General features: G+C 46.8%; 6 protein-coding genes across 13 annotated transcripts in view; 4 read left to right on the top strand and 2 right to left on the bottom strand.

Moving 5' to 3' along the window:
* Positions 1–8999, top strand: part of RFWD3 (ring finger and WD repeat domain 3) — a 14933-nt gene extending 5934 nt beyond the window's left edge. The window contains exons 3-13 of the mRNA XM_075838265.1: positions 13–242; positions 1290–1408; positions 1796–1987; positions 2805–2896; positions 5392–5506; positions 5749–5977; positions 6631–6781; positions 6851–7027; positions 7114–7325; positions 7403–7620; positions 8710–8999. Of these exons, the coding sequence (XP_075694380.1) occupies positions 13–242; positions 1290–1408; positions 1796–1987; positions 2805–2896; positions 5392–5506; positions 5749–5977; positions 6631–6781; positions 6851–7027; positions 7114–7325; positions 7403–7620; positions 8710–8853 (1879 nt within the window). The 3' untranslated portion in view covers positions 8854–8999. The remainder of the gene's footprint in view (positions 1–12; positions 243–1289; positions 1409–1795; positions 1988–2804; positions 2897–5391; positions 5507–5748; positions 5978–6630; positions 6782–6850; positions 7028–7113; positions 7326–7402; positions 7621–8709) is intronic.
* Positions 9000–10871: 1872 nt separating this feature from the next.
* On the top strand, positions 10872–45183 carry GLG1 (golgi glycoprotein 1). The gene is made up of 27 exons (XM_075838264.1): positions 10872–11214; positions 31983–32015; positions 32857–32943; positions 33129–33344; positions 33827–34030; positions 34951–35022; positions 35109–35292; positions 35940–36154; positions 36304–36425; positions 36576–36677; positions 36762–36915; positions 37369–37506; positions 37622–37708; positions 37844–37906; positions 38211–38324; positions 38443–38531; positions 38654–38771; positions 39185–39277; positions 39381–39518; positions 39602–39725; positions 40902–41044; positions 41226–41327; positions 41439–41546; positions 41684–41804; positions 42734–42840; positions 43191–43354; positions 45076–45183. Exons 1-27 carry the CDS (start codon positions 10939–10941, stop codon positions 45095–45097), a joined length of 3396 nt encoding a protein of 1131 aa, XP_075694379.1. The 5' UTR covers positions 10872–10938; the 3' UTR covers positions 45098–45183.
* Positions 45184–48747: 3564 nt separating this feature from the next.
* On the top strand, positions 48748–82718 carry AARS1 (alanyl-tRNA synthetase 1). 3 transcript variants are annotated; one of them, XM_075838254.1, is made up of 37 exons: positions 48761–48964; positions 49151–49394; positions 53349–53482; positions 57091–57172; positions 57246–57409; positions 57513–57634; positions 58370–58487; positions 58727–58876; positions 59364–59556; positions 59641–59765; positions 59843–59998; positions 60081–60214; positions 60365–60513; positions 60900–61012; positions 61101–61195; positions 61280–61369; positions 61530–61712; positions 72359–72508; positions 73927–74115; positions 74191–74336; positions 74411–74602; positions 76003–76147; positions 76500–76645; positions 77982–78090; positions 78165–78318; positions 78409–78533; positions 78834–78978; positions 79067–79245; positions 79711–79824; positions 79904–80110; positions 80500–80684; positions 80758–80866; positions 81139–81252; positions 81550–81669; positions 81767–81853; positions 81932–82045; positions 82165–82718. In XM_075838254.1, the coding sequence occupies exons 2-37, from the start codon at positions 49180–49182 to the stop codon at positions 82348–82350; spliced, it is 5139 nt and encodes a 1712-aa protein (XP_075694369.1). In that variant the 5' UTR covers positions 48761–48964; positions 49151–49179; the 3' UTR covers positions 82351–82718. The 3 variants fall into 3 exon arrangements, with proteins under 3 accessions (XP_075694372.1, XP_075694369.1, XP_075694370.1); XM_075838255.1 differs by lacking the exons at positions 48761–48964; positions 49151–49394; positions 53349–53482; ... (12 more) ...; positions 61280–61369; positions 61530–61712 and adding an exon at positions 71755–71930; XM_075838257.1 differs by lacking the exons at positions 72359–72508; positions 73927–74115; positions 74191–74336; ... (15 more) ...; positions 81932–82045; positions 82165–82718 and adding an exon at positions 62155–63314 and having other exon boundaries at positions 48748–48964.
* Positions 63740–71619, bottom strand: LOC142661053 (fibulin-7-like). 5 transcript variants are annotated; one of them, XM_075838258.1, is made up of 9 exons: positions 71401–71617; positions 70224–70348; positions 68730–68822; positions 67802–67946; positions 67550–67720; positions 66055–66174; positions 65725–65862; positions 65516–65651; positions 63741–64648 (listed from the first exon to the last, which is right to left on the bottom strand). In XM_075838258.1, exons 3-9 carry the CDS (start codon positions 68805–68807, stop codon positions 64288–64290), a joined length of 1149 nt encoding a protein of 382 aa, XP_075694373.1. In that variant the 5' UTR covers positions 68808–68822; positions 70224–70348; positions 71401–71617; the 3' UTR covers positions 63741–64287. The 5 variants fall into 5 exon arrangements, with proteins under 5 accessions (XP_075694376.1, XP_075694373.1, XP_075694374.1 ...); XM_075838260.1 differs by having other exon boundaries at positions 63742–64648; positions 68745–68822; XM_075838261.1 differs by lacking the exon at positions 67550–67720 and having other exon boundaries at positions 63740–64648; positions 71401–71619.
* A 762-nt stretch (positions 82719–83480) lies between the features above and the next one.
* Positions 83481–85556, top strand: EXOSC6 (exosome component 6). The gene is made up of 2 exons (XM_075838263.1): positions 83481–84238; positions 85191–85556. The coding sequence occupies exons 1-2, from the start codon at positions 83618–83620 to the stop codon at positions 85350–85352; spliced, it is 783 nt and encodes a 260-aa protein (XP_075694378.1). The 5' UTR covers positions 83481–83617; the 3' UTR covers positions 85353–85556.
* A 7404-nt stretch (positions 85557–92960) lies between these two features.
* Positions 92961–139291, bottom strand: ST3GAL2 (ST3 beta-galactoside alpha-2,3-sialyltransferase 2). Of its 2 annotated transcripts, none has more exons than XM_075838253.1 (7): positions 139199–139291; positions 108035–108690; positions 104442–104635; positions 94804–94983; positions 94587–94632; positions 93903–94022; positions 92961–93797 (listed from the first exon to the last, which is right to left on the bottom strand). In XM_075838253.1, the coding sequence occupies exons 2-7, from the start codon at positions 108374–108376 to the stop codon at positions 93618–93620; spliced, it is 1062 nt and encodes a 353-aa protein (XP_075694368.1). In that variant the 5' UTR covers positions 108377–108690; positions 139199–139291; the 3' UTR covers positions 92961–93617. The 2 variants fall into 2 exon arrangements, with proteins under 2 accessions (XP_075694368.1, XP_075694367.1); XM_075838252.1 differs by lacking the exon at positions 139199–139291 and adding an exon at positions 138712–139166.
* Positions 139292–144179: the final 4888 nt, after the last annotated feature.

Raw genomic sequence — 144179 nt, 5'->3', positions numbered from 1 at the left:
TTATGTCTTTAGCCGTAACCAAGCGTTCGAGAACCTTTTCCAATTAAATGGAAGCCTGAGGTCGTCTATGCCGGCACGAGACGTAAATGGGGTTTGGCATTCGGGGCCAACGAGGGCGACTCCTGCGGGCGAGGGAGACAGCTCTGATGAGACGGTGGAGCTGAGTGACGATGAGGACGGCAGCTCCACAGAAGTGGATGAAGGAGCGCACGACACCCGATCAGCTCAGCCGGCAGAGCCAGGTGCGTGCTGCAGCGATGGGGGCAGGGAGGATGCCACATTGGCAGCTGCTGCACCCAGATAAGTGGTTACTGTCCATGGAGCATCCAGTGACGCGCACCAGACCCAAAAAATCTCCTGCTCCGTGGCAATGAAGCCGCCTCATTGTATAATGTGGAGTTCCGCAACTTTCTAATAGGCTTTGTGTTTCAATTCCTCACCATCTACAAGAGCTCTGCTTGCTGTCAGTTAATGGGGAGCATTGTTTACACTCCCAAATCGAATACTTTTTACTGCTGAGGGTTTGTAGCAATTGTATTGAGTGCAGACCATCCTGCGTGAGCGGCACAGCCTGGACTACATTCATACATTGGCTCTGAGGATTGTCTGATGGGATACGATTGCTGCAAACCCTCAGCTGTATTAGGTGTTTAGCTCTGGCTGTATACTATAATGCTTCCAATATCTGACAGCAAGAGGAACCCTTGAATATATTTAAAGAGCACCAATCACTTCTCCTGACATGTCTGTTTCAGCACGTACTTGTATTCCCCATAAAATATTTCTGAATCCTCTTTTCTCAGTACTCTGTGTTGTGCCGATCCTCTGTAATTCCTCCTACAAATGTATAAATACAGTGTTACTAGTTGGGGTGTCCTACACAGATTAAGATGAAGAACTTATTGGACAGTGTCAAACTGTAGGGACACGCTCCTTTGATAAGGGAAATGGTAACACCAAGTTGTCTATTTTATTCAGACATTTCTAGGAGGAATTACAGAGGAATGGCACAGCGCCGCAGAGTTCTCAGAAAATGTTTCAGAAGTATTTTTTTTATTTTTTTTTTATGGGGATGCAAGTACAGTCTATTAGAAAGCTGCAGAGCTTTACATGATCAGATATTCACTGGACACTGGCCCTTTAAATGTTTTCTGTAGATGAGCCGGGGCCGAGCAGCGTGACTGATGCAGATTGTGTTGTGAACAAGGTCTACGAGAAGGAGAAATTCCACTGGGGGCAGTCGCTGAAGCTAATTTTTATCCCCTGTCTTTTTTGTCTTGTTTTTCTAGCCCCTGAAGAACTTCACATAAACCTCGTTGCAGCCGCGTCCGACGCCCCAGAAAGATCTGACGCCCCTGCAGCTGAAAATGAGACGGCAGCATCTGCCGCTGCGCAGCCGAGCAAGCAGGTGAAGACGTAACTGAAAATGTAGTGGAAAGCTCAACTTCTCCTGCGTTACATCCAGTCTTCTACTCCAGTTACACCCAGAGCTGCATTCACTACTCTGCTCATACAGTTGTCTTGTACTCTAGTCACATCCAGAGCTGCATCTACATTCTGTACCTTCTTTTCACACTTCTTTCCACACTGCTTTGTTTAGCTCCTATAATGCGCTTCTCTACTGCTGCATTGCATTCTGGTACATGTAGGTACATCACATAACACTGCATGTCCTACATGGCACGCTTTACAGTAACCGGCAGATGAGTCGTGACTGCAGCTCGGGCTGTCCAGTATTTATTGCAGATTTGCCCCATCCGTGTCCCTGCCATGTCACCTTTCCCTTCTTTCGCAGCCATCACCAGTAAAGCCTGTGACATCCGTGACTCCTGCGGCAGAGGAGGATGAAGGTGACATCTGTGCCATCTGCTTCGAGCCTTGGACCAACGCTGGTCAGCACCGACTCTCCGCCTTGCGCTGCGGCCATTTGTTTGGTTTTACCTGCATCGATCGCTGGCTGAAGGGAGGAGCAGCGAAGTGTCCACAGGTCGGTGCTCGTATGTTGTCAGAGGTCGTGTAACGTCCCCCGGTGCAGCAGCCGCATCCCCAGACAGTGAACAGAGGGGGGGGGGGGGGGTCTTGCTGCTGGGACCCCTGACCGCCTGGGGTTGTTAACACTAAGGCCCCGTTCACACAGTTTTTTTGCAGGCAGAAAAAAAATCTGCATCCGTATTCCTTCAGAAGCGAATGCAAGAACTGCACAAAAAAACGCTCAAACGAGCGCCGTGTTTTTGTTTTTTTCTTCCATTGATTTAATGAGCGGTCCGAGGCGGAAACTGGTAAGGGTATGCCACTTTTTTTTTTTTCCCTCAACCTCCCAATGAAATCAATTGGGAGGGGGGGGTGATTTCAGCCATTTTTTTGCGCTGATTCTGACTTGGTTTACACATCAAAATCAGCGCCAAAAGAGTCTGTGTGAACTGACCCTAAGCCTTGATTTCCCTTACATTGCACAGTTCTTCCTGAAATTAGCGGCTCGTCTGTGACGCCGGGACCTCCAGAGAGACGTCATGGTTTTGCAGCTCCGGCTAATAGGAGGGTCTGCTGCCTGGCTCCCCCTCTCCAGGTGTCCTATATAGATTGGGGCTGTGTAAGACTTGAGGACCGGATCTCTGGGCTGGGATTGGCTGCGGCAGCTTATAAGGACTCTTCAGTGTAGTGTCTGCTTCATCGTCCGCCACATCAAGGCTTTTCATCTGGTTGACTATTTGTGTCCTGACTTGAAACCTCTTTTGGTTTTGGGGTTCATAGGAGTGCAGTGACATTAGATGCATTGAGGTCATTGATTGTTTTCTGACCCTCAGTGCAACAAGAAGGCCAAACGTTCGGACATTGTGGTGCTGTACGCGCGCACGCTGAAGGCTCTGGACACCAGTGAGCAGGAACGTATGAAGAGGTAAAAACCACCGTCCGTTCTATAAATATCGGGGCAGATCTCTGGTTTCCACTGACTGGATCCGCAATGTTAATTACCAGATATATTCTACTTCACATCCAGAATTACATGTTATACTCCAGTCACATCCAGAGCTGCACTAGCAATTCTGCTGGTTTCTTTTTAAAGAGGCTGTCACCAGATTATAAGTGCCCTGTCTCCTATATAATGTGATCAGTGCTATAATGGAGGTAACAGTGGTCCTAGTAATAAAGAGGCTGTCACCAGATTATAAGTGTCCGACCTCCTATATAATGTGATTGGCGCTATAATGGAGGGGACACTGATGCTTTTTATTTTTAAAAAAAACCGATCTATTTTGACCACTTTATTAGCGATTTTTAGCTTTATGCTAATGAGTTTCTTAATGCCCAAGTGGGCGTGTTTTTACTTTCAACCAAGTGGGCGTTGTACAGAGGAGTGTGTGAAGCTGACCAATCAGTGACCAATCAGCATCATGCACTCCTCTCCATTCATTTACACAGCAGCATCACGTTCTTACTAGATCACTATGTGCAGCCACATACACAAGTGTCCTGATAATGAATATACATCACCTCCAGCCTGGACGTCATGTGTATTCACAATCCTGACACTTCTGAATCTTTTCTGTGAGATTCCCAGCAAGGCACGCGTAATCTCGCGAGATTACGATGTAAACGAGATTTCGTTTCCCTTGCTGGGAATCTCACAGAAAAGATTCAGAAGTGTCAGGATTGTGAATACACATGACGTCCAGGCTGGAGGTGATGTATATTCATTATCAGGACACTTGTGTATGTGGCTGCACATAGTGATCTAGTAAGAACGTGATGCTGCTGTGTAAATGAATGGAGAGGAGTGCATGATGCTGATTGGTCACTGATTGGTCAGCTTCACACACTCCTCTGTACAACGCCCACTTGGTTGAAAGTAAAAACACGCCCACTTGGGCATTAAGAAACTCATTAGCATAAAGCTAAAAATCGCTAATAAAGTGGTCAAAATAGATCGTTGTTTTTTTTAAATAAGTGTCCCCTCCATTATAGCGCCAATCACATTATATAGGAGGTCGGACACTTATAATCTGGTGACAGCCTCTTTATTACTAGGACCACTGTTATCTACATTACAGCACTGATCACATGATGTAGGACACAGGACACTTATAATCTGGTGACAGAGCCTCTTTATTACTAGGACCGCTGTTCTCTACATTACAGCGCCGATCACATTATATAGGAGACAGGACACTTATAATCTGGTGACAGAGCCTCTTTATTACTAGGAACTAGGACCACTGTTATCTACATTACAGCACTGATCACATTATGCAGGAGACAGGACACTTATAATCTGGTGACAGCCTCTTTATTACTAGGACCACTGTTATCTACATTACAGCACTGATCACATTATATAGGAGACAGGACACTTATAATCTGGTGACAGCCTCTTTATTACTAGGACCACTGTTATCTACATTACAGCACTGATCACATTATGTAGGAGACAGGACACTTATAATCTGGTGACAGCCTCTTTATTACTAGGACCACTGTTATCTACATTACAGCACTGATCACATTATATAGGAGACAGGACACTTATAATCTGGTGACAGCCTCTTTATTACTAGGACCACTGTTATCTACATTACAGCACTGATCACATTATATAGGAGACAGGACACTTATAATCTGGTGACAGCCTCTTTATTACTAGGACCACTGTTATCTACATTACAGCACTGATCACATTATGCAGGAGATGGGACACTTATAATCTGGTGACAGCCTCTTTATTACTAGGACCACTGTTATCTACATTACAGCACTGATCACATTATATAGGAGACAGGACACTTATAATCTGGTGACAGCCTCTTTATTACTAGGACCACTGTTATCTACATTACAGCACTGATCACATTATATAGGAGACAGGACACTTATAATCTGGTGACAGCCTCTTTATTACTAGGACCACTGTTATCTACATTACAGCACTGATCACATTATATAGGAGACAGGACACTTATAATCTGGTGACAGCCTCTTTATTACTAGGACCACTGTTATCTACATTACAGCACTGATCACATTATGCAGGAGACAAGGCACTTATGTGGTGACAGCCTCTTTTTAAGTCTCAAGCTCCATTAACAAGTATTTCATTGCTTCTCTGCTGGTTCAGTGTCTGTGCCACAATCCATATAGACACCACATAGTGAGATGTAGGAAAAGCCTCATCTCCTACAATGCAATGCAGCAGAGTGCTTTTTATTATGGGAGCTCCGGTAAGGTGTAACCAGTCCGTCAGTTCAGGATTGTCCGAGCTTGTGGCCTAAATGAAGATTATTATTTTTTTACCAGATCTGAGAGTAATATGGAAGTAGTCTGTAAAGTGACTTATAATTTTGAGCGTTGACGCTCCGGACTCATCGTTTGTATCTTTTGCCTGCGTTTTCTTTGCAGCTGTTTAGAGAAGGAGCAGTGTCAGCGCAGGAAGGCAGAGCTGGAGTCCGCTCAGTGCCGGCTGCAGGTCCAGGTCCTGACGGATGAGTGTGGGAAGCTCTGCAAACAAATCCAGGTGAGGGGGGAGGGTCGTGTGCGCCCAGTTTACCCTCCTGACCGGTGAGTCATTGTCATAAACCACCTGGACTCCAGCGATCATCCTCTTCCCTGCACCCACTGATCAGGGGCTTCTAGTTCCTAGACGTAGTAAAGTCACAGCCCCCAGCATCTTCATCCCAGGGATGCTGGGAGTTGTAGTCTTACAGATGACAGGAGTGGTGTCTCTAGTTCTCTCAAGGTCTCCTTTGTCTATGGCAGGAATTGAAGACTCTGATGGTCCACCATGGAACCAGCTCCTCCCAGCCGTCGTCCAGCTCTCGCCCCGGGGCGTCCAGCTCTTTGTCCTCCAGTCAGGGGCAGCACAAGTATAACTTTGAAAAAGCCATTCTGATCAGCCAAGGAGGGAACTGCCGGGTGATGGCGTACTGCGAGCGGCTCAGCTGCCTGGTGGTGTCCCAGCCGTCCTCTCACACCACGCTGGTCCCAGGTAAGACGCTGTCTATGGAGCATTGTATCTCCCAGGCACTTGTTACAGAGGCGGCCACGATGCCACCTGGACACCCTGCCAAGAGGACCCTGTGGGTGCTGCATTACAGGGGTGACGCCAGTCATTGAGGCAGCAGCCGGATCTTGCCTGCTTCTGTACGTCGGCTCCGTTATACTCGGTTAACCCTTTGTCCGCCAGCATCGGGCACCTTGGTTTATGGCACAAATGCAGTGACCTTGCGCACCGTGTGCCGGACTAGTTCATGAGGGTGTCCAGGCCAAACAGCAGGACAGAAGGGGTTAATGGCGGGTACAGCTGTCGGTAAGGTCGGAGGTGCAGTCTGACAAGTATCTGGCGCTATGGGCAGCAGCAGTTTTTCTTTCACTAGTTTTTACACGACCCCGGTGTCTGCAGGGTGGGGGTGGGGGTGGGTTGGCGTCTCGGATTAATGAAGGGATCTCCTAATGCACACATCCCATCAGTCGCTATATAGAGTGTATACTCGACTACCAGCCCCGCGGGATTTGTCCATCTCTACCCTTACTAGTGGGGGCATCTACATGGCGGTTTACGGCCCCTGCGCGTGGCTTGTTGGGGGTCTCGGCTTCCACTACTGCCTGGCTGAATTGTTGCCTCTGTTTTCTGCTTTGCAGGTTGTGGGATCAAGAAGTTGAGCGCGGCCAATATGAAAAGCAGCCAGTACGTGCCCATCCACTCCAAGCAGATCCGCGGCCTGGCCTTCAGTAACCGCTCGGATGGGCTGCTGCTGTCTGCGGCCCTGGATAACACTGTGAAGCTGACCAGGTGAGGCTCGGGCCGTGCTCGGCTCTATGTGGGATGTCACTCGGATCTGACACGGACTTCTCTCTCCAGCCTGCTGACCAACACTGTGGTGCAGACCTATAACACTGGCCGGCCGGTGTGGAGCTGCAGCTGGTGCTCGGATGATAACAACTATATGTACGCCGGTCTGATTAACGGCTCCGTGCTCGTCTACGACCTGAGAGACACCAGCCAGTATGTGAAGGAGCTGGTGCCGCTGGGCTCTCGGTAGGTGCCACGGGTGCAGAGGGGACACTTTCTGCTGGGGGTGTCGTGTCAGGGACTTCAGCTTGAATCTCCTTCTCCTGTTCCAGCTGTCCGGTGGTCTCCCTCTCATACGTCCCGCGAGCTGCATCGGAGGTCTTCCCTTGTGGGGGGGTGCTGGCTGGCACTCTGGAGGGAGCCTGCTTTTGGGAGATGGCTGATGCCCAGTACAAGCCTCACCTTCTACCCTTAGAGCCCGGGGGATGCACAGACATCCAGATGGAGGGCAGTACGCGGCACTGCCTGGTGACGTATCGCCCTGGTAAGTATGGAGCGCGGTGGGCTGGCACTGAGGCTGTCGCGTGCACTGTCACTAGACTAAAGCTTTTGTATTGACAGGTAAGACCCACAACTACCTGCGCTGTGTGATGATGGAGCTGACCAGCTCCCGGCTGACCGACCCCGGCGATGACTACTCCTGCTCCTGCTATCCTGTCCAGACCTTCAATGCTGGGCCCACATGTAAACTGCTGACCAAGAACGCCATATTCCAGAGCCCTGATCAAGATGGCAGCATCCTGGTGTGCGCGGGAGACGAGTCCTCCAACTCTGCTATGGTGAGGGCTGGCGCTGTCCGAGGCCGCACGAGGGTCCTGGTCAGCTCCTCATGGGGTCGGTGCTCCGCATAAGGCCGACTACAGACGTGATCACCCCAATCCCCTCAATAATATGCGCTCTTGGCTGATCGTGCCGATCAATTCCTATGGGGGAGGGGCTGTAGCCCGCTGTCTTCTGGGACATCCCTCGGATATATCTGTTGGGGGTGATAGCAGAGCCGTCCCCTGTTCCCCATGCAGAGATTACATGCTCTAGGATTGAATGTCTACAGTACATGTGATCAGATGTTGAGCTGTGGTTGCCATGGGTTACATCGCACCCGTACCGCCATCTTGAGATCCGCATTTCTCCACGTTGCAGGAATGTTGTTGTTTTTTTTTTTTACGTGCGGTCGTCCAGGCTTCTGGCAATGAAGCTTCAATATTGTATAATGGAAAATTCTGCAACTTTCTAATAGACTTTATTTCAGGTCATCACAATGTGAAGATCTCTGCTTGCTGTCAGTAAACTGAAACGTTCTTGTTTACATCCGGAGCCTCAACTTGTCCTGACTTAATACTTCTCAAATCTGTCTCCTGGCTGGTAGCTCTTATCCGTGCTGATGCACCGTAACAAACACAGCTGTGTGAGCAGGACTAGGTAAAGGACAAGTCTTTAGCCTCTATTTAATTAGTGGCATTGACTGACAGCAAACAGAGATCTTGGAACTGAGGTTACAGCAGGTGACACTGTCTGCATAATAACCTTGCGTAACGCGCAGCGAGCAGTGTCCCAATCAGCCTGTATTGGCCAATAGGAGGAGCGGTGATGCGGCAGCTGAGTCGTTGCTCCGTTCATTGTAGTGTGCAGAGGTGGAGCAGAAGATGTGGACGTTCCTCCAGTGCTGCAGTTCAGAGTCCGGTCTTATTCTGTCATAGAGGATACTTGTCTGGTGCAGCGTGGCGTGATGGTTGCTGCGGTCGGCAGTGCTGCTCAATAATCCAGGGAAACAGTCAGCATGGAGTATGCCTGTTATTCCATGATGACTATCTGTAGAGCGATCGTTAGATTGTCAGCTCCTGATTCCTCTTTCTCTCCTCCTGTCATAGCTCTGGCACTCGGGAAGCGGCTCCCTCATCCAGAAGCTGCAGGCTGACCAGCCCGTGCTGGACATCTGCCCCATGGAGGTGAATCATAGCAGCTTGCTGGCCACGTTAACGGAGAAGATGGTGAAAATCTACCGATGGGAGTGATCCGCCGCCGCTGATCGTGTGAGGAGCCACTGATCTTGCGTTCGTGTTCATTGTCCGGTTCTTGTACATAATCTCTTTGTTACTGTACAGAGTCCTCTTGTATTTTTTTTCCTTTTCTGTTACAATAAAAGTTTGTTTAATTTTAATGGCGCAGTAAATAGTTTTCCAACACGGCGGTCACAGCAAAATAAAACGAAGGGGGGTCCCGGATGGACATTTAAGGTCCCAGTTGTTAAAAGCTCGTCCCGGCAACCGTAGATCAAGAGTAGACACCGCGCAAAAGTCCAGCGAATGTTTAATATTTGTTTCACTTCACCACAATCTCTGCTTGCTGTCAGTGGACGTGAAGCTATAAACCTGTACAGACCAGGTTCTGAGGTTTCCTATTAGAGACATCAAAAGCACAAAAATCTCCCCTATCGTGCTGGTCTGTTACAATGTATCAGTGCGGGTCCAATGGAGAGAGGTCTGTACTGCTGATGTGAGAATTGTCTACGCTGATACATTGTAACATTCATATGGTTAAAGCGATTTTTCTGTCTGAACGTTTCGGCCTAACCAAGGCCTTTTTCACAATCGCTTGTACCAAGTTTTCTCCACTGCCTTAGGACTGCCTGCGGGTAACTCGATCTCCGCTGCCTTAGGACTGCCTGCGGGTAACTCGATCTCCGCTGCCTTAGGACTGCCTGCGGGTAACTCGATCTCCGCTGCCTTAGGACTGCCTGCGGGTAACTCGAGCGCCGCTGCCTTAGGACTGCCTGCGGGTAACTCGATCTCCGCTGCCTTAGGACTGCCTGCGGGTAACTCGATCTCCGCTGCCTTAGGACTGCCTGCGGGTAACTCGATCTCCGCTGCCTTAGGACTGCCTGCGGGTAACTCGATCTCCACTGCCTTAGGACTGCCTGCGGGTAACTCGATCTCCGCTGTTCTGTATTTTCTTCCACCGTGGCTCTGCTCCAGGCAATTATTAGGGTATATGAAGCTGGACGTCCACGAAACGTTCAGACAGAAAAATCGCTTTAACCATATGAATATTATTCACCATATTGAATACAATAAAATTATTTTGAAAATCCCCTTCAAGGATTACTAGAGTGATTTCAGGTTTATCCCTTGGCTCTATCTACAGCACCAATTAAAGGAGTGCAGCCTTACATATTGTAAGATGGATACATTGTAACAAACACTCAGCTGGACTTGGTCATCATGGGATTTTAACAAGAATTTTCCCATTCATTGACAGTCAGCAGAAATGTTAAACGCTTTGAGAAACAGTATTGGTTGCAGAACTTATTTTTTTTCCCCCACAAAGTCCATTGTTATTATCTGGGGGGGCCGGTGTCGCGTCGCCCCCATGCCTGCGCTCCGTTGTCATCCACCGGCCTCATGGGACAGACGTAGGACGTGGCCGCCTCAGGGGACGTGGTGGAGAGTTCTCAATACCAGCGCGAGGACGCTGCGCCGCACTTCCTGGTCACCCTGTAGAGCGCTGGAGCTCCACCATGACCTGTGACCGGGCCACCAGCGACATCCTGCGTCCCCTGACGCGTGTATAATACTGAGGAAATCCGGACTGGGCTCCCCTATGGGATAAATGATCATTAAACTGATATAAACCATCACACACGTCATGACTCCCCAATATACACGTCACATTATAAACACGGGTGTATAATTCCTGCCATGTGTACAGCGGGGCCATCAGGGGCCTCAGCCCCATATCCTCAGCGCATTTGTTGCTGTCATCTCCCGTCTTGGCTCTGTCGCATTAGCCTAAGGCGCAGCCATTTTATTGAAGTCCACGCTCACATTTATTAAAAGAATGACCGTGACATGGAGCCCACAGCAGAGACGCGCGGCCTCTGGTCAGTAAGCACAGACGGTAGGGCGCCTCCGTCTAGGAGTTGTCGCGTACTCGGTGACGTGAGGATCAAGTAGACGCCATTTTGGATGAGGGTAGAGGCGGCGGCGGCCCGCAACTACTAAGGGAGGATTGGTGACGTCGTAGCGCGCCTAACGTGCGCGTCTCCGTAGTGCCCGGTGCACAGTGACGCGCCTGCAGCTCCGTGACTGGCTGATCCCAAGATGGCGGCCTGCGGACGTGTCCGGCTGTGGTGCTGGCTGGCGGGGAACGCGGTACTGGCTCTGCTCGTGTGTCCGAGAGTTGGGGCTCAGGGCGCTGCACAGGAGGGGGCGGCCGTGGCGGTGGCGGCTCAGCCTGCGGCCTCCCAGCCCCGCAGACTCCCCGGGGTCAGACTGATAGAGGAAGAGGCCTGTCATGAGGACATCACCCGCATCTGCCCCAAGAACTCCTGGAACAACAACCTGGCGGTGCTGGAGTGTCTGCAAGACGTCAGGGAGGTGTGTAATGACGTCACCCTGATATACTGCACCCCCATATACTGCTGTATAATATCACCTCATACTACACCCCCATATACTGCTGTATAATATATCACCTCATACTACACCCCCATATACTGCTGTATAATATATCACCTCATACTACACCCCCATATACTGCTGTATAATATATCACCTCATACTACACCCCCATATACTGCTGTATAATATATCACTCATACTGCACCCCCATATACTGCTGTATAATATATCACCTCATACTACACCCCCATATACTGCTGTATAATATATCACCTCATACTACACCCCCATATACTGCTGTATAATATATCACCTCATACTACACCCCCATATACTGCTGTATAATATATCACCTCATACTACACCCCCATATACTGCTGTATAATATATCACCTCATACTGCACCCCCATATACTGCTGTATAATATATCACCTCATACTGCACCCCCATATACTGCTGTATAATATATCACCTCATATTACACCCCCATATACTGCTGTATAATATATCACCTCATACTGCACCCCCATATACTGCACCCCCATATACTGCTGTATAATATATCACCTCATACTACACCCCCATATACTGCTGTATAATATATCACCTCATACTACACCCCCATATACTGCACCCCCATATACTGCTGTATAATATATCACCTCATATTACACCCCCATATACTGCTGTATAATATATCACCTCATACTACACCCCCATATACTGCACCCCCATATACTGCTGTATAATATATCACCTCATATTACACCCCCATATACTGCTGTATAATATATCACCTCATACTACACCCCCATATACTGCACCCCCATATACTGCTGTATAATATATCACCTCATATTACACCCCCATATACTGCTGTATAATATATCACCTCATACTACACCCCCATATACTGCACCCCCATATACTGCTGTATAATATATCACCTCATACTACACCCCCATATACTGCTGTATAATATATCACCTCATACTACACCCCCATATACTGCTGTATAATATATCACCTCATATTACACCCCCATATACTGCTGTATAATATATCACCTCATACTGCACCCCCATATACTGCTGTATAATATATCACCTCATACTGCACCCCCATATACTGCTGTATAATATATCACCTCATATTACACCCCCATATACTGCTGTATAATATATCACCTCATACTGCACCCCCATATACTGCTGTATAATATATCACCTCATACTACACCCCCATATACTGCTGTATAATATATCACCTCATACTACACCCCCATATACTGCTGTATAATATATCACCTCATACTACACCCCCATATACTGCTGTATAATATATCACCTCATACTGCACCCCCATATACTGCTGTATAATATATCACCTCATATTGCACCCCCATATACTGCTGTATAATATATCACCTCATACTGCACCCCCATATACTGCTGTATAATATATCACCTCATACTACACCCCCATATACTGCTGTATAATATATCACCTCATACTACACCCCCATATACTGCTGTATAATATATCACCTCATACTACACCCCCATATACTGCTGTATAATATATCACCTCATACTGCACCCCCATATACTGCACCCCCATATACTGCTGTATAATATATCACCTCATACTGCACCCCCATATACTGCTGTATAATATATCACCTCATACTACACCTCCATATACTGCTGTATAATATATCACCTCATACTGCACCCCCATATACTGCTGTATAATATATCACCTCATACTGCACCCCCATATACTGCTGTATAATATATCACCTCATACTGCACCCCCATATACTGCTGTATAATATATCACCTCATACTACACCCCCATATACTGCTGTATAATATATCACCTCATACTGCACCCCCATATACTGCACCCCCATATACTGCTGTATAATATATCACCTCATACTACACCCCCATATACTGCTGTATAATATATCACCTCATACTGCACCCCCATATACTGCTGTATAATATATCACCTCATACTGCACCCCCATATACTGCTGTATAATATATCACCTCATATTACACCCCCATATACTGCTGTATAATATATCACCTCATACTGCACCCCCATATACTGCTGTATAATATATCACCTCATACTACACCCCCATATACTGCACCCCCATATACTGCTGTATAATATATCACCTCATACTGCACCCCCATATACTGCTGTATAATATATCACCTCATACTACACCCCCATATACTGCTGTATAATATATCACCTCATACTACACCCCCATATACTGCTGTATAATATATCACCTCATACTACACCCCCATATACTGCTGTATAATATATCACCTCATACTGCACCCCCATATACTGCTGTATAATATATCACCTCATACTACACCCCCATATACTGCTGTATAATATATCACCTCATACTGCACCCCCATATACTGCTGTATAATATATCACCTCATACTGCACCCCCATATACTGCTGTATAATATCACCTCATACTGCACCCCCATATACTGCTGTATAATATATCACCTCATACTACACCCCCATATACTGCTGTATAATATATAACCTCATACTGCACCCCCATATACTGCACCCCCATATACTGCTGTATAATATATCACCTCATACTACACCCCCATATACTGCACCCCCATATACTGCTGTATAATATATCACCTCATACTACACCCCCATATACTGCTGTATAATATATCACCTCATACTGCACCCCCATATACTGCACCCCCATATACTGCTGTATAATATATCACCTCATACTACACCCCCATATACTGCTGTATAATATATCACCTCATACTGCACCCCCATATACTGCACCCCCATATACTGCTGTATAATATATCACCTCATACTGCACCCCCATATACTGCTGTATATATCACCCTTCATATTACACCCCCATATACTGCACCCCCATATACTGCTGTATAATATATCACCTCATACTGCACCCCCATATACTGCTGTATAATATATCACCTCATACTGCACCCCCATATACTGCTGTATAATATATCACCTCATACTACACCCCCATATACTGCTGTATAATATATCACCTCATACTGCACCCCCATATACTGCTGTATAATATATCACCTCATACTACACCCCCATATACTGCACCCCCATATACTGCTGTATAATATATCACCTCATACTACACCCCCATATACTGCACCCCCATATACTGCTGTATAATATATCACCTCATACTACACCCCCATATACTGCTGTATAATAACACCTCATACTACACCCCCATATACTGCTGTATAATATATCACCTCATACTACACCCCCATATACTGCTGTATAATATATCACCTCATACTACACCCCCATATACTGCTGTATAATATATCACCTCATACTACACCCCCATATACTGCTGTATAATATATCACCTCATACTGCACCCCCATATACTGCTGTATAATATATCACCTCATATTACACCCCCATATACTGCTGTATAATATCACCTCATACTGCACCCCCATATACTGCTGTATAATAACACCTCATACTGCACCCCCATATACTGCTGTATAATATATCACCTCATACTACACCCCCATATACTGCTGTATAATAACACCTCATACTACACCCCCATATACTGCTGTATAATAACACCTCATACTACACCCCCATATACTGCTGTATAATATATCACCTCATATTACACCCCCATATACTGCTGTATAATATATCACCTCATACTACACCCCCATATACTGCTGTATAATATATCACCTCATACTACACCCCCATATACTGCTGTATAATATATCACCTCATACTACACCCCCATATACTGCTGTATAATATATCACCTCATACTACACCCCCATATACTGCTGTATAATATATAACCTCATACTGCACCCCCATATACTGCTGTATAATATATCACCTCATACTACACCCCCATATACTGCTGTATAATATATCACCTCATACTGCACCCCCATATACTGCACCCCCATATACTGCTGTATAATATATCACCTCATACTGCACCCCCATATACTGCTGTATAATATATCACCTCATACTACACCCCCATATACTGCTGTATAATATATCACCTCATACTGCACCCCCATATACTGCTGTATAATATATCACCTCATACTACACCCCCATATACTGCTGTATAATATATAACCTCATACTGCACCCCCATATACTGCTGTATAATATATCACCTCATACTACACCCCCATATACTGCTGTATAATATATCACCTCATACTGCACCCCCATATACTGCACCCCCATATACTGCTGTATAATATATCACCTCATACTGCACCCCCATATACTGCACCCCCATATACTGCTGTATAATATATCACCTCATATTACACCCCCATATACTGCTGTATAATAACACCTCATACTACACCCCCATATACTGCTGTATAATATATCACCTCATACTACACCCCCATATACTGCTGTATAATATATCACCTCATACTACACCCCCATATACTGCTGTATAATATATCACCTCATACTACACCCCCATATACTGCACCCCCATATACTGCTGTATAATATATCACCTCATACTACACCCCCATATACTGCTGTATAATATATCACCTCATACTACACCCCCATATACTGCACCCCCATATACTGCTGTATAATATATCACCTCATATTACACCCCCATATACTGCTGTATAATATATCACCTCATACTACACCCCCATATACTGCACCCCCATATACTGCTGTATAATATATCACCTCATACTGCACCCCCATATACTGCTGTATAATATATCACCTCATACTACACCCCCATATACTGCACCCCCATATACTGCTGTATAATATATCACCTCATACTGCACCCCCATATACTGCTGTATAATATATCACCTCATACTACACCCCCATATACTGCTGTATAATATATCTCCTCATACTACACCCCCATATACTGCTGTATAATATATCACCTCATACTACACCCCCATATACTGCACCCCCATATACTGCTGTATAATATATCACCTCATATTACACCCCCATATACTGCTGTATAATATATCACCTCATATTACACCCCCATATACTGCTGTATAATATATCACCTCATATTACACCCCCATATACTGCTGTATAATATATCACCTCATACTACACCCCCATATACTGCTGTATAATATATCACCTCATACTACACCCCCATATACTGCTGTATAATATATCACCTCATACTACACCCCCATATACTGCTGTATAATATATCACCTCATACTGCACCCCCATATACTGCTGTATAATATATCACCTCATACTACACCCCCATATACTGCACCCCCATATACTGCTGTATAATATATCACCTCATACTGCACCCCCATATACTGCTGTATAATATATCACCTCATATTACACCCCCATATACTGCTGTATAATATATCACCTCATACTACACCCCCATATACTGCACCCCCATATACTGCTGTATAATATATCACCTCATACTACACCCCCATATACTGCTGTATAATATATCACCTCATATTACACCCCCATATACTGCACCCCCATATACTGCTGTATAATATATCACCTCATATTACACCCCCATATACTGCTGTATAATATATCACCTCATACTGCACCCCCATATACTGCTGTATAATATATCACCTCATACTGCACCCCCATATACTGCTGTATAATATATCACCTAATACTACACCCCCATATACTGCTGTATAATATATCACCTCATACTACACCCCCATATACTGCTGTATAATATCACCTCATACTACACCCCCATATACTGCTGTATAATATATCACCTCATACTACACCCCCATATACTGCACCCCCATATACTGCTGTATAATATATCACCTCATACTACACCCCCATATACTGCTGTATAATATATCACCTCATATTACACCCCCATATACTGCACCCCCATATACTGCTGTATAATATATCACCTCATATTACACCCCCATATACTGCTGTATAATATATCACCTCATACTGCACCCCCATATACTGCTGTATAATATATCACCTCATACTGCACCCCCATATACTGCTGTATAATATATCACCTCATACTGCACCCCCATATACTGCTGTATAATATATCACCTAATACTACACCCCCATATACTGCTGTTTAATATATCACCTCATACTACACCCCCATATACTGCTGTATAATATCACCTCATACTACACCCCCATATACTGCTGTATAATATATCACCTCATACTACACCCCCATATACTGCACCCCCATATACTGCTGTATAATATATCACCTCATACTACACCCCCATATACTGCTGTATAATACATCACCCCCATATACTGCACCCCCATATACTGCTGTATAATATATCACCTCATATTACACCCCCATATACTGCTGTATAATATATCACCTCATATTACACCCCCATATACTGCTGTATAATATATCACCTCATACTGCACCCCCATATACTGCTGTATAATATATCACCTCATACTGCACCCCCATATACTGCTGTATAATATCACCTCATACTGCACCCCCATATACTGCTGTATAATATATCACCTCATACTACACCCCCATATACTGCTGTATAATATATAACCTCATACTGCACCCCCATATACTGCACCCCCATATACTGCTGTATAATATATCACCTCATACTGCACCCCCATATACTGCTGTATAATATATCACCTCATACTACACCCCCATATACTGCACCCCCATATACTGCTGTATAATATATCACCTCATACTGCACCCCCATATACTGCTGTATAATATATCACCTCATACTACACCCCCATATACTGCTGTATAATATATCTCCTCATACTACACCCCCATATACTGCTGTATAATATATCACCTCATACTACACCCCCATATACTGCACCCCCATATACTGCTGTATAATATATCACCTCATATTACACCCCCATATACTGCTGTATAATATATCACCTCATATTACACCCCCATATACTGCTGTATAATATATCACCTCATATTACACCCCCATATACTGCTGTATAATATATCACCTCATACTACACCCCCATATACTGCTGTATAATATATCACCTCATACTACACCCCCATATACTGCTGTATAATATATCACCTCATACTACACCCCCATATACTGCTGTATAATATATCACCTCATACTGCACCCCCATATACTGCTGTATAATATATCACCTCATACTACACCCCCATATACTGCACCCCCATATACTGCTGTATAATATATCACCTCATACTGCACCCCCATATACTGCTGTATAATATATCACCTCATATTACACCCCCATATACTGCTGTATAATATATCACCTCATACTACACCCCCATATACTACACCCCCATATACTGCTGTATAATATATCACCTCATACTACACCCCCATATACTGCTGTATAATATATCACCTCATATTACACCCCCATATACTGCACCCCCATATACTGCTGTATAATATATCACCTCATATTACACCCCCATATACTGCTGTATAATATATCACCTCATACTGCACCCCCATATACTGCTGTATAATATATCACCTCATACTGCACCCCCATATACTGCTGTATAATATATCACCTAATACTACACCCCCATATACTGCTGTATAATATATCACCTCATACTACACCCCCATATACTGCTGTATAATATCACCTCATACTACACCCCCATATACTGCTGTATAATATATCACCTCATACTACACCCCCATATACTGCACCCCCATATACTGCTGTATAATATATCACCTCATACTACACCCCCATATACTGCTGTATAATATATCACCTCATATTACACCCCCATATACTGCACCCCCATATACTGCTGTATAATATATCACCTCATATTACACCCCCATATACTGCTGTATAATATATCACCTCATACTGCACCCCCATATACTGCTGTATAATATATCACCTCATACTGCACCCCCATATACTGCTGTATAATATATCACCTCATACTGCACCCCCATATACTGCTGTATAATATATCACCTAATACTACACCCCCATATACTGCTGTTTAATATATCACCTCATACTACACCCCCATATACTGCTGTATAATATCACCTCATACTACACCCCCATATACTGCTGTATAATATATCACCTCATACTACACCCCCATATACTGCACCCCCATATACTGCTGTATAATATATCACCTCATACTACACCCCCATATACTGCTGTATAATACATCACCCCCATATACTGCACCCCCATATACTGCTGTATAATATATCACCTCATATTACACCCCCATATACTGCTGTATAATATATCACCTCATATTACACCCCCATATACTGCTGTATAATATATCACCTCATACTGCACCCCCATATACTGCTGTATAATATATCACCTCATACTACACCCCCATATACTGCTGTATAATATATCACCTCATATTACACCCCCATATACTGCTGTATAATATATCACCTCATACTACACCCCCATATACTGCTGTATAATATATCACCTCATACTACACCCCCATATACTGCTGTATAATATATCACCTCATACTACACCCCCATATACTGCTGTATAATATATCACCTCATACTGCACCCCCATATACTGCTGTATAATATATCACCTCATACTGCACCCCCATATACTGCTGTATAATATATCACCTCATACTGCACCCCCATATACTGCTGTATAATATATCACCTCATATTACACCCCCATATACTGCTGTATAATATATCACCTCATACTACACCCCCATATACTGCTGTATAATATATCACCTCATACTACACCCCCATATACTGCACCCCCATATACTGCTGTATAATATATCACCTCATACTGCACCCCCATATACTGCTGTATAATATATCACCTCATACTGCACCCCCATATACTGCTGTATAATATATCACCTCATACTACACCCCCATATACTGCTGTATAATATATCACCTCATACTACACCCCCATATACTGCTGTATAATACATCACCTCCTACTACACCCCCATATACTACACCCCCATATACTGCTGTATAATATATCACCTCATACTACACCCCCATATACTGCACCCCCATATACTGCTGTATAATATATCACCTCATACTACACCCCCATATACTGCTGTATAATATATCACCTCATACTGCACCCCCATATACTGCTGTATAATATATCACCTCATACTGCACCCCCATATACTGCTGTATAATATATCACCTCATACTACACCCCCATATACTGCTGTATAATATATCACCTCATACTACACCCCCATATACTGCTGTATAATATATCACCTCATACTACACCCCCATATACTGCTGTATAATATATCACCTCATACTGCACCCCCATATACTGCTGTATAATATATCACCTCATACTGCACCCCCATATACTGCTGTATAATATATCACCTCATACTACACCCCCATATACTGCTGTATAATATATCACCTCATTCTACACCCCCATATACTGCTGTATAATACATCACCTCCTACTACACCCCCATATACTGCTGTATAATATCACCTCATACTGCACCCCCATATACTGCTGTATAATATATCACCTCATACTGCACCCCCATATACTGCTGTATAATATATCACCTCATACTGCACCCCCATATACTGCTGTATAATATATCACCTCATATTGCACCCCCATATACTGCTGTATAATATATCACCTCATACTGCACCCCCATATACTGCTGTATAATATATCACCTCATACTACACCCCCATATACTGCTGTATAATATATCACCTCATACTACACCCCCATATACTGCACCCCCATATACTGCTGTATAATATATCACCTCATACTGCACCCCCATATACTGCTGTATAATATATCACCTCATACTACACCCCCATATACTGCTGTATAATATATCACCTCATACTACACCCCCATATACTGCTGTATAATATATCACCTCATACTACACCCCCATATACTGCACCCCCATATACTGCTGTATAATATATCACCTCATACTACACCCCCATATACTGCTGTATAATATATCACCTCATACTGCACCCCCATATACTGCTGTATAATATATCACCTCATACTACACCCCCATATACTGCACCCCCATATACTGCTGTATAATATATCACCTCATACTACACCCCCATATACTGCTGTATAATATATCACCTCATACTACACCCCCATATACTGCTGTATAATATATCACCTCATATTACACCCCCATATACTGCTGTATAATATATCACCTCATACTGCACCCCCATATACTGCTGTATAATATATCACCTCATATTACACCCCCATATACTGCTGTGTAATATATCACCTCATACTACACCCCCATATACTGCACCCCCATATACTGCTGTATAATATATCACCTCATATTACACCCCCATATACTGCTGTATAATAAATCACCCCCATATACTGCACCCCGATATACTGCACCCCCATATACTGCTGTATAATACATCACCCCGATATACTCCACATTATCTCTTCCCATTTCATTGCTGAGTTTCTCAGGCGTTGGTGGACTTGACATGACGTTTTTTGTTGAGTGTCGCAGCGACCGTCTCCTCCGGGGAGCAGCGAGGGCGGGTTATCCGCTGTGCTGCGCTCATGTGACCGCGGTAACCGCCATTACAGAAATAGGATCAGCACGACCAGTAGATATTGCTGCAGGTTTATGTCTTCAGGAGATATTCCGCTTGCGGCTCCGGACAATCACTCCAATCCTTGCAGATTGCTCACCATGTCCGCCACGTTCACCAGCAGTTTACCGGTAGTGCAGACTGTTCGTCTGATGGGGGTGCAGTGACCTGTGTGTGGCTGCGGAAATCTCTGAACAAATAATCATCGTCAGCACTGGCAGACGGGTCAGGGCAGCGGGCACCTTCCATCTAAGACCGTACAATGCAGCCCGTCCTGTCAGGAGGTGATAAGTCTGGGGATTGCAGTCAGTGGGTAATAATCGTGCTCTTCACACACTGCGGCTTTGCTGCTCTACTGAAAACCTCACTACATGCGTTTTTACCCTGTTTTGCCGTATTTTTACATTCCTCTAAAGTTATAGGATGTGGGTTCATGGGGGAATCGAGTAAGTATGTTGGGTAAATTTTCTTCACTGTAGGGGCCACTGAGGTTGTCATAGCCCCTCCCCTCAGCAGCGGGAGCCTCCGTGTCAGTCACCTGTGATATGTTGCCCTGTCCATATTGTGAAATTGTGTGGTTCCCTGTACCAGCCTCCTGCTGCTGTATACTATTGAGCTGGGTGACCAGTATGTCGGCCATTACAGCTCTTGCAGGGACTGGCGCAGCTTTCCCTGAGTGGCGAGTGTTAATGCCGCAGTGGCAGAGTGGTGGTTGCTCACAGTAGAATAGAGCAGGATACAATGCCCTCCACCTCCTGATACCCGCTGCTGCCTGCTACGTGACGGGATGCAGCGCGCGCCCCTCTATGTCCTGCCTGCTACGTGACGGGATGCAGCGCGCGCCCCTCTATGTCCTGCCTGCTACGTGACGGGATGCAGCGCGCGCCCCTCTATGTCCTGCCTGCTACGTGATGGGATGCAGCGCGCGCCCCTCTATGTCCTGCCTGCTACGTGACGGGATGCAGCGCGCGCCCCTCTATGTCCTGCCTGCGGTCACAGTGGTCTTTTCTTGGGTTGTCTTAATATCTCAGGACTAGTCCAAACCTGCAGCTCTGGCTCAGTCTGCGCCTGTGGTATCACAGCTAAGCCTGCAGGGTCCTGTTATCTCTGCTTCATGGATGTGGGGGGGATTATATAATACAACATGGGGGTGAATGGCTCGTGTCCTGGAGTCCTAATGACTTTACCTACTCTGATGCTTTATTATAATGGGAAGGAAGTCTTGTTCCATCATAGAGGAGGACTCGTCACAATGTGTCTGCTGCCTCTTTTGCCATGATTATCAATTTTTTTGGACCTCAACCGTAGCTGCGCCCCTTCTCATCCCATGAACCATTGTATTGTGAAGCGATTATCACACATCAGTGAGATCTGGCAGGGGATTGTGGGAAGTAGGGAGGTGTTCACGGACCCAGACAAGCGGTTATAGAAGCGCCCACCGTGCACATGATGAATGATTTACCTTCCGTCTGCATTAGGCCTCCTGCACACACGGGATCTGCTGAAAATATTTCCATCCAGATTTTAAAATAAAATCTCCTCCTCCTCCTGCTGATTATTCTCCTCATGGAAATGGGAGCGTGCTGCAGGTTTCTAAACTACGGGGCGCTCGTTCTCTTCGGATTTCATTCTTTTCTATGTGATGGGGGTAAAATCTGCAGGAAACAAGTAATGCTGCGCAAACTCCGCAACTAATCCGTGATGTGAGCAGAGGCCTTACTGTCCCCCAATAAATGTTATCCCTACACCCCTTCAATGCTCTGTCTCAGTATACGGGCGCTGGACGCACAGCCGGGCGGTGACCATCTCACCACTGTTCACCACGCTCAGGAGTATTTGCAGACGTGGTCGGGCTCTGTGCCACGTTTGGCGCCAGTGGGTCCGGAGCAGTCTGGATGGTGCAGTTATTTCAATTTTATATTAGACCGAAAAAGAAACCTGAGGGAAATAGCAGAGCTGGTAATTATACGGCGGGGTTATTCTGGGGGACGCACCGCGCGCCGCGACTGACGGGACGATTATTATGTGGGATGAGTTACCCAGAGAAGACACCTCAGCGCAGGGCAGAAAAGGGAAGCTGCGGTCTGGGATAGTCCACGGTCGCTATGTACCACCGTGCTGCCCGGCTGGTTTGGGCAATGTTTGGCAGCTTTGTGTTTTGTACCCGTTGCCGTCCTCTGAGATTGTGCCGTAAATGAAGATCAAGATGTCGGCTCTTTATTGGCAGAGGGAAATAATCGTTCTTCGTCTTCTCAGGCCGTGACCACGCTATATTGCCCCGGCAGACATGGCTTAGTCTCATTCCACGTGTGATCGGAGTATAGGCCGTGGCATAGTATTCCTGCCATACAGAACTGCTGCGGCTTTACTCTCCAGATACTGTCCCCTCCCACGAGGGTTGTCACCCAGCTTTCTTAGACTCTTCAATGGCGAATCCACCTGGTTATGCAATGATATACTCCCATATAGCGGAATAAGTATACTTTGACATTCAGGGCTCTTGGAAAGCTGGGTGATCCGTGTATCCGCGTCATGAGTTATGTCGGATTGTGCCGCACTTTATCAGATGACCGTACTGTAGGGACTGAGCTGCTCATGTGACGTGATCCATGGGGAACAATGGCCGCTACAGGTGACATCACTGGCAGCGCTCCCAGCTCCACAAGGCCGAGGTGACCATTCCTGGTGTCTGATCCTAGTCCTGTAAACATAGTGACTGCTGGGAGGTCTCAGGCCTGGAGCCGTGGGTGACATGCAGCTGGATATGGCTTGTCCCGGTGTATTCCATGTCGTGTTCTCAGGTGATGTCGGCGTGTGTGATGCTGGGGGTTGTAGTGGGTGACATGCAGCTGGATATGGCTTGTCCCGGTGTATTACATGTCGTGTTCTCAGGTGATGTCGGCGTGTGTGATGCTGGGGGTTGTAGTGGGTGACATGCAGCTGGATATGGCTTGTCCCGGTGTATTCCATGTCGTGTTCTCAGGTGATGTCGGCGTGTGTGATGCTGGGGGTTGTAGTGGGTGACATGCAGCTGGATATGGCTTGTCCCGGTGTATTACATGTCGTGTTCTCAGGTGAAGTCGGCGTGTGTGATGCTGGGGGTTGTAGTGGGTGACATGCAGCTGGATATGGCTTGTCCCGGTGTATTACATGTCGTGTTCTCAGGTGAAGTCGGCGTGTGTGTGATGCTGGGGGTTGTAGTGGGTGACATGCAGCTGGATATGGCTTGTCCCGGTGTATTACATGTCGTGTTCTCAGGTGATGTCGGCGTGTGTGATGCTGGGGGTTGTAGTGGGTGACATGCAGCTGGATATGGCTTGTCCAGGTGTATTACATGTCGTGTTCTCAGGTTATGACGGCGTGTGTGATGCTGGGGGTTGTAGTGGGTGACATGCAGCTGGATATGGCTTGTCCAGGTGTATTACATGTCGTGTTCTCAGGTGATGTCAGCGTGTGTGATGCTGGGGGTTGTAGTGGGTGACATGCAGCTGGATATGGCTTGTCCCGGTGTATTACATGTCGTGTTCTCAGGTGATTTCGGCGTGGGTGATGCTGGGGGTTGTAGTGGGTGGCATGCAGCTGGATATGGCTTGTCCAGGTGTATTACATGTCGTGTTCTCAGGTGATGTCGGCGTGTGTGATGCTGGGGGTTGTAGTGGGTGGCATGCAGCTGGATATGGCTTGTCCCGGTGTATTACATGTCGTGTTCTCAGGTGATGTCGGTGTGTGTGATGCTGGGGGTTGTAGTGGGTGACATGCAGCTGGATATGGCTTGTCCAGGTGTATTACATGTCGTGTTCTCAGGTGATGTCAGCGTGTGTGATGCTGGGGGTTGTAGTGGGTGACATGCAGCTGGATATGGCTTGTCCCGGTGTATTACATGTCGTGTTCTCAGGTGATGTCGGTGTGTGTGATGCTGGGGGTTGTAGTGGGTGACATGCAGCTGGATATGGCTTGTCCAGGTGTATTACATGTCGTGTTCTCAGGTGATGTCGGCGTGTGTGATGCTGGGGGTTGTAGTGGGTGACATGCAGCTGGATATGGCTTGTCCAGGTGTATTACATGTTGTGTTCTCAGGTGATGGCGTGTGTGATGCTGGGGGTTGTAGTGGGTGACATGCAGCTGGATATGGCTTGTCCAGGTGTATTACATGTCGTGTTCTCAGGTGATGTCGGCGTGTGTGATGCTGGGGGTTGTAGTGGGTGACATGCAGCTGGATATGGCTTGTCCCGGTGTATTCCATGTCGTGTTCTCAGGTGATGTCGGCGTGTGTGATGCTGGGGGTTGTAGTGGGTGACATGCAGCTGGATATGGCTTGTCCCGGTGTATTACATGTCGTGTTCTCAGGTGATGTCGGCGTGTGTGATGCTGGGGGTTGTAGTGGGTGACATGCAGCTGGATATGGCTTGTCCCGGTGTATTCCATGTCGTGTTCTCAGGTGATGTCGGCGTGTGTGATGCTGGGGGTTGTAGTGGGTGACATGCAGCTGGATATGGCTTGTCCCGGTGTATTACATGTCGTGTTCTCAGGTGAAGTCGGCGTGTGTGATGCTGGGGGTTGTAGTGGGTGACATGCAGCTGGATATGGCTTGTCCCGGTGTATTACATGTCGTGTTCTCAGGTGAAGTCGGCGTGTGTGTGATGCTGGGGGTTGTAGTGGGTGACATGCAGCTGGATATGGCTTGTCCCGGTGTATTACATGTCGTGTTCTCAGGTGATGTCGGCGTGTGTGATGCTGGGGGTTGTAGTGGGTGACATGCAGCTGGATATGGCTTGTCCAGGTGTATTACATGTCGTGTTCTCAGGTTATGACGGCGTGTGTGATGCTGGGGGTTGTAGTGGGTGACATGCAGCTGGATATGGCTTGTCCAGGTGTATTACATGTCGTGTTCTCAGGTGATGTCAGCGTGTGTGATGCTGGGGGTTGTAGTGGGTGACATGCAGCTGGATATGGCTTGTCCCGGTGTATTACATGTCGTGTTCTCAGGTGATTTCGGCGTGGGTGATGCTGGGGGTTGTAGTGGGTGGCATGCAGCTGGATATGGCTTGTCCAGGTGTATTACATGTCGTGTTCTCAGGTGATGTCGGCGTGTGTGATGCTGGGGGTTGTAGTGGGTGGCATGCAGCTGGATATGGCTTGTCCCGGTGTATTACATGTCGTGTTCTCAGGTGATGTCGGTGTGTGTGATGCTGGGGGTTGTAGTGGGTGACATGCAGCTGGATATGGCTTGTCCAGGTGTATTACATGTCGTGTTCTCAGGTGATGTCAGCGTGTGTGATGCTGGGGGTTGTAGTGGGTGACATGCAGCTGGATATGGCTTGTCCAGGTGTATTACATGTCGTGTTCTCAGGTGATGTCGGCGTGTGTGATGCTGGGGGTTGTAGTGGGTGACATGCAGCTGGATATGGCTTGTCCAGGTGTATTACATGTTGTGTTCTCAGGTGATGGCGTGTGTGATGCTGGGGGTTGTAGTGGGTGACATGCAGCTGGATATGGCTTGTCCAGGTGTATTACATGTCGTGTTCTCAGGTGATGTCGGCGTGTGTGATGCTGGGGGTTGTAGTGGGTGACATGCAGCTGGATATGGCTTGTCCAGGTGTATTACATGTCGTGTTCTCAGGTGATGTCGGCGTGTGTGATGCTGGGGGTTGTAGTGGGTGACATGCAGCTGGATATGGCTTGTCCCGGTGTATTACATGTCGTGTTCTCAGGTGATGTCGGCGTGTGTGATGCTGGGGGTTGTAGTGGGTGACATGCAGCTGGATATGGCTTGTCCAGGTGTATTACATGTCGTGTTCTCAGGTGATGTCGGCGTGTGTGATGCTGGGGGTTGTAGTGGGTGACATGCAGCTGGATATGGCTTGTCCCGGTGTATTACATGTCGTGTTCTCAGGTGATGTCGGCGTGGGTGATGCTGGGGGTTGTAGTGGGTGACATGCAGCTGGATATGGCTTGTCCCGGTGTATTACATGTCGTGTTCTCAGGTGATGTCGGCGTGTGTGATGCTGGGGGTTGTAGTGGGTGACATGCAGCTGGATATGGCTTGTCCAGGTGTATTACATGTCGTGTTCTCAGGTGATGTCGGCGTGTGTGATGCTGGGGGTTGTAGTGGGTGACATGCAGCTGGATATGGCTTGTCCAGGTGTATTACATGTCGTGTTCTCAGGTGATGGCGTGTGTGATGCTGGGGGTTGTAGTGGGTGACATGCAGCTGGATATGGCTTGTCCAGGTGTATTACATGTCGTGTTCTCAGGTGATGTCGGCGTGTGTGATGCTGGGGGTTGTAGTGGGTGACATGCAGCTGGATATGGCTTGTCCAGGTGTATTACATGTCGTGTTCTCAGGTGATGTCGGCGTGTGTGATGCTGGGGGTTGTAGTGGGTGACATGCAGCTGGATATGGCTTGTCCCGGTGTATTACATGTCGTGTTCTCAGGTGATGTCGGCGTGTGTGATGCTGGGGGTTGTAGTGGGTGACATGCAGCTGGATATGGCTTGTCCAGGTGTATTACATGTCGTGTTCTCAGGTGATGTCGGCGTGTGTGATGCTGGGGGTTGTAGTGGGTGACATGCAGCTGGATATGGCTTGTCCCGGTGTATTACATGTCGTGTTCTCAGGTGATGTCGGCGTGTGTGATGCTGGGGGTTGTAGTGGGTGACATGCAGCTGGATATGGCTTGTCCCGGTGTATTACATGTCGTGTTCTCAGGTGATGTCGGCGTGTGTGATGCTGGGGGTTGTAGTGGGTGACATGCAGCTGGATATGGCTTGTCCAGGTGTATTACATGTCGTGTTCTCAGGTGATGTCGGCGTGTGTGATGCTGGGGGTTGTAGTGGGTGACATGCAGCTGGATATGGCTTGTCCAGGTGTATTACATGTCGTGTTCTCAGGTGATGTCGGCGTGTGTGATGCTGGGGGTTGTAGTGGGTGACATGCAGCTGGATATGGCTTGTCCAGGTGTATTACATGTCGTGTTCTCAGGTGAAGTCGGCGTGTGTGATGCTGGGGGTTGTAGTGGGTGACATGCAGCTGGATATGGCTTGTCCAGGTGTATTACATGTCGTGTTCTCAGGTGATGTCGGCGTGTGTGATGCTGGGGGTTGTAGTGGGTGACATGCAGCTGGATATGGCTTGTCCCGGTGTATTACATGTCGTGTTCTCAGGTGATGTCGGCGTGTGTGATGCTGGGGGTTGTAGTGGGTGACATGCAGCTGGATATGGCTTGTCCAGGTGTATTACATGTCGTGTTCTCAGGTGATGTCGGCGTGTGTGTGATGCTGGGGGTTGTAGTGGGTGACATGCAGCTGGATATGGCTTGTCCCGGTGTATTACATGTTGTGTTCTCAGGTGATGTCAGCGTGTGTGATGCTGGGGGTTGTAGTGGGTGATTTGCCTGCAGGTGACACATAAAACATTTACTGCTTCTCCCTGAAGGTTTATTGCACGTTCCATTCTTGCTGAGCTTTTACACGCCCGTCCTGCCCCTGTTCTCTGCCCGCTGCGTGTTGTCTCTTCCCACTGTTCAGGACCTGTTTCCCCCTTACAGCTGACCATCTTTTGTGGGGTGTCAGAATTTTCGGCTGCTGCCTTGACATGGCCCCTATGACTTCTGGGTAATAACTTTTTTGAAGCTTCTGTTGCTTTTCAAGCTTTTGAGCTAAGGCTTCGTTCACATCTGCGCTAGGGCTGCGTTCTGACGTTCAATGAGCGCTTTCCGTCGGAACGGAGCCCTGACAGACACAAACGGAAACCATAGGTATCCGTGGTGACGGATCCGCTGCCAATGGTTTCCGTTTGTCTCCGTTGTGCAAGGGTTCCGTCGTTTTAAAGTAATCCATACCGTAGTCGACTGCGCTATTCATTCCGTCAAAACGACGGAGCCCTTGCACAGCGGAGACGAACGGAAACCATTGGCAGCGGATCAGTTACCATGGAAATCAATGGTGATGGAAACGGAAACCTATGGTTTCAGGTGGTCAGTCAGGGCTCCGTTCCCACGGAAAGCTGAGACGGAACGTCAGAACAGAGTGACGCAGATGTGAACGAAGCCTAAGCGGTACGAGCAATCTGTACGAACTAGATGAAAGTAACGTGCTTGTGCGGTAGATGGAGGTTTGTCTCGTGATTATTACATCTTCAGAGCGTTTCCTTTGGAGAGATATTGCTGCTTATCTGCACGTTTTCCTGTGTGTTGTGTTTTGGTAGATTGTAACACGTCCCCCTCCTCTTATAGTTTGGCCTGTTGTTGTTTTGTTGTCGGACTCTGGGCTGCCGGACCTTTCCTGACTTTATACCCTATAGATGTAAAGATCTCCCTGGAGCTCTGAGCGGTTTGTCGGCTTTCGGTTTTGGCTGCGCCGTGTGGGCGTCTGTGGGATTGGCGGTTATAATACCTGTCTGGCGTTGCACACACCCTGCTCCGTTCTGATAAGAAAACTATAGATAAGATACAAGCTGATCCTGTTCTGTAAGCTGGATATCCGCTTCATGCAGCCGGGACGTGCACACACCTGGTCTATGCTGCTGGGAGTTACCGCCGTACAGACACCAGACATAGACTGTGGCCCCCTGCAGTCCTGATGCTCGGTGTATCCGCCGGCTGCCGGGCGCACTTACATTGTTGATATCTTAGGCCTCATTCACACGAGCGTTTCTGACTGACGCGCGTGAATCGGGTCCGTGTGTGTTGCGATATGCATCCGTCTGCTCTGCGAGGGGCATGCGTTATTCACACACTCGCAAAGCACTTCATTTTTTTTTTTTTATTATTATAATTTTCAACTGAACTGATGCACAAATCATGCACCTCACACATGTGCGTGCATTTGCGGTGCGTGGTTTTCACTTCAATGGGCGCGTAGGTGTGTGATAACGCACCAATATAGGACAATCAGTGAGTTTCACGCAGCGGACTCTCGCTGCATGAAAAATCACACGTGTGTAAACGACCCCATTAAAATCAATGGGTGCGTGTGCTGTGCGTTGTCATGACTCGGACGTGATTCATGCTCATGTGAAGGGGCCTTAGTCTTGCTCCGTTCCAGAAGTTTGGTAGTAATAAGCAGTATAATGGTGCGCTCCACCTAGTCTTATAACCGGGTAATGCAGTTTGTGTCCCCCCGAGCTGTGCGCCCGGCCGGAGGCAGGAGGCAGGGAGCCGAGCGGCCCCCTCTAAACACAGACATCACTTCTGATCCGGGTACAGCAGTTCCCTCTTTTCATACAGATATTTGTGGAGGGATTTAAGTTCATCTTCAGGGATATTTCGTATCTGACGGCTTGAGCCCAGTGATCGTCTACAGCTCCTCCAGTTCAGTGTGAGACTGCAACCCCCAGTGCAGCCTGATTATTGGGGGTGGGGGGCAGTGTGCGCTATGGTCTAAACGGGGGCACTTCATTTAGATTTGCTTTTTTTAATCTCGTGTGGCATTTTAGAAAAGTTGTTAGATATTTTTTATAAACCATTTCTATTTACTATTATCATAAATCAGAGGCAAGAACAACCTGATGATCTACCGGTGAGTAATCTGCTATTGTACAACTCCCCCCACCATTGTACAACTCCCCCCACCATTGTAACTCAGATTCGCTTCAGTGGGGACGACTGCGCTGCCAAACCTCCCCAGCAATGGCTCGCCGGTCCGGAGCTCTGGCCGGCATGTCCCATCCTCCTCACTGGGGCCTGTCGTTGTCTGGCGGCCGGTGACCTGGCGCTGTTCTGCGTGTGTGACCCCGCTGCGGTACATTCAGGGTGACTCGGATCTTGTAGAAGTGGGTGAGATCTGTTGTATGATGGGGACTTCATCATTGCCTTGTATTGAAGGTCCTGTCGTGATGGCTTCCACCTCCGAGCGAGCGCTGCATTTATAACTCCTGTAATAATGGGGCATTGGCAGCGAGTACAAGCTCTTGTATTAATGTGTTTTTTCTTTCTTTGCAGGCTGATAATGAGATTTCCTCGGACTGTAACCATGTAAGTATTGTGGACCGCAGCTGTGATGAACGGTGACTGCACAATATACAACTAGTATAGGAAACCCTTCCCACCATAAATCCTCACGTGCCATTAAATCTTGTCTGAGGACCCAGAAATGATGAAAGCAGCGACTAGATATGGAGCACGGAGACCCATTGCCACCATTGTGTGGGGGTCTGCCAACTCGTAGACATTTACGGCCTATCCTATGGGTATACAGTAAACTTCTTTTGGCTGGAATAATCCTTTAAGCTGCCGGCAGACCTAGAAATGATCCTGATGCCGTGTCTGCCCCTTGATGTCCTGGAAAGCACTGGTCCACTGGGTAATTGTGGAGAAATTGGACTGTTGCCGGCTATAGTCTGGTGTGTGCTCTGCTCCCAGCACCTTTTCACTATGGTATCCCCCTCTTCCCAGGTGGAGATATTTCCTCCCGTCACCTGTAGGTGGCAGAACGCGGCACCTTGAGGTTTAATTGCTCAGATGTTCAGTAATTCTGATAATTGCCAGCATTTTAGTGAAGGTGATTCCCAGCAGTTTTCTTTTATTTACATTGTAGTGGGAAGAACAGATGACAGTGCAGGTTCTATTGTGTTCACTGTATTTGTGCCCATCACCTCTATGGGCTGCCATTGTGTAAACTATAGCTTGCTATACCGGGCTGTGTGAACGTTTAATGACAGATCTCGCCATCTATTGGCGATGAGCTGCAGCCTCCTCTGAACACCTCCACACCACGGCTGGGGCTGCTCTGCGTCAGATCCTTCTGTTTGTGGTGAAGAAGCTGCGGAGCTCTGGAATAAATGCCGTCATAGAATTACATTATGTTGTTTTTCAGCTTCTGTGGAACTTTAAACTCAACCTGACAAAAGATATCAAGTTTGAGTCTGTGGCCAAAGAGATCTGCAAGTCTACTCTGTCCGGGGTGAGTGTGATCCACCATCTGTCTCCAACGTGGTTAATATCTCGTGGTCATTTATGTCCCATCGCGCTACTGTTTGCAGACTGAGGCTTTACACTGTGCCGTTTAGAGATGGGGTTTGTTCTGGGATGGAGAAGCAGAATTTAGGGACGCCAGTGACGTCATCGACTACTTTCGTTTGTCTTCAGTTGAAGGAATGTGCAGAGGAGACTCCTGGGAAGGGTTACGTGGTCTCCTGTTTGGTGGATCATCGTGCAAATATCACAGAATACCAATGTCACCAATACATCACTAAGATGACGGCCATAATCTACAGCGATTACCGCTTGATCTGCGGATTTATGGAAGACTGCAAGGCTGAAATAAACACTCTGAAGTGTGGCAGTATCCGACCTGCAGACAAGGTGAGTCCTGATGTGATACACTGGCATCCATTGTGGCATGAAGCCTGATTATAAGAGCAAGCGCTTCTCAGGGTATGTTCACACCGCTTATTTTCAGCCGTTTTCTGGGTGTAAACGCCTTGAAAAATACCTGAAAAAAACGGAACCTGAACGCCTCCAAACATCTACCCATTGGTTTCAATGGGAAAAACGGCGTTTCGTTCAGACGGGGCAGTTCTTTACGCGGCCATTTGAAAAAATAACGGCACTTAAAAAATCGCCCCATAAAAGTCCATGTCACTTCATCAGCCGTTTTTGGAGCCATTTTTCTTTGTCAATAGAAAAACAGCTCCAAAAATGGCTTCATAAAGGTTTGATGCTTTAAAGACGGCTGAAAATCAAAGGCAGTTTTCTGTATTTTTCAGCCGTTTTTACTTGAGCGTGTGAACGTCCCCTCAGGGTGACATCTCCTCAATAATAATTGGCTTATTCTCCTTACCCAGGACCCCCACTCTCAGGGGGAGGTGGTCGCTTGTCTTGAGAAGGCCATTGTAAAGGAAGCCGAGGAGACTGAATCACAGAGCCGCATATCTGATAAGTGCAAACAGTCAATACTTCGCGTGGCCGAGCTCTCGTCTGATGACTTCCATCTGGACAGGCACCTGTACTTCGCCTGCAGAGACGACCGAGAGCGATTCTGTGAAACTGTAAGTAACTGTCATGTACAACGTTCATCACAGAATCCAGATTTATTTTGCACTTGCCTCGCTGCCATTGCCATTTGCGGCTATTTTGTCATTTACATCCCAACTTTAACACTTAAAGGGAATGTGTCGCTAGAAATGTTTTTGTTTTTTTATTTATTTTTTTAGTTAAACAATTATTATTTAAGTGATTACGCATTGTTTTAATTATTTTCTTTTCACAAGTCAGGAAATATTATAAATTAAATTCTAATTTATAACATTTCCATGTGCTGGCCACTAGAGGGAGCAGTTCCCAAAATTGCAGCATGGTCAATGTGGTAAAGCAACCTCATTGCTTTATGCTGCAAATTTGGGGTAGACACACTCGCTCCAGTGTCCTCACACAATCCCCCCCCTCCCTTATTCTGGCTAGTGCCAGGAGAATGAGGGGGTTTGAATCGTCAAACCTCCTACACTGTGTGCCGCCATTTTCTGAGCGACTGCACAGTGTAGGAGGATTAGATACAGGGCTCAGCAGACAGTATAACACGAACATAACTTACCTGCTCCTGCCGCCTCCGCTCCTATTTCTTGCTCCTTCGCTTCCTTGAACCTATGACCGGAAGCCGCAGCCGGAAGTCGTCATCTTACCGCGGCTTCCGGTCTGCATGAAAATGGCGCCGGATTTCGCTCTGCCAAAGACCTTCCTTTTGGTCTGTGTGGGAGCGGCGCATGCGCCATTCCCACACAGACGGCGTACACTGCAGAGAATGGAACGGCTCCCGTTCGCATTCTCTATGGGGTTGTATGTGCCGTATTCCATCTCTGTATGTGTCGTTAATCGACAGATACAGAAATGAAAAAAAAAGTTTTCGCGTTTCTCCCTTCTTCTGTTCAATTGCTTCTTAGTGTTTCTTCTCATGGTCTCATTTTCTTGACAGGTCCAGGCTGGAGAAGGACGGGTTTACAAGTGTCTGTTCAATCACAAGTTTGAGGAGTCCATGAGTGAGCGGGTGAGTCTGATGTACTTGCGATAAACAATGTGACTGTTCTGTACTTGTATTCTCCGATGGAAATGACTGCCTAATTCTCTGTGCAGTGCCGCGATGCCCTCACCACACGTCAGAAGCTGATCGCTCAGGACTACAAGGTCAGTTACTCACTGGCCAAGTCATGTAAAGCGGATTTAAAGAAGTATCGCTGCAATGTGGAGAATCACCCCCGCTCCAGGGAGGCCCGGCTCTCCTATCTGCTGCTGTGTCTGGAGTCTGCTGTGCACAGAGGTGCGTGCCGTGGGAACGCTGCACATTTCATTTCAGCAGTTGAAATTCCTATTTTGATTCTGACGGATTGACCTTTGGCTCTCGACTCCCAGTTTTCTTGTGTGATGCATTTTAAAAGCAATAACGTCCAAGTTCAATGGGGGTTTCCGGCCCTGGTTGTCTGGGTCCTTTTTGAAGGCCTCATACATTTTCTTGTGCTGTTCATCCGTGGTAACACAGCAGCCACACTCACTCAGTCCCCGAGCAGCAGATCTGGAGGACTGCAGCCTCCGGCATGGATGTAAATACTACAGCACTTCCAGGGCAAGGTGCACTCACAGGTTTACTCATTCATTGGGATAAACTTGTCAAAGGAACTTCATCCCGATTTATTGCTCCCTCTCGGACCAGTGTGTTCAGTATAGGGGTGAACCTGTGAATACTACATGGGCAGGAGACGCCTCACTAGTGCAGGAGGGGGTTGTCTGCTGACAGGGAAGCCGTTATCCGCTCACTCACTTGTAGAGGGGGCAGTTCAGATAATGGAAGCGCTTATCAAATGATGATTTATAAAAGGCTTTTTATGTAGTTCCCTAATATAATTTCTAGTTCCTTTAACCCTGGGTCCCAGACTGTTACTTATTAGTATCTCCTGATGCTTCCACTAGGCCGCCAGGTGAGCAGCGAGTGCCAAGGAGAGATGCTGGATTACAGGCGCATGTTAATGGAGGACTTCTCGCTAAGCCCGGAGATTATCCTGAGCTGTCGGGGGGAGATCGAACACCACTGCTCCGGTCTGCACAGAAAGGGGCGCACCCTGCATTGCCTGATGAAAGTTGTGCGTGGAGAAAAAGGGAACATAGCTGAAAAGTGTCAGCAGGCGGTGAGCACAATGTTTTCGTCATTTAGAACCGACGCCTCAGGTCAACCTATCAGAACGTGTCTCTGGTCCTGTCTGCTATTGTTATCTGGACTCATGCAGTCCTATATTATCTGTCCACCGTTGTGATGGCATTGCCTTCTCCACTACAGTTACAAACATTGGTGCAGGAGACTGACCCTGCTTCAGATTATCGTATAGACCGGGCCCTCAATGAAGCCTGCGAATCTGTCATCCAGACTGCCTGCAAGCATATCCGCTCCGGGGATCCAATGTGAGTATTTATTATTGTACATTGATGCCGGGTAGGGATTTGCTTGCGTGTTATGACCTTCCATCTGTGCACGAGACGCGGATATAGGACGTGTGGCTTGTCCTTCACACTGAGACGCTCCTGTCCTGACCTTCACCTCTTCCTATCCAGGATCCTGTCATGTCTTATGGAACACTTATATACAGAGAAGATGGTGGAGCAGTGCGAGCACCGTCTGCTGGAGCTGCAGTACTTCATCTCCCGGGACTGGAAGTAAGATGTCTGTGTGATTGTGTAGGACGTGGTCCTTCATGTTGGATTTGCTGCGGGACCCCACTAATCCTTGCTCTTTGCCAGGTTGGATCCCGTTTTGTACCGGAAGTGTCAGGGAGACGCCTCCCGGTTGTGTTATTCGCATGGCTGGAATGAAACCAGCGAGAGCATGCCGGCCGGAGCCATCTTCTCTTGTTTGTACCGGCATGCGTACCGCACGGAGGAGCAGGGGCGCAGGGTGAGGTCATGAGGCTTCGTACTCTCTTCTACTGGAGGAATATGTTCTCTGTTATTATTCTAGTGACCGCTCAGTGGGAAGAACATGCAGGAAGCTTTATAATTGTACTGGGGCAGGAGATCTGCAGGAAAGTGTTTCTTATGATGCTGCATCTGATAGTTTAGTGACCCTAATGAGCTGAAATCACCCCCTACAGCGGGGAAATGAAGCATCGCGCTGCACCCCTGGGATCCGTGTACAGACGGGCTGCTCTTAGTATCCGCGCTCCACGCCACATGATGTATGAATGTCCCCAGTACGGTATTAAGACCATTGGCTTGTGGTCCTTGGTTTTACTATATGCCGAAGGTGTTTGTATTATTTAACTTGGTTTAGTTTTTGGATCTATAAATGCAGAAATCCTTTTATTCCCTTAAGTTGCGTCTGACTAAAGATTGCGTTCTGTCCTCGCAGTTATCACGCGAGTGCCGCGCTGAAGTGCAGCGTATTCTCCATCAGAGGGCGCTGGATGTCAAGTTGGACCCTGCCATGCAGGCAAAATGCATGACCGAGCTAGGGAAATGGTGCAATGAAAAAACGGAGACAGGACAAGTAAGTGACTGCTTTATATCCTTGTAGATCATGACCGTCTCCAGACTAACCGTACGCTGCATCTCGCTATCGCAGTGGGTGGAGCTTCTGGTTTACGTTGAGTCTTTCTTTCTAGGAACTGGAGTGTCTGCAGGATCACTTGGAAGAACTGGTTCCTGAGTGCAGGGAGATCGTGGGAAACCTGACCGAGCTGGAGTCGGAGGTGAGTCGCCGCCACGTGCTTCACCGGCAGATATGCAGCTTTTCATTTGTTCATGGCCCAGATGATGTAATTGAGGAGCTGTTTTCTAGACCATGAACCTGATCATAGTAATAATTTGTATCTTTCTGCTTACAGGACATCCAGATAGAAGCTCTTCTGATGAGGGCGTGTGAGCCCATCATTCAGGGATACTGCCATGTAGGTTTGCTTGTCTTTTATGTCGGGGTGATAGCCGGTGGTTTTCCCCTCCATCACCGCTGAGACCTAAACCGATTGGTAGAGCTTCAATAATTGTTCGCTGCATGTCCATTCTGTAGAGGGTGGGGGGGGGGGTGTCTCCCCTCGTTGTTCTGTGTGTTCCCTGATCCAGATGTAGGGTTGGTTCTGCTGACCCGGGGACTGAAGGTGGTTGATGTAACTGGTGCAGGATTTATTATGGCTGTTTTTACGCTGCTTGTGTTATGGTGGAATCTTCTGCTTCATTCATTGTTTGTCTGTTCAGGAGGTGGCCGATAACCAGATTGACTCGGGGGATCTTATGGAATGTTTAATCCAGAACAAACATCAGAAGGAGATGAATGAGAAGTGCGTAGTGGGAGTCACACACTTCCAACTGGTAAATAACTGGCGCCATTATTCCTCCTGTCCTCTGATGTCTGGTCACCCCAGAGGAGGAGCAGCACTTGTGTTACAGGTTTTGACTGTTCTATGATTGTTATTACTTTTTGTTTTAGATTCAAATGAAAGATTTCCGTTTCTCGTACAAGTTTAAGATGGCCTGCAAGGAGGATGTGTTGAAACTGTGCCCCAACATTAAGCAGAAGTGAGTGTCCCGCTGCTCTGTGGGGGAGTTTTTGGCATTCTGTGCCAGAAACTCTACTGATCAGTATAAACGTTGCCTGGTCTATAAACATTACCTGAGCGCTCGGTGTCTCCATGGTACAGGGTGGACGTTGTCATCTGTCTCAGCACCACCGTACGGAACGACACGCTGCAGGACCTGAAGGAGCAGAGAGTGTCCTTGAAGTGCCGGAAACAGCTGAGAGTCGAGGAGCTGGAGATGGTGAGATTGTCGTGTGTAATGTAGATTTAGGCCTCATGCACACGACTGTAGCCACGTGCACGGCCGAGATTTTCGGGTCGGCCGGCAGCGGAGTGTCACCCGCGAGCCGCCCGCAAATCGCTGCGTCCATTATTTCCTATGAGCCTGGACCGCAGAACACGGCCGTAATAAGACATGTCCGTTCTTTCTGCGGTTCGGGCTCCTGGAAACCACGCTCGTGTGCATGGCCCCATAGGAATGAATGGGGCCGCAATTCTCCTATGGATTTTCGGGGGAATTGTGGCCGCAAAAGCACGTTCGTGTGCACGGGGCCTTAATCTTTAGGCTTGAGGAATTCTCCATGTTTTGTTCTAAGAGTAACTGATTCATAATGCAGTATTAAAGCTAATAGAGAAACCTGATCCTCTCTACAGTCAGAAGATATCCGCTTGGAGCCAAAGCTGTATGATTCCTGCAAAAACGACATAACTACCCTCTGCCCGAATGTGCCCTTTGGCAATGCTCAGGTGAGACTGCCCTCTGCTGGTTGCCGTTGGTTTTTGCTTTCTTCATGTTTCACGGTGCACTTTGCGGTCTCTTGCTGATCACGCTTTTATCTCCTTCGTGTAGATCATCGAGTGCCTCAAAGAAAATAAGAAGCAGCTGAGTTCATCTTGTCACCAGAAAGTCTTCAAGCTCCAGGAGACGGAGATGATGGATCCTGAACTTGATTTTACACTTATGAGAGTCTGCAAACAGATGATCAAGGTAACATGGAGTGTGACCGGGGTAAAAGGGAAAGGTAACCCCCCAAGAATCCTCTGGTAACGCGTCTGCTCGGGTCTCCTCAGAGGTTTTGCAGTGACTCCGACTCCAAGAACATCCTGCTGTGTCTGAAGCAGAACAAGAACACCGAGACCATGGACCCCAAATGTAAACAGATGATCACAAAGCGGCAAATTACACAGAACACAGGTCCGTCCACACTGACGTCCTCCACTAACTGTTATTTCTGTCTAGCGATGTCACGATAACACAATTTGGGCTTCGATACCGATACTTTGTGTATATTGCGATACTCGATACCAAAACGATACTTTTGCCAACAATAATTAAAAAAAAGTTCTTCCATTTTCTGATGTGAGGCGCGAGGTATTATCACATTAATAGTAATTAACCCCATCATGTTCCTCAGTCATAATGGACAACATTGGGTTAATGTGTGAAGTACATGAAGGGGTTAATTACTATTAATGTGAGGCTCAATATTCATAATACCTCGTGCCTCACGTTAATAGGTGAAAAAGCAGATTTTATAACATTAAACATAAATGGCGCTATAAATTTGTTGCGGTCGCGACGATACCGAATGTGTGTATTTTATGTATTTCATTTAATTTTTTTTGTTTTAAACTTTGATGTAGCGGCATATATCTATATACTGATAGTACACAGGCAGTTGTTAGGACAGACCTCCGTATTCCCTAACAGAAAATATGGTCAGACAGCCCTGGGGTCCTTCAATGGACCCTGGACTGTCTGCCCATATATGGTACGTCCCTCGATCGTGTCACAGGGATTCCCTGTGACGCAATCCAAAGGGCATCCCCCATTCTCATTTACCCTTTGAATGCTGCGGTGGCGGGCAGCTTTGATCGCAGCATTCAGGGGAATAATAGCGGTGGAGATCAGAGGTTTCTCTGACCTCCCGCCGTTAGAGCGGGGCTGCGGCTGACAATAAGTGCACGCGATCAGCATGAGGTGTATCGGCCGGCGCTGCACTAATGAGGTGCTGGCACTGAGGACATGACGTGGGGGTGGTTTGCAGTGCGTCCGCCATGTTCTGTTCTGTCTTAAGTGCCACCACTCAGTGCAGCACTGGTCGCATCCCGTCATGCTCACCGCGTGCGCACACTTGTCAGGAGCGGGCAGTGATTGTATCACACAGCCGCAGCCCCGCTCTGACTGCATTCATGTGTTACATCACTGCGGCCGCACAGCTTTGTATCGAAGTACATGTATTAACGGTATTGAAGGGTTTGAGGGTGCACGGTATCGAAACCGTATCGAAATTTTGATGCATCGTGCGTCCCTATTTCTGTCGCCATTTCTTTTGTTCTCTAATACTTGTCGCCCTCCTTATTATGATAGATTATCGTTTGAATCCTGTACTCCGCAAGTCCTGCAAAGCTGATATCCCCAAATTCTGCCAGTCTATTCTGAACAATGCCAAAGACGACACTGAGCTGGAAGGACTAGTCATTTCTTGCCTGAAGCTGAAATATGCCGACCAGGTGAGCGAGCAAAGGGGACTCCACACCGGGACCCTCAGCCTTGGCTAGCAGATCCTACTCTAGCATTTTTTGATGGGACCCCCGTCCAGTTATCCCTCATCTCATGTTTCTCTGCTCCCTCATTTTTAATTGATTTAGTTATGTGGTCATGATTTTATAGCTTTTTTTTTTTTCTGCACAGCGTCTTTCTCCAGACTGTGAGGATCAGATTCGTGTAATAATCCAGGAGACGGCGCTTGACTACCGACTTGATCCTCAGCTGCAGATTCAATGTTCTGAAGAAGTAAGTTCAGGACGTTTTCTTTGGCTAACCAGCGTTATATCTGTAATTCGGCTTTCCTTGTTTGGGGGTTTGTCACCTCGTGCCACCATCACGTCTTGTGTTTTTTTGCAGATTAACACGCTGTGTGGGGAGGAGGCTGCAGCTCAAGAGCCGACAGGTCAGGTGGAAGAGTGTCTGAAGATGAACCTGCTTAAAATAAAGTCTTCTGGTTGTAAAAAGGTAATTGCCGGTCCATAGAGGATCTCATAAAAAGATGGTTCCTCATCATTGCCTCCACAATAATGTCGGAGACCCCATGTCGGCACCGGTGTGCAGCTTTTTAGGGTCCTGATAACGGTATCTTTTTTTACTTGCAGGAGGTTCTTAACATGCTGAAGGAGAGTAAAGCGGACATCTTCGTGGATCCTGTACTGCACACGGCCTGCGCGCTGGACATTAAGCATCACTGTGCCGCAATCCCTCCGGGCAAAGGACGCCGTGAGTTCTGTTTTTATATACACACTGCAGCTTCTTAGTGCTGTAAATAGATAGCGGTGTCCACGTACTGCTCCACTACCACATCGGGAAAGAAGGCGCAGGATATCCGCATGGTAGATACAGGCGGTTCTATCGCGGTACTGCAGCTATTGCTAAACAAGCCACTTCAGATAATAGGAGATGTGAGGAACATGTCCCAATCGCTTGGCTGCAAAACAGGTGGGTGCCCCGTCCTCTCCGGCTGCTCAAGAACGCTACCGATCATGACCTACGGCGATATTCACATTATATCTGTCGGCTCCTGTAAGGTCATGAACCATGATGGATCCCGCTGCCTTCCAAATGGGTCTGTTCGGTTTCAGAGTTTTTTTTACTGAAAAGGCGCGAGCAGCGTACCCCACTATCTGTCGTCAGGAAGCAATGCAAACCTTACAGTAATGAGAGGCTCTGCTTATTAGTGCCGCGGCTTCTGTTCCTCGCTGCACCGCGACACATCTGATTTCAATCAAGTCCCATTGACTTATAAGGGTCTATTCACATGTGGCAGGATTTTTGCAGGAATTTCTGCAACTTCTCTGTTTCATACACGTGAATGGGGCTGTTTCTGAAGCTGCTGCATGGATTTCTGCAAACCCCATCCAGAGGAAAGGGACAGCTCTGTGACAAATCTGCCGTGTGTGAATGTACCCTAAAGAGACCTGTCGGGTTTCCTTCTTTTTGTGTGTGTGATCAGCGCCTTCGCCTGTCTGCCCTCCGCCTTAGTACTGGATGACTTGTTACAGTTGGGGACACCATTATTAAGGTTCTACTCTCCAGGGCAGCTCTTTTGTTTGCACTCGTAGACTTTGCTTCCTCAGTGATTTGCTGGCTGTTTTTTGTATTCTGACCCTCTATATACAGCAGGGTAACTGTGCGGTTTTCTCCCGCAGAAATGTCTTGCTTAATTGAAGCGTTACAGGATAAGATGGTGCGACTCCAGCCGGAGTGTAAGAAGAGACTACAGGACCGTCTGGATATGTGGAGTTATGCAGCCAAGGTAAGGAACCTGTCAGCAAGTAGAATCCCTCCAGTCATCACGGGGGCACCAGCGATGAAATGTATCAATCTGTTGTAATTCTGATTCTTCCACATTGTGGGAGGAGCTTAGTTATCACATGACTTTATACACCTGATAACTGGCAAATTACATAAAGGGGGAGGGGTATGACATTTACGGTTGTCGGCAGGAGACGAGCACCACAAGCTTAGAAACGAGCACAGAGCCTTCCCACTGCAGGGAGGGAACCGTGGCCATTCTTTGTGATCAGCATTAAGTTGCACAAATCGTTTGTCACAAGATGTCCGCATGTAGCCCACGTCTTTATCTCGTTGTCTTCTTCCTTCCAGGTGGCCCCGGCTGATGGCTTTTCAGATTTGGCAATGCAAGTAATGAGCTCTCCATCTAAGAACTACATCTTATGTGTCATTATGGTTGGAGTTTGCATCTTATTCTTTGGAGGCCTCCTGTGTGGGCGCATCACCAAGAGGGTGACACGAGAGATGAAGGACAGGTAGAGCAGAAGACCCCTCAGCAACCGCTTTGAGAAGCAGCAGGGGGTTCTGGGGAGGGAGGGCGCCCTTGTGTCCATGTTGTACAGCCCTCTCATGCAGCCTGATGCCATCCCCCTCCCCACTCCTTCCAGGGCTGTTGAATCTGGAGGGAAATATGGAAGCAATTGCGGGGTCCCCTCCCCTAATTTCAAGCATCCCAACTCCCCTGCTTTCTCCATCCATTCTGTCCTGATCCAGACCTCCAAAACATGGCTACTTTATCCAGAGACTGCAGTCCTTCTCTCCTAGTGCCGTGTTGCTTTATGTGAGCTTTTTTTTTTTTTTGGGTGGGGAGGGGTTAGAGAGGGGACTGGGATTTTTTTTTTTTTTTTTTTTTACATTATGCCTCCCAAGTTGGAAGCCGTGCCTCAGCCACTTTCATACCCTGTCATGAGATGAGGAAGGGATTTGGAGATTGAGCTCTTTCAGAAGCTGCCTGAGCCTGGAGGTCTGCAAAGAGGGATCTGTGCTGCCAAAACTCTGGAGAGGCGGCTCCTGCCCAGCATCGCACACAACAGCGCAAAAGTTTCCAAACCTTTCCGGTGACGCCGAGAGTTTTCACCACTGCGACCCGACTTCTCGTTAGTGCCACAGCGCTCGTTAATGACTCCGGCAGGGAGACGGCAGTCGTGACCCCAGATGTCGTCCTCGCTGGTCCAGAGAAACAAACACTAAATTGTATCAGAAGCCTCAGCTTCTCATCATGACCGGGGCTGTTCCCTGAAAGCTTTCACCTCGCTCGCTCTTAATGACTTGCTCCTCTCATTGTGAAATGTCTAATATTTATCGATTTTGCTAATTATTTTTATTTTGTTTTGGTGCAGCTGTCTGGTGTTACTTTGCAGTACAGACAGTGACTGAGCCGCCCCCTCCACCATCACAACACTCATTGCCAGCTGCCCAGACACCGTGGCGGTTCCATGTATGGGTGCACTGGCGCTGTGGCTGCTTTAGATGGTCTCACTCCTCGTTGGTGAATTGCACTACAGTAACCAGCACCCAAATCTCACTAAGGGATGCTGAGCGATGTGTCCAGAGTCATCCTTAGTTGGTTCATGCCGAGGTCTTGACGAAAACAAAGCCGCTGTGTCTGGGAGCCGCGTGTACCCCATGTGAGATGTGAGCACCGCTACCCCGGCCTTGCTAGTGTAGCAGTTAGTTTGTGTCTGCGCAGCTCTGGGGAAACACTAGACATACAGGGACAATGTCTGATTCTGCAGCCGCTGAGCGTGACCTGTTGAAGCATTGACGGTTACTGCAGCCTGTGCGTTCATTGTAGGCGCTATACGTGGGCTTCCCGGCGACAGAGCAGTACCCCTTTGTCTTCCAGGATAGTTCTTGCTTTTTCCTTCTTTTGCAGTGTCTCCCCAGCTTTGCACTTTCTACTCCTCGAGATCTCCAGAAAACATTTCACTCTGCTCAGTGTAGGTGCCACCGCCCATGATGCCACTCCACCCGCTGTAGAACTGGTTAAGGATGGACTCTACGCCCGTCTGCTGCTCGCAGCGCTGCAGATGAAGCTGCCAGTCTGATGTCACGTCCTGTGTAGTGTGGGATTGTACCGGGGACATGTTGTCCCAGTTACCCGCCGCAGAACGATATGGCGTACTCCAGGACCGCGCCGTCCCCTGCGGTGTAAACACATTAAACCTTTCATTAAATGTTTTCTTCTTTCCATCAGCCACAAGAAATTGTACCGATAACTGCACTCCAGATTGCAGCGTAGTCACTCCAAGCAACCGCCTCCTCCACTCGCTACAGCCAGATCTGCAACCACAGACCCCCCCCCCCCCCCCAGACCCCGTAACTGGCTTGAACTCCTTCAGTCCTGTACTGCCGTTCTGGTTGTGCAATATACACTGGAGCTGAGCCCACCCCTCCGCACACAGGGAACGGGTCGCACCCATACATAATGAGTACATTTTCTTTCTGTAAATTGTTTTCCCTCTGTGTATAGAAACCGTCATTCTGTGTCATATTGAAATGTTACCGATGTTCAAGGCAAAATGTGCATTTTTTTTTCTGTACAGAAAAATGGGAAGATTTAATAAAAAACAAAAATGCTACCTACACCCATGTGCTGTCCTGTGATAGAGGCCGACCGAGGGACACAAGAGACTGCAGTGTATATACATTCATAGTTACATCCGCTCCACATTATCCACACACCGCACACAAGCGCAGCTTAATGAAGAGACAATTGTGTGTGATTTGGGGTCAGGAATTTAATGTATACAGTGCTGCAAAATGTCTCCCCAATCGTAAGGAAATAACCAACTTCACTTAAAGCTCCAGTCACCTGTGATTGACATTAGTTTACATCTAGACAGTGGAATCACTTAGTAAATAATTACATCCTGTACTGATCCTGAGGTACATCCTGTATTATACCCCAGAGCTGCACTCACTATTCTGCTGGTGGAGTCACTGTGTACATACATTACATTACTTATCCTGTACTGATCCTGAGGTACATCCTGTATTATACCCCAGAGCTGCACTCACTATTCTGCTGGTGGAGTCACTGTGTACATACATTACATTACTTATCCTGTACTGATCCTGAGTTACATCCTGTATTATACTCCAGAGCTGCACTCACTATTCTGCTGGTGGAGTCACTGTGTACATACATTACTTATCCTGTACTGATCCTGAGTTACATCCTGTATTATACTCCAGAGCTGCACTCACTATTCTGCTGGTGGAGTCACTGTGTACATACATTACATTACTTATCCTGTACTGATCCTGAGTTACATCCTGTATTATACTCCAGAGCTGCACTCACTATTCTGCTGGTGGAGTCACTGTGTACATACATTACTTATCCTGTACTGATCCTGAGTTACATCCTGTATTATACTCCAGAGCTGCACTCACTATTCTGCTGGTGGAGTCAGTGTGTACATACATTACATTACTTATCCTGTACTGATCCTGAGTTATATCCTGTATTATACTCCAGAGCTGCACTCACTATTCTGCTGGTGGAGTCACTGTGTACATACATTACTTATCCTGTACTGATCCTGAGTTACATCCTGTATTATACTCCAGAGCTGCACTCACTATTCTGCTGGTGGAGTCACTTTGTACATACGTTACTTAACCTGTACTGGTCCGGCATTATATCCTGTATTACACTCCAGTGCCTCGCCCTCTTCTCCCGGATTACAGGGGGGACACCAGTGTATGAGCCTCGCCCTCTTTTTACAGACACAGATTTGGCGGTATCTGTAGATGAGACGTGACTCTTTGCCGGGTGCGACATGTCACCCTCTGTATTTTTACTTTTACAATCTAACAAATCGTCACATATAGAGAATACTTATCAGTCCTAGATGATGACCCTCCCTCAGTGTGACCCACGCCCCAGACCACCCTATTCTGTACCCATGTTAATAGTGGCTGAATTTTTGGGTGGAAATGGCTGCAACCCTGAACGTGGCGACGTCACTTATTTGTTTTGAAAATTTCTCAGCATTGACGGGACATAAATCATGAACTTGTCTTCACGTACGGCGGTAGAGGAGCCGCGTATCCATAAGCCACGCGATAAAGCCAGCGGTTATTCACACGTCACGTCCTGAAAAGAAAAATCTACAGAACAAGTGGCAGCGGCGGCTTTTACATTTACAGCATATTTATATTAAAAAAAGACGTATGGAAAAAAAAAAAGCGGACCAGTACACCAGCTCCAACCTCCTCCGAGCCTCCGCTCCAACCTCCTCCGAGCCTCCGCTCCAACCTCCTCCGAGCCTCCGCTCCAACCTCCTCCGTGCCTCAGCCTCCTCCGCTTCAACCTCCTCCGTGCTTCAGCTCCAGCCTGTGCCGACCTCCATGCCCCAGCTCCGGCCCCCTCCGTGCCTCAACCCCACGCCTCCTCCGCTCCAACCTCCTCCGAGCCTCTGCTCCAACCTCCTCCGTGCCTCAGCCTCCTCCGCTTCAACCTCCTCCGTGCTTCAGCTCCAGCCTGTGCCGACCTCCATGCCCCAGCTCCGGCCCCCTTCGTGCCTCAGCCCCACGCCTCCTCCGTTCCAACCTCCTCCGCTCCGGCCCCCTTCGTGCCTCAGCCCCACGCCTCCTCCGTTCCAACCTCCTCCGCTCCAGCCTCCTCCGTGCCTCAGCCATGGCCTTCTCCGCTCCAGCCTCCTCCGCTCCGGCCTCCTCCGTGCCTCAGCTCCGGCCTCCTCCGTGCCTCAGCTCCGGCCTCCTCCGAGCCTCAGCTCCACGCCTCCTCCGTGCCTCAGCCTCCTCCGAGCCTCAGCTCCACGCCTCCTCCGTGCCTCAGCCTCCTCCGTGCCGCAGCTCCGGCCTCCTCCGCTCCAGCCTCCTCCGCTCCAGCCTCCTTCGTGCCTCAGCCTCAACCTCCTCCGTGCCTCAGCCTCCTCCGTTCCAACCTCCTCCGCTCCAGCCTCCTCCGTGCCTCAGCCATGGTCTTCTCCGCTCCAGCCTCCTCCGTGCCTCCGCTCCAGCCTCCTCCGTGCCTCAGCTCCGGCCTCCTCCGTGCCTCAGCTCCGGCCTCCTCCGTGCCTCCGCTCCGGCCATCTCCGCTCCAGCCTCCTCCAAGCCTCAGCTCCACGCCTCCTCCGTGCCGCAGCTCCGGCCTCCTCCGCTCCAGCCTCCTTCGTGCCTCAGCCTCAACCTCCTCCGTGCCTCAGCCTCCTCCGTTCCAACCTCCTCCGCTCCAGCCTCCTCCGTGCCTCAGCCATGGTCTTCTCCGCTCCAGCCTCCTCCGTGCCTCCGCTCCGGCCTCCTCCGTGCCTCCGCTCCGGCCTCCTCCGTGCCTCCGCTCCGGCCATCTCCGCTCCAGCCTCCTCCGAGCCTCAGCTCCACGCCTCCTCCGTGCCTCAGCCTCCTCCGAGCCTCAGCTCCACGCCTCCTCCCTGCCTCAGCCTCCTCCGTGCCTCAGCCTCCTCCGTGCCGCAGCTCCGGCCTCCTCCGCTCCAGCCTCCTTCGTGCCTCAGACTCCTCCGTACCCCAGCTCCGGCCTCCTCCGTGCCTCAGCCTCCTCCGCTTCAGCCTCCTCCGAACTTCAGCTCCGGCCTCCTCCGTGCCTCAGCCTCCTCCGCTCCAGCCTCCTCCAAGCTTCAGCTCTGGCCTCCTCCGCTTCAGCCTCCTCCGTGCCTCAGCTCTGGCCTCCTCCGCTCCGGCCTCCACTGTAGCGCCACCACCTGCTCCTCCTCAGAACTCATCTGTAGCTCCATGCTAGACATGTTCCCAATTACACCACGCCCTCGGTTTGTGATTGGCTGTTGATCATAACGCCTTTAAAGTGCTGATTGGTTGCTCGGTGGCCATGTGCGTCTCCCAAACAGAGTTGTGGGGCGGACCCGGAACGCGCTTTTTAATTGGTCGAGTGGGTGCGGCTTGCGCGATGACATCACCCGACTGGACGTGTTTCCCCGGGGGTCAGATCGGTTATATAAGTGAGGGATAAACCGGAAGCGGAGCTGTTGGAGGTGTCGCTGCCCCCGTGGGGAGTGTTGGGGGTGATGGACGGGACGTCGCCGGCGGCCTAATAACCCTGAGAGTACAGCGCCCCCTGCTGCCCTGACCTCTACTGTGTGTGTACTACTAACCCTCCATGTCAAATATCATTTTCCTTTATGGTTTAGGGCCCAGCTGTCACCATGACTACTGTTACCAGGGGCTTCACGCTGTCCTGTAATGCAGTATAATGTGTGTGTGACCTTCTGTGGCGCTCTCACCTGTCACCTGCGCTTATTATCTTTATTTTTCTTTCCCCGCAGAATCCGCTGCCACGTCTGTCCTCGCCACGATGCACGCCCGCCTGATTTCAGATGTCTGGGGGCACGTAAGATGGCGTGGCTGGCGGTGTGTGTGTCCTCCACAGAGAATGGCCTCCACGGAAACACGGCCTCTGCCCCCTCGTGCCCAAGTGGTCATCTGCGGAGGTGGGATAATGGGGGCGTCTGTGGCGTATCACCTCACCAAGCTGGGCTGGCATGATATCGTATTGTTGGAGCAGGGAAGGTGAGTCTCTACATGGCGCAAACCGGCAGCCGTTATACAAAGAATCTCCACCTGAGATCACCATAAACGGCACAATCACTGCATACATACTAACCCTGTGTCATCCTCCAGAACGTAACTCCGGATCAGTAATGTATGTACACAGTGACTCCACCAGCAGCATAGTGAGTGCAGCTCTGGAGTATAATACAGGATGTAACTCAGGATCAGTACAGGATAAGTAATGTAATGTATGTACACAGTGACTCCACCAGCAGAATAGTGAGAGCAGCTCTGGAGTATAATACAGGATATAACTCAGGATCAGTACAGGATAAGTAATGTAATGTATGTACACAGTGACTCCACCAGCAGAATAGTGAGTGCAGCTCTGGAGTATAATACAGGATGTAACTCAGGATCAGTACAGGATAAGTAATGTAATGTATGTACACAGTGACTCCACCAGCAGAATAGTGAGTGCAGCTCTGGAGTATAATACAGGATGTAACTCAGGATCAGTACAGGATAAGTAATGTAATGTATGTACACAGTGACTCCACCAGCAGCATAGTGAGTGCAGCTCTGGAGTATAATACAGGATGTAACTCAGGATCAGTACAGGATAAGTAATGTATGTACACAGTGACTCCACCAGCAGAATAGTGAGTGCAGCTCTGGAGTATAATACAGGCTGTAACTCAGGATCAGTACAGGATAAGTAATGTAATGTATGTACACAGTGACTCCACCAGCAGAATAGTGAGTGCAGCTCTGGAGTATAATACAGGATGTAACTCAGGATCAGTACAGGATAAGTAATGTAATGTATGTACACAGTGACTCCACCAGCAGAATAGTGAGTGCAGCTCTGGAGTATAATACAGGATGTAACTCAGGATCAGTACAGGATAAGTAATGTAATGTATGTACACAGTGACTCCACCAGCAGAATAGTGAGTGCAGCTCTGGAGTATAATACAGGATGTAACTCAGGATCAGTACAGGATAAGTAATGTAATGTATGTACACAGTGACTCCACCAGCAGAATAGTGAGTGCAGCTCTGGGGTATAATACAGGATATAACTCCGGATCAGTACAGGATAAGTAATGTAATGTATGTACACAGTGACTCCACCAGCAGAATAGTGAGTGCAGCTCTGGAGTATAATACAGGATGTAACTCAGGATCAGTACAGGATATGTGATGTAATGTATGTACACAGTGACTCCACCAGCAGAATAGTGAGTGCAGCTCTGGAGTATAATACGGGATGTAACTCAGGATCAGTACAGGATAAGTAATGTAATGTACACAGTGACTCCACCAGCAGAATAGTGAGTGCAGCTCTGGAGTATAATACAGGATGTAACTCCGGATCAGTGCAGGATAAGTAATGTAATGTATGTACACAGTGACTCCACCAGCAGAATAGTGAGTGCAGCTCTGGAGTATAATACAGGATGTAACTCCGGATCAGTGCAGGATAAGTAATGTAATGTATGTACACAGTGACTCCACCAGCAGAATAGTGAGTGCAGCTCTGGAGTATAATACAGGATATAACTCAGGATCAGTACAGGATAAGTAATGTAATGTATGTACACAGTGACTCCACCAGCAGAATAGTGAGTGCAGCTCTGGAGTATAATACAGGATATAACTCAGGATCAGTACAGGATAAGTAATGTATGTACACAGTGACTCCACCAGCAGAATAGTGAGTGCAGCTCTGGAGTATAATACAGGATGTAACTCAGGATCAGTACAGGATAAGTAATGTAATGTATGTATACAGTGACTCCACCAGCAGAATAGTGAGTGCAGCTCTGGAGTATAATACAGGATATAACTCAGGATCAGTACAGGATAAGTAATGTATGTACACAGTGACTCCACCAGCAGAATAGTGAGTACAGCTCTGGAGTATAATACAGGACATAACTCAGGATCAGTACAGGATAAGTAATGTAATGTATGTACACAGTGACTCCACCAGCAGAATAGTGAGTGCAGCTCTGGAGTATAATACAGGATGTAACTCAGGATCAGTACAGGGTAAGTAATGTATGTACACAGTGACTCCACCAGCAGAATAGTGAGTGCAGCTCTGGAGTATAATACAGGATATAACTCAGGATCAGTACAGGATAAGTAATGTAATGTATGTACACAGTGACTCCACCAGCAGAATAGTGAGTGCAGCTCTGGAATATAATACAGGATGTAACTCAGGATCAGTACAGGATAAGTAATGTAATGTATGTACACAGTGACTCCACCAGCAGAATAGTGAGTGCAGCTCTGGAGTATAATACTGGATGTAACTCAGGATCAGTACAGGATAAGTAATGTAATGTATGTACACAGTGACTCCACCAGCAGAATAGTGAGTGCAGCTCTGGAGTATAATACAGGATGTAACTCAGGATCAGTACAGGATAAGTAATGTAATGTATGTACACAGTGACTCCGCCAGCAGAATAGTGAGTGCAGCTCTGGAGTATAATACAGGATATAACTCAGGATCAGTACAGGATAAGTAATGTAATGTGTGTACACAGTGACTCCTCCAGCAGAATAGTGAGCGCAGCTCTGGAGTATAATACAGGATATAACTCAGGATCAGTACAGGATAAGTAATGTAGTATATGTACACAGTGACTCCACCAGCAGAATAGTGAGTGCAGCTCTGGAGTATAATACAAGATATAACTCAGGATCAGTACAGGATAAGTAATGTAATGTATGTACACAGTGACTCCACCAGCAGAATAGTGAGTGCAGCTCTGGAGTATAATACAGGATGTAACTCAGGATCAGTACAGGATAAGTAATGTAATGTATGTACACAGTGACTCCACCAGAAGAATAGGGAGTGCAGCTCTGGAGTATAATACAGGATATAACTCAGGATCAGTGCAGGATAAGTAATGTAATGTATGTACACAGTGACTCCTCCAGCAGAATAGTGAGTGCAGCTCTGGAGTATAATACAGGATGTAACTCAGGATCAGTACAGGATAAGTAATGTAATGTATGTACACAGTGACTCCACCAGCAGAATAGTGAGTGCAGCTCTGGAGTATAATACAGGATGTAACTCAGGATCAGTACAGGATAAGTAATGTAATGTATGTACACAGTGACTCCACCAGCAGAATAGTGAGTGCAGCTCTGGAGTATAATACAGGATGTAACTCAGGATCAGTACAGGATAAGTAATGTAATGTATGTACACAGTGACTCCACCAGCAGAATAGTGAGTGCAGCTCTGGAGTATAATACAGGATGTAACTCAGGATCAGTACCGGATAAGTAATGTAATGTATGTACACAGTGACTCCACCAGCAGAATAGTGAGTGCAGCTCTGGAGTATAATACTGGATATAACTCAGGATCAGTACAGGATAAGTAATGTAATGTATGTACACAGTGACTCCACCAGCAGAATAGTGAGTGCAGCTCTGGAGTATAATACAGGATGTAACTCAGGATCAGTACAGGATAAGTAATGTATATACACAGTGACTCCACCAGCAGAATAGTGAGTGCAGCTCTGGAGTATAATACAGGATATAACGCAGGATAAGTAATGTAATGTATGTACACAGAGACTCCACCAGCAGAATAGTGAGTGCAGCTCTGGAGTATAATACAGGATAAGTAATATAATGTACACAGTGACTCCGCTGATTTATGTAGGTTCATTCTATATGTATTTTGGGGTTCATAGGGAGCTGTTAGTAGTAATGGAATGAGTCAGGTGATTGTGCGTTTATATGTTAAATGTCACCTTTTTTTTTTGGGAACAGTAATGACCTCTGTCAGTCGCCGTCTTCTATCCTCCACCCCCCTAGATGTTTTTTATCCTGAGCTCTTCCATTACTCTTTGAGCAGCAGTTATTCAGACCCAACTACCTCGCGTCTAATAACGTCCCTAACACTCACCGCTTCTCCGTTTCTTGCAGATTAGCCGCTGGTTCCACGCGGTTCTGTGCCGGCGCAGTGAGCACAGTCAAACACATTTCCATAGAGACTGAAATGGCTGATTACTCGAACAAACTTTATCAGCAATTGGAGGCTGAGACCGGGGTCCCCACAGGTGAGTGTGAACGTCCCATTATACTCCAAAGCTTCAGTCACAACTCGTAAAGCTGCTGCAGGGGTCAGTACAGGATAAGTAATGTATGTACACAGTGACTCCACCAGCAGAATAGTGAGTGCCGCTCTGGAGTATAATACAGGATATTACTCAGGATCAGTGCAGGATAAGTAATGTATGTACACAGTGACTCCACCAGCAGAATAGTGAGTGCAGCTCTGGAGTATAATACAGGATATAACTCAGGATCAGTACAGGATAAGTAATGTAATCTATGTACACAGTGACTCCACCAGCAGAATAGTGAGTGCAGCTCTGGAGTATAATACAGGATGTAACTCAGGATCAGTACAGGATAAGTAATGTAATGTATGTACACAGTGACTCCACCAGCAGAATAGTGAGTGCAGCTCTGGAGTATAATACAGGATGTAACTCAGGATCAGTACAGGATAAGTAATGTAATATATGTACACAGTGACTCCACCAGCAGAATAGAGAGTGCAGCTCTGGAGTATAATACAGGATGTAACTCAGGATCAGTACAGGATAAGTAATGTAATGTATGTACACAGTGACCCCACCAGCAGAATAGTGAGTGCAGCTCTGGAGTATAATACAGGATGTAACTCAGGATAAGTACAGGATAAGTAATGTAATGTATGTACACAGTGACTCCACCAGCAGAATAGTGAGTGCAGCTCTGGAGTATAATACAGGATGTAACTCAGGATCAGTACAGGATAAGTAATGTAATGTATATACACAGTGACTCCTCCAGCAGAATAGTGAGTGCAGCTCTGGAGTATAATACAGGATGTAACTCAGGATCAGTACAGGATAAGTAATGTAATGTATGTACACAGTGTCTCCACCAGCAGAATAGTGAGCGCAGCTCTGGAGTATAATACAGGATGTAACTCAGGATCAGTACAGGATAATTAATGTAATGTATGTACACAGTGACTCCACCAGCAGAATAGTGAGTGCAGCTCTGGAGTATAATACAGGATATAACTCAGGATCAGTACAGGATAAGTAATGTATGTACACAGTGACTCCACCAGCAGAATAGTGAGTGCAGCTCTGGAGTATAATACAGGATATAACTCAGGATCAGTACAGGATAATTAATGTAATGTATGTACACAGTGACTCCACCAGCAGAATAGTGAGTGCAGCTCTGGAGTATAATACAGATGTAACTCAGGATCAGTACAGGATAAGTAATGTATGTACACAGAGACTCCACCAGCAGAATAGTGAGTGCAGCTCTGGAGTATAATACAGGATATAACTCAGGATCAGTACAGGATAATTAATGTAATGTATGTACACAGTGACTCCACCAGCAGAATAGTGAGTGCAGCTCTGGAGTATAATACAGATGTAACTCAGGATCAGTACAGGATAAGTAATGTATGTACACAGAGACTCCACCAGCAGAATAGTGAGTGCAGCTCTGGAGTATAATACAGGATGTAACTCAGGATCAGTACAGGATAAGTAATGTAATGTATGTACACAGTGACTCCACCAGCAGAATAGTGAGTGCAGCTCTGGAGTATAATACAGGATGTAACTCAGGATCAGTACAGGATAAGTAATGTAATGTATATACACAGTGACTCCACCAGCAGAATAGTGAGTGCAGCTCTGGAGTATAATACAGGATATAACTCAGGATCAGTACAGGATAAGTAATGTATGTACACAGTGACTCCACCAGCAGAATAGTGAGTGCAGCTCTGGAGTATAATACAGGATATAACTCAGGATCAGTACAGGATAAGTAATGTATGTACACAGTGACTCCACCAGCAGAATAGTGAGTGCAGCTCTGGAGTATAATACAGGATATAACTCAGGATCAGTACAGGATAAGTAATGTATGTACACAGTGACTCCACCAGCAGAATAGTGAGTGCAGCTCTGGAGTATAATACAGGATATAACTCAGGATCAGTACAGGATAAGTAATGTATGTACACAGTGACTCCACCAGCAGAATAGTGAGTGCAGCTCTGGAGTATAATACAGGATGTAACTCAGGATCAGTACAGGATAAGTAATGTAATGTATGTACACAGTGACTCCACCAGCAGAATAGTGAGTGCAGCTCTGGAGTATAATACAGGATATAACTCAGGATCAGTACAGGATAAGTAATGTAATGTATGTACACAGTGACTCCACCAGCAGAATAGTGAGTGCAGCTCTGGAGTATAATACAGGATGTAACTCAGGATCAGTACAGGATAAGTAATGTAATGTATGTACACAGTGACTCCACCAGCAGAATAGTGAGTGCAGCTCTGGAGTATAATACAGGATATAACTCAGGATCAGTACAGGATAAGTAATGTAATGTATGTACACAGTGACCAGCAGCAGAATAGTGAGTGCAGCTCTGGAGTATAATACAGGATGTAACTCAGGATCAGTACAGGATAAGTAATGTATGTACACAGTGTCTCCACCAGCAGAATAGTGAGTGCAGCTCTGGAATATAATACAGGATGTAACTCAGGATCAGTACAGGATAAGTAATGTATGTACACAGTGACTCCACCAGCAGAATAGTGAGTGCAGCTCTGGAGTATAATACAGGATATAACTCAGGATCAGTACAGGATAAGTAATGTAATGTATGTACACAGTGACTCCACCAGCAGAATAGTGAGTGCAGCTCTGGAGTATAATACAGGATATAACTCAGGATCAGTACAGGATAAGTAATGTAATGTATGTACACAGTGACTCCACCAGCAGAATAGTGAGTGCAGCTCTGGAGTATAATACAGGATATAACTCAGGATCAGTACAGGATAAGTAATGTAATGTATGTACACAGTGACTCCTCCAGCAGAATAGTGACTGCAGCTCTGGAGTATAATACAGAATATAACTCAGGATGAGTACAGGATATGTAATGTATGTACGCAGTGACTCTGCTGTTTATGGACGTGTTCTATATGTAAACTGCATAATGGGGCTTAGTGGGAACTTGGGGGGCCATATACACAGATACAATGTGCCTAAGAGACCTGGTTGTCCTCTAGATCGGCACCAGAGCTGCAGCAATAGACGTTGTTCCTCATCAATAATGTCGCTAGTTCTGTATTGAGCCCGGATAGCCCCCGGCCCCCGCCCCCCCCCCCCCAGTCGTTGTACATGTGACATCCGGTTCATCTGCCGGTTACTTTTGTCTTTTTGCTGCTGCTTTGAATTGTTGAGGGGAAATGAAAGTGTTAACTCATCATATGGAAGTTTCCTTTTTCCTCTTGGTTTTTTCTTTCTGCCGCAATGAGCACTTCAAATAGAACTCCACCCATAATGCCCCTCTTCCACGTTTCCATGCATTGTATTAGTTGATGCGCCGTGATGTGGTTTAGAACAGGCGACTTTGCCATTCAGGAGTCTAGAAAAGCTGTGGCGACCCTTGTGGATTGTATAGATTGTGTCAGGAAGTTCTTGTGAGGGCTGATTTTCTCTGTATGTAAACGTCAGGTTGTCACAGCCCCGCCCACTGTGATCAGCTGTAATAGTCTGGCCAGTACGAGGCCTGTGATCCTCGCACTATTCCGTGCTTCTTGTGTGTCCCGCAGGCTACAATAGGACGGGATCCATCTTGCTGGCCCAGACGCAGGATCGGCTCATATCTCTGAGGCGAATGGTGTCACGGTTAAGGTAAGAGTTGGCGCAGCATCCGCCTGTGTAATTAATTATTTGGCAGAGATTAACCCCTTACTCTAATTTGTAGAATGAAGAGTATTCCTTGTGAGATTATTACGCCAAAGCAGGTTGGTGAGCTCCACCCCCTCATTAATATTCATGATCTGGTGGGAGCGATGTATGTGCCGGAGGACGCGGTGGTGTCTACAGCGGACGTGGCTCTGGCACTGGTTACCGCGGCCCGGAATAAAGGTGAGAGGCGGGTGAAGGGCCGTTGTCTCTTGTTGGGGTATCTGGGGCCTCGTTATTTGGGGTAGTGTGATTAATCCTCACGTATCCGCGGTCCTCTCCGCAGGCGTTCAGGTCCATGAGCACACCGCTGTGAACCATGTACTGGTGGAGCGCGGTCATGTGAGCGGCGTGGACACCGACCGCGGTCAGATCGAGTGCGAGTACTTTGTGAACTGCGCAGGCCAGGTAATCGCCCCCTGTACACACCTGAGAATTATGTAGGGACAGAGATGAATGGAAGGATTATAGCCCCTGTGTGGTGAGGACGGTGGACGTGACGCCCCCTGCAGGTCTGTGCACTCCAGGACCAGCTACAAATATTACCACCGATATGTTATGTGGGGACCCGACCCCTGGGACTCCCACCATTGGCAGGTACAAGGGGCCCCAAATCCTTATTTCTCAAGGGAGAAGAGCCGGAGCGTCAGAATAGTCAATTAACGGGAACATTCTTGTTTCCATTCTGACGCTGTACAGACCTAGTCCTGCTCACACAGCTGAGGGTTTGTTAAAGTATATCAGTGAAGACAAGACAACACTCTGCGCTAAACCCAGCAGCAGCACAAGCCCTCTGTCCTGGAGGTTTGTCTCAGTGTATCAGTGTAGGGAAGGTCCTTTAGCCTGGAGAGTGATTTTTGCTGCTGCTGTATCAATAAATTGTAGACCCATCCTGCTCACACAGCTGCTGGGTTTGTTACAGCCTCCAGCTGTACGTAAGAAAATATAACCTAATATCAGAGCGGGCACCAGTGCAATCTGCTGTATTAGAGCTGCATAGACTTGTCTTCTGGTGGATGTGGTAATTGAGGCGTGGGGCTCATTCTCATAGGTCTGTGGTGCGCTCCGCAGTCTCCACCCTGATGATTGGCCGCTTGGTTGGCTCTGGCTCCGGTCATGTATGTACGTGTCCTTCTCTTGCAGTGGGCGTACGAGCTTGGTCTGTCTAATGAAGAGCCGGTCAGTATTCCTCTTCATGCTTGTGAACACTTCTACCTCCTGACCCGCCCGCTGCGCGCACCGCTGCAGGACAACTCGCCAAGTACGTGAGCGGCTTCTCGTTGCCTCTTCTGTAGCTGTACATTGAGGGCTCGCGGATGTGGAGCTGCGATGACTTGCCTGTCAGTGGTTCCATCTTCTGGTCATTATGTCTCAGGATTATGGGGATTGGGGGCTGCCAGACTTTCTGGCGCCCCTTATCTCGGAGGGAGAATACACAGGAGTCCTCCAATATGGCCGTCTGTAGTCGTGCACTCGTCACTGTCGTCCTTTCATCTTTAGGTGTTGTGGACCCGGACGGGAGGATTTACATCCGCAGCTGGCAAGGCGGGATCCTGTCCGGAGGCTTCGAGAAAAACCCAAAACCCATCTTTACGGAGGGTCGTAACCAGCTGGAGATCCAGAACCTGCAGGAGGACTGGGATCACTTTGGTAAGCTGAACCTGGATCTAATGAGCGATCCCTCCAGAATCCTGTGTCTGCCTAGAACTATCCACCGTCTCGGCACCTTCAGGGAATGTCACGCGGCTTATTTAAACGTCCGAACGCCTCCAAACATCCGCCCATCGATGTCAATGTGAAATACGGCGTTCTGTTCCGACGGGGCGTTTTTTTTACACGGCTGTTTTTAAAAACGGCTGTGTAAAAAAAACGCCCGTGAAAAAAGTGCATGTCACTTCTTGAGCCGTTTTTCATTGACTCTATAGAAAAAAGGCCGTAAAAAACGCAGCGAAAAACGGGAGTTTCTTAAAGTCTGATCATCGTCTCTTCCCTTAAACAGCTCCGTATTTTCAGATGTTTTTTGCTCAGCGTGTGAACGCAGCCTAAGAGAGACGTTCTAGGACGTGTGTGGGGGGAGGGGTTGTTTGTTGCTGTAGATCTTGGGGCTGATATTGGGGTCTTCTGGTTGTCCCCGCAGAACCTCTGCTCAGTGCTCTGTTGCGCCGAATGCCGTCTCTGGAGGCGCTCGAAATCCTGCGTCTTGTCAACTGCCCAGAATCCTTCACTCCGGACATGCGCTGTGTGATGGGGGAGAGCCCGACCCTCCTGAGATACTTCATCCTCGCCGGAATGAACTCCCAAGGCTGCTCTCTTGGAGGAGGGGCAGGACGGTGCGTGTCCCCCGCGTTCTCCACCGTCCTGAGCGAGTCGCCGTATGCGCTCGGAGACCATCATCTTCTCTTCTTTATCGGCAGGTTCCTTGCAGAGTGGATGGTCTATGGCTACCCACAAGATAATGTGTGGCCCCTGGACATCAAGCGCTTCGGAGCCCTGCAGAGCAGCAGGACCTTCCTGCGGCACCGAGTAATGGAGGTCATGCGTAAGTGCTGGCGATGAAGAGGACGTAAGACCCGGAGGACCGGAATAAATAACTGATCCTCTGCTTGACCTCCGCAGCCCTGATCTATGACCTGAAGGTGCCACGCTGGGACTTCCAGACTGGGCGACAGCTGCGCACCTCCCCCCTCTATGACCGGCTGGATGCTCAGGGGGCCCGATGGATGGAGAAGCATGGATTCGAGAGGGCCAAGTACTTTGTGCCTCCTGGGAAAGGTCGGCAGCACTCGGGGGCAGGAGAACACCGTGGACTTTGCTGGGGTGACCCCCATATAACACTGACGCGTTTCTTCCACAGATCTGCTGTCTCTAGATCAGAGCAAAACCTTCTATAAGCCGGACTGGTTTGACATCGTGGGCTCGGAGGTGAAGTGCTGCAAGGAGGCCGTGTGTGTCATAGACATGTCGTCCTTCACCAAGTTTGAGATCAGCGTGAGTCCCTCCTGCGCGTCCATCCTGTCCCGGCCGTGTCCCTGTGGACGCCTTCTCCCCATCACACGATCCTCGGTGTCCTGATAACCCGGTGTGTGGCATCTCCTCCGTGGCTCGTGGTCCAGTAACTCCCTGTGTCTTGTCTTGTAGTCCCCGGGGGATCAGGCTCTGGACACCCTCCAGTATCTCCTCTCCAATGATGTGGACGTTCCTGTGGGGCACATTGTCCACACCGGGATGCTGAATGAGCGCGGCGGATACGAGAATGACTGCAGCGTGGTGCGGCTCCAGAAACGCAGGTATGTGGCGGCAGTAATGTCCTGTGGGCTGGAGACTCGTGTCTGGGTGATGCTGCACCCTGGGGTCTCCAAACATCAGCCGGCCATAGACTCCCCCGTAACACGCATGTTATTTCCGTGGATGGAGGGAGATCCGGGGTGGCTGATATTTCTAGTGCTCGTCTTGGGGGGAGGGCACAGATTTAAGATGGGTGGTTGGCAACTTTCTAAAGACGGGGGCTCCACAGTAACTGAAGTCATGCGGGCTGGGAGGAGGATCTGTGGGCCGCCGGGGCGGTGGGTGTGTGATGGATTCTATAAGGTCTATACGTGGCTGTCGGGTCCTAGTGCGGTGCTGTCCTATTGGTTGCAGCGAGAGCATTAACCCTCTCTGTGTCGTCTTGCAGATTTTTCATGATCTCCCCCACAGACCAGCAGGTTCATTGCTGGTCGTGGCTGAAGCAGCACCTGCCGCGTGACAGTGACTTGTTTCTTGAAGACGTTACCTGGAAATACACAGGTAGGTGATGAACCGCCGGCCGGGCCCCCTCCCCCCTCCCGAGGGTCTTGGTCTCTGGTTTCAGCTGTGGCTTCTTTTTGGTTTTCAGCTTTAAACTTGATTGGTCCCCGTGCCATGGACGTGCTGTCGGAGCTGTCCTACGCCCCGATGACCCCGGACCACTTCCCGTCTTTATTCTGCAAGGTCAGAAACATAGAAATGTGGCGGTCGTTGCTGATGGCGCGGTGAGTGCGGCTTCATCCTCTGCCCATGTCCTTTCCTCTGCAGGAGATGAGTGTGGGCTACGCCAATGGGATCCGGGTGATGAGTATGACGCACACCGGGGAGCCGGGCTTCACCCTCTACATTCCCATTGAGGTGAGCGGTTCAGACCATTATTACATGGGACCCCTGAACCCAGATTATTGGGGGGCAGCATATTCTATGTCCGGGTCCATAGAGTTACTATGGTGTAATGTCTGGGACTGTGGTCCTTCCTCCGGCCTCGTCCTCATGTGACGGTCTGTCCTTCCCGCAGTACGCGCTACACGTCTATAATGAGATCATAAGCGTGGGGCAGAAATACGGAATCCGCAACGCTGGTTATTACTCGCTGCGGAGTTTGCGCATTGAGAAATTCTTCGCCTTCTGGGGTCAGGATCTGGACCCGTTCACCACTCCCCTAGAATGTGGTCGGGAGTTCCGGGTCAAGTTGGACAAGGTAAATAATGTTTTCTATAATGACCGGCGCTGCGTAATAACCTCCCATCACGGTGCGCGTGCGTTCTAATAAACACTATGGGGGGGGTTACCTGCTGCGTCCGATCTAGGAATTGACCGCACTTGGGTTCCCTGCGGTTTTCCTGCACTCCGGCTCGGCAGAGCTGGGCCTGCGCTCTTTTGGGTTTGTTGTGATTTTCATTGTCCTTTTGGTTGATGTTTTACTATGAAAGCTGCAGCAATGGGAACATCATGTAAAGATGTTTGGGGGACGCTTTCCCTTTAACTGCTTCTAAGACGGAATCTGACGCGCTGAGATCTCCCGTTACTGACGGGTGGTGTCAGTGAGGTCTTTTTTTTCCCCCTTTTGATGTTGATTTCCAGCTTTTCTGTGCAGGATTCCTGTGTTGTCCCTGTAACTATTCTCTGTTCCCCTCCCCCAGGGCTATGACTTCATTGGTCGAGACGCCTTGTTGCGCCAGCGTGAAGAGGGAATATTCAAACGGTTTACAATGTTCATCTTGGAGGATCATGATACGGACTTGGACTTGTGGCCGTGGTGGGGGGAGCCCATCTACCGTAACGGGGAGCACGTGGGCAAGACGACCAGCAGTGCTTATAGCTACACATTGGGGAGACACGTGTGTCTGGGGTTCATCCACAGCCCCGACCCCGTCACCCCGGAGTTCATCAACCGCGGCGCGTACCAGATAGAGATCGCCGGACAAAGGTTCCAGGCCAAGGCCAAGCTCTACCCCTTCAGCTCCTTGTTCACCCAGAGACGCAGGAAGGAAGACATGGAGCTGGGATACTAAGAGACGGAAGGGTTAATGCCGCCGTCATGTGTTACGCTGGGTGTCAGAGGCTCTGGTGTGTGGCCCTTAGGGGCCCCCTGTTTAGTCTATAAGTGATTTTTATAAGAGACTGGGGAAATGTTGCGGTGGAGGCTGCAGATCGGATGGTCCCTGACCCCGCGCAGTCCTTCTTACTGAGATGGTCCCTGACCCCGCGCAGTCCTTCTTACTGAGATGGTCCCTGACCCCGCGCAGTCCTTCTTACTGAGATGGTCCCTGACTCCGCGCAGTCCTTCTTACTGAGATGGTCCCTGACCCCGCGCAGTCCTTCTTACTGAGATGGTCCCTGACCCCGCGCAGTCCTTCTGACTGAGATGGTCCCTCCTTTACTGCAGATTATTTGTGTGACCCGGTGCGGGGGGGGGGGATCAGTCTCGCTCCTTTCATCACAGCCCCCCCTTATCCATGAGGCAATATGTCATAGATGCAGTGGTGCCCCCTAGAGGGTGCACTCAGGACCTCCAGTGTGTGACCACCTTATTATGATCTCCTGGTTTTTAGGGGCGTGCGGTTTTATTCGGAAGTTTCCGCCACGTTTACGTGTAGTCAGCCGGTCCAGCGGTGTCGGTGACCCTACGATCCTCCCCGCTCCTGTGCCGGGAGATGAACCACAGGCAAGAGCACTTTAATATCTGGATACTGATCCGGGACTGACTTCATATACGAAGAAAGCACTGACCCCATCCAGAAAGATGGCCGCCCCATAATCTGCGCGACCGATCCGTGCTGGCCGCTCATGCCCTGAACACTCCATTTTATTATAAGGGGGGGGGTGTCTATAACTTCTGGAGTGTCAGCCCCCCCCCCCCCCCTATAGAACAATGTATAGCGCTGCAATGTTTATATCCTTTTTACTGCTGTATATACAGGAGCTGACAATAAACAAGTGTTCACCTGCGGGCACCGCTTATCTCGTGCCCCGTAGGTGGCGTAACAATGTTAATCCGCATAGTGATGTCTATAATCAGCCCGTCTTCTGTATAGAAAGAGTAAAGAGACGGTTCTGACCGGTCCATGAGAGGACGGAGGCCGAGCCCTGTGACTGATTGAATCTCTGTCTGTTGTAGGTCGTCTCTTAGTTCTCAAAGTCCCAGAAGATGATGTAAAAAAAGTTCACCGACAACAAGCAGAGGTCTTGAAATTAGGAAAACAAAAATCTGACACATTCTACTGGAAAGCAGCAAAACTTTATTACAGAATGCTGAAGCTTCAGGGGCCGGCCCTTCCCTGAGGTGGCAGCGGGGGCTCCGGGCAGACACTCGCCCTGTGTTCTGTGGCGCCGCTCCGTGCGGTGGGTGCGGGTTTATGGAGAATTTGTTATTCCTGGAATCTGCCGCCCCCGGATCTGTTTACCTGACACATTACTCCCAACAAACTGCCCTTTGTCAGCCGCCTCCTCTGCTGCAGACCTGTCCCTGTGTTACCCCGGAGGATTGCAGAGCCCCCCCACCCAATGTGGCCCCTAAAAGCCCTGACGCATCAGCCGCCAACATCGGGCCCCAGAAACTTTATAAACGTTCCATGATCCGCCGGCCGGGCCCTCAGCGTTGTAAACAAATTTACCAGACCCATCGAATTAGCGTGAAAAACAAGCAGCGGCGAGAAGCGACCCCTCCCCCATTAACTCTTTCCAAACCCCAGCCCTCTGCGCAGATTATTTAGCCTTTTAATGGACAAAGTACAAGCTGTACTCTGTAGGTTAACCCTCACTGTGCCAGGTACCTAGAATGTGTTCCGTGACACGAACAGCGTGACTGTAAATATGTGTCTCCCCAGCAGCCCCTGCGGTGACATCTCTGCCATCTCCACATCCACTTGTAGCTCCGCCGGGCCGCTCAGTGACTTGGTAAGGAGCAGTTCTCCCCGGTGTCTGCCGGCTTGTCGGACTTCCAGGCCGCGATGGCCTTTGCCCCTCGTCTGGGTAAAGCGTTGACTGTCTCCCTGGGAACGTGGAGCGGTCATGGTGAACAGGACCCTAGGGACCGGCAGCTGGGACTGTAAAGGGATATAGTGGAAGGAGATGGAGTGAGGGGCTTCCAGGCAGCTGCTGCTTCCCAAGGGGCACGGTGTCCGCTCACACTGGCTGCATGGAGACAGGAGGCAGAAGCTACAATCACTTGTGTCTGGACCAATTATTAACTAGCCCAAGATGATGACGGACGTTACCGGAACACCCCCCGTCAGTGACACTAAGCGCTCACCTGTGACAACCTCATATACCTAGTGAATGCAGCGGCAGCAATTACAAAGAACCCCCCAACTCCTGGAGAGCCCCCGGGCCCACCCTGACACGTAGGTGCTGCGACACCACACAGGCGGAGATGTGATGACATCATCCTAACTGTAAACGCTTCATTCTATGGGTCCTGAACAGCGTGATGACATCATCCTAACTATAAACGCTTCATTCTATGGGTCCAGAACAGCGTGATGTCATCATCCTAACTATAAACACTTAATTCTGAGTCCTGAACAGCGTGATGACATCATCCTAACTATAAACACTTCATTCTATGGGTCCTGAACAGCGTGATGACATCATCCTAACTATAAACGCTTCATTCTATGGGTCCTGAACAGCGTGATGTCATCATCCTAACTATAAACGCTTCATTCTATGGGTCCTGAACAGCGTGATGTCATCATCCTAACTATAAACGCTTCATTCTATGGGTCCAGAACAGCGTGATGACATCATCCTAACTATAAACGCTTCATTCTATGGGTCCTGAACAGCGTGATGTCATCATCCTAACTATAAACGCTTCATTCTATGGGTCCTGAACAGCGTGATGTCATCATCCTAACTATAAACGCTTCATTCTATGGGTCCTGAACAGCGTGATGTCATCATCCTAACTATAAACGCTTCATTCTATGGGTCCTGAACAGTGTGATGACATCACATATACGCAGCTTACATCACGGGCACTTCCCTGCTTATACTCACTGGCTGGAGATCTTGACGTACGTCGCGTTCAGCTTGGGTTTGGGACACTCTGGTCGGACACAGTTAAAGCCGCCGTATAAATTAACACATTGTTCTCCTGGACAAGCCGACGGATCGGCGACACATTCATCCACGTCTAAAGAAGAAAAGAATCCGGTGACGGGAGCCGCGTGCAACTGGGAAACTCTACATCGTATCGACCATCTTACCTTTACAACTGTTCTGCTGCGAATCTAGTAGATACCCCCGCGGACACACACAGTGGTATGACCCGGGCGCGTTCACACATTCATGTACACAGATCTTTGATCCGGCTTTTCCTTGGTACAATTCACATTCATCTATATCTGTGAGGGAGAGAAAAAACAGAATAAGGAAGGAAGGGGGGGGTCTCGCTGCTGTCATGATAGTTTGTTACAATGTATCAGTGCAGGGTCTTGATAATTGACCCTGCAATAATCACACAAATATCGGATCATTTATGATTTAGGATCTGAGCGCGTGGACTGAGATACATGGAGTCGGGCCGGAGGGTTTACCCTGACAGAGGCCTCCGGTCTGGATGACGTATCCGGGGTCACAGGCGCAGTGCTGAACTCCCTGGAAGGTGGAACACTTGGCTGGTCGCAGGGACGAGGTGTTGGTCACAGACGTCGGCTCTACGGACAGAGAAATCACATGAGAGTAACACATCCCTGATCTGTACATGGAGGATGGGGCCCCACAACTGGTCGGGGGCCCCTGCTTGTGGAGTCTGCAGATACTTCTATTTGTAATCCGACATTGGGACCAAAAGAAAAGCGTCTCTAGAGCAGGAGAGCACGAACCACAGCCCCCAAAGTCATTCTGTGCGGCCCCCAACGGCTGGCGCTATTATGGAGGGCACTCTGTGGCTGGCGCTATTATGGAGGGGACTCTGTGGCTGGCGCTATTATGGAGGGCTCTGTGGCTGGCGCTATTATGGAGGGCACTCTGTGGCTGGCGCTATTATGGAGGGCTCTGTGGCTGGCGCTATTATGGAGGGCACTCTGTGGCTGGCGCTATTATGGAGGGCTCTGTGGCTGGCGCTATTATGGAGGGCACTCTGTGGCTGGCGCTATTATGGAGGGCACTGTAGCTGGCACTGCTATGAGGTGTTATGCCTAGCACAGGTCGGAACATGACTGGTATTCCCTCTTCGGTGCCCCCTCAGGCCCTGCACTATTGGAGCGGTGACCACGCACGCACGTTGTTCTCTCCATTGTAGTTTTTGGGAGTTGCTTAATGACAACCAAAATTGGAACCCAACCGTCCCACATTTATGACATATTCAGTCGACACGCCAATAAAGTCCCAGATGGCAATACCTCTAAGTTTTGTTGCGACCCTTGGGACTGGTACAATCTGACAATGTGGCCCCCAGACCGGAGTTGTGCACCGCTGATCTAAACTACCTTACTGCCGATGACATCACACTGTCCAGGATCTATATACAGCATAGCAATGATGTCATGAGGTAGCTCCGCTCTGTGTGATGACATCACTGCACAATTCTCATCCTCTCCTACAGACAGCGCTCCGTTATATCCCTCGGATTATTATTATCCTGACTGATGAGCAGCGTCTCAAGCTCGCTCCATCTTCCCACCCTGACGCCAGCACTGAGCCCGTCCTGTCACCCCCTGCATCCGCTTGTACATGCCCTCAGCACAGCCCGGCCAGACTACTGCGACCTCTACAGCCCACCGTAACCAGACGAGGGTCTCCAATCTATTCTATCTGCTGCTGAGCTCATCCACTCCCCCTCCCCCTGTAGATTGTAAGCTCCTGGGGCTAGGGCTCTCCAACTTCTTTGCTGGGACAATTGCTCTTACATCTTCATGTTCTGACGCAATTTGCGCTACACTGAAAAACACAACCACCACTTATAGTAGGGTGCGGTGCCCATATGTGGGGTCCCAGTCACCCCTACATCCTCCGCTGCCCCTACTGCTGTGGACACACTCCGCTGAAGCGGGCAGATGACGGTTATAGGACACAGTCCTCGGACGGTACCGCTGCAGATGGCAGGCTGTCCGCTCCAGGTCTGGTTGTCCAGGCAGGTCCTGGATTCGGAGCCGGTCAGCTGGTAGCCCGGGTCACACAGGACATGCAGTTCGTGTCCCACCTTCATCTTTCTGCCCAGTATCCGGGCGTGACGCGGAGGCTTCATCTGTGGGCAGGATTCTGCGGCGTGAGAAGAGCACGATGAGGGCACAAGCAGCGGCTGGTAAATAATGAGGGACAACAGGCCCGGACTGCACCCACCTTTCTCCTCTGGTCTCTGCCCCCTCAGCTGGTTGAGTCTCCTGTTGAGCGTCCTCATCCCCCGCAGGTACGAGGCCTCGTGGTCAGTCAGAAGCTTCTGGACCTGGCGCAGAACTCGGAGAGCCTCACGCTGCTCGGGACAGGCCTGGAGGGACAGAGCGCCGGAGCGGACATCACAGGGGCCCCACACCAGAGCGTCACCCCAAATCATACCCCGCCCGGGGACGTCACATCTTATATTCAGCCATTTCTGACTTCTCCTGGTTTCCCGGGCGGCAGATGCGGCGCAACAACCACTTAGGCCGCCATTAGCGCGGATTCACACGCTGCAGATTTTGTTGCGGAATGTTCTGGGACTGAAAATCAGTTGTATTATTCTGAACGACGTTGGTTTGGCGGCAAACACGTGGATTTCTGCAACAAAATCTGCCACGTGTGAATCCGCCCTTAGGGCTCGTCCACACGCAGCGGAAAACAGTAGCAGCGTGGGGGATAATTCACAGATCTCATCCGAGCAGAAAGTGACCCGCGCTGCGCAGTGTTCGGACCACAGAATTCAATCCCCGCTCCGGAAAGTGAGCGAATTGCTGCGTTTTTGAGGAGACGTCTCCATCCCCCAACACTGAGAAACGCAGCAAAACCCGCGCCATTTTCTGCAGAAATACAATTACATGTGGACAAACCCTTACACTGCCCATAGGAGCGTCATCCAGCTTTCCACACACCCTGAATGGTTTTTATTAATCTGCAGGGAAGGAGATAAATTCATGAGCTCCTGGGGACGGGGATGATGGGAGTGATACATTGTGTGAGATCGGGAGATTAGATTGTGAGCTCCTGGGGACAGGGATGATGGGAGTGATACATTGTGTAAGCTCTAGGTGATTAGCCCGGAACTTCCTCTGGACACCCCCCGGCTGTCACTCACCTCCTGTGCACTCACCTGCCCCCCGCAGTCACTCAGCAGCTGGAGGGAGACGCTCAGGAGGAGGACGGTTCTCAGCATCGTGTCCGTACAATCCTGAAATCAGACGGCAGGTTATCCGGAGGCTCCGCGGACCCTCAACGTGTGACCCCGAGAACCCCTGAAGTCACTCAACCTGGCCCCCAATAGCTGCGGCCACAGTCCAGGAGCCTCTGAAGAGATGTGAGGCCGCAGGGGGGCGCGCTGCCGCAGACACATCACCTCCACATTCCTGCAGCCAGGAGGGGGGAACATCCAGCGCAGCGAACATCAGCGGCAACAACAAGACTTGTTTGTGAGACTCGTGTCTGCAGAGCATCACTTCTCATCAAGTGCACAACATCCCCATCAGCTGCAGAGCATCACTTCTCATCAAGTGCACAACATCCTCATCATCTGCAGAGCATCACTTCTCATCAAGTGCACAACATCCCCATCAGCTGCAGAGCATCACTTCTCATCAAGTGCACAACATCCTCATCATCTGCAGAGCATCACTTCTCATCAAGTGCACAACATCCCCATCAGCTGCAGAGCATCACTTCTCATCAAGTGCACAACATCCCCATCATCTGCAGAGCATCACTTCTCATCAAGTACACAACATCCCCATCATCTGCAGAGCATCACTTCTCATCAAGTACACAACATCCCCATCATCTGCAGAGCATCACTTCTCATCAAGTGCACAACATCCTCATCATCTGCAGAGCATCACTTCTCATCAAGTGCACAACATCCCCATCAGCTGCAGAGCATCACTTCTCATCAAGTGCACAACATCTCCATCAGCTGCAGAGCATCACTTCTCATCAAGTGCACAACATCCCCATCAACTGCAGAGCATCACTTCTCATCAAGTGCACAACATCCTCATCATCTGCAGAGCATCACTTCTCATCAAGTACGCAACATCCCTGTCATCTGCAGAGCATCACTTCTCATCAAGTACGCAACATCCCTGTCAGCTGCAGAGCATCACTTCTCATCAAGTGCACAACATCTCCATCAGCTGCAGAGCATCACTTCTCATCAAGTGCACAACATCCCCATCATCTGCAGATTATTACTCCCTATTATCCAGCACACTGAAGGTTGCGATACACACTAGACAGAAGTGAACGATTTCGACCATGACAAAAGATCATCGGCTAGAAAATAAAGAAATGATCGTTACGACCGCCCGGACGATGACAGCCGATCAGCCGTGTTGGAAATTTTCGCCGAAAGGAGTTGAACGCCTTGTGCGACAAAAACGACCGTTCTGCAAATGACAACCCACAACGGAGGGGGAGGGGTTGTCACTACATCGGCCGTCATTGTATTGTCCTGGGCGCATAGAATAGAACGACCGACATCATCTGATTGTGTGCGGTGACGGCAACAAAACGAATATTCACCAGACTTAAAATCATTCAAACATCGTCCAATGTGTGTGATCTGCAGAGCATCACTTACCGGAGAATCCCCTGAAAACGTCTCCTCAGCGCTGCAGCCAAAATCCCACACACAGAGCGCACCCTAGAAATGCCGGATCTCCCACTAATAACCCGGCACTGCCCACTGGAGCCAGACCTGCAGCCCTGATCCCGGGAATATAAAGAGCGCAAAAAAAAGGTCAAGACGTCTACAATGTGTGATACTGTCTGCTGTGGGGTGTATCTAATCCTATCATGTGTGGTGCTGTGGGGTGTATCTAATCCTACCATGTGTGATACTGTCTGCTGTGGGGTGTATCTAATCCTATCATGTGTGATACTGTCTGCTGAGCTCTGTATCTAATCCTATCATGTGTGATACTGTGCTGTGGGGTGTATCTAATCCTATCATGTGTGATACTGTCTGCTAAGCTGTGTATCTAATCCTATCATGTGTGATACTGTCTGCTGAGCTCTGTATCTAATCCTATCATGTGTGATACTGTCTGCTGAGCTCTGTATCTAATCCTATCATGTGTGATACTGTGTGCTGTGGGGTGTATCTAATCCTATCATGTGTGATACTGTCTGCTAAGCTGTGTATCTAATCCTATCATGTGTGATACTGTCTGCTGAGCTCTGTATCTAATCCTATCCTGTGTGATACTGTCTGCTGAGCTGTGTATCTAATCCTATCATTTGTGATACTGTCTGCTGAGATGATGTATCTAATCCTATCATGTGTGATACTGTCTGCTGAGCTCTGTATCTAATCCTATCATGTGTGATACTGTCTGCTGAGCTGGTGTAACTAATCCTATCATGTGTGATACTGTCTGCTGAGCTGTGTATCTAATCCTATCATGTGTGATACTGTCTGCTGAGCTGTGTATCTAATCCTATCATGTGCGATACTGTCTGCTGAGCTGTGTATCTAATCCTATCATGTGCGATACTGTCTGCTGAGCTGTGTATCTAATCCTATCATGTGTGATACTGTCTGCTGAGCTGTGTATCTAATCCTATCATGTGTGATACTGTCTGCTGAGCTGTGTATCTAATCCTATCATGTGTGATACTGTCTGCTGAGCTGTGTATCTAATCCTATCATGTGTGATACTGTCTGCTGAGCTGTGTATCTAATCCTATCATGTGTGATACTGTCTGCTGAGCTGTGTATCTAAATTTATTACTGAAAAGTAACACAATTTACTGACGTGTGACGTGTCCGGTGCTTGTGGCTACTAGGAGTCCCGGGTGATGTTGAGATCTCTCCGGCAGTGATCACTCTCCTTGTCCTGTCAGCTGGATGGGATTTACTGACATGTAATGTCCTCTTACTGACTGCTGCTGATGTGGAGCGCCCTCTAGAGGTGGACAGCTATGATCCCGGCACGCCGTATGTCACAGACCCCTTCACACCCCTCTACAGCTGTACTCGGCAGTCTCCGGCTTCACTCCCCCCCCCCCCATATTACCCCCATCACATGACCAGCGCCCTGACTTCAGTTGCATCAGCCGGCAGCCTCGTTACCGCTGACTGGCAGCTTCCTCATCCAATAGAAGCCTTTAGGTCGTACTTGTTACCCAATCAGCAGATAGCAAAGGCGGGGTTTCTATAATGTCAGCGCTTTCTGCTTGTCTGTGCGGAGACAACGTGTGAAGCCGGTGAAACGAGCGCCGATCCCGGGAACATCCCCCAACCACAGCCGCCGCCTGCAGGAGCCGTTACCACCCGGCGATAAAGGTATAAGACCCCGGAGGAGCGGTGCAATTACCGTATATATAGGGGTATAACAGGCTGGTAATTATAGATACCCCGGAGGAGGGGCAGGGGGGTAATTACCGTATATATAGGGGTATAACAGGCTGGGGGGTAATTACCGTATATATAGGGGTATAATAGGCTGGTAACTATAGATACCCCGGAGGAGGGGGCAGGGGGGTAATTACCGTATATATAGGGGTATAACAGGCTGGGGGGTAATTACCGTATATATAGGGGTATAACAGGCTGGGGGTCTATGGACCCCTATATTCTCTGCACTCAGATTTCCATACGTCTGGGGGGGATGAGTCGGTCTCCGCTGTTGGGGGGGGGGTCGCTGTTCCTCCAATACGACTGATTCTGGCCCCCCCTGAGGTGAAGATAATTGTGTCGTTGTTTTTGCGCAGGTCACCATGACGACGACGCTGACCGCATCCGAGATTCGACAGAAGTTTATTGACTTCTTCAAGGAGAACGGTCACTCCTACGTCCACTCCTCGGCCACCGTCCCCCTGGATGACCCCACGCTGCTATTCGCCAACGCCGGCATGAACCAGGTGAGTCGGCGCCCGCTGTCCGTGATCATCACCGGTGTACAGGCCGCGAGGGGCCGGAGCTGTGAAGTTTCTGCCACACGATGGGCATCGGCGCAAAGGCTTAATGAGGGGGCCACATCCCCAATGTAAGGGCTTCAGGGGCGTCTCACCCACATTTTACTGTATTGTGACCCCCTGAAGTGGATTGTGGGGGGAGTTTCAGGTCTATGACTCTTCTACCCCCCCCCTTGCCCCCGCCAGAAACCAGGTGGATGGACCGGTTAGGCCGGGTTCACGCGAGCATGTTCGGTCCGTAAAGGACGGAACGTATTTCGGCCGCAAGTCCCGGACCGAACACACTGCAGGGAGCCGGGTCCCTGGGATCATAGTTATGTACGACGCTAGGAGTCCCTGCCTCTCCGTGGAACTGCTGTCCTGTGCTGAAAACATGATTACAATACGGGACAGTTAACTATGATGCCCGGCTCCCTGCACTGTGTTCGGTCCGGGACTTGCGGCCGAAATACGTTCCGTCCTTTATGGACCGAACATGGTCGTGTGAATCCAGCCTTATACTGTGAACGTGGCGGGGGCAGGGATACTATCACGCTTGCTGCTGGGGAGGGGTCCACCCCCTTATTACTCAGCATTTTGTAAGGAGACAGTGAGCGGGGGATGGTGCAGCCCCCACCTCGGGGGGGGGGGGGGGGGAGTTGGAATCTGGCAGCAGTTTAGTTGATCCTTTCTGTGGACTGTGACTTCAGACATTGCAGCATCTGAGAAATCTGTGCCCCCCCCCCCTCCTCCGCATCGGATGAGACCCCCCCTCTCCGCACCGTCAGGAGATGTGGCCCATTCGCGCTTGGTTTGCGGTGTCGGTGGATCTATATATCAGGAGATCCGGCGTTTACCTCCGATGTTTGGCGCTGTGTAGGCGTCTCCTATAGGCAGCCATTTAGTTTTTGTACTTTATATCGGTGTATGGACGGCGCTAATCCATACAGTGTAATAGAAGCTGCGGGGACGTGGATCAGCCCGACCGGTGTTCACAGGAGACTCTCGGCATCTGTCGTGAACGGGCGTCTTTCTGTGCCGGCAGTGTGAATAGGCCCAAACATATCAGCTATGTGGCCCCGTCACCCCTGACTGCAGCCCCTGTCCTCATAGGGTTAATAGCCTTTGTCGCTCGCTGATGACCTGACGTGTCCCCGGCCGGACGCTCGGCCTTCCAGCGAGTCCCGGGCACATTGGCGTGAGTAGAGATTCTAGTATATGATACAAGCGGTTATAACGCGATCGTACACGGAGGACGGCCGAGTGCGGATCCAGTAAACGCCGCCATCATTGCGTCTATGGGAGCTTCCGAGTAGTCGCAGCCGACGTCCGGATGATGGGAGTTATGAAGTCTCCAGCACTAATGATCTCCGACTCTTCTTCAGTTTAAGCCGATCTTCCTGAACACCATTGACCCTTCTCACCCGATGGCCAAGCTGAGCCGAGCCGCCAACACCCAGAAATGTATCCGAGCCGGCGGGAAGCACAACGACCTGGACGACGTGGGGAAGGACGTTTATCATCACACCTTCTTCGAGATGTTGGGGTCCTGGTCTTTCGGAGACTATTTCAAGGTGAGACTTCACGGTCAGTGACTCTATGTGATCTATGTAGTTCTGGGGGTAATAACCCTGTGCTGCCCCCTACAGGAGCTGGCATGTAAACTGGCCCTGGATCTTCTGACCAAGGAGTTTGGCATTGACATCGAGCGCCTGTATGTCACCTACTTCGGTGGTAACGAGGCGGCGGGTTTGGATCCGGACTTGGAATGTAAACAGATCTGGCTGAATCTGGGGTGAGATGGCGTCTCCTGGGGTGGGGGCCCGGGAGGTTGATTGACGGGCAATGATGACCTCTCGCTCTCCGCAGGCTTCCAGAGAGCCGCATATTACCAGGCAGCATGAAGGACAACTTCTGGGAGATGGGGGACACGGGCCCCTGTGGACCTTGCAGTGAGATTCACTTTGACCGTATTGGGGGCCGGGACGCCGCTCACTTGGTCAATATGGACGACCCCAATGTGCTGGAGATCTGGAACCTTGTGTTCATTCAGTATAACAGGTAACCGCAGAGGAGCAGATCTCCGGCCGTTACCGCGCAGCGTTTACCCTCCGGTATTATTTACGCCGCGATATAAAGGGCCGGTCCGGTCTTCTGTATAGAAAGATTTAATCCGATCTTCGTGTTTTTATTTTTTGCTCCAATTCATCTGCTGTGAAAAATGAAGCCGCTCAGCCTTGACTATAAATCTCCTCCCGTTTTGTGTATACAGGTCCTATGATCGCAGCAAAGCAACCCTGTGCGGTCCCTGCTTGTTAGATGGAGGGACTATGACCGCAGCATCACATTACACCGGATATAATGATCTGCGTATGTCAAAGCATAAACACAATTCCTATAGTATATAGGCAGACACTCCCGTATAAAGACTGAAATAACACACATTAAAACCACATGGCGGCGGCGGCGGGAGGGACCGCCATACACAGAACAGCGAATCACACCAATAATATAATATAGATCTCATAGATTGTCACCTGCGATAAGAGGTAAACGCTCCGTACAGTCCTGGAGATCAGCGCGATCGCCAAGATAAGAAGCCATTCAAAGCAGAGACCCTGCCAAGGAGGAAAACCAACCACCGCGCTGCATAATGATCGCCGCCGAGACCACCACAGGACCCCGACCACGTTTCACCGTCAGCTTTTTCAAGGGGTCCTGTGTGGTAGGATGGATAGGTCTTTTATAGGGAGTCTCTATGTTTGGGGTGGAGGGGTTTCCTAATTAGAGCACAACATGTGACCTGATTCTCAATAGACATTGGCTACAATACAGACACGGGGGAGGGTATGCACCGACCTGAGCTGGATATACACGGTGCCGCTCACTACATGGCACCCGCCCCGGCGCCCGAAGATGCAGACTGCGCATGTCTATGCGCGCCCGCATCTCACACACAACCGGAAGGAGAGAAGCCGCGCCGGCGCATGCGCCATACACAGCCGCTCCGCGACCACCATTTTTGTTCAGGGAAAGAAACGTGAACTGCCCAAACTCAAAACGCTCACAATTTGTTCTATAATTTTTGGCAGATCTAATAGTATTTTGGAGTGATTGAGGATATACAGGATAGGAGTGTGAGCACACAGTACAAGGATGGATAATAATTACACACCATTACAGAAAGGGGATCAAATAAGGTAAACGCCTCACATTACACAGGGTTGTGTGGTCTGGAGATGGGATTTAATCACTGTAATGACGTTCTACCATTTTGTTTTCAATATCCCTGTTTGCTGTCAGTGAATGAAAAGAATGACCGCTTCTGAGTATTGAGGAATTAAGCTTTCTTTACAGAAGTCTGGACTGGCCCTTTAAGGCCTCCTTCCCTGTGTCCGTGGCTCCTTCCCTGTGTCCGTGGCTCCTTTCGTCTCTGACTAATGGTGACTGTTCTGTTGTAGGGAAGGTGACGGGAGGCTGAAGCCGCTGCCCAAGAAAAGTATTGATACCGGGATGGGGCTGGAGAGGCTGGTGTCCGTGCTGCAGAGCAAGATGTCCAACTACGACACCGACCTCTTTGTTCCGTACTTCGAAGCCATCCAGCAGGTACTGGCGGTACGGGGGACGTGCGGTCTCCGGGTCCTCTCCCCTCTCGTGGTGTCGTGTGCAGCGCTGCGGCTCGTCATCACTTGTAGTAACAGAATGCTGTGTTTAGTGACACTAGTGGGGGTTTGTGTAGCTCCATCACTTGACACCATCCTACAGTCAATATACAGAGCATGCTGGGAAATGTGAATTTATGCCAAGTGACGACATCCAGAGCAGCATTTGTATGTCTGCTGGCTTCAGAGCTGCAATTTCCCAGAATTCCCTGCTTGCTGACTGTGTCCAATAATGGTTTCCGCTTAGGCGATGCGTTTGTGTTGCGACTGGTCCTGTAAAGTGTCTTTTGTCACAGGGCACCGGAGCGAGGCCCTATTCTGGCAATGTGGGTGCAGAGGATGGAGACGGCATAGACATGGCGTACAGAGTGCTCGCAGATCACGCCAGGACGATCACGGTTGCCCTTGCTGATGGCGGGAGACCTGACAATACCGGCCGGGGGTAAGTGTGGCAGACCGCCAGAATAGGGTGATAATATAGAACATTGGAAAGATCGTTTCATCTGGAATGTAAAGAAACCTGTTCAATCATCCAAAGTGACCGCTAAATTACCGGAAAAGGAAAGACGACGTCCGAAGGTTGATATGAAGTGACGACCGTCAGACCGGAAAAGGTGCCGGACGGCGGGAGGTGGTAGAGGAATCTGGTCACAGAAGAAAATCCTGTCTATAAAGTGACCGCTCTCCATGTTTAGTGTAAAGATTGTTCATTGCTGACTGAGAATTGTCTGTCCCGGAATTCCACCAAAAGCCGTTTATTACCCGACTGAAAAGATGAGAGAAAACAACGAGGCGGAATCATCTGCAGCCGCGAGACGACAATCTCCCTGATCTGTGGTGAGGACACAATGTACGGAGGATTCGCGGCTGCCATGAAGTCCGTGTCCTGACCGGGGACGTGCGCGCAGAATCTGTGATTAACGGGACTGTAAACGCCAAAACATACAGAAAAGAAAAACTTCAGCCGCCGCACGAGATCCTCCGGGATGATGAGGCTTTATGTTTAATAGATGAGCTGAATCCTAACGCTGGAATGACCTGGAAGTCGTCCGCACCTAAACCTGCTCTAGGACGTGGAGCCGATGAAAGAAACTGAAGCCGCAGGAATAAAACCCAGTAATAGAAGCGACAATCCGTTATGACGCCGGAAGACGCCGGAAGGAATATTTGTTTCCCTTTTTCTTGCTGTTTTACTGTGATTTCTTTCATCATTTGTTGCTTTACGTTCTACTTGAAATTATTTTTCCAATGATATTTTATGGTATTAAAAAAAAAGTTTACATTTTTTTTGGGCATTATAAACCATTCGGCCGAGTTCACACACTATTTACGGATGTAATTCGGGCGTTTTACCCTCAAATTCTGTCCGAAAATACGGCTCCAATGCGCCGGCAAACATCTGCGCATTCATGTGAATGGGCTTTACGATGTTCTGTGCCGACGGTCATTTTTTTTTTACGCGCCGCTGTCAAAAGACGGCGCGTAAAAAAGACGCCCGCGTCAAAGAAGTGCCGGTCACTTCTTGGGACGTAATTGGAGCCGTTTTACATTGCCTCCATGGAAAAACGGCTCCAATTACGCCCGTAATGGACGCAGCGAAAAATCCGGCAACATGCCATTACGTCTGAAATTCCGGAGCTGTTTTCTCCTGAAAACTGCTCCGGAATTTCAGCCGTAATGGACGCTGCCGTGTGAACATACCCTTAAACGTCAAAAGGATTCCACAATTTTGTCTGCCTGTGTATAACGGGGAGTGGTCGTCTCATCCTTGTTCGCAGGTATGTTTTACGTCGAATCCTTCGCCGCGCCGTGAGATACTCCCATGAGAAACTCAACGCATCCAAAGGATTCTTCGCTACCCTGGTTGATGTTGTCGTCCAATCACTGGTAAATGTCGCACGTTGTGCCCCCCGCGTTGTGTTATCTGTTGGCTGCAATGTCGTCCTCCTATGTCCACGCAGGGAGACGCCTTCCCAGAGCTTAAGAAAGACCCCGAAATGGTAAAGGACATCATAAATGAGGAGGAGACCCAGTTCCTGAAAACCCTCAACAGAGGGCGCCGCATCCTGGATCGGAAGATACAGAGCCTGGGGGTGGAGAGCAAGACAATCCCAGGTAAGGTCGGCCACTCGTTGAAGGGCACTCCATGACTGAGCGGTATGTGGAGACCCATGAGAGTAACCTATAGTCCCTGCCCTCCCCCAGGTGACACGGCGTGGCTGCTGTACGACACGTATGGATTCCCTGTGGATCTGACCGGCCTGATTGCAGAGGAGCGAGGTCTGAACGTGGATATGGAGAGCTTTGAGGAGGAGAGAAAGGCTGCACAGGTAACGCTGGACCTTACAGGGATTACTCACCGGCCGCTGCTGCATCCATCAATCTGTAGAGGAGGAAACCCCCCACAACGCTAGGGACGGACCTATCCCAGGGGGACCCGGTAGCTTCAGCCATGTTGGATGGTTGACCTGGTAACCTCCTATACATGAATCCACGTGCGTCTCGATAGATGAGAATTGTTTTGGGGTTCTATCCCTTATATTAGATCCGTTGTATTCTAAGCAGCCGGTGGAACTAATCGCTGTACTGCACACTATGGAATAGTCACCAGAACCTGTGTCCTGTTACAGCTCAAGTCTCAGGGGAAGGGGGCAGGAGACGAGGATCTGCTGATGTTGGATATTTACGCCATTGAAGAGTTGCGCTCTCGGGGTCTGAAGCCGACAGATGATTCCCCAAAGTACAGCTACACGTCCAGTTCTGATGGCGTCTACGGTAAGATGAGGCGGCCGCTCCCTCCGTGCCGTCGCTCCCCTGGTCTGTGTTATCTGAGTCTCGGTGATGATGTCTCGTTGCTCGGCAGAGTTTGGAGGAGTGGAGGCCACTGTGAAGGCGATCCGCCGGGAGAAGACCTTTGTGGGTGAGGTCAGCACAGGGCAGGAGTGCGGTCTGGTACTGGATCGGACCTGCTTCTATGCAGAACAAGGAGGACAGACGTACGATGAGGGGTACATGGTCCGGGAGGACGACAGCAGTGAAGACGTGAGTCCTGGATATTGTATGTGGTGACCCCGGCTGGGGGAGGGTCACATGGGGTCACATGACTGCGCTGAGCAGTTCACTTTATAGCGGAAAAATCCATGAAATCTGAGATTGTTTAGGATTTTAAGTTCTCGCTCCGAGGCGTCAATAGGCTGTTCCTTGTCATGTGACGTGTTTATTATAGATTTTCTTTTCCTAAGGCCCCATGCACATGACCGTAGTCCGTCTGATATTAAGGGCATGGCTGGCGGCTGACAGACATTTGCGGGCCGTGCTCCCATATAAAGTATGGGATCACAGGCTGTAAAAAAATAGGACTTGTCCTATCTTTTACGGAGCTTTTCTACGCCACGGACGCCTTCCCGTAAATATATGTCCACCGGCCATAGAAATGCATGGGTCCGTAATTACGGACAAAAACGTTGGTTGTGTGCATGGGGCCTAAATCCTTTCTGTTCTTTGTAGAAAACGGAGTTCAGTGTAAAGAACACGCAGGTCCGGGGCGGTTTTGTCCTGCACGTGGGGACTGTGTATGGCAGCCTGAAGGTCGGTGATCGTGTGCGGCTCTACGTGGATGAGGTGAGTGCGCGGCTCTGCCGCCTCCACTAGAGGTAATGAGATCGGCCATGTTCTAACCGATGACTATGAAACGTTGTAGACGAGGCGACGTCCAATTATGAGCAACCACACGGCCACCCACATCCTGAACTTTGCCCTGCGCTTGGTCCTTGGGGAGGCGGATCAGAGGGGGTCCCTGGTGGCTCCTGACAGGCTGAGGTTTGACTTCACAGCAAAAGGAGCCATGAGCACAAAGGAAATCCGCAGAACAGAGGAGTTGGCAAATCAGCTGATCCAGGAGAACAAGGTGAATAAGACTTTCCTCTAACCAAACCCGTCCACACCTTCCCGTACACTGACCCGTCTACACCTTCCCGTACACTGACCCGTCTACACCTTCCCGTACACTGACCCGTCTACACCTTCCCGTACACTGACCCGTCTACACCTTCCCGTACACTGACCCGTCTACACCTTCCCGTACACTGACCCGTCTACACCTTCCCGTACACTGACCCGTCTACACCTTCCCGTACACTGACCCGTCTACACCTTCCCGTACACTGACCCGTCTACACCTTCCCGTACACTGACCCGTCTACACCTTCCCGTACACTGACCCGTCTACACCTTCCCGTACACTGACCCGTCACATCATCGTGCGATACTAGTGTGTGTTGTGGTGTTTTTGTACAGACTGTCTATGCCTTGGACTGTCCTCTGGCTGCTGCTAAAGCGATTCAGGGTCTCCGCGCTGTGTTTGATGAGACTTATCCGGACCCGGTACGTGTAGTTTCTGTAGGGATTCCTGTGGAGGATCTGCTGGCTGACCCATCTGGCCCCGCGGGCTCCGTGACATCGGTGGAGTTTTGTGGTGGAACGTAAGTGATTGGTCGCTTGTTGGGCACAGGTAGATGTCCGGTGTAGCAGCCTCTGACATGGACTCTCTTACAGGCACCTGCAGAACTCTGGCCACGCTGGACAGTTTATCATTGTCACAGAAGAAGCCATCGCAAAGGGAATCCGGAGAATCGTGGCCCTCACTGGGGCGGAGGCGCAGAAGGTGAGTTGTATCTGCCTCTGTCCTGTTGGCGGTTCATTGGTGACTCAGTAAATGACTGCATTATTGGGCAATCGAAAAATAGACAGGGAGGCAGCACTTCCAAAAAACCGACCGCTTTAATCACCTGTGCAATGTTTCAGTATAACAGTACCTTTCCCAGGCAAGTATTGCCCAGCATTGAGGGCCGTGGACCTGGTCCTGTTGGGGCGTGCACCCACTCGTGGTGCGGTGGAATGTTTCTTGTTTTGTGACTGCGTTATTGGTCATTGCAGGCGGGGCGGAGGCAGGAGGCCCAGAAAGTGGCACTCGCTCAACTGGAGGCCAAAGTGAAGCAGCAGACGGCCCCCAACAAGGATGTTCAGAAGGAGATCGCTGACCTCAGTGAGGTATGACACCACAGGTTGCCCCTCGGGCTGGGCCCCTCTGACTTTGCCCCTCGGGCTGGGCCCCTCTGACTTTGCCCCTCGGGCTGGGCCCCTCTGACTTTGCCCCTCGGGCTGGGCCCCTCTGACTTTGCCCCTCGGGCTGGGCCCCTCTGACTTTGCCCCTCGGGCTGGGCCCCTCTGACTTTGCCCCTCGGGCTGGGCCCCTCTGACTTTGCCCCTCTGGCTTTGCCCCTCGGGCTGGGCCCCTCTGACTTTGCCCCTCGGGCTGGGCCCCTCTGACTTTGCCGTTCTCCTCAGACCCTGGCTACAGCCGTCATCTCTCAGTGGCAGAAGGACGAACTCAGAGAGATTCTCAAATCCCTTAAAAAGACCATGGATGATCTGGACCGCGCCACCAAAGCCGATATCCAGAAGCGGGTGAGCGCCACTCATCATATACGGCGCGCAGCTCGTTTCTTCCCAGTTTTAGATTCGGCCTTTCCTGAATAATTCCTGTTTCATCTCATCTGTCCAGGTTTTGGAGAAGACAAAACAGCTGATTGCAGAAAACCCGAACCAACCCCTCCTGGTCCTAGAGATGGAAGCCGGGGCGTCAGCCAAGGTCTCGCTGATCGTTCAGTCTTGTCTGAGGCTTCTGGGTCCCGCTGCTCTCTTCACATCCATGTTCTCCTTTCCTCAGGCGCTGAACGAATCTCTTAAACTCCTCAAGTCCCAGTCCCCGAAAACCTCGGCCATAATCTTTGCTGTAGACAATGAAGCCGGAAAAGTCACCTGCCTGTGCCAGGTCCCGCAGGTAGATATCCCCAGGTCCTGGGTTGGTGGGGTACAGAGCAGTGCTCTCCTGTATAGGTAGAAGCCTCGACCCAGTGCCCGCCACACACAAGTCTGACTGCCCGCCCGTTTTTTCCACAGGAAACTGCAGACAAAGGCCTGAAAGCCAACGAGTGGGTCCAGCAAGTCTCTGACGTGATGGATGGTAAGGGAGGAGGGAAGGACACGTCTGCGCAGGCCACGGGAAAGAACCTCCGCTGCCTCCCTGACCTGCTGAGACTGGCGGAAGACTTCGCTCAACTGAAGCTCGAATCCATGAAGAACTGAAAGGAAAAAGTCGTGACCACCCTGCAGGGGGCGCTCCTGCCGGCCGGGGCTCGGTCATCTGCCTGCCATGGAGAGGGTTATGTGACGCCACTGCCCCCGTGGACATAATTCATCCTGTAGCTTCATCACCATCTCCCCATCATTCATTGGCTCTGGGACTCGCATGGACCGTAGCTGCTCACAGTCCCTGTACTGCTGAGATGGGACTAGCCGTGGAAGGGTTAATAACGTAGAATCCGCCTCTTGTTAATAACTGTGTGTCCTGCCCTCTGGTGGTGGGGGTAATAATGTGTTGGTAGCGCCGGGATTCACCACCTTGTATGTAGAATAAGATGTGTCTGATCTTCAATAAATAATAAACTGACAAAGTGTCGCAGAGTCGTCGTGTCCTGAAAAGAGAATGTGGCCTCCAACGAGTGTAACCCCCCCCCCCCTTTACACTGGCCAGAAAATAAACCATTAGGCTGCGTTCTCACGGTGCAGATTTTGTATGCGGTTTTTAAGCCAAAACCTGAAATGGAACCTAAACACAAGAAACCTATGAAGAAAGGCCTTAGAGGTGTGATCTCCTGGATCCAATGCTGGTTTTGGATTACAAAACGCTGGCAAAATCTGCAATGTGGGAACCTAGTCTTAAAAAAAGACGTCACAGGAGTCTCTAACCGCAGGGCCGGCTCCACCTCTACCCCCGCCTCCATGTGCGAGGTTATCAGGGGCCGCTCTGTCCGCCCCTTTTGCTGCCTCGTTGGTTAGCAAGGGCCGCTCTGTCCGCCCCTTCTACCGCCTCGTTGGTTATCAGGGGCCGCTCTGTCCGCCCCTTCTGCCGTCTCGCTGGTTAGAAGGGTCCGCTCCTTCTACCGCCTCGTTGGTTATCAGGGGCCGCTCTGTCCGCTCCTTCTGCCGTCTCGCTGGTTAGAAGGGTCCGCTCCTTCTACCGCCTCGTTGGTTATCAGGGGCCGCTCTGTCCGTCCCTTCAGCCGTCTCGCTGGTTATCAAGGGCCGCTCTGTCCGCTCCTTCTGCCGTCTCGCTGGTTAGAAGGGTCCGCTCCTTCTACCGCCTCGTTGGTTATCAGGGGCCGCTCTGTCCGTCCCTTCTGCCATCTCGCTGGTTATCAGGGCCCGCTCTGTCCGCCCCTCCTGCTGTCTCGCTGGTTGTCGGAGGCCTCTCTTTCCTGCCGCTTTATTGGTTACCAGGGCCCGCTCTTTCCTTCCTTCCTGCTGCCTCGTTTGTTGTCGGAGGGCTGGTCCGCTCTCGCTGTGGTGTAGCATGCCGGGTGACAGCCGCCGTGTGCGGGGCCCGGAGGAGTCTCAGAGCCCGCTGTTGTACGCCGTGTCCAGGCAGCCGCAGGTGGGGAGGACGGGTCGTGGAGCCGGAGAGCCCCGGGCAGTGTTTGTGAGGGCCGGGCTCCTTAGTCAAGCGGCTGGCTCAGCGTATGTGGAAGCTGGAGGCACAAAGGTGCTGTGCGCGGTGTCCGGTCCCCGGGAGTGGGGCGGCGGGGGCAGAGAGAGCAGCGGACGGCTCCTGTGTGATCTGCGCTGGGCTCCGTTTTCCCGGGCAGGGGCCTGGTCCTCCTCCGCGGCCTCTGCTCGTCAGGCCAGTCTTCTGCTGCAGGAAAGCCTGGAGGCCGCGGTGCGGCTGGAGCGTTACCCCCGGGCGGAGCTGGCGGTATGGGCGCTAGTGCTGGAAGACCGGGGCTCCGCATTACCCGCGGCCGTGTCCTGCGCCTCCCTGGCCTTGGCGGACGCCGGGGTGGAGATGTACGACCTGGCGGTGGGTGCGGGGCTGAGCCGGGGCCCGGAGGGGGAGGAGCTGCTGCTGGACCCGGATGACGCCGAGGAGGAGGCCGGAGCCACCATGTACCTCAGTCTGCTGCCTGCACTCAACCAGGTACCGGAGCAGCAGTTCTGATACACAGTAACAAACCCTCAGCTGTGAGAAATCCGTGTAGACGGTCCTGTGTGAGGTGGATACAGACGTCAGCATAATACACTGTAACAAAGCGGGAGACGGGTCAGGGGGTCCGGTATATTGGGGGAGTCAGGGGGACACTTCTCCCTGGGGATGGAGTGGAGTCCCGTGTATTGTGGGGTGTCTGTGGTCGGGTGTCCCGTGTATTTTGGGGTGTCTGGTCGGGGGTCCCGTGTATTTTGGGGTGTCTGTGGTTGGGGGTCCCGTGTATTTTGTGGTGTCTGTGGTTGGGGGTCCCGTGTATTTTGGGGTGTCGGGGGTCCCGTGTATTTTGGGGTGTCTGGTCGGGGGTCCCGTGTATTTTGGGGTGTCTGTGGTCCCGTGTATTTTGGGGTGTCTGTGGTTGGGGGTCCCGTGTATTTTGGGGTGTCTGTGGTTGGGGGTCCCGTGTATTTTGGGGTGTCTGTGGTTGGGGGTCCCGTGTATTTTGGGGTGTCTGTGGTCGGGGGGTCCCGTGTATTTTGGGGTGTCTGTGGTCGGGGGGTCCCGTGTATTTTGGGGTGTCTGTGGTTGGGGTGGTCGGGGTGTATTTTGGGGTGTCGGGGGTCCCGTGTATTGTGGGGTGTCTGTGGTCAGGGGTCCCGTGTATTGTGGGGTGTCTGGTCGGGGTGTACGTGTAACGTGGGGTGTCTGTGGTCGGGGGTCCTGTGTATTTCGGGGTGTCTGTGGTCAGGGGTCCTGTGTATTGTGGGGTGTCTGGTCGGGGGTCCCGTGTATTTTGGGGTGTCTGTGGTCGGGGGTCCCGTGTATTTCGGGGTGTCTGTGGTCGGGGGTCCTGTGTATTGTGCGGTGTCTGTGGTCGGGGGTCCCGTGTATTTTGGGGTGTCTGGTCGGGGTGTACGTGTAACAGGACTTGTCTCTTGTCATCCAGGTCTCCGGCCTCCTGTGCAGCGGGGAGTGGGAAGGTGAGAGCTCGGTGGCGGCGGTGCGGATGGGCATGGAGGGCTGCCAGCGGCTGTACCCGGTGCTGCAGCAGAGTCTCCTCAAGGCAACAAAGAGGAAGATCCCGACCCCACAGCCCCAGTCCGGATAACAGTGACCGTGTGACCGCCGGGGTAATGGCGGCTGCAGATTCAGGGATGACCTTCTGTATATATTCTGGTTGCGTGGAGGACTAAAGCGCTGGTGACCGAGGAGGGCGGGGCTTTGACTGCTGTTGTCACAGCTCCTCCCCATCACTGACCAGTTTGTGGTGTTTTTTTTGGTAAGAATTGTAAATTAAAATTCCTTATTTTGAGCCGCTGGTCATGTGATTATCCCCTCCCCCAACAGGATTGACTCAGAAAATTGCTGAAACAAGGTGCTGGGGGGACGGAGCCGTCTGGTCGTTATATTATGCGGTGCAGAAACGAGATCGATATTCTATTCTGTATACATATATATCACTGTCTCAGCCGATTCCGTCAGTTCAGAGCGGGGGACGCGTGTCTGACAGGATCCAGCTGATATCGATCACAACCTAATATCGGTGTCGCGCGTCCCCCGCTCTGAACTGATGGAATCGGCTAAGACAACGATGAACCGCCTGACGGGAGATACAAGGGTCACGGGGTTTGGAGTCTCTGGTGGGCTCCAGGTTACCAGGACTGGGGGGGTCTGATGTCATTTTATGTCCTCAGAGACAAGAGAAATATTTTTCTCAGCAGCAGAGGCCAGAAAGATAACCACATTTTTTTGGTCATCACCCCTCCCAAAATATACAATAAAAAGTGAACAAAAAGTCGCATGTACGCCAAAATGGTACCGATACAAACTACAACCCGTCCCGCAAAAAACAAGCCCTTACACCGCTCTATTGACTGAAAAATAAAAGTTCTGGCTCTCAGAAAACGGGGACACAGAAGATTATTTATTTTATAAAGAAGTGATTTTATTGCACAAACGCTGCAAAACATAAAAAACTATATACATCTGGTGTCGCCGTAATCGCACCGACCCGCAGAATAACGTAAAATGGTCATTTATAGCCCAGGGTGAAGGCCATTAAAAAAAAATACTTTGTCAGAATTGATGGTTTTTGGTCACCCGGCTTGCCAAAAAATGGAATAAAACATGATCAAAAAAATGTCTGGTACCCCAAAATGGTACCAATGAAAACTACAGATTGTCCCGCAAAGAATAAACCCTCACACGGCTCCGGTGGTGAAAAAATAAAGTTCCGGCTCTCAGAATATGGCGATGCAAAATGTGCAGAGTGTCCAAAAGCAGATAAGATCGGGCGCCATTTATCAGTGCGACACCGGCCACATGACTGCAGATTATTATTTTAGGCGGGATTCACACGACCGGGTCGGGTCCCGAGCCCGAGTGTCGGCCGGTAAAATCGGGCATTTTGCCCGGCCGGTTTGCATAAAGTTATGCATCCGTGCCGGGCAGATCTGGACAGTGACATCAGCGGCAGCTCCTGAAGGGGAATCCCCATGTGTTCGGGGATTCTGCTTCAGGAGTTTCCCCTGATGTCACTGCCCAGATATGGACAGAGACATCAAGCGCTCTGTCCAGGAGCGGAATCCCCGTAAACACGGGGATTCCGCTCCTTCAAGGAGCTAAAGTGCGGCTAGCGCATAGATACCTCCCCGCTCTGCTATAGTGGGGTCGCTACAGTGCTGCTGCTGCTACTAGCGGCGCCATCGAAGGTGTCGCCGGGCCAGGGTGCTTTTAACAAGCAGGGGAAGGGAGCCAGCGCAGCGCTCCCTCCACCTGCTGTACACCCCGGCCCTGCCACACAGTGTACAGCGATGCCATTCGTCAGAATGGCATCAACTCCTCCTCCTCCTCACATGCACTCTGCGCTGTGAGGAGGAGGAGATAGAGCGCAAGCTCCGGAAAACCCGGACATCACTCGGGACACATTCCGGTGATGGCCGTGTAATACCCGGCCCCATAGACTTCTATGGGGGCCGGGTACCCGGGCAAAGATAGAGCATGTCCTATTTTTTGACGACCGGATTTCCCGGCCGTCAAAAAATTGGTCGTGTGAATAGCCCCATTAGGGGTCTATCATTCCTAATGCAGCCGGGTGCCGGCCGATTTATGAACGGCCGGGAAACCCTGCCGTGTGAATGAGGCCTTACTGCATTATTATACCCTCTTATTATACCCTGATGTACTCCGCACAGATAACATGTACCCCGCACAGGTAACATACGCCCCCACATTATAAACTGAAACACCAGTAAAACCCCAAACAGAACTACCACCAAGCTACATCTGCGCCCCAAAAGCCAAATGGCGCTCCCTCCCTTCTGAGCCCTGCAGCGTGCCTAAACACCAGTTTACGTCCATAGATATGGCATCGCCATACCCGGGAGAACCCACTTAATATTTTATGAGGTATTTGTGGCACAAACTGGGCATAACATGTAGTGCACTAAAATGGCATATGAGTGGAAAATTTTAATTTAATTTTCACTTTGCACCATCCACTGCACATTAACCCCTGCGCGCACCACGACTTAATAGCATGTCGTAGTGTGGGGGGGTGATGTATGGAGCGTCTGACGTGAAAATGGCAAAATCACTGTTTTTTGGTCACCTCGGCTCTACCAAGAAATGCAATAAAAAGTGCTCAAAAAAAATGGTACCAATAAAAACGACCGCTCGTCCCTCAATAAATAAGCCCTCACACCGCTCTATTGACGGAAAAATAAAGTTGTGGCTCTTGGAACGCGGGGAGGAAAAAACTAAAAAGGAAAAGAAAAACATGCATCAGTCCGGAAAGGGTTAATTAAGCTCTAATGAAAAACCATTTATGACCACACGTGGGGTATCGCCGCACTCGGGAGAAATTGCTTTACAAATATTGGGGTGCTTTTACCCCCTTTATCCTTTGTGAAATTGAAAAAATGCAACATTTTAGTGGAAGAAATGTCGATATTCATTTTCACGGCCTAATTCTAATAAATCCTGCAAAAGACTTGTGGGGTCTAAATGCCCACTATATCCCTAGATAGATTCCTTAAGTGGAGTAATTTCCAAAATGGGGGTGACTTTTGGGGGGGTTTCCACTGTTTCGGTCTCTCAGGGGCTTTACAAATGCGACATGGCACCCAGAAACCATTTCAGCTAAATTTGAGCTCCAAAAGCCAAATAGCGCTCCTTCCCTTCTAAGCCCCGCTGTGGGTCCAAACAGCTGTTTATTACTACATATGGCATATTTCCGTAATCGGGAGAAATTGTTTTACTAATGTTGGGGTGCTTTTTCTCCTTTATTCCTTGTAAAAATTAAAAATGGCTACCTTTTTTCAGAGAAAAAGTCGATTTTTACCTTTATAGAATAATTCCAATGAATTCAGCAAAACAACTGTGGGGTCAAAATGCTAACTTTACCCCTAGAAAAATTCCTTGAGGGGTGTAGTTTCCAAAATGGGGTCACTTTCCGGGGGTTTCCACTATTTTGTTCCCTCCAGTGCATTTCAAACGTGACACGGCACTGAAAACTATTCCAGCAAAATCAGAATTTCAAAATCCAAATGGTGCTCCTTCCCTTCTGAGCCCCGCCATGGGTCCAAACAGCAGTTTATTACCACATATGGGGTATTGCTATAATCGGGAGAAATTGCTTTACATATGTTGGGGTGTTTTTTCTCTTTTATTCCTTGGAAAAATTAAAAATTTCTATGTTTTTTCAGAAAAAAATGTAGATTTTCATCTTCACAAACTAATTCAAATAAATTTAGCAAAAAAAACGGTTTCAAAATGCTAACTGTACCCCTAGATAAATTCCCTGAGGGGTGGAGTTTCCAAAATGGGGTCACTTTTGTGGGTCTTTATTGCTTTGTCCCCACAAGACCCCTTCAAACCTGACATGAGGCCTAAAATATATGCTAAAAAAAAAAGGAGGCCCCAAAATCCTGTAGGTGCTCCTTTGCTTCTGAGGCCGGTGGCTCAGTCCATGACCGAACTAGGGCCACATGTGGGATATTTCTAAAAACTGCAGAATCTGGGCAATAAATAATAAGTTACATTTCTCGGGTAAAACCTTCTGTGGTGCAGAAAAAAATGTATTACAAATGAATTGTGTAAAAAAAAAAAATTACATTTGTAAATTTCACCTCTACTTTGCTTTAATTCCTGTGAAACGCCTAAAGGGTTAAAACACTTTCTCAATGCTGTTTTGAATACTTTGAGGGGTGACGTTTTCAAAATGGGGTGATTTATGGGGGTTTCTAATATATAAGGCCCTCAAAGCCGCTTCACAACTGAACTCGTCCCTGAAAAAATAGGCTTTTGAAATTTTCTTGAAAATATGAGAAATCGCTGCTAAAGTTCTAAGTCTTGTGAGGTCCTAGAAAAATAAAAGGATGTTCAGAAAACGATGCCAAACTAAAGTAGACCTGTGGGGGATGGTAACTAGTAACTATTTTGTGTGGAATTACTTTCTCAAATTTTTTCACTAACAAAGTCCAACATGTCACGAGAAAACAATCTCAGAATCGCCCGGATAGACAAAAGCGTTCCGGAGTTATTACCACATAAAGTGACACATGTCAGATTTGAAAAATCGGCTTCGTCCTGAAGGGGTTAATGTTATTTCACAGCACAAATCTACCGACCCAAGATCTACTTATTATTCCACCGGCCCCTCGAATCTGCCCCCCCCCCCACAGCTACTGACTGGTGTCACTACCTAATCTGCATACACTTGCCCCAGATCTACCAACCATTATTCCCCTCCCCCCCCACCGATCCACCAGAGGGTGCGGCTGAGGACTAGACTGGTGCCAGGTGGGTATGAGGCTCCTGCTATTGACCCAGCCCCCGCTGCTGTCCCTCATGTCTATAGCGCCAACATATTCCACAGCGCTGCACAAGCAAGAGAATTTTTAAAAACACAGTAAGGAGATGTTCACACGCACGGTCTTCAGACGTAATTTGGGAGTTTACGCCTGAAAAAACGGCTCCATTCCGCCTACAAACATCTGCCTATTGCTTTCAATGGGTTTTACGATGTTCTGTTCCCACGATGTGTAATTGTACGCGTCGCTGTCAAAATACGGCGCGTAAAAAGACGCCGGCGAAAAAGTGCATGTCAATTCTTGGGAGGTTTTTGGAGCAGTTTTTCATTGACTCCATTGAAAATCAGCTCCAACGTCTAAAATATGCCGCGAAAACCGCGAGTTGCTACAAATACGGCTGAAAATACGGCGTAAACAGCTCCTGATTTTCAGACGTATTTTGCTAAGCCGTAGGAACATACCTTAATAGGAGTGACTGAAGAGCTAACAATCTAATGTAGCAGGGCAGGTGCCCACTCACCCGGCCTCTGTGCGGTCACAAAGTCAGGAACCTGCTCAGAACTGGGACCCACGATGCGGAATGCCCAGGAGTCTCCAGGTGCCCCCTCTGTGTCCGGCCCAGGCGGGTCATCTGCTGCATCCATCACCGAGGCCACAATGGGGGAAGACTCCCAGGGCGGCTCGCCAACTACAACTCCCAGCAGGTCCTGATCATTACAGACCACAGTAATAATTCAATGAGCTATAATATAATGCAAACAGTCTAAATAAAGTCACGCGACCCATCAAAACCCGAAGAAAGGAACAATACAACCCCCATCATTTCTATGACTGACCGATAATCCGGAATATTTGATAATGCAGCGCTATCTGCCAGGTCCTGGTCTCTAATTCCAGCATGCTCCCACCCTGCAGCTGCTGGGAGTTGTAGTTTCACAGATCTCCGGTTGAAGACCACTGTATACAGCACCATCTAGTGGCCACAACAAGAACGGGACAGACGACAAATTAAATAACGGATCCATAGAGTAACAGGAGCGCTAATAAATGTGGCAGCGACGTCACCCTGTGTGTTGATTTTGACAACTCCCTCACGTGTTGTGGAAACTATGGCGCAGTAAATAGTGCGATGGTAACGTGTGCGGCAACACAGCAACTGCGGGAGAATAAACCGGAGACAGACGACAAGTGCTTCTTGTTTATTATTCCAAACGCATTCCCACCCGGGGCAGCACCCCGACGATCGCTCTAGAAAGTGCACAGAGAATAATACTGATAAGCCCCGCCCCTGAGGAGCCGGAGGACAAAGCAAATGAACGTCACGAAGAGCCACATTTATATCAAACACTGATAGTCTTTACGCCGCAACCAGTAAATACGAGCACAGCGCCTGTACGGTCATGATCGAGCCATAAGCACGTGACCCAGAGCAACCAATCAGAGATCATGCTTCATTTTTCCAGTGAAGTTTAGAGTAAGCCGAGCTGTGATTGGCTGCTCTACGTAACACGGCGACACCTCCCCTAATACACGAGACATCGCAGCAGAACACTAGGGAATACGCCGTGTATAGGACACAGCAAAAAAAAAACACGACAGCGAGAACCTCTGTGCAGGCGGCCATCTTGTGGGGGCCCGCAGCGTTGTGTTCACTTGAGGTGCAACTACAGATTCATGACGGAGTCCCAGGCAGCGTTTACCATATAAAAATAGCGCCGTCACATGCACAGGAGCCGCTCAGAACATCAGGAATCCCAAAACATTTAGTCCATTGTCATCTCAGAAGAAGCCGCCACATGCAGCCAAATACAGAGAGTGGGGGAGGGGAAACCGGAGATGCCTGCACCGGGATCGGTCACATTATAGGGGCAAAATACTGGAAAGCAAAGGGGAGGGGGATCCTGACCGCAGAGAGAATTTATGTGAATGAACAATAATCATGGACAAATAGTTCTGCAACTTTCCAATAGACTTGATATTTTAATTTCTCACCATTTTCAGGTTCTTTGCTTGTCAGTGAATGGAAACAATTTGGCTTACATTCAGAGGCTGAAACCGGGTCCTGACCTAGTCCTGCTTACATTGCTGCGAGTTTGTTACAATCAGAACCGATAAAAACACAGGGACATATACAGAAACACCGAAAAAGGCCATACTTACAAATGGACACAGCCAGGCCAGAAATGCTGATGAAAGGGCGAGCGGGTGCTTTAAATAATAATAGCCACTCCCACTAGTCTTGAGGGGAGGGGCATGTGGTGCATGGGATGTGTAGTAAGAAATAATAAATGAATAGTGTGTGTGCAAGTGTAATACTATAAGTGAAATATAGGGGGCAGTAATAAATGAAGTGCCTCAATAGAAATAAATGGATAATGGGGTGCAAGTGAGTGAAACATGGAGGGATAGTGTGTACGTCATGAGGCACAACGTGTATAGCCAGGTAGAAGCCTATTTGTGACGCCTTGATAATTCATAGAGCGGGCTACCCTGCTTGCTATGCCAAACATTCGCTTCTTTTGGACACAGCCGGGTCTTTGATGCTGGGAGAGCATGGTGTGTTGTTGTTTGGCATAGCAAGCAGGGTAGCCCGCTCTATGAATTATCAAGGCGTCACAAATAGGCTTCTACCTGGCTATACACGTTGTGCCTTATGACGTACACACTATCCCTCCATGTTTCACTCACTTGCACCCCATTATCCATTTATTTCTATTGAGGCACTTCATTTATTACTGCCCCCTATATTTCACTTATAGTATTACACTTGCACATACACTATTCATTTATTATTTCTTACTACACATCCCATGCACCACAAGCCCCTCCCCTCAAGACTAGTGGGAGTGGCTATTATTATTTAAAGCACCCGCTCGCCCTTTCATCAGCATTTCTGGCCTGGCTGTGTCCATTTGCAAGTATGGCCTTTTTCGGAGTTTGTTACAATGTACGCAGTATAGGTAAGCTTGTAATCTAGTCTGTACGCCATTCACTGACAGCAAGCAGAGATCTTGACAACTTCTGCATCGTTTTTGGCCATTGTTATCACAGCAAACTGAGGTCCGGGGTCCAGGCCGGGTCACTCTCGCCCCCTGTGGCCGGAGCAGGGGGAGGGTCAGACATTACAGAGCAGCTTACGAGACGGTCCAGCAAATTTCTACAACATGATTGGCTGAAGCAACGAGGATTGTACAAGGCCAGCTTTATACGTTCCAGCAGATTGTCATTAGTGAGAACTCCCTGGCAGGAGAGCGGGTGCCCGGTATACACAGTGGAGCACACAGCGCAGGAGCGCCTCCAGGTGAAGTCTGATTGGCTGAGATGAAGCGTCTCCTCGTTGTCAGTGGACACAACCCATTACAATGTGGAAACATCCAGAACAAGGGGAGCACCCGGTTCAGTCACCCCCAAATAACCGCCGGTAACATTACACCCCGAGGAGTCACAATTCATCATTTACACCGGAGCCGTAATCCAACTGCTGAGACTCCACGTCAATGGTGGCCAAATCTGGAGGGGCGGGACCTCCGTTTTCTATTGTGACGGGCAGCGGGCGGAGTTTACAGGGACTGCCCGCCGTACACCTTGATTTTTCCCTCCCGGGAAAGAGTGTCAATAATTTGCGCTTCAAAGTCTGCGTCATGCACTCCAGTTTTACGGAATTCGCCAGCGTATCGGTTGTTTTCCCAGTAGTGATGCCAGTTTCCCCGGTTATCTGCGCCAAAGCCAAAAACATTCACCTGGAGGGAACCAAGGAATATATACAGAGGTTAATGACAACAAGCAGGAAGAAGAAAGCGCTGTGGGCGGAGTCAGGATACACTGCAGACCCAGCGGGCGCTCACCTCGTCACAGACATGGAGGGCGGAGAACAGGACCAGCATGCCGGTGGAGGGGTATCGGCCGTGGTGCTCCGTCCAGCGATCGTGGATGTATTTGAAGAACGCCGGATTATAGATCTGAACCTGAGAAGAACGGAGAAAATCATAATGTGCTCCACCCACTCACTGACACTGGCTCCACCCACCTCTCCGTGCAACCCACCCCTCAGCTCCACCCACTCACTGACACTGGCTCCACCCACCTCTCAGTCCAACCCACCCCCTCAGCTCCACCCACTCACTGACACTGGCTCCACCCACCTCTCAGTGCAACCCACCCCCTTAGCTCCACCCACTCACTGACACTGGCTCCACCCCACCTCTCAGTGCAACCCACCCCTCAGCTCCACCCACTCACTGACACTGGCTCCACCCACCTCTGTGCAACCCAACCCTCAGCTCTACACTCACTGGCTCCACCCACCTCTCAGTGCAACCCAACCCTCAGCTCCACCCATTCACTGCCACTGGCTCTACCCACCTTTCAGTGCAGCTCAACCCTCAGTTCCACCCACTTACTGACACTGGCTCCACCCACCTCCCCCCACTCACTGCTCCCCCCGTCCTCCCCTGTAAGACAGCCGCTTATGATGTAACATCCAGTAATAGAAGAGATTTCAGTGATAATCCCACAATCCGCGTCCTCACCTTCTCCTTGTCCACGCGCAGGAACGCCTTGACTGGAGCGTATGTGCTGTAAGGAGGAGACAAGCGGCGGTCACTGACTCGATCAATAGACAATATGGGCACGCTGGACTAGAAAACCGTGGATATGGCCAAGGAATTCACTCTTTTCCAGCCACCAGGTGGCGCTACAGATTCCCACATTACTTCCCACAGATTCCCACATATCCCAGGTACTTACAAGCGGATCTGCCCAGTGGAGAGGGCGCTGGTGATCCACAGGAGATCCAGTGCTTTAAACGGGACCAGCACAAAGCTGACGTTGGTGGGGAGATTCTTAGCACTTTCCGGGTACATAAAGTGGTGGGTGGTCCTGGAGCCGACGTCATCCTCATAGCCAAGTGTAGGAGCCTGGTTTATCCTGAGACAAGAGAACCGGCGTTACATTCATGATACGGCGTGGGCGACACTTTACGTCAGGACCTTGTGCTGGTGCATGCTGGGAGTGGAGCTGCAGAACTCGGAATCTAATGTGTATAATGTAATAATTCTGCCCTATGGAAATGTGACCACCAGGGGGCTGCAGCGAGTCTAAACCTGCAGACTGTCTATATGTACTGTGAAGGTAAATAGTCTATTGTCCTCTGTTATCAGCCATTTCAGGCTTGGGAGGGGCCGTAATGTTCTTCAATTGGATGAGTGACAGGAAGTTCATAAATAAGCCTCCACTCCTCCCGATCCCTATTTTATGTCACATATCTGTAATAACCTCCAGAGACATTACATCATATGTGTGACTGATATCAGCCGCTCCTCTTATAACACTCCAGTACTATTATAACCTCCAGAGACATTACATCATATGTGTGACTGATATCAGCCGCTCCTCTTATATCACTCCAGTACTATTATATCCTCCAGAGACATTACATCATATGTGTGACTGATATCAGCCGCTCCTCTTATATCACTCCAGTACTATTATATCCTCCAGAGACATTACATCATATGTGTGACTGATATCAGCCGCTCCTCTTATAACACTCCAGTACTATTATAACCTCCAGAGACATTACATCATATGTGTGACTGATATCAGCCGCTCCTCTTATATCACTCCAGCACTATTATATCCTCCAGAGACATTACATCATATGTGACTGATATCAGCCGCTCCTCTTATATCACTCCAGCACTATTATATCCTCCAGAGACATTACATCATATGTGACTGATATCAGCCGCTCCTCTTATAACACTCCAGCACTATTATATCCTCCAGAGACATTACATCATATGTGTGACTGATATCAGCCGCTCCTCTTCTAACACTCCAGTACTATTATATCCTCCAGAGACATTACATCATATATGTGACTGATATCAGCCGCTCGTCTTATATCACTCCAGCACTATTATATCCTCCAGAGACATTACATCATATGTGACTGATATCAGCCGCTCCTCTTATATCACTCCAGCACTATTATATCCTCCAGAGACATTACATCATATGTGTGACTGATATCAGCCGCTCCTCTTATATCACTCCAGCACTATTATATCCTCCAGAGACATTACATCATATATGTGACTGATATCAGCCGCTCCTCTTATATCACTCCAGCACTATTATATCCTCCAGAGACATTGCATCATATATGTGACTGATATCAGCCGCTCCTCTTATATCACTCCAGTACTATTATATCCTCCAGAGACATTACATCATATGTGACTGATATCAGCCGCTCCTCTTATAACACTCCAGTACTATTATATCCTCCAGAGACATTACATCATATGTGACTGATATCAGCCGCTCCTCTTATAACACTCCAGTACTATTATATCCTCCAGAGACATTACATCATATGTGTGACTGATATCAGCCGCTCCTCTTATATCACTCCAGTACTATTATATCCTCCAGAGACATTACATCATATGTGTGACTGATATCAGCCTCTCCTCTTATATCACTCCAGTACTATTATATCCTCCAGAGACATTACATCATATGTGTGACTGATATCAGCCGCTCCTCTTATATCACTCCAGTGCTATTATATCCTCCAGAGACATTACATCATATGTGACTGATATCAGCTGCTCCTCTTATATCACTCCAGCACTATTATATCCTCCAGAGACATTACATCATATATGTGACTGATATCAGCCGCTCCTCTTATATCACTCCAGTACTATTATATCCTCCAGAGACATTACATCATATGTGTGACTGATATCAGCCGCTCCTCTTATATCACTCCAGTACTATTATATCCTCCAGAGACATTACATCATATGTGACTGATATCAGCCGCTCCTCTTATATCACTCCAGTACTATTATATCCTCCAGACATTACATCATATGTGACTGATATCAGCAGCTCCTCTTATAACACTCCAGTACTATTATATCCTCCAGAGACATTACATCATATGTGACTGATATCAGCCGCTCCTCTTATAACACTCCAGTACTATTATATCCTCCAGAGACATTACATCATATGTGACTGATATCAGCCGCTCCTCTTATATCACCCCAGCACTATTATATCCTCCAGAGACATTACATCATATATGTGACTGATATCAGCCGCTCCTCTTATAACACTCCAGTACTATTATATCCTCCAGAGACACTACATCATATGTGACTGATATCAGCCGCTCCTCTTATATCACTCCAGAACTATTATATCCTCCAGAGACATTACATCATATGTGTGACTGATATCAGCCGCTCCTCTTATATCACTCCAGCACTATTATATCCTCCAGAGACATTACATCATATGTGTGACTGATATCAGCCGCTCCTCTTATATCACTCCAGTACTATTATATCCTCCAGACATTACATCATATGTGACTGATATCAGCCGCTCCTCTTATATCACTCCAGCACTATTATATCCTCCAGACATTACATCATATGTGTGACTGATATCAGCCGCTCCTCTTATATCACTCCAGCACTATTATATCCTCCAGAGACATTACATCATATATGTGACTGATATCAGCCGCTCCTCTTATATCACTCCAGTACTATTATATCCTCGAGACATTACATCATATATGTGACTGATATCAGCCGCTCCTCTTATATCACTCCAGCACTATTATATCCTCCAGACATTACATCATATGTGTGACTGATATCAGCCGCTCCTCTTATATCACTCCAGTACTATTATATCCTCCAGAGACATTACATCATATGTGTGACTGATATCAGCCGCTCCTCTTATATCACTCCAGCACTATTATATCCTCCAGAGACATTACATCATATGTGACTGATATCAGCCGCTCCTCTTATATCACTCCAGTACTATTATATCCTCCAGAGACATTACATCATATGTGTGACTGATATCAGCCGCTCCTCTTATATCACTCCAGTACTATTATATCCTCCAGAGACATTACATCATATATGTGACTGATATCAGCCGCTCCTCTTATATCACTCCAGCACTATTATATCCTCCAGAGACATTACATCATATGTGTGACTGATATCAGCCGCTCCTCTTATAACACTCCAGTACTATTATATCCTCCAGAGACATTATATCATATGTGTGACTGATATCAGCCGCTCCTCTTATAACACTCCAGTACTATTATATCCTCCAGAGACATTACATCATATGTGACTGATATCAGCCGCTCCTCTTATATCACTCCAGTACTATTATATCCTCCAGAGACATTACATAATATGTGACTGATATCAGCCGCTCCTCTTATATCACTCCAGCACTATTATATCCTCCAGAGACATTACATCATATGTGTGACTGATATCAGCCGCTCCTCTTATATCACTCCAGCACTATTATATCCTCCAGAGACATTACATCATATGTGACTGATATCAGCCGCTCCTCTTATAACACTCCAGCACTATTATATCCTCCAGACATTACATCATATGTGTGACTGATATCAGCCGCTCCTCTTATATCACTCCAGTACTATTATATCCTCCAGAGACATTACATAATATGTGACTGATATCAGCCGCTCCTCTTATATCACTCCAGCACTATTATATCCTCCAGAGACATTACATCATATATGTGACTGATATCAGCCGCTCCTCTTATATCACTCCAGCACTATTATATCCTCCAGAGACATTACATCATATGTGTGACTGATATCAGCCGCTCCTCTTATAACACTCCAGTACTATTATATCCTCCAGAGACATTACATCATATATGACTGATATCAGCCGCTCCTCTTATAACACTCCAGTACTATTATATCCTCCAGAGATTACATCATATGTGACTGATATCAGCCGCTCCTCTTATATCACTCCAGTACTATTATATCCTCCAGAGACATTACATCATATGTGTGACTGATATCAGCCTCTCCTCTTATATCACTCCAGCACTATTATATCCTCCAGAGACATTACATCATATGTGTGACTGATATCAGCCGCTCCTCTTATATCACTCCAGTACTATTATATCCTCCAGAGACATTACATCATATGTGTGACTGATATCAGCCGCTCCTCTTATATCACTCCAGTACTATTATATCCTCCAGACATTACATCATATGTGTGACTGATATCAGCCGCTCCTCTTATATCACTCCAGTACTATTATATCCTCCAGACATTACATCATATGTGTGACTGATATCAGCCGCTCCTCTTATATCACTCCAGCACTATTATATCCTCGAGAGACATTACATCATATGTGTGACTGAGATCAGCCGCTCCTCTTATATCACTCCAGTACTATTATATCCTCCAGAGACATTACATCTTATGTGTGACTAATATCAGCCGCTCCTCTTATAACACTCCAGCACTATTATATCCTCCAGAGACATTACATCATATGTGTGACTGATGTCAGCCGCTCCTCTTATATCACTCCAGTACTATTATATCCTCCAGAGACATTACATCATATGTGACTGATATCAGCCGCTCCTCTTATATCACTCCAGCACTATTATATCCTCCAGAGACATTACATCATATATGACTGATATCAGCCGCTCCTCTTATATCACTCCAGTACTATTATATCCTCCAGAGACATTACATCATATGTGTGACTGATATCAGCCGCTCCTCTTATATCACTCCAGTACTATTATATCCTCCAGAGACATTACATCATATGTGACTGATATCAGCCGCTCCTCTTATAACACTCCAGTACTATTATATCCTCCAGAGACATTACATCATATGTGACTGATATCAGCCACTCCTCTTATATCACTCCAGTACTATTATATCCTCCAGAGACATTACATCATATGTGTGACTGATATCAGCCGCTCCTCTTATAACACTCCAGTACTATTATATCCTCCAGAGACATTACATCATATGTGTGACTGATATCAGCCGCTCCTCTTATCACTCCAGTACTATTATATCCTCCAGAGACATTACATCATATGTGTGACTGATATCAGCCGCTCCTCTTATATCACTCCAGTACTATTATATCCTCCAGAGACATTACATCATATGTGTCACTGATATCAGCCGCTCCTCTTATATCACTCCAGCACTATTATATCCTCCAGAGACATTACATCATATGTGACTGATATCAGCCGCTCCTCTTATATCACTCCAGCACTATTATATCCTCCAGAGACATTACATCATATGTGACTGATATCAGCCGCTCCTCTTATAACACTCCAGTACTATTATATCCTCCAGAGACATTACATCATATGTGTGACTGATATCAGCCACTCCTCTTATATCACTCCAGTACTATTATATCCTCCAGAGACATTACATCATATGTGACTGATATCAGCCGCTCCTCTTATAACACTCCAGTACTATTATATCCTCCAGAGACATTACATCATATGTGTGACTGATATCAGCCACTCCTCTTATATCACTCCAGTACTATTATATCCTCCAGAGACATTACATCATATGTGACTGATATCAGCCGCTCCTCTTATAACACTCCAGTACTATTATATCCTCCAGAGACATTACATCATATGTGACTGATATCAGCCGCTCCTCTTATATCACTCCAGTACTATTATATCCTCCAGAGACATTACATCATATGTGACTGATATCAGCCGCTCCTCTTATATCACTCCAGTACTATTATATCCTCCAGAGACATTACATCATATGTGACTGATATCAGCCGCTCCTCTTATATCACTCCAGTACTATTATATCCTCCAGAGACATTACATCATATGTGACTGATATCAGCCGCTCCTCTTATAACACTCCAGTACTATTATATCCTCCAGAGACATTACATCATATGTGACTGATATCAGCCGCTCCTCTTATAACACTCCAGTACTATTATATCCTCCAGAGACATTACATCATATGTGTGACTGATATCAGCCGCTCCTCTTATAACACTCCAGTACTATTATATCCTCCAGAGACATTACATCATATGTGTGACTGATATCAGCCGCTCCTCTTATATCACTCCAGCACTATTATATCCTCCAGAGACATTACATCATATGTGTGACTGATATCAGCCGCTCCTCTTATAACACTCCAGCACTATTATATCCTCCAGACATTACATCATATGTGTGACTGATATCAGCCGCTCCTCTTATATCACTCCAGTACTATTATATCCTCCAGACATTACATCATATGTGACTGATATCAGCCGCTCCTCTTATATCACTCCAGTACTATTATATCCTCCAGACATTACATCATATGTGTGACTGATATCAGCCGCTCCTCTTATATCACTCCAGCACTATTATATCCTCGAGAGACATTACATCATATGTGTGACTGAGATCAGCCGCTCCTCTTATATCACTCCAGTACTATTATATCCTCCAGAGACATTACATCATATGTGTGACTGATATCAGCCGCTCCTCTTATATCACTCCAGCACTATTATATCCTCCAGAGACATTACATCATATGTGACTGATATCAGCCGCTCCTCTTATAACACTCCAGCACTATTATATCCTCCAGAGACATTACATCATATGTGTGACTGATATCAGCCGCTCCTCTTATAACACTCCAGTACTATTATATCCTCCAGAGACATTACATCATATGTGTGACTGATATCAGCCGCTCCTCTTATATCACTCCAGTACTATTATATCCTCCAGAGACATTATATCATATGTGACTGATATCAGCCGCTCCTCTTATATCACTCCAGCACTATTATATCCTCCAGACATTACATCATATGTGACTGATATCAGCCGCTCCTCTTATATCACTCCAGTACTATTATATCCTCCAGAGACATTACATCATATGTGACTGATATCAGCCGCTCCTCTTATAACACTCCAGTACTATTATATCCTCCAGAGACATTACATCATATGTGACTGATATCAGCCGCTCCTCTTATAACACTCCAGTACTATTATATCCTCCAGAGACATTACATCATATGTGACTGATATCAGCCGCTCCTCTTATATAACTTCAGCACTATTATATCCTCCAGAGACATTACATCATATGTGTGACTGATATCAGCCGCTCCTCCTTATATCACTCCTGTACTATTATATCCTTCAGAGACATTACATCATATGTGACTGATATCAGCCGCTCCTCTTATAACACTCCAGCACTATTATATCCTCCAGAGACATTACATCATATGTGACTGATATCATCCGCTCCTCTTATAACACTCCAGTACTATTATATCCTCCAGAGACATTACATCATATGTGTGACTGATATCAGCCTCTCCTCTTATATCACTCCAGTACTATTATATCCTCCAGAGACATTACATCATATGTGACTGATATCAGCCGCTCCTCTTATATCACTCCAGTGCTATTATATCCTCCAGAGACATTACATCATATGTGTGACTGATATCAGCCGCTCCTCTTATAACACTCCAGCACTATTATATCCTCCAGAGACATTACATCATATGTGACTGATATCAGCCGCTCCTCTTATAACACTCCAGCACTATTATATCCTCCAGAGACATTACATCATATGTGACTGATATCAGCCGCTCCTCTTATATCACTCCAGCACTATTATATCCTCCAGAGACATTACATCATATGTGACTGATATCAGCCGCTCCTCTTATATCACTCCAGCACTATTATATCCTCCAGAGACATTACATCATATGTGACTGATATCAGCTGCTCCTCTTATAACACTCCAGTACTATTATATCCTCCAGAGACATTACATCATATGTGTGACTGATATCAGCCGCTCCTCTTATATCACTCCAGTACTATTATATCCTCCAGACATTACATCATATGTGTGACTGATATCAGCCGCTCCTCTTATAACACTCCAGCACTATTATATCCTCCAGAGACATTACATCATATGTGACTGATATCAGCCGCTCCTCTTATATCACTCCAGTACTATTATATCCTCCAGAGACATTACATCATATGTGACTGATATCAGCCGCTCCTCTTATATCACTCCAGTACTATTATATCCTCCAGAGACATTACATCATATGTGTGACTGATATCAGCCGCTCCTCTTATATCACTCCAGCACTATTATATCCTCCAGAGACATTACATCATATGTGTGACTGATATCAGCCGCTCCTCTTATATCACTCCAGTACTATTATATCCTCCAGAGACATTACATCATATGTGACTGATATCAGCCGCTCCTCTTATAACACTCCAGTACTATTATATCCTCCAGAGACATTACATCATATGTGTGACTGATATCAGCCGCTCCTCTTATATCACTCCAGCACTATTATATCCTCCAGAGACATTACATCATATGTGACTGATATCAGCCGCTCCTCTTATATCACTCCAGTACTATTATATCCTCCAGAGACATTACATCATATGTGACTGATATCAGCCGCTCCTCTTATATCACTCCAGTACTATTATATCCTCCAGAGACATTACATCATATGTGTGACTGATATCAGCCGCTCCTCTTATATCACTCCAGCACTATTATATCCTCCAGAGACATTACATCATATATGTGACTGATATCAGCCGCTCCTCTTATATCACTCCAGTACTATTCTATCCTCCAGAGACATTACATCATATGTGTGACTGATATCAGCCGCTCCTCTTATATCACTCCAGCACTATTATATCCTCCAGAGACATTACATCATATATGTGACTGATATCAGCCGCTCCTCTTATATCACTCCAGTACTATTATATCCTCCAGAGACATTACATCATATGTGACTGATATCAGCCGCTCCTCTTATATCACTCCAGTACTATTATATCCTCCAGAGACATGACATCATATATGTGACTGATATCAGCCGCTCCTCTTATAACACTCCAGTACTATTATATCCTCCAGAGACATGACATCATATATGTCACTGATATCAGCCGCTCCTCTTATATCACTCCAGCACTATTATATCCTCCAGAGACATTACATCATATATATGACTGATATCAGCCGCTCCTCTTATAACACTCCAGCACTATTATATCCTCCAGAGACATTACATCATATGTGTGACTGATATCAGCCGCTCCTCTTATATCACTCCAGTACTATTATATCCTCCAGAGACATTACATCATATATGTCACTGATATCAGCCGCTCCTTTTATAACACTCCAGCACTGTAGGATTACTGACTCTTTCACAGCAGCTGATGGATCTATTAGGGACAGGCGCTGAGGCTTCTGATATTAAGGGTCATGCCTGCAGATCAGGGTGTTGGGGACGCTGCATCCGTCCTTTGTCAGAAAGTGTCGTAACCCCCGAGCTGCCAGGCTGATAAGTTTACGGGGTTGGACACGGGTCACTTACACTCATCCTACCTCATGATGAAGCTGTGGCCATCAATGTCTTTCCCATAGCCGGATCCTCGCAGGTTGCCAGAATTGCCAACCACAGCGCAGCGTCGGCACAGAAGGGGGTCCTGCTGCTTGTAGGGGTTGTGCCCGGGAATGATCTGGAAGAGCTGGGTCAGGATCTCCAGGGTGTTGTGGGATCGGAACTGGGGCTGCAGCATCTGAGGAGACAAGTCACACACAACGTGGCATCTGGGCACAGGATGGGGCAAAAGCAGCAGCCAATCAGACGCCTGGACTACTAATAGGTCTGTGACTACAACCAGGGTCGCCACCCAGCTTTTCTATGGTCCTGAATGGAAAACTAATTATGAAGTGGCAGCGTAACAGAGGATGTCCTATGGGAGTTGTAATATTACCCAGCATTTCTAGGAACGAAAAAGGAACACAAAATGACAATGTTGTAACTGTATAGCTATGGAAGATTCTGCTGCCTGCAGCCACCACTAGGGGGAGCTCACTACATATAGATATATATAGCTCCCATAGAGTTACATGATATTTGTATGTAGTGAGCTCCCTCTAATGGTGACTGCAGGCAGCAGAATGTTATCATGCAACTATGGGAGCTGTATATATCTGCATGTAGTGAGCTCCCCCTAGTGGTGGCTGCAGGCAGCAGAATGTTATCATGTAACTATGGGAGCTGTATATATCTGCATGTAGTGAGCTCCCCCTAGTGGTGGCTGCAGGCAGCAGAATGTTATTATGTAACTCTATGGGAGCTGTATATATCTGTATGTAGTGAGCTCCCTCTAGTGGTGGCTGCAGGCAGCAGAATGTTATCATGTAACTATGGGAGCTGTATATATCTGCATGTAGTGAGCTCCCCCTAGTGGTGGCTGCAGGCAGCAGAATGTTATTATGGAACACTATGGGAGCTGTATATATCTGTATGTAGTGAGCTCCCCCTAGTGGTGACTGCGGGCAGCAGAATGTTATCATGTAACTCTATGGGAGCTGTATATATCTGTATGTAGTGAGCTCCCCCTAGTGGTGGCTGCAGAATGTTATCATGTAACTCTATGGGGGCTGTATATATCTGTATGTAGTGAGCTCCCCCTAGTGGTGACTGCAGGCAGCAGAATGTTATTATGTAACTCTATGGGAACTGTATATATCTGTATGTAGTGAGCTCCCTCTAGTGGTGTATGCAGGCAGCAGAATGTTATCATGTAACTCTATGGGAGCTGTATATATCTGTATGTAGTGAGCTCCCCCTAGTGGTGACTGCAGGCAGCAGAATGTTATCATGTAACTCTATGGGAACTGTATATATCTGTATGTAGTGAGCTCCCTCTAGTGGTGACTGCAGGCAGCAGAAAGTTATCATGTAACTCTATGGGAACTGTATATATCTGTATGTAGTGAGTTCCCCCTAGTGGTGGCTGCAGGCAGCAGAATGTTATCATGTAACTCTATGGGAGCTGTATATATCTGTATGTAGTGAGCTCCTCCTAGTGGTGGCTGCAGGCAGCAGAATGTTATTATGGAACACTATGGGAGCTGTATATATCTGTATGTAGTGAGTTCCCCCTAGTGGTGGCTGCAGGCAGCAGAATGTTATCATGTAACTCTATGGGAACTGTATATATCTGTATGTAGTGAGCTCCTCCTAGTGGTGGCAGCAGGCAGCAGAATGTTATCCTGTAACTCTATGGGAGCTGTATATATCTGTATGTAGTGAGTTCCCCCTAGTGGTGGCTGCAGGCAGCAGAATGTTATCATGTAACTCTATGGGAGCTGTATATATCTGTATGTAGTGAGCTCCCTCTAGTGGTGGCTGCAGGCAGCAGAATGTTATTATGGAACACTATGGGAGCTGTATATATCTGTATGTAGTGAGCACCCCCTAGTGGTGACTGCAGGCAGCAGAATGTTATCCTGTAACTCTAAGGGAGCTGTATATATCTGTATGTAGTGAGCTCCCTCTAGTGGTGGCTGCAGGCAGCATGTTATCATGTAACTCTATGGGAACTGTATATATCTGTATGTAGTGAGCTCCCCCTAGTGGTGACTGCAGGTAGTAGAATGTTATCCTGTAACTCTAAGGGAGCTGTATATATCTGTATGTAGTGAGCTCCCTCTAGTGGTGGCTGCAGGCAGCAGAATGTTATTATGGAACACTATGGGAGCTGTATATATCTGTATGTAGTGAGTTCCCCCTAGTGGCGGCTGCAGGTAGTAGAATGTTATCATGTAACTCTATGGGAGCTGTATATATCTGTATGTAGTGAGCTCCCCCTAGTGGTGACTGCAGGTAGTAGAATGTTATCCTGTAACTCTAAGGGAGCTGTATATATCTGTATGTAGTGAGCTCCTCTAGTGGTGACTGCAGGCAGCAGAATGTTATCATGTAACTCTATGGGAGCTGTATATATCTGTATGCAGTGAGTTCCCCCTAGTGGCGGCTGCAGGTAGTAGAATGTTATCATGTAACTCTATGGGAGCTGTATATATCTGTATGTAGTGAGCTCCCCCTAGTGGTGACTGCAGGTAGTAGAATGTTATACTGTAACTCTAAGGGAGCTGTATATATCTGCATGTAGTGAGCTCCCCCTAGTGGTGACTGCAGGTAGTAGAATGTTATCATGTAACTCTATGGGAGCTGTATATATCTGTATGTAGTGAGCTCCCCCTAGTGGTGGCTGCAGGCAGCAGAATGTTATCATGTATCTCTATGGGAGCTGTATATATCTGTATGTAGTGAGCTCCCCCTAGTGGTGGCTGCAGGCAGCAGAATGTTATTATGTAACTGCTTCTGCTCTGACACCTATAAAGACATTATGGAACTAATCAGCGTTGGATTCTAAACTAATAAAAAATAAAGGAAAACGTATAATAACGGTTTTCATGAGATATTAAAAATAAAAATTGAGGTAATGAAACAAGGATGAAGAGAAGCTGCCGGAGCACAGGCACTGGGGTATACAGCAGCTCCGTCTGTTACTTGTTTAAGGGGTCCGGAGACTTTATCTCTCCCAATATGTCTGTAAAACGCCATTCAGAGGGTCCGGACTCCTCCGGTGTGAGGGCCGGCAGCTGCTGTGTGTAGCATTAACCCCTGAACAGCAGCCTGTGAGATGAGGAGCCCCGTGTGCTCTTAGCTGCTGCCGTCTGTACAGTGATAACCTCTATAACGGACACGGTAGAACAGAAGCATCAGCACTCAGAGGGTTAACATAAGAGAAGCGGCGCCTGTTACACTCCAGATTGCTTACAGTGGGCTGCAGGCGGCTGGATTACATGTTGTGTAAGGCTGGAGATTCCTGGACCGTCCATCTCCGGCTACTTCTCCTCACACCGTCCAGATACCGGCAGAAATACACCGCGGTACCCCTATATTCTCCTGCAGAGGTACGGACCTATGTCAGCCAGGCGTGTATCTCAGCCAGGCGTGTATCTCAGCCAGGCGTGTATCTCAGCCAGGCGTGTATCTCAGCCAGGCGTGTATCTCAGCAAGGAGCAGTTGGAGATGGACGGAAGGAGATCCTGACCATAAATAAGATCTATAACCTCCTTAGGACACAGTTCCCTCACCCGTCCCTGCAGCTACTCACCATCCACCAGTGCAGGACATCTGCCGGCAGCTCCCGGTTCTCCAGGGTCCACACCGGGGAGATGGCTGCATTGTAGTGACTGTCAAACCAGGCAGAGCTCCCAGGCTGCCGCAGGCAGTGGCGGCACGAGCAGTCCTTTGAGAGCTGAGGTGTAGGGGGTCGATGCCTCACCCCGGGGTAACCTGGCACAAGTCGGACTGGATGCCCCTCTGCTGATGCCCATCCCCCAAGCTCTGAGTACAGCGGAGACTCCGTCCCATTGTGAGAGAAGGTGAAGAGAAGAGACATGATGAAGAGCAGCACAGAGGTGCTGAGGAGCCATATCCGCAGGGAGCACCTCATCCTGATGACCACCCCCAAGCGGTCTTTGCCTGGGGACCGCGAGTCCCACCTCTCCACAGCATGGGCCTCCACCCTGGCAGCGCTAAGAGCTCCGGCTGCTGACAATGTGGAACATGTGCCGGAGATGTGCGCAAGCGTCAGCTACGAGCCCCAGGGCGACAAGGATACGGCCAGTAGGTCCGCACATTTATCTCTGTCTTCAGCCCCTCCCCCACACACCTGGTGCGTTATCATCTGAGATGTCCGAACATGAAGCCGGAGACTGTGCCCGTATTGCAGGTACTGACGCCACCCGACCGATCACTGACCGTCACCTGCAGGAGAGAAGAGAAGTCAGAGGAGGCTGTCACCGGTCATGTCACCCCCCGACGTCTCCAGCAGCTTTACTAACGGCGCAGCCGGCGCCAGAGGATCCTCAACAAGAACGAACGGGGACAGAAATATAAAATTCCTGCTCTGCGATAAGGAGGTCACATGACACTTAATCCGCCCGTGCCACGCGCCTCACAGTAATACTCAGCAGCTCTGCCAGCGCCTCAGATGCCCCTGAACATCTGCCCAACAAGGAGGGGGAGGGGGCCAAACAAATAAACAGTAAAAGACACAAATGCCAAGCCCAAAAAAATGGGGGGAGATCCTGGTGTACAGGGGAGCCCTGCGAGCGGAGGATTGAGGTATATTGTGCCTCCTGCCCCTGGAGATATAAGTCTCAGTCTATAGGGGGTCTTTAATAATAAATATATGGTACAGGTCACATTATTTACACCTGACCCCTAATAAATCCTGAATTATCGCCTGCGCCGCCGCCATGTTCAGTCACAGAACGATGCCTGGTCTGATGGATGAGCCCAGTCGACTGCCCGCAAGATAAAGAACCGTCACCGACATCCACACTCCATTCTCTTATCTTATCAGATTTCTATATATCAGCAGGGGAGCCCCCAGGGGGTCAGTATAGAGGTGTAATAACCCATGTTATATCAGATATCAGCAGAGGAGCCCCCAGGGGGTCAGTATAGAGGTGTAATAACCCATGTTATATCAGCAGAGGAGCCCCCAGGGGGTCAGTATAGAGGTGTAATAACCCATGTTATATCAGATATCAGCAGAGGAGCCCCCAGGAGGTCAGTATAGAGGTGTAATAACCCATGTTATATCAGCAGAGGAGCCCCCAGGGAGTCAGTGTAGGAGGTGTAATAACCCATGTTATATCAGGTATCAGCAGAGGAGCCCCCAGGAGGTCAGTGTAGAGGTGTAATAACCCATGTTATATCAGATATCAGCAGAGGAGCCCCCAGGAGGTCAGTATAGAGGTGTAATAACCCATGTTATATCAGATATCAGCAGAGGAGCCCCCAGGGGGTCAGTATAGAGGTGTAATAACCCATGTTATATCAGATATCAGCAGAGGAGCCCCCAGGGGGTCAGTGTAGAGGTGTAATAACCCATGTTATATCAGATATCAGCAGGGGAGCCCCCAGGGGGTCAGTATAGAGGTGTAATAACCCATGTTATATCAGATATCAGCAGAGGAGCCCCCAGGGGGTCAGTGTAGAGGTGTAATAACCCATGTTATATCAGATATCAGCAGAGGAGCCCCCAGGGGGTCAGTATAGAGGTGTAATAACCCATGTTATATCAGATATCAGCAGGGGAGCCCCCAGGGGGTCAGTATAGAGGTGTAATAACCCATGTTATATCAGATATCAGCAGAGGAGCCCCCAGGAGGTCAGTATAGAGGTGTAATAACCCATGTTATATCAGATATCAGCAGGGGAGCCCCCAGGGGGTCAGTGTAGAGGTGTAATAACCCATGTTATATCAGATATCAGCAGAGGCGCCCCCAGGGGGTCAGTGTAGAGGTGTAATAACCCATGTTATATCAGATATCAGCAGGGGAGCCCCCAGGGGGTCAGTATAGAGGTGTAATAACCCATGTTATATCAGATATCAGCAGAGGAGCCCCCAGGGGGTCAGTGTAGAGGTGTAATAACCCATGTTATATCAGATATCAGCAGAGGAGCCCCCAGGGGGTCAGTATAGAGGTGTAATAACCCATGTTATATCAGATATCAGCAGGGGAGCCCCCAGGGGGTCAGTATAGAGGTGTAATAACCCATGTTATATCAGATATCAGCAGAGGAGCCCCCAGGAGGTCAGTATAGAGGTGTAATAACCCATGTTATATCAGATATCAGCAGGGGAGCCCCCAGGGGGTCAGTGTAGAGGTGTAATAACCCATGTTATATCAGATATCAGCAGAGGCGCCCCCAGGGGGTCAGTGTAGAGGTGTAATAACCCATGTTATATCAGATATCAGCAGGGGAGCCCCCAGGGGGTCAGTATAGAGGTGTAATAACCCATGTTATATCAGATATCAGCAGAGGAGCCCCCAGGGGGTCAGTGTAGAGGTGTAATAACCCATGTTATATCAGATATCAGCAGAGGCGCCCCCAGGGGGTCAGTGTAGAGGTGTAATAACCCATGTTATATCAGATATTAGCAGAGGCGCCCCCAGGGGGTCAGTGTAGAGGTGTAATAACCCATGTTATATCTGATATCAGCAGAGGAGCCCCCAGGGGGTCAGTATAGAGGTGTAATAACCCATGTTATATCAGATATCAGCAGAGGCGCCCCCAGGGGGTCAGTGTAGAGGTGTAATAACCCATGTTATATCAGATATCAGCAGAGGAGCCCCCAGGTGGTCAGTATAGAGGTGTAATAACCCATGTTATATCAGCAGAGGAGCCCCCAGGAGGTCAGTATAGAGGTGTAATAACCCATGTTATATCAGATATCAGCAGAGGAGCCCCCAGGAGGTCAGTATAGAGGTGTAATAACCCATGTTATATCAGATATCAGCAGAGGAGCCCCCAGGGGGTCAGTGTAGAGGTGTAATAACCCATGTTATATCCGATATCAGCAGAGGAGCCCCCAGGGGGTCAGTATAGAGGTGTAATAACCCATGTTATATCAGATATCAGCAGAGGCGCCCCCAGGGGGTCAGTATAGAGGTGTAATAACCCATGTTATATCAGATATCAGCAGAGGAGCCCCCAGGGGGTCAGTATAGAGGTGTAATAACCCATGTTATATCAGATATCAGCAGAGGAGCCCCCAGGGGGTCAGTATAGAGGTGTAATAACCCATGTTATATCAGCAGAGGAGCCCCCAGGGAGTCAGTGTAGGAGGTGTAATAACCCATGTTATATCAGGTATCAGCAGAGGAGCCCCCAGGGGGTCAGTATAGAGGTGTAATAACCCATGTTATATCCGATATCAGCAGAGGCGCCCCCAGGGGGTCAGTATAGAGGTGTAATAACCCATGTTATATCAGATATCAGCAGAGGAGCCCCCAGGAGGTCAGTATAGAGGTGTAATAACCCATGTTATATCAGATATCAGCAGAGGCGCCCCCAGGGGGTCAGTATAGAGGTGTAATAACCCATGTTATATCAGATATCAGCAGAGGCGCCCCCAGGGGGTCAGTATAGAGGTGTAATAACCCATGTTATATCAGCAGAGGCGCCCCCAGGGGGTCAGTATAGAGGTGTAATAACCCATGTTATATCAGATATCAGCAGAGGCGCCCCCAGGGGGTCAGTATAGAGGTGTAATAACCCATGTTATATCAGCAGAGGCGCCCCCAGGGGGTCAGTATAGAGGTGTAATAACCCATGTTATATGAGATATCAGCAGAGGCGCCCCCAGGGGGTCAGTATAGAGGTGTAATAACCCATGTTATATCCGATATCAGCAGAGGCGCCCCCAGGGGGTCAGTATAGAGGTGTAATAACCCATGTTGTATCAGATATCAGCAGAGAAGCCCCCAGGGGGTCAGTATAGAGGTGTAATAACCCATGTTATATCAGATATCAGCAGAGGAGCCCCCAGGGGGTCAGTATAGAGGTGTAATAACCCATGTTATATCAGATATCAGCAGAGGAGCCCCCAGGGGGTCAGTATAGAGGTGTAATAACCCATGTTATATCAGATACCAGCAGAGGAGCCCCCAGGGGGTCAGTATAGAGGTGTAATAACCCATGTTATATCAGATACCAGCAGAGGAGCCCCCAGGGGGTCAGTATAGGGGTGTAATAACCCATGTTATATCAGATACCAGCAGAGGAGCCCCCAGGGGGTAAGTATAGAGGTGTAATAACCCATGTTATATCAGATATCAACAGAGAAGCCCCCAGGGGGTCAGTGTAGAGGTGTAATAACCCATGTTATATCAGATATCAGCAGAGGAGCCCCCAGGGGGTCAGTATAGAGGTGTAATAACCCATGTTATATCAGGTATCAGCAGAGGAGCCCCCAGGGGGTAAGTATAGAGGTGTAATAACCCATGTTATATCAGGTATCAGCAGAGGAGCCCCCAGGGGGTCAGTGTAGAGGTGTAATAACCCATGTTATATCAGATATCAGCAGAGGAGCCACCAGAGGGTCAGTGTAGAGGTGTAATAACCCATGTTATATCAGATATCAGCGGAGGAGCCCCCAGGGGGTCAGTGTAGAGGTCTAATAACCCATGTTATATCAGATATCAGCAGAGGAGCCCCCAGGAGGTCAGCATAGAGGTGTAATAACCCATGTTATATCAGATATCAGCAAAGGAGCCCCCAGCGGGTCAGTATAGAGGTGTAATAACCCATGTTATATCAGATACCAGCAGATGAGCCCCCAGGAGATCTGTATAGAGGTGTAATAACCCATGTTATATCCGATATCAGCAGAGGAGCCCACAGGGGGTGAGTATAGAAGTGTAATAACCCATGTTATATCAGGTACCAGCAGAGGAGCCCCCAGGGGGTCAGTATAGAGGTGTAATAACCCATGTTATATCAGATATCAGCAGAGGAGCCCCCAGGAGGCCAGTATAGAGGTGTAATAACCCATGTTATATCAGATATCAGCAGAGGAGCCCCCAGGAGGTCAGTATAGAGGTGTAATAACCCATGTTATATCAGATATCAGCAGAGGAGCCCCCAGCGGGTCAGTGTAGAGGTGTAATAACCCATGTTATATCCGATATCAGCAGAGGAGCCCCCAGGGGGTCAGTATAGAGGTGTAATAACCCATGTTATATCAGATATCAGCAGAGGCGCCCCCAGGGGGTCAGTATAGAGGTGTAATAACCCATGTTATATCAGATATCAGCAGAGGAGCCCCCAGGGGGTCAGTATAGAGGTGTAATAACCCATGTTATATCAGATATCAGCAGAGGAGCCCCCAGGGGGTCAGTATAGAGGTGTAATAACCCATGTTATATCAGATATCAGCAGAGGCGCCCCCAGGGGGTCAGTATAGAGGTGTAATAACCCATGTTATATCAGCAGAGGCGCCCCCAGGGGGTCAGTGTAGGAGGTGTAATAACCCATGTTTCTGATATAACATGGGTTATTACACCTCTATGCTGACCTCCTGGGGGCTCCTCTGCTGATATCTGATATAACATGGGTTATTACACCTCTATACTGACCTCCTGGGGGCTCCTCTGCTGATATCTGATATAACATGGGTTATTATACCTCTATACTGACCTACTGGGGGCTCCTCTGCTGATATCTGATATAACATGGGTTATTACACCTCTATACTGACCCCCTGGGGGCTCCTCTGCTGGTACCTGATATAACATGGGTTATTACACTTCTATACTCACCCCCTGTGGGCTCCTCTGCTGATATCGGATATAACATGGGTTATTACACCTCTATACAGATCTCCTGGGGGCTCATCTGCTGATATGGGTTATTACAATTCTATACTGACCCCCTGGGGGCTCCTCTGCTGATATCTGATATAACATGGGTTATTAGACCTCTACACTGACCCCCTGGGGGCTCCTCCGCTGATATCTGATATAACATGGGTTATTACACCTCTACACTGACCCTCTGGTGGCTCCTCTGCTGATATCTGATATAACATGGGTTATTACACCTCTACACTGACCCCCTGGGGGCTCCTCTGCTGATACCTGATATAACATGGGTTATTACACCTCTATACTGACCCCCTGGGGGCTCCTCTGCTGATACCTGATATAACATGGGTTATTACACCTCTACACTGACCCCCTGGGGGCATCTCTGCTGATATCTGATATAACATGGGTTATTACACCTCTATACTTACCCCCTGGGTGCTCCTCTGCTGGTATCTGATATAACATGGGTTATTACACCTCTATACTGACCCCCTGGGGGCTCCTCTGCTGGTATCTGATATAACATGGGTTATTACACCTCTATACTGACCCCCTGGGGGCTCCTCTGCTGATATCTGATATAACATGGGTTATTACACCTCTATACTGACCCCCTGGGGGCTCCTCTGCTGATATCTGATATAACATGGGTTACTACACCTCTATACTGACCACCTGGGGGCTTCTCTGCTGATATCTGATATAACATGGGTTATTACACCTCTATACTGACCCCCTGGGGGCGCCTCTGCTGATATCGGATATAACATGGGTTATTACACCTCTATACAGACCCCCTGGGGGCGCCTCTGCTGATATCTGATATAACATGGGTTATTACACCTCTATACTGAGCCCCTGGGGGCTCCTCTGCTGGTATCTGATATAACATGGGTTATTACACCTCTATACTGACCCCCTGGGGGCTTCGCTGCTGATATCTGATATAACATGGGTTATTACACCTCTATACTGACCTCCTGGGGGCTCCTCTGCTGATATCTGATATAATATGGGTTATTACACCTCTATACTGACCCCCTGGGGGCGCCTCTGCTGATATCGGATATAACATGGGTTATTACACCTCTATACTGACCCCCTGGGGGCGCCTCTGCTGATATCTGATATAACATGGGTTATTACACCTCTATACTGACCCCCTGGGGGCGCCTCTGCTGATATCTGATATAACATGGGTTATTACACCTCTATACTGACCTCCTGGGGGCTCCTCTGCTGATATCTGATATAACATGGGTTATTACACCTCTATACTGACCCCCTGGGGGCGCCTCTGCTGATATCGGATATAACATGGGTTATTACACCTCTATACTGACCCCCTGGGGGCGCCTCTGCTGATATCGGATATAACATGGGTTATTACACCTCTATACTGACCCCCTGGGGGCACCTCTGCTGATATCTGATATAACATGGGTTATTACACCTCTATACTGACCCCCTGGGGGCGCCTCTGCTGATATAACATGGGTTATTACACCTCTATACTGACCCCCTGGGTGCGCCTCTGCTGATATCTGATATAACATGGGTTATTACACCTCTATACTGAATAACCCATGTTATATCAGATACCAACAGAGGAGCCCCCAGGGGGTCAGTATAGAGGTGTAATAACCCATGTTATATCAGATATCAGCAGAGGAGCCCCCAGGTGGTCAGTATAGAGGTGTAATAACCCATGTTATATCAGGTATCAGCAGGGGAGCCCCCAGGGGGTCAGTATAGAGGTGTAATAACCCATGTTATATCAGATACCAGCAGAGGAGCCCCCAGGGGGTCAGTATAGAGGTGTAATAACCCATGTTATATCAGATATCAGCAGAGGAGCCCCCAGGGGGTCAGTGTAGAGGTCTAATAACCCATGTTATATCAGATATCAGCAGAGGAGCCCCCAGGGGGTCAGTATAGAGGTGTAATAACCCATGTTATATCAGATATCAGCAGAGGCGCCCCCAGGGGGTCAGTATAGAGGTGTAATAACCCATGTTATATCAGATATCAGCAGAGGCGCACCCAGGGGGTCAGTATAGAGGTGTAATAACCCAAGTTATATAAGCAGAGGCGCCCCCAGGGGGTCAGTATAGAGGTGTAATAACCCATGTTATATCAGATATCAGCAGAGGTGCCCCCAGGGGGTCAGTATAGAGGTGTAATAACCCATGTTATATCCGATATCAGCAGAGGCGCCCCCAGGGGGTCAGTATAGAGGTGTAATAACCCATGTTATATCCGATATCAGCAGAGGCGCCCCCAGGGGGTCAGTATAGAGGTGTAATAACCCATGTTATATCAGATATCAGCAGAGGAGCCCCCAGGAGGTCAGTATAGAGGTGTAATAACCCATGTTATATAAGATATCAGCAGAGGCGCCCCCAGGGGGTCAGTATAGAGGTGTAATAACCCATGTTATATCAGATATCAGCAGAGGCGCCCCCAGGGGGTCAGTATAGAGGTGTAATAACCCATGTTATATCAGCAGAGGCGCCCCCAGGGGGTCAGTATAGAGGTGTAATAACCCATGTTATATCCGATATCAGCAGAGGCGCCCCCAGGGGGTCAGTATAGAGGTGTAATAACCCATATTATATCAGATATCAGCAGAGGAGCCCCCAGGAGGTCAGTATAGAGGTGTAATAACCCATGTTATATCAGATATCAGCAGCGAAGCCCCCAGGGGGTCAGTATAGAGGTGTAATAACCCATGTTATATCAGATACCAGCAGAGGAGCCCCCAGGGGGTCAGTATAGAGGTGTAATAACCCATGTTATATCAGATATCAGCAGAGGCGCCCCCAGGGGGTCAGTATAGAGGTGTAATAACCCATGTTATATCCGATATCAGCAGAGGCGCCCCCAGGGGGTCAGTATAGAGGTGTAATGACCCATGTTATATCAGATATCAGCAGAGAAGCCCCCAGGTGGTCAGTATAGAGGTGTAGTAACCCATGTTATATCAGATATCAGCAGAGGAGCCCCCAGGGGGTCAGTATAGAGGTGTAATAACCCATGTTATATCAGATATCAGCAGAGGAGCCCCCAGGGGGTCAGTATAGAGGTGTAATAACCCATGTTATATCAGATACCAGCAGAGGAGCCCCCAGGGGGTCAGTATAGAGGTGTAATAACCCATGTTATATCCGATATCAGCAGAGGAGCCCACAGGGGGTGAGTATAGAAGTGTAATAACCCATGTTATATCAGGTACCAGCAGAGGAGCCCCCAGGGGGTCAGTATAGAGGTGTAATAACCCATGTTATATCAGATATCAGCAGAGGAGCCCCCAGGAGGTCAGTATAGAGTTATAATAACCCATGTTATATCAGATATCAGCAGAGGAGCCCCCAGGAGGTCAGTATAGAGGTATAATAACCCATGTTATATCAGATATCAGCAGAGGAGCCCCCAGGAGGTCAGTATAGAGGTGTAATAACCCATGTTATATCAGATATCAGCAGAGGAGCCCCCAGGAGGTCAGCATAGAGGTGTAATAACCCATGTTATATCAGATATCAGCAGAGGAGCCCCCAGCGGGTCAGTATAGAGGTGTAATAACCCATGTTATATCCGATATCAGCTGAGGAGCCCCCAGGGGTCAGTATAGAGGTGTAATAACCCATGTTATATCAGATATCAGCAGAGGTGCCCCCAGGGGGTCAGTATAGAGGTGTAATAACCCATGTTATATCAGATATCAGCAGAGGTGCCCCCAGGGGGTCAGTATAGAGGTGTAATAACCCATGTTATATCAGATATCAGCAGAGGAGCCCCCAGGAGGTCAGCATAGAGGTGTAATAACCCATGTTATATCAGATATCAGCAGAGGCGCCCCCAGGGGGTCAGTGTAGAGGTCTAATAACCCATGTTATATCAGCAGAGGAGCCCCCAGGGGGTCAGTATAGACGTGTAATAACCCATGTTATATCAGATACCAGCAGAGGAGCCCCCAGGGGGTAAGTATAGAGGTGTAATAACCCATGTTATATCAGATATCAGAAGAAGCCCCCAGGGAGTCAGTGTAGAGGTGTAATAACCCATGCTATATCAGATATCAGCAGAGAAGCCCCCAGGGGGTCAGTGTAGAGGTGTAATAACCCATGCTATATCAGATATCAGCAGAGAAGCCCCCAGGGGGTCAGTATAGAGGTGTAATAACCCATGTCATATCAGATATCAGCAGAGGAGCCCCCAGCGGGTCAGTGTAGAGGTGTAATAACCCATGTTATATCAGATATCAGCAGAGGCGCCCCCAGGGGGTCAGTATAGAGGTGTAATAACCCATGTTATATCAGCAGAGGAGCCCCCAGGGGGTCAGTGTAGAGGTGTAATAACCCATGTTATATCAGATATCAGCAGAGGCGCCCCCAGGGGGTCAGTATAGAGGTGTAATAACCCATGTTATATCAGCAGAGGAGCCCCCAGGGGGTCAGTATAGAGGTGTAATAACCCATGTTATATCAGATATCAGCAGAGAAGCCCCCAGGGGGTCAGTATAGAGGTGTAATAACCCATGTTATATCAGATATCAGCAGAGGAGCCCCCAGCGGGTCAGTGTAGAGGTGTAATAACCCATGTTATATCAGGTATCAGCAGAGGAGCCCCCAGGGGGTCAGTGTAGAGGTGTAATAACCCATGTTATATCAGATATCAGCAGAGGCGCCCCCAGGGGGTCAGTATAGAGGTGTAATAACCCATGTTATATCAGATATCAGCAGAGGAGCCACCAGGGGGTCAGTGTAGAGGTGTAATAACCCATGTTATATCAGATATCAGCAGAGGCGCCCCCAGGGGGTCAGTGTAGAGGTGTAATAACCCATGTTATATCAGATATCAGCAGAGGCGCCCCCAGGGGGTCAGTATAGAGGTGTAATAACCCATGTTATATCAGATATCAGCAGAGGCGCCCCCAGGGGGTCAGTATAGAGGTGTAATAACCCATGTTATATCAGATATCAGCAGAGGAGCCCCCAGGGGGTCAGTGTAGAGGTCTAATAACCCATGTTATATCAGATATCAGCAGAGGAGCCCCCAGGAGGTCAGTATAGAGGTGTAATAACCCATGTTATATCCGATATCAGCAGAGGAGCCCCCAGGGGGTCAGTGTAGAGGTGTAATAACCCATGTTATATCAGATATCAGCAGAGGAGCCCTCAGGGGGTCAGTGTAGAGGTGTAATAACCCATGTTATATCAGATATCAGCAGAGGCGCCCCCAGGGGGTCAGTATAGAGGTGTAATAACCCATGTTATATCAGATATCAGCAGAGCAGCCCCCAGGGGGTCAGTATAGAGGTGTAATAACCCATGTTATATCAGATATCAGCAGAGGTGCCCCCAGGAGGTCAGTGTAGAGGTGTAATAACCCATGTTATATCCGATATCAGCAGAGGCGCCCCCAGGAGGTCAGCATAGAGGTGTAATAACCCATGTTATATCAGATATCAGCAGGGGAGCCCCCAGGGGGTCAGTGTAGAGGTCTAATAACCCATGTTATATCAGATATCAGCAGGGGAGCCCCCAGGGGGTCAGTGTAGAGGTGTAATAACCCATGTTATATCAGATATCAGCAGAGGAGCCCCCAGGGGGTCAGTATAGAGGTGTAATAACCCATGTTATATCAGATACCAGCAGAGGAGCCCCCAGGGGGTCAGTATAGAGGTGTAATAACCCATGTTATATCAGATATCAGCAGGGGAGCCCCCAGGGGGTCAGCATAGAGGTGTAATAACCCATGTTATATCAGATATCAGCAGAGGAGCCCCCAGGGGGTCAGCATAGAGGTGTAATAACCCATGTTATATCAGATACCAGCAGAGGAGCCCCCAGGGGGTCAGTATAGAGGTGTAATAACCCATGTTATATCAGATACCAGCAGAGGCTCCCCCAGGGGGTCAGTATAGAGGTGTAATAACCCATGTTATATCAGATATCAGCAGAGGAGCCCCCAGGGGGTCAGTATAGAGGTGTAATAACCCATGTTATATCAGATACCAGCAGAGGCGCCCCCAGGGGGTCAGTATAGAGGTGTAATAACCCATGTTATATCAGATATCAGCAGAGGAGCCCCCAGGGGGTCAGTATAGAGGTGTAATAACCCATGTTATATCAGATATCAGCAGAGGAGCCCCCAGGGGGTCAGTGTAGAGGTCTAATAACCCATGTTATATCAGATATCAGCAGAGGAGCCCCCAGGGGGTCAGTATAGAGGTGTAATAACCCATGTTATATCAGATATCAGCAGAGGCGCCCCCAGGAGGTCAGTGTAGAGGTGTAATAACCCATGTTATATCAGATATCAGCAGAGGAGCCCCCAGGGGGTCAGTATAGAGGTGTAATAACCCATGTTATATCAGATATCAGCAGAGGCGCCCCCAGGAGGTCAGTGTAGAGGTGTAATAACCCATGTTATATCAGATATCAGCAGAGGCACCCCCAGGGGGTCAGTATAGAGGTGTAATAACCCATGTTATATCAGATATCAGCAGAGGCACCCCCACGGGGTCAGTATAGAGGTGTAATAACCCATGTTATATCAGGTACCAGCAGAGGCACCCCCAGGGGGTCAGTATAGAGGTGTAATAACCCATGTTATATCAGCAGAGGAGCCCCCAGGAGGTCAGTGTAGAGGTGTAATAACCCATGTTATATCAGATATCAGCAGAGGTGCCCCCAGGGGGTCAGTATAGAGGTGTAACAACCCATGTTATATCAGATATCAGCAGAGGAGCCCCCAGGGGGTCAGTATAGAGGTGTAATAACCCATGTTATATCAGATATCAGCAGAGGCGCCCCCAGGAGGTCAGTGTAGAGGTGTAATAACCCATGTTATATCAGATATCAGCAGAGGAGCCCCCAGGGGGTCAGTATAGAGGTGTAATAACCCATGTTATATCAGATATCAGCAGAGGAGCCCCCAGGGGGTCAGTGTAGAGGTCTAATAACCCATGTTATATCAGATATCAGCAGAGGAGCCCCCAGGGGGTCAGTATAGAGGTGTAATAACCCATGTTATATCAGATATCAGCAGAGGCGCCCCCAGGAGGTCAGTGTAGAGGTGTAATAACCCATGTTATATCAGAGATCAGCAGAGGAGCCCCCAGGGGGTCAGTGTAGAGGTCTAATAACCCATGTTATATCAGATATCAGCAGAGGAGCCCCCAGGGGGTCAGTATAGAGGTGTAATAACCCATGTTATATCAGGTATCAGCAGAGGAGCCCCCAGGGGGTCAGTGTAGAGGTGTAATAACCCATGTTATATCAGATATCAGCAGAGGCGCCCCCAGGGGGTCAGTGTAGAGGTCTAATAACCCATGTTATATCAGATATCAGCAGAGGCGCCCCCAGGGGGTCAGTATAGAGGTGTAATAACCCATGTTATATCAGATATCAGCAGAGGAGCCCCCAGGGGGTCAGTATAGAGGTGTAATAACCCATGTTATATCCGATATCAGCAGAGGAGCCCCCAGGGGGTCAGTGTAGAGGTGTAATAACCCATGTTATATCAGATATCAGCAGAGGCCCCCCCAGGGGGTCAGTATAGAGGTGTAATAACCCATGTTATATCCGATATCAGCAGAGGAGCCCCCAGGGGGTCAGTATAGAGGTGTAATAACCCATGTTATATCAGATATCAGCAGAGGCACCCCCAGGGGGTCAGTATAGAGGTGTAATAACCCATGTTATATCAGATATCAGCAGAGGCACCCCCAGGGGGTCAGTATAGAGGTGTAATAACCCATGTTATATCAGATACCAGCAGAGGCACCCCCAGGGGGTCAGTATAGAGGTGTAATAACCCATGTTATATCCGATATCAGCAGAGGAGCCCCCAGGGGGTCAGTATAGAGGTGTAATAACCCATGTTATATCAGATATCAGCAGAGGAGCCCCCAGGGGGTCAGTATAGAGGTGTAATAACCCATGTTATATCAGATACCAGCAGAGGCACCCCCAGGGGGTCAGTATAGAGGTGTAATAACCCATGTTATATCAGATACCAGCAGAGGAGCCCCCAGGGGGTCAGTATAGAGGTGTAATAACCCATGTTATATCAGATATCAGCAGAGGAGCCCCCAGGGGGTCAGTATAGAGGTGTAATAACCCATGTTATATCAGATATCAGCAGAGGCGCCCCCAGGGGGTCAGTATAGAGGTGTAATAACCCATGTTATATCAGATATCAGCAGAGGTGCCCCCAGGAGGTCAGTGTAGAGGTGTAATAACCCATGTTATATCCGATATCAGCAGAGGCGCCCCCAGGAGGTCAGCATAGAGGTGTAATAACCCATGTTATATCAGATATCAGCAGGGGAGCCCCCAGGGGGTCAGCATAGAGGTGTAATAACCCATGTTATATCAGATATCAGCAGAGGAGCCCCCAGGGGGTCAGTATAGAGGTGTAATAACCCATGTTATATCAGATATCAGCAGAGGAGCCCCCAGGAGGTCAGTGTAGAGGTCTAATAACCCATGTTATATCAGATATCAGCAGAGGAGCCCCCAGGGGGTCAGTATAGAGGTGTAATAACCCCTGTTATATCAGATATCAGCAGAGGCGCCCCCAGGAGGTCAGTGTAGAGGTGTAATAACCCATGTTATATCAGATATCAGCAGAGGAGCCCCCAGGAGGTCAGTATAGAGGTGTAATAACCCATGTTATATCAGATATCAGCAGAGGCGCCCCCAGGAGGTCAGTATAGAGGTGTAATAACCCATGTTATATCAGATATCAGCAGAGGCGCCCCCAGGAGGTCAGTATAGAGGTCTAATAACCCATGTTATATCAGATATCAGCAGAGGCGCCCCCAGGGGGTCAGTATAGAGGTGTAATAACCCATGTTATATCAGATATCAGCAGAGGAGCCCCCAGGGGGTCAGTATAGAGGTGTAATAACCCATGTTATATCAGGTACCAGCAGAGGAGCCCCCAGGGGGTCAGTATAGAGGTGTAATAACCCATGTTATATCAGGTATCAGCAGAGGAGCCCCCAGGGGGTCAGTATAGAGGTGTAATAACCCATGTTATATCAGAAGAGGTGTCCATATAAAACGACCAGGTTTTTAATAGATGTATAGAGGCATATTGGGTCAGAATAGACATAGCCCAGGTTATAGCAGCAAAGACGTCCAGAACAAGATGTCGTAGTCAGGGAGTATATATATATATATATATATATATATATATATATATTGGGGTGTATGTAGTCAGGGAGTATATATATATATATATTGGGGTGTATGTAGTCAGGGAGTATATATATATATTGGGGTGTATGTAGTCAGGGAGTATATATATATATATATATTGGGGTGTATGTAGTCAGGGAGTATATATATATATATTGGGGTGTATGTAGTCAGGGAGTATATATATATATATATTGGGGTGTATGTAGTCAGGGAGTATATATATATATATATATTGGGGTGTATGTAGTCAGGGAGGATATATATATATATATTGGGGTGTATGTAGTCAGGGAGTATATATATATATTGGGGTGTATGTAGTCAGGGAGTATATATATATATATTGGGGTGTAAGTAGTCAGGGAGTATATATATATATATATTGGGGTGTATGTAGTCAGGGAGTATATATATATATATATATTGGGGTGTATGTAGTCAGGGAGTATATATATATATATTGGGGTGTATGTAGTCAGGGAGTATATATATATATATTGGGGTGTATGTAGTCAGGGAGTATATATATATATATTGGGGTGTATGTAGTCAGGGAGTATATATATATATTGGGGTGTATGTAGTCAGGGAGTATATATATTGGGGTGTAAGTAGTCAGGGAGTATATATATATATTGGGGTGTATGTAGTCAGGGAGTATATATATATATATATTGGGGTGTATGTAGTCAGGGAGTATATATATATATTGGGGTGTATGTAGTCAGGGAGTATATATATATATTGGGGTGTATGTAGTCAGGGAGTATATATATATATTGGGGTGTATGTAGTCAGGGAGTATATATATATATATTGGGGTGTATGTAGTCAGGGAGTATATATATATATTGGGGTGTATGTAGTCAGGGAGTATATATATTGGGGTGTAAGTAGTCAGGGAGTATATATATATATATTGGGGTGTAAGTAGTCAGGGAGTATATATATATATATTGGGGTGTAAGTAGTCAGGGAGTATATATATATATATTGGGGTGTAAGTAGTCAGGGAGTATATATATATATTGGGGTGTATGTAGTCAGGGAGTATATATATATATATATTGGGGTGTATGTAGTCAGGGAGTATATATATATATTGGGGTGTATGTAGTCAGGGAGTATATATATTGGGGTGTATGTAGTCAGGGAGTATATATATATATTGGGGTGTAAGTAGTCAGGGAGTATATATATATATTGGGGTGTATGTAGTCAGGGAGTATATATATATTGGGGTGTATGTAGTCAGGGAGTATATATATATATATTGGGGTGTAAGTAGTCAGGGAGTATATATATATATATTGGGGTGTATGTAGTCAGGGAGTATATATATATATATTGGGGTGTATGTAGTCAGGGAGTATATATATATATTGGGGTGTAAGTAGTCAGGGAGTATATATATATATATATTGGGGTGTATGTAGTCAGGGAGTATATATATATATTGGGGTGTATGTAGTCAGGGAGTATATATATTGGGGTGTAAGTAGTCAGGGAGTATATATATATATATATTGGGGTGTAAGTAGTCAGGGAGTATATATATATATATTGGGGTGTAAGTAGTCAGGGAGTATATATATATATTGGGGTGTATGTAGTCAGGGAGTATATATATATATATATTGGGGTGTATGTAGTCAGGGAGTATATATATATATTGGGGTGTATGTAGTCAGGGAGTATATATATTGGGGTGTAAGTAGTCAGGGAGTATATATATATATATTGGGGTGTAAGTAGTCAGGGAGTATATATATATATATATTGGGGTGTAAGTAGTCAGGGAGTATATATATATATTGGGGTGTATGTAGTCAGGGAGTATATATATTGGGGTGTATGTAGTCAGGGAGTATATATATATATATTGGGGTGTAAGTAGTCAGGGAGTATATATATATATATTGGGGTGTAAGTAGTCAGGGAGTATATATATATATTGGGGTGTATGTAGTCAGGGAGTATATATATATTGGGGTGTATGTAGTTAGGGAGTATATATATATATTGGGGTGTATGTAGTCAGGGAGTATATATATATATTGGGGTGTATGTAGTCAGGGAGTATATATATATATTGGGGTGTATGTAGTTAGGGAGTATATATATATATTGGGGTGTATGTAGTCAGGGAGTATATATATATATATTGGGGTGTATGTAGTCAGGGAGTATATATATATATTGGGGTGTATGTAGTCAGGGAGTATATATACCTATTGGGGTGTATGTAGTCAGGGAGTATATATACCTATTGGGGTGTATGTAGTCAGGGAGTATATATACCTATTGGGGTGTATGTAGTCAGGGAGTATATATACCTATTGGGGTGTATGTAGTCAGGGAGTATATATATATTGGGGTGTATGTAGTCAGGGAGTATATATATATATATATATATAATATTGGGGTGTATGTAGTCAGGGAGTATATATATATATTGGGGTGTATGTAGTCAGGGAGTATATATATATATATTGGGGTGTATGTAGTCAGGGAGTATATATATATATTGGGGTGTATGTAGTCAGGGAGTATATATATATATTTGGGTGTATGTAGTCAGGGAGTATATATATATATATATATATATTGGGGTGTATGTAGTCAGGGAGTATATATATATATATATATATATTGGGGTGTATGTAGTCAGGGAGTATATATATATATATATATATATTGGGGTGTATGTAGTCAGGGAGTATATATATATATTGGGGTGTATGTAGTCAGGGAGTATATATATATATTGGGGTGTATGTAGTCAGGGAGTATATATACCTATTGGGGTGTATGTAGTCAGGGAGTATATATACCTATTGGGGTGTATGTAGTCAGGGAGTATATATACCTATTGGGGTGTATGTAGTCAGGGAGTATATATATATTGGGGTGTATGTAGTCAGGGAGTATATATATATATTGGGGTGTATGTAGTCAGGGAGTATATATATATATTGGGGTGTATGTAGTCAGGGAGTATATATATATATATTGGGGTGTATGTAGTCAGGGAGTATATATATATATTGGGGTGTATGTAGTCAGGGAGTATATATATATATATATTGGGGTGTATGTAGTCAGGGAGTATATATATATATATTGGGGTGTATGTAGTCAGGGAGTATATATACCTATTGGGGTGTATGTAGTCAGGGAGTATATATACCTATTGGGGTGTATGTAGTCAGGGAGTATATATATATTGGGGTGTATGTAGTCAGGGAGTATATATATATATTGGGGTGTATGTAGTCAGGGAGTATATATATATATTGGGGTGTATGTAGTCAGGGAGTATATATATATATATATTGGGGTGTATGTAGTCAGGGAGTATATATATATATTGGGGTGTATGTAGTCAGGGAGTATATATATATATTGGGGTGTATGTAGTCAGGGAGTATATATATATATATATATATTGGGGTGTAAGTAGTCAGGGAGTATATATATATATTGGGGTGTATGTAGTCAGGGAGTATATATATATATTGGGGTGTATGTAGTCAGGGAGTATATATATATATATTGGGGTGTATGTAGTCAGGGAGTATATATATATATATATATATATATATTGGGTGTATGTAGTCAGGGAGTATATATATATATATATTGGGGTGTATGTAGTCAGGGAGTATATATATATATATATTGGGGTGTATGTAGTCAGGGAGTATATATATATATTGGGGTGTATGTAGTCAGGGAGTGTATATATATATATTGGGGTAAGTAGTCAGGGAGTATATATATATATTGGGGTGTATGTAGTCAGGGAGTATATATATATATTGGGGTGTATGTAGTCAGGGAGTATATATATATATATATTGGGGTGTATGTAGTCAGGGAGTATATATATATATATATTGGGGTGTATGTAGTCAGAGAGTATATATATATATTGGGGTGTATGTAGTCAGGGAGTATATATACCTATTGGGGTGTAAGTAGTCAGGGAGTATATATATATATTGGGGTGTAAGTAGTCAGGAGTATATATATATTGGGGTGTATGTAGTCAGGGAGTATATATATATTGGGGTGTATGTAGTCAGGGAGTATATATATATATTGGGGTGTATGTAGTCAGGGAGTATATATATATATATATATATTGGGGTGTATGTAGTCAGGGAGTATATATATATATATATATATTGGGGTGTATGTAGTCAGAGAGTATATATATATATTGGGGTGTATGTAGTCAGAGAGTATATATATATATTGGGGTGTATGTAGTCAGGGAGTATATATACCTATTGGGGTGTAAGTAGTCAGGGAGTATATATATATATATATATATATTGGGGTGTATGTAGTCAGGGAGTATATATATATATTGGGGTGTATGTAGTCAGAGAGTATATATATATATTGGGGTGTATGTAGTCAGGGAGTATATATACCTATTGGGGTGTAAGTAGTCAGGGAGTATATATATATTGGGGTGTATGTAGTCAGGGAGTATATATATATTGGGGTGTATGTAGTCAGGGAGTATATATATATATATATTGGGGTGTATGTAGTCAGAGAGTATATATATATATGGGGTGTATGTAGTCAGGGAGTATATATATATATTGGGGTGTATGTAGTCAGGGAGTATATATATATATGGGGTGTAAGTAGTCAGGGAGTATATATATATATATTGGGGTGTATGTAGTCAGGGAGTATATATATATATTGGGGTGTATGTAGTCAGGGAGTATATATATATATATATTGGGGTGTATGTAGTCAGGGAGTATATATATATATTGGGGTGTATGTAGTCAGGGAGTATATATATTGGGGTGTATGTAGTCAGGGAGTATATATATATATTGGGGTGTAAGTAGTCAGGGAGTATATATATATATTGGGGTGTATGTAGTCAGGGAGTATATATATATATTGGGGTGTATGTAGTCAGGGAGTATATATATATATTGGGGTGTATGTAGTCAGGAGTATATATATATATTGGGGTGTATGTAGTCAGGGAGTATATATATATATTGGGGTGTAAGTAGTCAGGGAGTATATATATATATTGGGGTGTAAGTAGTCAGGGAGTATATATATATATTGGGGTGTATGTAGTCAGGGAGTATATATATATATTGGGGTGTATGTAGTCAGGGAGTATATATATATATATTGGGGTGTAAGTAGTCAGGGAGTATATATATATTGGGGTTTATGTAGTCAGGGAGTATATATATATATTGGGGTTTATGTAGTCAGGGAGTATATATATATATTGGGGTGTATGTAGTCAGGGAGTATATATACCTATTGGGGTGTATGTAGTCAGGGAGTATATATATATATTGGGGTGTATGTAGTCAGGGAGTATATATATATATATATTGGGGTGTATGTAGTCAGGGAGTATATATATTGGGGTGTAAGTAGTCAGGGAGTATATATATATATATTGGGGTTTATGTAGTCAGGGAGTATATATATATATTGGGGTGTATGTAGTCAGGGAGTATATATACCTATTGGGGTGTATGTAGTCAGGGAGTATATATACCTATTGGGGTGTATGTAGTCAGGGAGTATATATATATATATTGGGGTGTATGTAGTCAGGGAGTATATATATATATTGGGGTGTATGTAGTCAGGGAGTATATATATATATATATTGGGGTGTATGTAGTCAGGGAGTATATATATATATGGGGTGTATGTAGTCAGGGAGTATATATATTGGTGTGTATGTAGTCAGGGAGTATATATACCTATTGGGGTGTAAGTAGTCAGGGAGTATATATATATATATTGGGGTGTATGTAGTCAGGGAGTATATATATATATTGGGGTGTATGTAGTCAGGGAGTAGTATATATATATATATTGGGGTGTATGTAGTCAGGGAGTATATATATATATTGGGGTGTATGTAGTCAGGGAGTATATATATTGGGGTGTATGTAGTCAGGGAGTATATATATATATTGGGGTGTAAGTAGTCAGGGAGTATATATATATATTGGGGTGTATGTAGTCAGGGAGTATATATATATATTGGGGTGTATGTAGTCAGGGAGTATATATATATATTGGGGTGTATGTAGTCAGGGAGTATATATATATATTGGGGTGTATGTAGTCAGGGAGTATATATATATATATTGGGGTGTAAGTAGTCAGGGAGTATATATATATATTGGGGTGTAAGTAGTCAGGGAGTATATATATATATATTGGGGTGTAAGTAGTCAGGGAGTATATATATATATATTGGGGTGTATGTAGTCAGGGAGTATATATATATATTGGGGTGTATGTAGTCAGGGAGTATATATATATATATTGGGGTGTAAGTAGTCAGGGAGTATATATATATATTGGGGTTTATGTAGTCAGGGAGTATATATATATATATTGGGGTTTATGTAGTCAGGGAGTATATATATATATTGGGGTGTATGTAGTCAGGGAGTATATATACCTATTGGGGTGTATGTAGTCAGGGAGTATATATACCTATTGGGGTGTATGTAGTCAGGGAGTATATATACCTATTGGGGTGTATGTAGTCAGGGAGTATATATATATATTGGGTGTAAGTAGTCAGGGAGTATATATATATATTGGGGTGCATGTAGTCAGGGAGTATATATATATATATATATATATATATTGGGGTGTATGTAGTCAGGGAGTATATATATATATTGGGGTGTATGTAGTCAGGGAGTATATATATATATATTGGGGTGTATGTAGTCAGGGAGTATATATATATATATATATATATATGGGGTGTATGTAGTCAGGGAGTATATATATATATTGGGGTGTAAGTAGTCAGGGAGTATATATATATATATATATATATATATATATATATATTGGGGTGTAAGTAGTCAGGGAGTATATATATATATTGGGGTATGTAGTCAGGGAGTATATAATATATATTTGGGGTGTATGTAGTCAGGGAGTATATATATATATATATATATATATATATATTGGGGTGTATGTAGTCAGGGAGTATATATATATATTGGGGTGTATGTAGTCAGGGAGTATATATAATATATTGGGGTGTATGTAGTCAGGGAGTATATATATATATTGGGGTGTATGTAGTCAGGGAGTATATATATATATATTGGGGTGTATGTAGTCAGGGAGTATATATATATATATATATATTGGGGTGTATGTAGTCAGGGAGTATATATATATATATTGGGGTGTATGTAGTCAGGGAGTATATATATATATATTGGGGTGTAAGTAGTCAGGGAGTATATATATATATATATATAATTGTGGGTGTATGTAGTCATGGGAGTATATATATATATTGGGGTGTATGTAGTCAGGGAGTATATATATATATTGGGGTGTATGTAGTCAGGGAGTATATATATATATTGGGGTGTATGTAGTCAGGGAGTATATATATATATTGGGGTGTATGTAGTCAGGGAGTATATATATATTGGGGTGTATGTAGTCAGGGAGTATATATATATATATTGGGGTGTAAGTAGTCGGAGTATATATATATATATATATATATTGGGGTGTATGTAGTCAGGGAGTATATATATATATATTGGGGTGTATGTAGTCAGGGAGTATATATATATATTGGGGTATATGTAGTCAGGGAGTATATATATATATTGGGGTGTATGTAGTCAGGGAGTATATATATATATATATATTGGGGTGTATGTAGTCAGGGAGTATATATATATATTGGGGTGTATGTAGTCAGGGAGTATATATATATATTGGGGTTTATGTAGTCAGGGAGTATATATATATATATATTGGGGTGTAAGTAGTCAGGGAGTATATATATATAATATTGGGGTGTAAGTAGTCAGGGAGTATATATATATATTGGGGTGTATGTAGTCAGGGAGTATATATATATATTGGGGTGTATGTAGTCAGGGAGTATATATATATATTGGGGTGTATGTAGTCAGGGAGTATATATATATATTGGGGTGTATGTAGTCAGGGAGTATATATATATATATATATTGGGGTTTATTGTATTCAGGGAGTATATATATATATATATATTGGGGTGTATGTAGTCAGGGAGTATATATATATATTGGGGTGTATGTAGTCAGGGAGTATATATATATATATATATATTGGGGTTTATGTAGTCAGGGAGTATATATATATATATATTGGGGTGTATGTAGTCAGGGAGTATATATATATATATATATATTGGGTGTATGTAGTCAGGGAGTATATATATATATATATTGGGGTGTAAGTAGTCAGGGAGTATATATATATATATATATTGGGGTGTATGTAGTCAGGGAGTATATATATATATTGGGGTGTATGTAGTCAGGGAGTATATATATATATATTGGGGTGTATGTAGTCAGGGAGTATATATATATATATTGGGGTGTATGTAGTCAGGGAGTATATATATATATTGGGGTTTATGTAGTCAGGGAGTATATATATATATATTGGGGTGTAAGTAGTCAGGGAGTATATATATATATATTGGGGTGTAAGTAGTCAGGGAGTATATATATATATTGGGGTGTAAGTAGTCAGGGAGTATATATATATATATATATATATATATATTGGGGTGTATGTAGTCAGGGAGTATATATATATATATTGGGGTGTATGTAGTCAGGGAGTATATATATATATTGGGGTGTATGTAGTCAGGGAGTGTATATATATATATTGGGGTGTATGTAGTCAGGGAGTATATATATATATTGGGGTGTAAGTAGTCAGGGAGTATATATATATATATTGGGGTGTATGTAGTCAGGGAGTATATATATATATATTGGGGTGTATGTAGTCAGGGAGTATATATATATATATATTGGGGTGTATGTAGTCAGGGAGTATATATATATATATTGGGGTGTATGTAGTCAGGGAGTATATATATATATTGGGGTTTATGTAGTCAGGGAGTATATATATATATTGGGGTGTATGTAGTCAGGGAGTATATATATATATTGGGGTGTATGTAGTCAGGGAGTATATATATATATATTGGGGTGTATGTAGTCAGGGAGTATATATATATATATTGGGGTGTATGTAGTCAGGGAGTATATATATATATTGGGGTGTATGTAGTCAGGGAGTATATATATATATATATTGGGGTGTATGTAGTCAGGGAGTATATATATATATATATATATTGGGGTGTATGTAGTCAGGGAGTATATATATATATATTGGGGTTTATGTAGTCAGGGAGTATATATATATATATATTGGGGTGTATGTAGTCAGGGAGTATATATATATATATATATATTGGGGTGTATGTAGTCAGGAGTATTATATATATATTGGGGTGTATGTAGTCAGGGAGTATATATATATATATATTGGGGTGTATGTAGTCAGGGAGTATATATATTGGGGTGTAAGTAGTAAGGGAGTATATATATATATATTGGGGTGTATGTAGTCAGGGAGTATAAATATATATTGGGGTGTATGTAGTCAGGGAGTATATATATATATATATATATATATTGGGGTGTATGTAGTCAGGGAGTATATATATATATATTGGGGTGTATGTAGTCAGGGAGTATATATATATATATATTGGGGTGTAAGTAGTCAGGGAGTATATATATTGGGGTGTAAGTAGTCAGGGAGTATATATATATATATTGGGGTGTATGTAGTCAGGGAGTATATATATATATTGGGGTGTATGTAGTCAGGGAGTATATATATATATATTGGGGTGTATGTAGTCAGGGAGTATATATATATATATTGGGGTGTAAGTAGTCAGGGAGTATATATATATATATTGGGGTGTAAGTAGTCAGGGAGTATATATATATATATATATATTGGGGTGTAAGTAGTCAGGGAGTATATATATATATATATATATATATATTGGGGTGTAAGTAGTCAGGGAGTATATATATATATATATATATATATATTGGGGTGTATGTAGTCAGGGAGTATATATATATATATTTGGGTGTATGTAGTCAGGGAGTATATATATATATTGGGGTGTAGTAGTCAGGGAGTATATATATATATATATATATATATATATATATATATATATATATATTGGGGTGTAAGTAGTCAGGGAGTATATATATATATATATATTGGGGTGTAAGTAGTCAGGGAGTATATATATATATATTGGGGTGTAAGTAGTCAGGGAGTATATATATATATTGGGGTGTAAGTAGTCAGGGAGTATATATATATATATATATATTGGGGTGTAAGTAGTCAGGGAGTATATATATATATATATATATATATATATATTGGGGTGTAAGTAGTCAGGGAGTATATATATATATATATATATATATATATATTGGGGTGTATGTAGTCAGGGAGTATATATATATATTGGGGTGTAAGTAGTCAGGGAGTATATATATATATATATATATATTGGGGAGTAAGTAGTCAGGGAGATATATATATATATATATATATATATATTGGGGTCTAAGTAGTCAGGGAGTATATATATATATATATATATATATATGGGGTGTATGTAGTCAAGGAGTATATATATATATATTGGGGTGTAAGTAGTCAGGGAGTATATATATATATATTGGGGTGTAAGTAGTCAGGGAGTATATATATATATATTGGGGTGTAAGTAGTCAGGGAGTATATATATATATATATATATATATATATATATATTGGGGTGTAAGTAGTCAGGGAGTATATATATATATATATATATATATTGGGGGTGTAAGTAGTCAGGGAGTATATATATATATATATATATATATATTGGGGTGTATGTAGTCAGGGAGTATATATATATATATATTGGGGTGTATGTAGTCAGGGAGTATATATATATATTGGGGTGTAAGTAGTCAGGGAGTATATATATATATATATATATATATATATATTGGGGTGTAAGTAGTCAGGGAGTATATATATTGGGGTGTATGTAGTCAGGGAGTATATATATATATATTGGGGTGTATGTAGTCAGGGAGTATATATATTGGGGTGTATGTAGTCAGGGAGTATATATATATATATTGGGGGTGTATGTAGTCAGGGAGTATATATATATATATATATATTGGGGTGTAAGTAGTCAGGGAGTATATATATATATATATATATATATATTGGGGTGTATGTAGTCAGGGAGTATATATATATATATATTGGGGTGTATGTAGTCAGGGAGTATATATATATATTGGGGTGTAAGTAGTCAGGGAGTATATATATATATATATATATATATATATATATATTGGGGTGTAAGTAGTCAGGGAGTATATATATATATATATATATATATATTGGGGTGTATGTAGTCAGGGAGTATATATATTGGGGTGTATGTAGTCAGGGAGTATATATATATATATTGGGGTGTATGTAGTCAGGGAGTATATATATATATATATATTGGGGTGTATGTAGTCAGGGAGTATATATATATATTGGGGTGTATGTAGTCAGGGAGTATATATATATAATGGGGTGTAAGTAGTCAGGGAGTATATATATATATTGGGGTGTATGTAGTCAGGGAGTATATATATATATTGGGGTGTATGTAGTCAGGGAGTATATATATATATTGGGGTGTATGTAGTCAGGGAGTATATATATTGGGGTGTATGTAGTCAGGGAGTATATATATATTGGGGTGTATGTAGTCAGGGAGTATATATATATATATTGGGGTGTATGTAGTCAGGGAGTATATATATATATATATATTGGGGTGTAAGTAGTCAGGGAGTATATATATATATATTGGGGTGTATGTAGTCAGGGAGTATATATATATATATATATATATATATATATTGGGGTGTATGTAGTCAGGGAGTATATATATATATATTGGGGTGTATGTAGTCAGGGAGTATATATATATATTGGGGTGTATGTAGTCAGGGAGTATATATATATATATATATATATATATATATTGGGGTGTATGTAGTCAGGGAGTATATATATATATATATTGGGGTGTAAGTAGTCAGGGAGTATATATATATATATATTGGGGTTTATGTAGTCAGGAGTATATATATATATTGGGGTGTATGTAGTCAGGGAGTATATATATATATTGGGGTGTATGTAGTCAGGGAGTATATATATATATTGGGGTGTATGTAGTCAGGGAGTATATATATATATATATTGGGGTGTATGTAGTCAGGGAGTATATATATATATTGGGGTGTATGTAGTCAGGGAGTATATATATATATATTGGGGTGTATGTAGTCAGGGAGTATATATATATATATATATATATATTGGGGTGTATGTAGTCAGGGAGTATATATATATATTGGGGTGTATGTAGTCAGGGAGTATATATATATATATTGGGGTGTATGTAGTCAGGGAGTATATATATATATTGGGGTGTATGTAGTCAGGGAGTATATATATATATATTGGGGTGTATGTAGTCAGGGAGTATATATATATATTGGGGTGTAAGTAGTCAGGGAGTATATATATATATATTGGGGTATATGTAGTCAGGGAGTATATATATATATTGGGGTGTATGTAGTCAGGGAGTATATATATATATATATTGGGTGTATGTAGTCAGGGAGTATATATATATATTGGGGTGTATGTAGTCAGGGAGTATATATATATATATTGGGGTGTATGTAGTCAGGGAGTATATATATATATATATTGGGGTGTATGTAGTCAGGGAGTATATATATATATATTGGGGTGTATGTAGTCAGGGAGTATATATATATATATTGGGGTGTAAGTAGTCAGGGAGTATATATATATTGGGGTGTATGTAGTCAGGGAGTATATATATATATTGGGGTGTATGTAGTCAGGGAGTATATATATATATATTGGGGTGTAAGTAGTCAGGGAGTATATATATATTGGGGTGTATGTAGTCAGGGAGTATATATATATATATATATTGGGGTGTATGTAGTCAGGGAGTATATATATATATATTGTGGTGTATGTAGTCAGGGAGTATATATATATATTGGGGTGTATGTAGTCAGGGAGTATATATATATATATATATATATATTGGGGTGTATGTAGTCAGGGAGTATATATATATATATATTGGGGTGTAAGTAGTCAGGGAGTATATATATATATATATTGGGGTTTATGTAGTCAGGGAGTATATATATATATTGGGGTGTATGTAGTCAGGGAGTATATATATATATTGGGGTGTATGTAGTCAGGGAGTATATATATATATTGGGGTGTATGTAGTCAGGGAGTATATATATATATATATTGGGGTGTAAGGTAGTCAGGGAGTATATATATATATTGGGGTGTATGTAGTCAGGGAGTATATATATATATATTGGGGTGTATGTAGTCAGGAGTATATATATATATTGGGGTGTATGTAGTCAGGGAGTATATATATATATATATATATATATTGGGGTGTATGTAGTCAGGGAGTATATATATATATATTGGGGTGTAAGTAGTCAGGGAGTATATATATATATATATTGGGGTTTATGTAGTCAGGGAGTATATATATATATTGGGGTGTATGTAGTCAGGGAGTATATATATATATTGGGGTGTATGTAGTCAGGGAGTATATATATATATTGGGTGTATGTAGTCAGGGAGTATATATATATATATATTGGGGTGTATGTAGTCAGGGAGTATATATATATATTGGGGTGTATGTAGTCAGGGAGTAATATATATATATTGGGGTGTATGTAGTCAGGGAGTTATATATATATATATATATATTGGGGTGTATGTAGTCAGGGAGTATATATATATATTGGGGTGTATGTAGTCAGGGAGTATATATATATTTGGGGTTTATGTAGTCAGGGAGTATATATATATATTGGGGTGTATGTAGTCAGGGAGTATATATATATATTGGGGTGTATGTAGTCAGGGAGTATATATATATATATTGGGGTGTATGTAGTCAGGGAGTATATATATATATTGGGGTGTAAGTAGTCAGGGAGTATATATATATATATTGGGGTATATGTAGTCAGGGAGTATATATATATATTGGGGTGTATGTAGTCAGGGAGTATATATATATATATATATTGGGGTGTATGTAGTCAGGGAGTATATATATATATTGGGGTTATGTAGTCAGGAGTATATATATATATATTGGGGTGTATGTAGTCAGGGAGTATATATATATATATATTGGGGTGTATGTAGTCAGGGAGTATATATATATATATTGGGGTGTATGTAGTCAGGGAGTATATATATATATATATTGGGGTGTAAGTAGTCAGGGAGTATATATATATTGGGGTGTATGTAGTCAGGGAGTATATATATATATTGGGGTGTATGTAGTCAGGGAGTATATATATATATATATATATTGGGGTGTATGTAGTCAGGAGTATATATATATATATTGGGGTGTATGTAGTCAGGGAGTATATATATATATATGTGGTGTATGTAGTCAGGGAGTATATATTATATATTGGGGTGTATGTAGTCAGGGAGTATATATATATATTGGGGTGTATGTAGTCAGGGAGTATATATATATATTGGGGTGTATGTAGTCAGGGAGTATATATATATATTGGGGTGTATGTAGTCAGGGAGTATATATATATATTGGGGTGTATGTAGTCAGGGAGTATATATATATATTGGGGTGTATGTAGTCAGAGAGTATATATATATATTGGGGTGTATGTAGTCAGGGAGTATATATATATATTGGGGTGTATGTAGTCAGGGAGTATATATATATATTGGGGTGTATGTAGTCAGAGAGTATATATATATATTGGGGTGTATGTAGTCAGGGAGTATATATATATATTGGGGTGTATGTAGTCAGAGAGTATATATATATATTGGGGTGTATGTAGTCAGAGAGTATATATATATATTTGGGGTGTATGTAGTCAGGGAGTATATATATATATTGGGGTGTATGTAGTCAGGGAGTATATATATATTGGGGTGTATGTAGTCAGGGAGTATATATATATTGGGGTGTATGTAGTCAGGGAGTATATATATATATTGGGGTGTATGTAGTCAGGGAGTATATATATATATTGGGGTGTATGTAGTCAGGGAGTATATATATATATATTGGGGTGTATGTAGTCAGAGAGTATATATATATATTGGGGTGTATGTAGTCAGAGAGTATATATATATATTGGGGTGTATGTAGTCAGGGAGTATATATATATATTGGGGTGTATGTAGTCAGGGAGTATATATATATTGGGGTGTATGTATATTCAGGGTGCATATCCAGGGGGGTACATATGCGGGGGATACATAGCGGCACATACCACAGAGCAGTCGGATCCTTCTCGTTGCCGCCGCCGCCGCTCAGGCCTTTGTCCCCGTCTCTCCTCCTCTTATCTCCGGCTCATCCCTGGACCACACAAGCCCCCTCCGTCCAGCCGCACATTACAGACTCAGAGCAGCGAGCCGCGGTGACTCCTGGGAGATGTAGTCCTGTCCCCCTTCATAACGACATCTTATCAATGAGAGCAAAGCTCATATAAAACTACAATAAGCAAGCTGCCTAGAGCAGGGGGTGGCGTTCTGCTTCTCGTTGCATTCTGGATCTTGTAGTCCATTATAGAGGACAGCTTTCTTATAACACACGTTATCTAGTGGGGACCAAACTACAAGTCCCAGGGACGGCCTAAACTGAGGGAATTCTGCCTGTACTGAATAACGGAACCTAGTGCAGGGTTTGGCGCACAGCTCGTCCATTCTTCCCAGGACTGGGAGGCGGACACCAAAGCCGTAGCCGAGCCCTAGACTCACCATAGAATTCTCTACAAATACTCATCACATCGGACAGGAAATCAATACACAGAAACCACAGATCCCCGGACATCTGCACTGGTGTAGAGGCAGAAGATCTGATCAGTGATGACTATACTGACAGGAGAACCAATCACTGATCAATATACTGAGAGATAACCAATCACTGATCAATATACTGAGAGATAACCAATCACTGATCAATATACTGAGAGATAACCAATCACTGATCAATATACGGAGATAATAACCAATCAATCACTGATCAATATACTGAGAGAATAACCAATCACTGATCAATATACTGAGAATAACCAATCACTGATCAATATACTGAGAGAATAACCAATCACTGATCAATATACTGAGAGATAACCAATCACTGATCAATATACTGAGAGATAACCAATCACTGATCAATATACTGAGAGAATAACCAATCACTGATCAATATACTGAGAGATAACCAATCACTGATCAATATACTGAGAGATAACCAATCACTGATCAATATACGGAGATAATAACCAATCAATCACTGATCAATATACTGAGAGAATAACCAATCACTGATCAATATACTGAGAGAATAACCAATCACTGATATATATAATGAGAATAACCAATCACTGATCAATATACTGAGAGAATAACCAATCACTGATCAATATACTGAGAGATAACCAATCACTGATCAATATACTGAGAGATAACCAATCACTGATCAATATACTGAGAGAATAACCAATCACTGATCAATATACTGAGAGAATAACCAATCACTGATCAATATACTGAGAGATAACCAATCACTGATCAATATACTGAGAGAATAACCAATCACTGATCAATATACTGAGAGAATAACCAATCACTGATCAATATACGGAGATAATAACCAATCACTGATCAATATACTGATAGGGGAAACAGCCAATGGTCAATATACTGAGAGAATAACCAATCAATATACTAATATGAGAACCAATCACCGATCAAATATACGGAGATAATAACCAATCACTGATCAATATACTGACAGGAGAACCAATCAATGACAGGATTAGATACACAGCTCCGCAGACAGTATCACCCAGGATTTCTCGGTTTTCTTTCTGGATTTGGCTCCAGTTTTACTGTTGCAGAAACTCTACCGTGTATCCTGCGTGTCTGAACGCACCATTAGGCCCTGTACGCACTGAGTTTTTTTTGTAAGCAGAAAAAAAATGCCTTCCATCAATAGGGTCGATCTCATTTATCATCACATCCATGTCACAATTAGTGAATCTTAAATAAAATCGTATCCGGCCCCTCATCGCGGTCTCTGTCATGGAAACCACGACGCAGGTATGAACAGAGCCGAATAAATATATAATATAAGCCTGTAGATAGAGCCACAGCCCCCTGTAGATAGAGCCACAGCCCCCTGTAGATAATGCCACAGCCCCCCTGTAGATAGAGCCACAGCCCCCCTGTAGATAGAGCCACAGCCCCCCTGTAGATAGAGCCACAGCCCCCCTGTAGATAGAGCCACAGCCCCCCTGTAGGTAGTGCCACACAGCCCCCCTGTAGGTAGTGCCACACAGCCCCCCTGTAGATAATGCCACACAGCCCCCCTGTAGGTAGTGCCACACAGCGCCCCTGTAGGTAGTGCCACACAGCCCCCCTGTAGGTAGTGCCACACAGCCCCCCTGTAGATAATGCCACAGCCCCCCTGTAGATAATGCCACAGCCCCCCTGTAGATAATGCCACAACCCCCTGTAGATAGAGCCACAGCCCCCCTGTAGATAATGCCACAGCCCCCTGTAGATAGAGCCACAGCCCCCCTGTAGATAATGCCACAGCCCCCCTGTAGATAGAGCCACAGCCCCCCTGTAGATAACGCCACAGCCCCCCTGTAGATAATGCCACAGCCCCCCTGTAGATAGAGCCACAGCCCCCCTGTAGATAGAGCCACAGCTCCCCTGTAGATAACGCCACAGCTCCCCTGTAGATAATGCCACAGCCCCCTGTAGATAGAGCCACAGCCCCCCTGTAGATAGAGCCACAGCCCCCCTGTAGATAATGCCACAGCCCCCTGTAGATAGAGCTACAGCCCCCCTGTAGATAGAGCCACAGTCCCCCTGTAGGTAGTGCCACACAGCCCCCCTGTAGATAATGCCACAGCCCCCTGTAGATAATGCCACAGCCCCCCTGTAGATAATGCCACAGCCCCCTGTAGATAATGCCACAGCCCCCTGTAGATAATGCCACAGCCCCCCTGTAGATAATGCCACAGCCCCCTGTAGATAATGCCACAGCCCCCCTGTAGATAGAGCCACAGCCCCCTGTAGATAATGCCACAGCCCCCTGTAGATAATGCCGCAGCCCCCTGTAGATAATGCCACAGACCCCCTGTAGGTAGTGCCACCCTGCCCCCCTGTAGATAGAGCCACACAGCCCCCCTGTAGGTAATGCCACCCTGCCCCCCTGTAGGTAATGCCACACAGCCCCCCTGTAGATAGAGCCACACAGCTCCCTGTAGGTAGTGCCACACAGCCCCCCTGTAGGTAGTGCCACACAGCCCCCCTGTAGATAATGCCACAGCCCCCCTGTAGATAATGCCACAGCCCTCTGTAGATAGAGCCACAGCCCCCCTGTAGATAGAGCCACAGCCCCCCTGTAGATAATGCCACAGCCCCCCTGTAGATAGAGCCACAGCCCCCCTGTAGATAATGCCACAGCCCCCCTGTAGGTAGTGCCACACAGCCCCCCTGTAGATAATGCCACAGCCCCCTGTAGATAGAGCCACAGCCCCCCTGTAGGTAGTGCCACACAGCCCCCCTGTAGATAATGCCACAGCCCCCTGTAGATAGAGCCACACAGCCCCCTGTAGATAATGCCACAGCCCCCTGTAGATAATGCCACAGCCCCCTGTAGATAGAGCCACAGCCCCCCTGTAGATAGAGCCACAGCCCCCCTGTAGGTAGTGCCACACAGCCCCCCTGTAGATAATGCCACAGCCCCCTGTAGATAATGCCACAGCCCCCCTGTAGATAGAGCCACAGCCCCCCTGTAGATAATGCCACAGCCCCCTGTAGATAATGCCGCAGCCCCCTGTAGGTAGTGCCACCCTGCCCCCCTGTAGATAGAGCCACACAGCCCCCCTGTAGGTAGTGCCACACAGCCCCCCTGTAGATAGAGCCACACAGCTCCCTGTAGGTAATGCCACACAGCCCCCTGTGGATAATGCCACAGCCCCCCTGTAGGTAATGCCACAGCCCCCCTGTAGATAGAGCCACAGCCCCCCTGTAGATAGAGCCACAGCCCCCTGTAGATAATGCCACAGCCCCCCTGTAGATAGAGCCACAGCCCCCCTGTAGATAATGCCACAGCCTCCTGTAGATAATGCCGCAGCCCCCTGTAGATAATGCCACAGACCCCCTGTAGGTAGTGCCACCCTGCCCCCCTGTAGATAGAGCCACACAGCCCCCCTGTAGGTAGTGCCACCCTGCCCCCCTGTAGGTAATGCCACACAGCCCCCCTGTAGATAGAGCCACACAGCTCCCTGTAGGTAATGCCACACAGCACCCTGTAGATAATGCCACACAGCTCCCTGTAGGTAATGCCACACAGCACCCTGTAGATGATGCCACACAGCCCCCCTGTAGATAGAGCCACAGCCCTCTGTAGATAGAGCCACAGCCCCCCTGTAGATGATGTCACACAGCCCCCCTGTAGATAATGCCACACAGCCCCCCTGTAGATAGAGCCACACAGCTCCCGGAAGGTAATGACACACAGCCCTCTGTAGGTAGTGCCACACAGCCCCCCTGTAGATAAGGCCACAGCCCCCCTGTAGATAGAGCCACACAGCCCCCCATAGGTAGTTCTACACAGCACCCCCAGCATAGATGACATCCCCCTACTTTCTGTAGATAGCGCCACCGTTCCAGGAGAAGACCCTGACTTCAATGTCCATATATGGACAGTGAAGTCAGGGACTTCTCCTGGAGCGGAATCCCCAGTCCCCAGCCACAGCGTTGTCGAAGTTGTGGCCGGGGATTGGGGATTCCGCTCCTACAGGGAGCAAAAAAAATACCCTTCTCCTCCTCCTCCTCACATGCACTTCGCACTGGGAGGAGGAGGAGAGAGAGAGAGCGCGAGCGACGGAAGACACGGCCGTCACTCGGGACACATTCCATAGACTTCTACGGGAGCCGGGCGGCCAGGAGAACGGCTGAAAATACGGCATGTCCCATTTTTTGACGGCCGGGTTTCCCGGCCCGTGAAAAAATCGGTTGTGTGAATAGCCCCATACTCTACTTCCATTTGTTAAACAGGTCGGCCAGGGGGGGGGGGGGCTTGGGCGGGCGTCTTCAGGGGGCGGCGGTGGTTCGGCAGCGCTTCGTCTTGGCTGCTCTCTTACCTGATTGGTGGAGCAGCGGTGGACAGCAGCCTACACTGACCGCTGCTCCACCAATTAGCGCTGTGGTAACTGAGCTGTACTGAGACTGTCATGGTTGATGAAACGGCACATCGTCGTACCCCTCCCCGCGCCAAAGACGACGGATTTACTGGGAACGGGGAGAATGTGAACGAAATAAATAAGTAAAAAAGTTATGTTGTCGGACGCTGCAAGTACCACCCAAGACACTCAACCCCCCAGTGCCTGGTGACAAATACGGCCCTGATGATAGGATTAGATACACTGCTCAGCAGAGAGTATCACACATGATAGGATTAGATACACAGCTCAGCAGACAGTATCACACATGATAGGATTAGATACAGTAGCTCAGCAGACAGTATCACACATGATAGGATTAGATACACAGCTCAGAAGACGTTATCACACATGATAGGATTAGATACACTGCTCAGCAGAGAGTATCACACATGATAGGATTAGATACACAGCTCAGAAGACGTTATCACACATGATAGGATTAGATACACTGCTCAGCAGAGAGTATCACACATGATAGGATTAGATACACA

Source organism: Rhinoderma darwinii, chromosome 9 (assembly GCF_050947455.1).
Source record: "Rhinoderma darwinii isolate aRhiDar2 chromosome 9, aRhiDar2.hap1, whole genome shotgun sequence".
NCBI lineage: Eukaryota > Metazoa > Chordata > Amphibia > Anura > Rhinodermatidae > Rhinoderma > Rhinoderma darwinii.
Note: the sequence above shows the minus strand (reverse complement) of the source record. Positions and strands in the feature narration are given on the sequence as shown.

Excerpts from the sequence above, each read along its gene's own strand:
- GLG1 (XM_075838264.1), top strand. The coding sequence starts at position 10,939 with ATGGCGGCCTGCGGACGTGTCCGGCTGTGGTGCTGGCTGGCGGGGAAC. Across the intron at positions 34,031-34,950 it reads GAGAGCGATTCTGTGAAACT|GTCCAGGCTGGAGAAGGACG; the intron begins GTAAGTAACTGT and ends TTTTCTTGACAG. Across the intron at positions 36,155-36,303 it reads CTGAAAAGTGTCAGCAGGCG|TTACAAACATTGGTGCAGGA; the intron begins GTGAGCACAATG and ends TCTCCACTACAG.
- AARS1 (XM_075838254.1), top strand. The coding sequence starts at position 49,180 with ATGCACGCCCGCCTGATTTCAGATGTCTGGGGGCACGTAAGATGGCGT. Across the intron at positions 61,370-61,529 it reads CCCTCTACATTCCCATTGAG|TACGCGCTACACGTCTATAA; the intron begins GTGAGCGGTTCA and ends TCCTTCCCGCAG. Across the intron at positions 76,646-77,981 it reads CCTGACAATACCGGCCGGGG|GTATGTTTTACGTCGAATCC; the intron begins GTAAGTGTGGCA and ends CCTTGTTCGCAG.
- LOC142661053 (XM_075838258.1), bottom strand. The coding sequence starts at position 68,807 with ATGCTGAGAACCGTCCTCCTCCTGAGCGTCTCCCTCCAGCTGCTGAGT. Across the intron at positions 65,863-66,054 it reads GACCGGAGGCCTCTGTCAGG|ATATAGATGAATGTGAATTG; the intron begins GTAAACCCTCCG and ends TCTCCCTCACAG. Across the intron at positions 64,649-65,515 it reads TACGTCAAGATCTCCAGCCA|CCAGTGTGAGCGGACACCGT; the intron begins GTGAGTATAAGC and ends GTCTCCATGCAG.
- EXOSC6 (XM_075838263.1), top strand. The coding sequence starts at position 83,618 with ATGCCGGGTGACAGCCGCCGTGTGCGGGGCCCGGAGGAGTCTCAGAGC. Across the intron at positions 84,239-85,190 it reads TGCTGCCTGCACTCAACCAG|GTCTCCGGCCTCCTGTGCAG; the intron begins GTACCGGAGCAG and ends CTTGTCATCCAG.
- ST3GAL2 (XM_075838253.1), bottom strand. The coding sequence starts at position 108,376 with ATGAGGTGCTCCCTGCGGATATGGCTCCTCAGCACCTCTGTGCTGCTC. Across the intron at positions 104,636-108,034 it reads ATGTCCTGCACTGGTGGATG|ATGCTGCAGCCCCAGTTCCG; the intron begins GTGAGTAGCTGC and ends TTGTCTCCTCAG. Across the intron at positions 94,023-94,586 it reads TGCGCGTGGACAAGGAGAAG|GTTCAGATCTATAATCCGGC; the intron begins GTGAGGACGCGG and ends CGTTCTTCTCAG.